This window comes from Macaca mulatta, chromosome 19 (assembly GCF_049350105.2).
Source record: "Macaca mulatta isolate MMU2019108-1 chromosome 19, T2T-MMU8v2.0, whole genome shotgun sequence".
Taxonomy (NCBI): domain Eukaryota; kingdom Metazoa; phylum Chordata; class Mammalia; order Primates; family Cercopithecidae; genus Macaca; species Macaca mulatta.
The window spans coordinates 24,258,384-24,402,562 of NC_133424.1; the positions used below are offsets into that span (position 1 = coordinate 24,258,384).

At 41.3% G+C, this 144,179-nt stretch overlaps 1 protein-coding gene, 1 long non-coding RNA gene and 1 pseudogene across 11 annotated transcripts; 1 reads left to right on the plus strand and 2 right to left on the minus strand.

Moving 5' to 3' along the window:
• Nucleotides 1-22,077: 22,077 nt before the first annotated feature.
• On the minus strand, nucleotides 22,078-83,282 carry ZNF91 (zinc finger protein 91). 9 transcript variants are annotated; one of them, XM_077977106.1, is made up of 7 exons: nucleotides 83,137-83,282; nucleotides 62,716-62,842; nucleotides 61,843-61,938; nucleotides 48,512-51,791; nucleotides 34,580-34,853; nucleotides 31,313-31,356; nucleotides 22,078-28,620 (listed from the first exon to the last, which is right to left on the minus strand). In XM_077977106.1, exons 1-4 carry the CDS (start codon nucleotides 83,137-83,139, stop codon nucleotides 48,730-48,732), a joined length of 3,288 nt encoding a protein of 1,095 aa, XP_077833232.1. In that variant the 5' UTR covers nucleotides 83,140-83,282; the 3' UTR covers nucleotides 22,078-28,620; nucleotides 31,313-31,356; nucleotides 34,580-34,853; nucleotides 48,512-48,729. The 9 variants fall into 9 exon arrangements, with proteins under 9 accessions (XP_077833232.1, XP_077833230.1, XP_077833233.1 ...); XM_077977104.1 differs by adding an exon at nucleotides 37,923-38,072 and having other exon boundaries at nucleotides 31,313-34,853; XM_077977107.1 differs by adding exons at nucleotides 37,923-38,072; nucleotides 65,851-65,881 and having other exon boundaries at nucleotides 22,078-34,853.
• Nucleotides 69,361-73,446, plus strand: LOC144336630 (cdc42 effector protein 3-like; annotated as a pseudogene). The gene has a single exon (XR_013408811.1). The product of XR_013408811.1 is annotated as a cdc42 effector protein 3-like (transcript).
• Nucleotides 83,283-96,140: 12,858 nt separating the features above from the next.
• LOC144336633 (uncharacterized) lies at nucleotides 96,141-117,802 on the minus strand. Its single transcript, XR_013408820.1, has 3 exons — nucleotides 117,663-117,802; nucleotides 103,620-103,759; nucleotides 96,141-98,676 (listed from the first exon to the last, which is right to left on the minus strand). It is a non-coding gene; the product is annotated as an uncharacterized LOC144336633 (long non-coding RNA).
• Between the last annotated feature and the right edge of the window lie 26,377 nt (nucleotides 117,803-144,179).

Below are 144,179 nucleotides of genomic sequence, written 5' to 3' on the forward strand. Positions count from 1 at the left end.
CCTCATCCTCCGTTTCCTTTTTTTCTCTCCTCTTCCTCTCGTCCTCCTTTTCCTTCTTCTCTTTTCCTCCTCCTTCTTTCTCCCCCCTCCTCTTTCTCCTCCTCCTGCTCTTCTCCTTCTCCTCTCCTCCTCCTTTCCTCCTCCTCTTTTCCTCCTTCTCTTCTTCTCCTCTCCTCTTCCTTCTCTCCTTCTCCGTTTCTTTCTCCTCTCCTCCTCCCCTTTCTCTTTTTTCTTTCTGATCCTCCTTCTTCTCCTCCTCCTTCTCCTCTTCTTCTCCTTTCCTCCTCCTTCTCTCCTTTTTCTACTCCTCATTCTTTTCATCTCCTTCTCTTTCATCTTCTCTTCCTCCTTCTCCTCCTCTTTTGTACTCCTTCTCCTCTCCTACTTTTCCTTTTTCTTTTCTCCCAAACTTTTCCTTCTCCTCCTCTTCTTCTCCTCTTCATCTCCTACTCCTATTTTTTCTCCTCCTCTCTTTTCTCCCCTCCTTTCTTCTTTTCTCCTCCTCCTCCTCCTTTTTCTCCTCTCATCCTGTCCTTCACCTCTTCATCTCCTTCTCCTTTTTCTGCTCCCCATTCTCCTCCTCTCCTCTTTTCTCTTCATCTTCTCCTCTTTCTTGTCTCCTCCTCCTGTCCTCCTCCTTCTCTCCTTCTTCTTTTCTTCCTTTTTTCTCCTCCTCTCCTACTCCTCTCCTCCTTCTCATTTTTTCCTCATTCCCTTCTTCTCCTCCTCCTCCTTCTCTTTTTTTTCTCTACTTCCTCCTAGCTTCCCTTTTCTCCTCTCCTTTCCTGGCCCTGTTGTCCTCCTCTCCTTTTTTTCCCTCTACTTCCTCTCTTTTTACTGTCTTCTTCTGATTTTCTCTTCTAGTTCTTCTCTTTCCTCCTCCTTTTCTTCTCTTCTCTTCCTCCTCTTTCTTCAGTCCTCCACTCCTACTCCTCCTCTTCCTGAGCCACTGGTCATGCCAAACAGCACCCAGCACACGTAGTGGCAGCCTCTTCAGTGCTGCGCTAGAAAGACCTGATGTGCATTTATATTAGCTTTTGGAGGATAGTAGTAATCCGGCCTAACTCGTTTTTTAAATATATGTATATATTTTTGTATATATTTGTATATATATCTATATATAATATAGATATATATAAAAATGAAAACAAAATTACATTCTTCCCTTTACAATTCCCTTTCCCTCACCTTCCACTTCTATTAAATATACTTCAGTAACATTGTGTACAGGTGCAGAGACCACTACATATCTAAAACAGAAAAAAAACTCTCAAATATATGGGAATGCACTGGCAACTCTGCCTTTGCAGAAATCATTTTGTTTCCTCCAGACAGAAGTGTCTCATTATTTTCAGCTTTCCTATCTGAAAAGCAAACTTTGTTTCCATTGACTTTGAAAGGGCTAAGTTTAAATCTAAACTCTTAAAGAAGAACGAGGGTTCAATTTTCTATTAATGAAAATCCCAGACAGGTTTTTCAGCCTTCCAAATCGTTATACTTTTTATTCACTCTTCTATCTCTCTCCGCAACCACCAACATCACCACCCACAAAAGAAGAAGAAAATCCCTCCAATGTTTCCGGTCGTGTGCTGTTGCTAGCTCGGAAGCTGTGTAGAGTTTTGTAATGGAGTGTGAACTGCTGCCCCAGATCTGGGCTCGTGCTCTATCTCCTATCCAGTAAGGAGAGAGGGAGGACAAATCCGCTGAGCAGGGAAAAGTTCTTTCTGCCTCATTTATAACCTCTCATGGATGCAGAGCTGAGGAGGGTCGCTAGGTGCACGGGGCCCCTGCCAAGCGGCCCACTGGCCAGCGCGTTCTGTGCCGGGCGGGGTTCCCGCGCCCAGCAGGTCTCCGCCCTGCCTGGAAAGGAAGTGGCCCCGTCAGGCAGTGGGATCGGTCGCTGTTCCGCATCCTCACCCTTGGCCAGGGAGGGCGTAACATCCTCGATGCGCCCTCGGCCCAGAAAACGCGCGGCTTCCCGGGGAGGCGTCCGCGACGGGAACGACCTCCCCTGCTCCTTAGCAAACACTATGGTCGCAGTTTCCTAAGAGACGCTAGTGGGAAGAGGAGGAGGGAGCCCAGGAAGAGGCTGACAATAGGCCGGTGTGGGAGGAGGAAGCGAAGCCCAGGAGCTAGCCGCAAATTCTTCCAGCGGAAGAAGGCTCCCCGCCTTTTTCCTGGACTAATAACGGGACCCGGCACTGAGCCCCCAACTAGTGCAAGAAAGGTGCACACCACACCGACGGATCCCTGTATTACACGCACCTCGCCAACAGAAGGGCGAGGAATGATAGGCGCCCCCATGGCCAGGCCCTGGCCCCCTTCCTTCCTGGGCGTCTTAGGTGGTAGTCAGCCACACCAAAACCGCCAGCCAGGAAAGGTCCAGGGCGCAAGGCTGCCTGCTGCCCCCTCGAAGCCAGTGTCCTCTGCCCAGGAAGATCAAATCCGCAGAGCAGGGTGTAGCACCGGCTTCCACCGAACACCGTGACAAGAGCACCCCGACAAGAGCACCCCGACAAGAGCGCCCCAGGAGGCCACCTCCTGGCCAGCACCCCGATGCTTTGCGGCTGCAGGGGCCCTAGTTTCCAGGCTTCCCTGCCAGGGAGGGGCTGGAGAGGCCTTAGAAGGAAAGTTCCTCATTCCACAGGGGAAGGATGCCAGGAAAGAGAGGGCAGAAGGTGGGGAGCAGCGTCAGGAAGATGTTTCAGGCCTGGGAGGCTTGCACCATCCTAGTCACGGCGGTTCTATAACAAATAAATTCACTTCAGTATTCCGGGAGGCCAAGACAGGCGGAGCGCTTGCGCCGAGAAGTTTCAGACCAGTCTAGGCAACGTGTTGAGACCCCGTCACTAAAAAAAAAAAAAACTTAATCAGGTGTGATGGGCCATGCCTACAGTCCCAGCTACTCCGGAGGCTGAGGTGAGAGGATCTCTTGAGGCTACAGTGAGTCATAATCTTGTGCCACTGCACTCCAGCCTAGGTGACAGAGCAAGATTCTTTCTCATAGAATATATATATATAGATTTTATACGTATATATTATATATAGGTAGATTATATGTAGACAGATTTTTTATATATACGCCACCCCCCGGGAAGCGGCGCGTTTTCTGGGCCGAGGGCGCATCGAGGATGTTACGCCCTCCCTGGCCAAGGGTGAGGATGTGGAACGGCGACCGATCCCACTGCCTGGCGGGGCTGCTTCCTTTCCAGGCAGGGTGGAGACCGGCACAGAACGCGCTGGCCAGTGGGCCACTTGGCAGGGGCCCCGTGCACCTAGCGACCCTCCTCAGCTCTGCATCCATGAGAGGTTATAAACGAGGCGGAAAGAACTTTTCCCGGCTCAGCGGATTTGTCCTTTTTTTCTCCTTACTGGATAGGAGATAGGGCACGATCCCAGATCTGGGGCAGCAGTTCACACTCCATTACAAAACTCTAAACAGCATCGGAGCTAGCAGCAGCACACAACCGGGAACATTGGAGGGATTTTCTTCTTCTTTTGTGGGTGGTGATGTTGGTGGTTGTGGAGTCTCTCAAGAAGAGTGAATAAAAAGTATAACGATTTGGTAGGCTGAAAAACCTGTCTGGGATTTTCATTAATAGAAAATCGAACCCTCGTTCTTCTTCTTCTTCTTCTTCTTTTTTTTTTTTTTTTTTTTTTGTGACGGAGTCTCGCTCTGTCGCCCAGGCTGGAGTGCAGTGGCCGGATCTCAGCTCACTGCAAGCTCCGCCTCCCGGGTTCACGCCATTCTCCTGCCTCAGCCTCCTCCCGAGTAGCTGGGACTACAGGCGCCCGCCACCTCGCCCGGCTAGTTTTTTGTATTTTTTAGTAGAGACGGGGTTTCCCCATATTAGCCAGGATGGTCTCGATTTCCTGACCTCGTGATCCGCCCGTCTCAGCCTCGCAAAGTGCTGGGAATCCTCGTTCTTCTTTAAGAGTTTAGATTTAAGCTTAGCCCTTTCAAAGTCAATGGAAGCAAAGTTTGCCTTTTAGATAGGAAAGCTGAAAATAATGAGACACTTCTGTCTGGAGGAAACAAAATGATTTCTGCAAAGGCAGAGTTGCCAGTCCAACCCCATATGTTTGAGGGTTTTTTTCCTTTTTTAGATATGTAGTGGTCTCTGCACCTGTGCACAATGTTACTGAAGTATATTTAATATAAGTGGAAGGTGAGGGAAAGGGAATTGTAAAGGGAAGAATGTGATTTTGTTTTCATTTTTTTTTCACAGCCATGAAAAGCATTCTGTAGATTTGCTGCTTTTTCAAGTAGGCAGGTATAGTTTCTAAGCCCTATTTTAATCAGGGAGTCTGTTAGAGACCAAAATCTTGGCTAAAACCTCTCTGGAAAGATATACACACACAAAAACGCTTAGTTCTGTGCTACCTTCAAGAGTCTACAGAACTTTTGCAGGAATGGGTATGAGTTCCTTCAAAAGGATCTCGTGCTCCATTTTAGGGAAATGAAGTTGCCTTTTTTCTTTTTCTTTCTTTCTTTTTTTTTTTTTTTTGTGATGGAGTTTTGCTCTTGTTTCCCGGGCTGGAGTGCAATGACACAATCTTGGCTGACTGCAACCTCCGCCTCCCGGGTTCAAGCGATTCTCCTGTCTCAGATTTCCCAGTAGCTGGGATTACAGGCATGCACTACCACGCCTGGCTGATTTTCGTATTTTTAGTAGAGATGGGGTTTCTCCATGTTGGTCAGGCTGGTCTTGAACTCCCGACCTCAGGTGATCCGCCCACCTCAGCCTCCCAAAGTGCTAGGATTACAGGCGTGAGCCACCACACCCCACCCTTATCATTCTTAAAAATACTGCTAAACTGGTTGCATATTAGGATATCTCGTTTTTAAAGGATTTGCTGGATATGTGAGACTTTTAAGAAATGCTACTGATGCCTATGGATATATGGAATATCATTCTCTGGGGTTTTCGACATACTACTTTATTTCTCATCAGAAATTCAGACTCTAAGCTCTTAGCGTGGCAGACACAAGTTTGTTGTGATGGTAAACATGGATTTCACTAAGCTGGTACAGGTGTTAACATTCATACCTAACTTGTTACACCATCTAAGTGACCTTTTGATGAAAGGGTCTTTTATTTCAAGTTTACTCAGGCACGCTTTTGAGGTCTTACTTGCGTCTGATGAAGGTACAGCATGTTGAAGGAGAAAAAATAAACCTTACCTTATTATTCCTGCATTACATCAATAGCTGTTTATTGGCTACCTGGTCTGTGCAAGGCACTGTACAACATAGGTGCCCTGGTAATAAATGGATTTTGTGCCTGTAATCTCAGCACTTTGGGAGGCCTAGGCGAGTGGATCAGCTGAGGTCAGGAGATCGAGACCAGCCTGACCAACATGGTGAAACCCCATTTCTACTAAAAATACAAAGTTAACCGGGCATCTTGGCTCATGCCTGTAGTCCCAGCTATTCAGGAGGCTGAGGCAGGAGAATCACTTGAACCCCGGAGGCAAAGATTGCAGTGAGCTGAGATTACACCACTGTACTCAATCAATCAATCAATCAGTCAATCAATCAGTCAATATTGTTGCCCTACATCAGGAGTCCTCAACACCCAGGGCACAGACTGATACCAGTCTGTGGTCTATTATAAACCAAACTGCACAGCAGGAGGTGAGCAGTGGATGAGCAAGGCTTCATCAGTATTCACAGCCACTCCCCATCACTTGCATTACAGATAAGCAGCAGCATTAAATTATCATAGGAGTGCAAACCCTATTGTGAACTGCACATGTGAGGGATGTGGGTTGTACACTATTTATGAGAATCTAATGCCTGAGGATCTGTCACTGTCTCTCATCACCCCCAGATGGGAACCTTTAGTTGCAGGGAAATAATCCCATGGCTCTGATTCTACATTATGGTGAGTTGTATAATTATTTCATTATATATTACAATGTAATAATAGAAACAAAGTGCACAGTAAGTGTAATGGGCTTAAATCATCCCAATAGAAAACCATCCTGCCACATCTGTGAAAAAAGTGTCTGTCACAAAACCAGACCCTGGTGCCAAAAAGGTTGGGGAGCACTGCCCTACATTGTACACTGCCTGGCATACACCGGGTAGCCAAAAAAATTCTTAGTGGGGTTAATTAGAGCTTTTAAAAACTGTGCTTGTCTTTCCCTAGCTTGCTTTGTATTTTCTCTTTTTTCCCTGTTCTCAGAGAAAATGGGGTAGGACTATATAAATGTGTGATACTTCTGGTAGCTTAATTACTTTAAAATGTTCTTTATTCATTTTGGTGTACCTTCTTGGACTAAGGTATTTTCACCCTGCTTTTTTGAAATCATTCAGCAAAGATTCCACGTTTATACTCAGAACAACACTCTTAGGGTTTGGTGGGTATGTTGACCCATTTAATAGCTGCTTTATGATATACCCAGGGGCTAGCAATAAATTAAGCTCAGGATCCAGAATTCCCAACTACCACCTAGCTCCATGGAACAGCTGCTTTACAGAGTCAGCTGGATCTAATAAATAAATAAATAAATTCATAGCTTTAAATGCATACTGCTTATTTACCTCTGTGTATGTGTTTTTATTTTTAAAAAAGAAGACCATATTTTTTTTTATCAAAATAAATTTGGTTGAATTTGAAGGTAAAAGGGAATTTAAAATGAAACTTTAGCCTTTGATGACACTGCCATTGATGAATATGATAGGCATCTTTTTCAGTAGCTTTTCTACCTCATGGGATTGTTGTAAGGATAAAATAAATGTTCCAGAAACTCAAAACCTACATATGGAATCAAGTGGTATATTTTGAGATCAGGAAGCTTTGTGGGTATCCACTGTAGATTTCCTTTCCAGAATTCTGAATTTTTGAGTGGCTTGCTTTGGGGAAGGGTGCTACCGGCCTTAAGTATAAAGACACTAGAAATGCTGCTTAGCATATTACAATGCACAGGACAGCCACAAAGGTCAACAGAGCTGAAGTCAAGGAAGCCTGCTTGAGAGGTATAGTAGTGGCCTTTATTGCATCCACAAGCACAGCTGGTGCATTCCCTGTACTGCATGTGCTATATTTAGAAATCTGAAATTCCATAAAGTAGGTAAGCTTTTATCTGCCTCTAAGGTGCCATGGTTGGCAGGGTCAAAGTTTTACAAAAAGCTTGGGATTGAGGAAAACATTAAGTGTTGTTAAATGTATTTGAAAACTCCATAGTAAATAAGAGTTCTAGAACTCATCAGCTTCTACAACAAATGAAATGCATTGGCTCTGTAAAGCTGTTTTGGTAGGTGGCTCAGTTTTCCCAGTCACCGCCTCAGTTATTTAGGAAATTCACGCTGATGCTGTCATCTGCCAGTCTCCCTCATGTTTTCAGGTTTGTGGAGTATATCTTTTAAAAAAATTATTTGAACAAGCTCTTACTTGCTTGACAGTTAATGTTTTTGACCATGAATGCAAAATTCTTATTTTGCATATAATGTTCCCTTATTTTCATTTCTCAAGGTTTTGCAAAATTCTGTAAGAATTCTGTAAGAGTTATGTAATAACTATCTGCCCTTTTCAAACAGCAGTGTTTGTGAGCCAGGTCTTCTGCCCATACATGTCCTCTTGAGAGTGGATGTCAGCTAGTTACCCTAGCTGAGAGGGATGGGGATAATACAGGGATGCAATAAAGGAGATACCAATAATTTCTATGATCTGGGACCCCTGGCCTCACACCAGAACTGTCTAGTATACTTTTAGCAAACAAGTGCCACTGATCTGAGTTTTCTCCTGCCCTCCCACTTTCCACTTTATTACACAAGCAGGAGGTATGCAAGGGAGAAGGCAGGAAGATGAGGAGACTGAATTCCAGAAAAGAAAGGGCTGCCTGCAGTAAGCAGACAGTTGCCCCCAAAGTGGTGTGGGCCCCCACTTACCTTAGAGACATGTGCAACACTTGAGAATAGTTGTTTTATAATTCTTAAATCAGTGAACAGACTGTAAGCATCCCATTGGTGTCAGTTGCCAGGTGTCCAATGCCTGTTCTCTGCAGCAACCTTTGTGGTCCCATACCTGGGAGTGAGTTCTGTTCCTGCAGAGTGCCCTGTGCATTCTGGTGCTTTTGTGCCCTCTCCTCTAACCTATAAACTGGCAACTCTAATTCTGTATTTTCACTTACAATTTTTCTGAAGCAGTAATCCTTTGTCATCCTGATCACACTACAAGTTCCTCATCCTGCAAGTACTTGTAAAAATAAAAGTAATGTCCATTCCTTCTGGAAGGTGATTGCCATGCACACAACCTACTAGGCCAGAAACATTACTGCTGGCTGTCCTGATGCAAGTCTCTCTCACCCCCATGTCCAATCAGTCACCAGGGTCTCCCCAAAACCAGGCTCCAGTCACTGACTTTGGCTGTTTAATCACTTCAGATCTAAGGTCCTCATTGAGTCATAAGCACCTCTTAAGTTAATTTTCCGCCACCAGTTTCTCTCTACTGCTGTTAATCTTCCACCCTGCTGCCAGAGTCATCATCCTCAAAAACTAAAGCCGCTTTTGTTGTTTGCCTGCCTAATAACATCTCTTGGCTCCCTGTTGTCTACAAAAGGAAAAATCCAAACTCCTTCACTTATTTTAAAAAGACCCTCATCTGCTTCCAAACCAAATTGCTAGTCTGGGCTCTTGTCTTTATCTTCCACATCACTGCCACACTGAGTAATTCTTTACTGCCTCTGCTTTTGCATGGTTTGTCCTTTTTGTTGTGTCTCCATCCCCTTCCCCCAGCAAAGAACATTTACTCTTCACTCTTCTGTTGAGACCCATCTCAAATACTACCTTTTCTAGGAAGAATTCTGCCTTCTGTTCCTAATAACTTTCACCCCCATCTATCAAGTATGTCTGCTGTAATTCGTCTGTTAACATGTTTCTCCCACCTCAATAATATTTTTTCCATCTTCTGTACCTAGCACAATTGCATGGTTGGTGCTCACTGACTACTGCATGTTTGTTTATTTATTTGTTTATTTATTTGAGAGATGGAGTCTTGCTCTGTTGCCCAGGCTGGAGTGCAGTGGTGCAATCTTGACTCACTGCAGGCTCTGCCTCCCTGTTTCAAGCAATTCTCCTGCCTCAGCCTCCCAAGTAGCTCAGATTACAGGCACCCACCACCACGTCCAGCTAATTTTTGTATGTATTTTTAGTAGAGACAGGTTTCACCACATTGGTCATGCTGGTTTCAAACTCCTGACCTCAGGTGATCTGTTGCAGGAAGTCAGGGACCCTGAATGGAGGGACTGGCTGAAGCCATGGCAGAAGAACATAAATTGTGAAGATTTCATGGACATTTATCTCTTCCCCAATCAATACGCTTGTAATTTCCTATGACTGTCTTTACTTCAATCTCTTAATCCCGTCATCTTCATAAGCTGAGGATGTATGTCGAGACCTTGTGATGATTGCGTTAACAGCACAAATTGTTCATAAGGCATGTGTGTTTAAATAGTATGAAATCTGGGTACCTTGAAAAAAGAACAGGATAATAGCGATGTTCAGTGAACAAGGGAGATAACCTTAAAGTCTGGCTGCCTGTGGGCTGGGCAGGACAGAGCCATATTTCTCTTATTACTGAAAACAGGTAAGAGAAGTTTCCCTGAATTCTTTCCCCAGTAAGGAATATTAACAATTAACAGCCCTGGGAAAAGAATGCATTCCCAGGAAAAGCTTCTGAAATGGCCGCTCTGGGAGTGTCTGCCTTATGCAGATGTAGATAGGGATGAAACACGCCCTAGTCTCCTGCAGCACCCCCAGGCTTGCTAAGATTAGGAAATTCCAGCCTGGCAAATCTAGTCAGACGGGTTCTCTGCTCTTCAACCTTGTTTATCAATGACAATGCATGCAAGACATGGAAGTCCATTAGTGATTCTAATTTCACCCTGACCTTGTGATCTTGCCCTGACCTTCTGCCCTGTGATCTTTTGTTGTGCTTGAAGCATGTGATCTCTGTGACCCACACCCTATTCCTACACACCCTCCCCTTTGAAAATTGCTAATAAAAACTTACTGGTTTTGCAGCTCAGGGGGCATCATGGAACCTGCCGTAATATGATGTCTCCTCTGGGTGTCCAAATTTCTCTCTTTTGTACTTTTCCCTTTATTTATCAGACCAGCTGACACTTAGGGAAAACAGAAAGGGACCCACATTGAACTATAGGGGGCAGGTTCTCCCAATAGTGATCCACCTGCCTTGGCCTGGCAAAATGCTGGGATTACAAGCATAAGCCACTGTGCCTGGACTTGCATGCTTATTTCTAATATAAAAATGAAATTTTTGAAGATTTTGGAGAATACCCTCATGTAAATTGGAAGCTAAGGCCTAACTATTACTGCACATTCAGCAAAGGAAGTGGGCATAAACTAGCAACTTTGGCACATCTGTCATGCAGTAGTTTGCTGCAAGGTGGAAAAGATTTAGGTGCTTTGGTGGAAAAGACTGTTGAATTACAGAAATTCTAAAACAAAAGTTGGCTCAGTTTAAAGAGAAAAGAAAATGCTTGTTAATGCCTGGTTGCACTGAAAGCTGTCACACTGTGGCCTTTAATAATTATAAACATTTTTAATGGATTTTGGGTTGAACTTTAAATTCAATTGGAAAAATAAATGCACAGATAAAGAACCCAGATCATTTGAGAGCTCCAATGTGTGAATCCATTTTCTCTACTTATTTAGAGTTTTGTTTCATTAGTGGCATGAGTAAATAGGAGTGTTGCTTTGTATATAATTTAAATTCTCTTTATTCCATTACTTATTGGTTTTAAAATTGAATGCAAAACCAGAAATCTACAGGGTATAAATCTTGCTTGATGTGTGTGTGTGCAATGTACATACTTGATAATAATTGATTATGTATCATATTTATAAAAAGAATCATTTGTACTGTTTTAGGAGAACAAACTTTACCCTGATACTTTATTGTTAAAAAAAAAACAAAGCACTTATCTAAATACTAAAAATCCAAATTTTAACTTTCTTTTAAAAGAGGTACATATATCTTCAGAAATAAACGGGATACTCAGAAGATAAGGCAGGTATTCTGAAACACAAGGTGAAACATTTGAATGGGTTTTCTTGTCAAACAACAAATTATTATTATTATTATTATTATTATTTTTTTTTTTTTTTTTTTTGAGACGGAGTCTTGCTCTGTCACCCAGGCTGGAGTGCAGTGGCCGGATCTCAGCTCACTGCAAGCTCCGCCTCCCGGGTTTACGCCGTTCTCCTGCCTCAGCCTCCCGAGTAGCTGGGACTACAGGCGCCTGCCACCTCGCCCGGCTATTTTTTTGTATTTTTTAGTAGAGACGGGGTTTCACCGTGTTAGCCGGGATCGTCTCTCTATCTCCTGGCCTGGTGATCCGCCCGTCTCGGCCTCCCAAAGTGCTGGGATTACAGGCTTGAGCCACTGCGCCCGGCCGTCAAACAACAAATTTTTAACAAAGAAAAAGTTTGCATTGTGGGTGAAATGTTCTTAGTATCTTTTATACAAGATGAAATCCTGACTGATTAAAGATACATTACTAACTTTAAATGTCTTTCAATAAGTGTTTACATGCTAACTAGTATTTACACTTATACCTGGCAGATACACTTAGATATAATATTCTAACTTAGTTTCATGTCTGAGGAGGCTTGTATATTTTCCTCTGTGATACAGAAAATAGACTTTTTAAGCCATTTTATCTTTCAGAGTTTTAATTGATCATTCAGTGGTTTATAATGGTTTAATTAACAACCCAAACAGGTTTTCTGTGATTAGGTTAGTTAAATCTATATGTATTTGGTTAAAATATTCTACTTCAAAGTTTTAAACCAAGAGTAACTAAAAGATGTCTTAACTTGTGTTTCTCTGAATTTCATTTGTATTTATATTATGAAAATACGTTTTCAAAGAACCATTTTTGTGTTCAAAACTTATTAAGGTTTCACAACTTAATTTTCCTAAGTACAATTTTTTTTTTTTAATCAGACTTAGGCTCCTTTTGGAAAACAGACTGTTTTTTACTACCAAATTTACCATTCCCTTTTTTTTTTTTTTACATTTAGAGATTTGTATTTATTCCATAAATATTCAAATATCTGCTTGTGAAGGTTCTGTCTTTACCACCAAGCCTACTTGTATGGCAAAGACAGACAGTTGCTAATCTGATGAAAGATCACATTGAAAGAGACTCATCTAGCCACGAACAGGTCACTTCTATCAGTATTAACTGCTCAAAGTTAAGTGTGACAAGAACCTATAAAGTAAACTTTGGCCTTTGTGTATGGGAGAGGAATGGAGGATGCCAGGATGCAGGTCAAGGAGGGTATCCTGTGGAAGTAACATTTCAGCTAATATCTGAAGGATGGTGACAGGAGAAAAAAGAAAGCTTCAGAGAACAGCCGGTACAAAAGCCCTGAGGCTGAAAAGGTGGATGTGTCCAGGGAAACGGGGGAAGTACAGTGTGTTTGGAAGAAGAAAAGACACTGAATGAGGTGAATGACAGGAATGATGAAGTAGGTAGGGGCTAGAGCCGATTGTAAGAACTCTGGAAAACTTTGAAAACTATTGGGCTAAACAGAAGTGTGACGAAATTTGCATGCTAAGGACTATTTTTACCCAAGTAGTAAATAGACCTGGTAGAAGGAAATAATGACTGGCCTTCTGTTTGGAAGAAGATCAGTTAGAAGGCTAGTTTATGAAAACTTTGAAAAGCAATGGTGGCCTGCAGCATAGCGGCAGTAAAGATAGGAGCTCAGATGGATCTGATAGAGGTTTAAGAGGTAAGAGAGGCTTGCCGATGGGATGGTGTGGGGAAGGGATAGATAACTTCCTGATTTTGGATTTTATAGCTGGGTGGATGGTGGTGCCTCACTGAGATTGGAATGCTGGATTAAGCAATGTATATGAACAAGGCATGTTCCCCACGCTTTAAAGAGTTATGTATGTTTTCCATGTTTTCAGCTATTTCTCCACTTATAATGTGTTTTAGTTGGTTAAAAATTATGTACCTGGCATGGATGATGCATGGAATGTACTTATGTAACTGATAAACCAATGTTATATTCTTACATATGAAAATAATTAAATGGCTTTCTCCTATTTTTTTCCTTCTTTCCTTTTAATTTATTGATACTAAAATGCAAAGGAAAGATTTCTTGTAGATGGCCTGAGCTTGTGGATGATTTTCAGATGAGATGTACACCTAAATGTTAAGAGTGCTGAAGTCTGTGTTTGATTTAGTGATGCTTTATCTGTTTGACTTCTAAGCATAGGATTCATGAGAAGAGACTTTGAGGAGGAAGCAAGCTAGGACTCTCAGGATGGCTTAAGCCCATCAGAGCAGTTCTGATGCTAATTAGGAGCATCGGAACTCCTTTCAAGGCCTGATTTTTCAAGTCATTTCTTCATTGAAAGCCCATAAAGAACATAAGTGGTCTTGTACCCTTAATGTCTTAGAGATACATCAATATTTTGCTTCACCAGTAATCTGTGAAAATGAAGTTTATTTAGTAAACAGAAGTTGCTGCTTATCTCCTGGATGCTAAGATCTTCACTAGCTCTGTCAGTGCCAAAGAAAATGATTCATTTTAGCCCATCACAAAGAGTGAAACTTATTTGCACAGAGTGTTTGTCTAGCCAGCATTTAAATACTTCTGGTGATGAGAGACTTGCTACCTACCCCTAAGCAGTCCTTGAGATTCTACTATATTTTTTAATGGCAAACAAAGTATTTTTGAAACAAAATAGTGATGTGTTTTCTGCTGAGTTGGTACATGCTAGAAGCTGGAGTGCAGGCAGGCTGTCCTACGCTTTATGCAACTCAGGGAGACAGTGTGCAATCTGACCCCCAGAGAGTTCCATCAAGGCATGCCTCAACTACTCAGTGAGTGGCCATCTCCTACCTTAAGATTTCTGTTCCTGAGGAAAAAAAAAATCTGTTTCACTTGGCTACACAGCCATCCTCTTCCGTGTGAGCTGGGCCATCATCTTCTAAGACCATCTCACATAAAAGTTTTACTGGGACTCTCGGCCAGGCACAGTGGCTCATGCCTATAATCCCAGCACTTCAGGAGGTGGAGGTGGATCACCTGAGGTCAGGAGTTCCAGACCAACTTTGTCAACATGGTGAAACCTCGCCTCTACTAAATATATAAAAATCAGCCAGGCATGGGGGCAGGTGCCTATAATCCCAGCTACTTGGGAGGCCGAGGAAGGAGAATCTCTTGAACCTGGGAGGCGGAAGTTGCAGTGAGCCGAGATTGTGCCACTGCACTCCAGCCTGGGTGGCAGAACAAGACTTCATCTCAAAAGAAAAATAAAAAAGAAAGTCTTCTAAGACCATCTCACATGAAAGTCTTATTGGGATGCCCATTTTGGGTAATGCCTGTCTCTGATGTCATCCACATAACTCACCAAAATTGGAGGTGAGCCCCACTGTGCTCCAAAGATGTCCTCTCTTATGGTATTAATCCTGACAGATGTAACCTGAACATCCCTTTGGGCCCCAGGTAGCACTGATTTTCCCATTTTGGGGAGAATATGATTTTTCATCTCTTGCTTGAGCCCATGGATATTTCTGCATCACCACAACCATAAATATCATTAGGACAGACACCACACTTCATTCCATTTCTATATGGGATAAGATAAACTGAATATGAAGGAATAGTATTTTAAAAAGCCCTCCCTACTCCTCACTTTTTAAAATTGAAATAACTTGGTGAAGGGTGCTGGGAAGAATACTTCTAAAACTAAGCTTAAGTATGTTTTTTGAAAAGCTAAATCTTAAAGTACTCTACAAATAACTCAGTTTTTTGCCTCACTGTGACCCAAGCATTTGTGCATTTAGAAGTCTAATTACAAGTGAGTCATAAATATGTCTTACCAGATAATTACCATGTTGTGAATACCCAAAATTGGAATCAATAGTATGTTCAGAAACAATTTGTGGTGACAAGTATATATGAGGTAACTTTTGGATAAGCCACTCACAGCTACTTATTTTGGAGAGTGCTGGATAGTGGTGACCACACATGCTATCTGTTGGGTGATATAAGTTTTCCTAAATATTTGTGTATTTGCACTGTTTTGATGCTGCTTCCTCAAGGCCCTGGTGTGTTACATTTTCTATGCTTTGGAGTATGGGCATGTCTTACATATGGCTGTCTTCTGGATATGTTGGATCATCTATTGTGGTAAGATTAAGTGAATGAAAGTTGAATATATTTGCTGTGAAGGCCATGAGGAAATTAATAAAATAAGTTAAAAAAGAAATACATGTTTGAAATTTGAGTTTACTTCAGAGAAATTAAAAATTGTATCTGGTATTACAGGCCATGCGATGTGTCTTACGGTTGTCTGTAGTATGCCTATTCTTTGCATGCCCAAAGCCAGTGTCATGTTGCTAAGAATGTGAGATCAGGATATATGCTGTAAAATTACTCTTTCCTCAGGAAAGTAGATGCTCTGCCTTGGAATGAGAGAGTGTGTATGCATGTTTGGTCTTTTTGTAACAATAAGTGCTGAAAACCGTGTAGTCACTCATCTTCTCAGTTTCTCATTGATTTGGCTTAGTTTTTAAGCGGCTCCAGATGTAGATGTGGTGGGCATGGTGGTCTGTGTGTTCTGAAGCTTTGTGCCTTTGTTACTCTGTTCTGCACTGGAGAGTGGATACTGTGCGGTCATGTGTTTGTTTTGTGTTATGCTAAGGAAAAGGGAGAAGTATCAGTGAATTGGAGAAGTGGAGTGGTTAACAGTGGTCAAATTCTTTTGTTTAGAGATTATTTATTTCATTATTATCTTTACAGTAAATGGAATTTTGTAAGGGTGCCATTTGCACAGCTTGTTTCTGGGAAGTCTGATAGTAGCTAGGGCTGTCTCTGGTGTCTCTTCAGAAAATTAAAAAGAAATCCACTCATAAACACCAGAAACTAACAATGAATCTGTCTAGAATACTTTTAAAGAAGTTTAACCTACAGTATTCAAGTTGCAGACAAACTTTGGTGAAAACCATTTCTTAGCCAGGTTTGTCTGTATTTGCATTAAATCATATAAACCAGAAGTTAAATCTTTCTGTTTCTCTTCTACCTGTGCTAGACCTATTAATAGATAGGAATCCAGTCTGGTAAGTCAATAATCAAAAGTTGTACTTTAATTTTCACCCTTTGTTAGTTGTTAGCTTTTTTACATAGAAACACACTCAGCATGATGGCAGTAAGAGCAGAAGTCATAAGATCTACAACAATTGAGCACTAGCTACCGGCATCCTAACTGTTTTTTTATGCATCACCTTTTTCATTCATTACAATTCTATGACAGAGGGATGTAGATGTCATTATTATCCTCAGGATTCACGTGAGAAAATAGAGACCCAGAGAGACGGCCAGCTATTAGAACTCAAACTATTAAGTTTGTTTCCAGGGCTGTGCTTCTGACCCCTGCCAGACTACTTACCATAGAGACACGATTCGTTCACCAAAAAATACTAACTGAAAACCTCCTGTGTGCAGAGTTCTCCCCATTAGGCACATCAAGGGAAAAGATGGGCACACCAAGGAAAAAGTATAAGTGTGCCAGGACAGGGTTCTGGTTTCCAGAAATAAATCGCAGCTTACCTATTCAATGGCTCATTTTAACTAATATTTGATGACGTAAGTTAGACCTTCCCTTGTGTGATGATCAGGAATGAAGACTGGTGTTCTGTGGACTGAGGGGCTTGCAGAGGTCGTGTTAGTACATGAACTGACTGACTTGGATTTGTGTGGCCTTAAAGAGGGGGAGTTCAACAAGACACTAAAGCAGAATGCTGGCAGACTGAGACCCACTGGGAAAGTAGAGTGAAACCCTGAACAAAGCCTATCAAGGATCAAATTTTTACTATGTTCTCATTGGAAAGGATAGTGTGTGAAAAACAGGTGGTCTTTCACATGGGGGGAAATATTCCAGAAGTGAAAAAGGGTGGGCATGGACTCTGCGATTCTGCTGGTCTTCTGTGTGGTGGGTAGTGGGGGACTCTCTTATCTCTTGAAACCGTTTCTGTGGACACCCACTTTTAACCTCACTGAAAGTGCTGAGCCCTGTTCAAGAACTCATATGAAACCTACTTTTGAAGAGACTTGAAACTGTAAACTCCTAAGTGTTTGGGAAATTTAGTTTTGCTTTGGGTAGGGCCAATGCCTTGAGAACAGGTCGATTGGTTTGTTATAATAGGTTATTGTTACTTTACATATTATAGAAACTCAAGATTTTGCCTCAGAATTTGCATTGGGATGATCCTAAGAAGTTCATAACATGTGATATGAGCCAAGTAAAGGCAACATTTGAATTGACTTGACTACTAATCTAATCTAAAGATTTGTCCAAGATCAACTGTGATAGCCTCTGGGAGGTATTATTTCTTTGTTGTTTTGCTTTTTAAGCTGGAGGAGCAACATGTACTGCAGGACAGCGAGAGGAAGGCCTGTGTGTTTTGAGTGTGTTTGAGATGGGGTCACCAGTGCGCCTAGATTCTTTTATGCGGGTGCCTGAGCAAGTTATGAAATTGGTAAATCTTGCATTGTGATAGGCACTTGAGGGTCTGTTTCCTGTTTCTTCCTATCTGTGGATAAGGACTATTTTGAAACCAGGAATACAGAATTGAAGTCATGCATGCTACCAGCTCAATTTTAACTGACTTATCTTCTGTATTTACTACTAGAATTATTATTATCATTGTTATTTTTCTCATGACATTGGGAGAGTTTCAGCAAAACAATAGTGGAAAGCAATCTGGATGAGTAGACCAGAATTCTGTCTCCTTTCTTTTCTCATCTGCTGAATATTGCTTTCAGCAAGCTTGCATTGGGAATAATTTTTTGACATCCAAACCTAGTCCCAGGCTCTAGAACTACAAAGATGGATATAACATGGTTCTAGTTCTAAAATTCACCAGTGCCTCACAACCAGCAAGAACAAGTGGAGAACTGACAAGTGAGAAGCTGCAGTGGAAATAAAAGGTGATACCCTCAAATGTACAGGTTTTTCATGTGTAGAAGAAGATTGTGGGAAAGAACAAATGTAAATTCAGGCAAAAAAGCAGTTTAAGTGCAGGACTTGAAGTATTAAAATATGAGGCTTGAGGACAGGGTAGGACAAGAAGTAGAGTGTGACAAGAGAATATAGTTTGGGAGTGTTGTGTAGAGATGGCGTGATAAGAGATATTGGCCTTAGGAAAATGGATGGGAGCTCAGCTGTGTAGGCTGTTACAAGCCATCAAATGTTTTGGAGCAGGGCTGTAATGTGAGCAGCTCTGTGTTTCAGAGAGAACACTGCTAACCTTTTAGAAAGTTTAAGCTTGAAAAAAGACAATGTGTTCAGCAAAGTGCAGTACAAACTTGTACTTTGGTACCCCCCCCTTTTTTTTTTTTTTGAGACGGAGTCTGGCTCTGTCGCCCAGGCTGGAGTGCAGTGGCCGGATCTCAGCTCACTGCAAGCTTCGCCTCCCAGGTTTATGCCATTCTCCTGCCTCAGCCTCCCGAGTAGCTGGTACTACAGGCGCCCGCCACCTCGCCAGGCTAGTTTTTTGTATTTTTTTGAGTAGAGACGGGGTTTCAACGTGTTAGCCAGGATGGTCTCAATCTCCTGACCTCGTGATCTGCCCATCTTGGCCTCCCAAAGTGCTGGGATTACAGGCTTGAGCCACCACGCCCGGCCTGGTACCCTTTTTGAAATACTATATTTTCCCTTTTTTAAAAGACTTTTCAGCCCAGAATATATGGCCTGCCTTCCTACACATGGTTAAATAACAATAGAAAGGTGAGAACATTTATTTTCCACAAATCAAATTCAATTAGACAATGGTTAAACTTCCCTAATTGTGTTTACTAATTGGTACTTATTTAAACTCCTTAGAGAGTAGATATCTTTAGAAGGGAGGGACTTCCTTTCTCTCAAAAACATTGAATATGAACACTAGGAGCTGAATGGAGATATGTGTAAAATAATTTTGAACAAAATGATTACTATAACGGGGATACCAAAAACTTACACAAATCAGTAAAAAGTTAAATAATTCAGTAGCAAAATAAGCAGAAGATCTTACTAGATAATTCAAAAAGTAGTACACTAAACATATATAAAACCAAGTTACCTAGTTACTAAAATGTGTATTAAAATAATGAGATGCCAGTTTTTCACACATTACAAAGGAATTTATCTTTAATTGCAATTTAAAAAAATTTTTTAATTAAACTTTAATTTCTAGGGTACATGTGCACAGCGTGCAGATTTGTTACACATGTATACATGGGCCATGTTGGTGTGCTACACCCATTAACTCATCATTTACATTAGGTATTTCTCCTAATGCTGTCCCTCCCCCCGCCCTCCACCCGATGACAGGCCCTTGAGTGTGATGTTTCCCACCCTGTGTCCAAGTGTTCTCATTGTTCAGTTCCCACCAATGAGTGAGAACATGCAGTGTTTGGTTTTCTGTCCTAGTGAGTTTGCTCAGAATGATGGTTTCCGGCTTCATCCATGTCCCTACAAAGTACATGAACTCATCATTTTTTTATGGCTGCATAGTATTCCACAGTATATATGTGCCACATATTCTTAATCCAGTCTATCATTGATGAATATTTGGAATGTTTCCAAGTCTTTGCTATTGTAAATAGTGCCATGATAAATATACATGTGCATGTGTCTTTATAGCAGCATGATTTATAATCCTTTAGGTATATACCTAGTAATGGGATGGTTAGGTCAAATGGTATTTCTAGTTCTAGATCCTTCAGGAATCGCCACACTGTCTTCCACAATGGTTGAACTAGTTTACAGTCCCATCAACAGTGTAAAAGTATTCCTATTTCTCCACATCCACTCCAGCACCTGTTGTTTCCTGACTTTTTAATGATCTCCATTCTAACTGGTATGAGATGGTATCTCATTTGTTGGTTTTGGTTTGCATTTCTCTGTTGACCAGTGATGATGAGCATTTTTTTCATGTGTCTGTTGGCTGAAAAAGTGTCTTCTTTTGAGAAGTGTCTGTTCATATCCTTTGCCCACTTTTTCATGGGGTTGATTTTTTCTTGCAAATTTGTTTAAGTTCTTTGTAGATGCTGGACATTAGCCCTTTGTCAGATGGGTAGATTGCAAACATTTTCTCCCATTCTGTAGGCTGCCTGTTCACTCTGATGGTAATTTATTTTGCTGTGCAGAAGCTCTTTAGTTAAATTAGATCCCATTTGTCTATTTTGGCTTTTGTTGCCATTGCGCTTGGTGTTTTAGTGATGAAGTCCTTGCCCATGCCTATGTCCTGAATGGTATTACCTAGGTTTTCTTCTAGGGTTTTTATGGTTTTAGATCTAACATTTAAATCTTTAATCCATTTTGAATTACTTTTTCTATAAGGTGTAAAGAAGGGATCCAGTTTCAGCTTTCTATATATGGCTAGCCAGTTTTCCCAGCATCATTTATTAAATAGGAAATCCTTTCCCTGTTTCTTGTTTTTGTTAGTTTTGTCAAAGATCAGATGGTTGTACATGCGTGGTGTTATTTCTGAGGGCTCTGTTCTGTTCCATTGGTCTATATCTCTGTTTTGGTACCTGTCTCATGCTGTTTTGGTTACTATAGCCTTGTAGTATAGTCTGAAGTCAGGTAGCATGATGCCTCCAGCTTTGTTCTTTTGGCTTAGGGTTGTCTTGGCAATGCAGGCTCCTTTATGGTTGTGTATGAACTTTAGTTTTCTCCAATTCTATGAAGAAAGTCATTGGTAGCTTAATGGGGATGGCATTAAATGTATATATTACTTTGGGCAGTATGGCCATTTTTATGATATTTATTCTTCCTATCCATGAGCATGGAATATTCTTCCATTTGTTTGTGTCCTCTTTTATTTCGTTGAGCAGTGGTTTGTAGTTCTCCTTGAAGAGGTCCTTCACATCCCTTCTAAGTTGGATTTCTACTTATTTTATTCCCTTTGAAGCAATTGTGAATGGGAGTTCACTCACGATTTGGCTCTCTGTCTGTTATTGGTGTCTAGGAATGCTTGTGAGTTTTGCACATTTATTTTGTATCCTGAGACTTTGCTGAAATTGCTTATCAGCTTTACTAGAGTTTGGGCTGAGACAATGGGGTTTTCTAAATATACAATCATGTCATCTGCAAACAGGAACAATTTGACTTCCTCCTTTTCTAATTGAATACCCTTTATTTCTTTCTCCTGCCTGATTGCCCTGGCCAGAACTTCCAACACTATGTTGAATAGGAGTGGTGAGAGAGGGCATCCCTGTCTTGTGCCAGTTTTCAAAGGGACTCCTTCCAGTGTTTGTCCATTTAGTATGATATTGGCTGTGGGTTTGTCATAAATAACTCTTATTTTGAGATACATCCCATCAATACCTAGTTTACTGTGAATTTTTAGCATGAAGAGGTGTTGAATTTTGTCAAAGGCCTTTTCTGCATCTATTGAGAAAATCATGTGGTTTTTGCCTTTGGTTCTGTTTATATGATGGATTACGTTTATTGATTTGCGTATGTTGAACCAGCCTTGCATTCCAGGGATGAAGCCAACTTGATCCGGGTGGATAAGCTTTTTGATGTGCTGCTGGATTTGATATGCTAGTATTTTATTGAGGATTTTTGCACTGATATTCATCAGGGATATTTGTCTAAAATTCTCTTTTTGTGTGTGTGTGTGTGTCTCTGCCAGGCTTTGGTATCAGGATGATGCTGGCCTCATAAATGAGCTAGGGAGGATTCTCTTTCTCTATTTATTGGAATGGTTTTAGAAGGAATGATACCAGTTCCTCTTTGTACCTCTGGTAGAATTTGGGTGTGAATTTATCTGGTCTTGGACTTTTTTTGGTTGGTAGGCTATTAATTACTGCCTCAACTTCAGAGCCTGTTATTTGTCTATTCAGGGATTCAACTTCTTCCTGGTTTAGACTTCGGAGGGAGGGTGTATGTGTCCATGAATTTATCAATTTCTTCTAGATTTTCTAGTTTATTTGCATAGAGGTGTTTATAGTATTCTGTGATGATAGTTTGTATTTCTGTGGGATCAGTGGTGATATCCCCTTTATCATTTTTTATTGCATCTATTTGATTTTTCTCTTTTCTTCTTTGTCTTGCTAGCAGTCTATCAATTTTGTTGATCTTTTCAAAAAACCAGCTCCTGGATTCATTGATTTTTTGAAGGGTTTTTTGTGTCTCTATCTCCTTCAGTTCTGCTCTGATCTTAGTTATTTCTTGCCTTCTGCTAGCTTTTGAATGTGTTTGCTCTTGCTTCTCTAGTTCTTTTAATTGTGACGTTAGGGTGTCAATTTCAGATCTTTCCTGCTTTCTCTTGTGGGCATTTAATGCTATAAATTTCCGTCTACACCCTACTTTAAATGTGTCCCAGAGATTCTGGTATGTTGTGTCTTTGTTCTCATTGGTTTCAAACAACATCTTTATTGCTGCCTTCATTTCATTGTTTACCCAGTAGCATTCAGGAGCAGGTTGTTCAGTTTCCATGTAGTTGTGAGGTTCTGAGTAAGTTTCTTAATCCTGAGTTTTAATTTGATTGCACTGTGGTCTGTGGTTTGTTATAATTTCTGTTCTTTTACATTTGCTGAGGAGTGCTTTACTTCCAACTATGTGGTCAATTTTGGAATAAGTGTGATGTGGTGCTGAGAAGAATGTATATTCTGTTGATTTGGGGTGAAGAGTTCTGTAGATGTCTGTTAGGTCCACTTGGTGCAGAGCTGAGTTCAAGTCCTGGATATCCTTGTTAACTTTCTGTCTTGTTATCTGATGTTGACAGTGGTGTGTTAAAGTCTCCCCTTATCATTCTGTGAGAGTCTACATCTATTTGTAGGTCTCTAAAACTTGCTTTATGAATCTGGGTGCTCCTGTATTGGGTGCATATATATTTAGGATAGTTAGCTCTTCTTGTTGAATTGATCCCTTTACCATTATATAATGGCCTTCTTTGACTCTTTTGATCTTTGTTGGTTTAAAGTCTGTTTTATCCGAGAGTAGGATTGCAACCCCTGCTTTTTTTGTTTTCCATTTGCTTGGTAGATCTTCCTCCATCCCTTTATTGTGAGCCTATGTGTGTCTCTGCACGTGAGATGCATCTCCTGAATACAGCACACTGATGGGTCTTGACTCGTTATCCAATTTGCCAGTCTGTGTCTTTTAATTGGGGCATTTAGCCCATTTACATTTAAGGTTAATATTCTTAAGTGTGAATTTGATCCTGCCATTATGATGTTAGCTGGTTATTTTGCTTGTTGATGCAGTTTCTTCCTAGCATTGATCGTCTTTATGATTTGGCATGTTTTTGCAGTGGCTGGTACCTGTTGTTCCTTTCCATGTTTAGTGCTTCCTTCAGGAGCTCTTGTAAGGAAGGTCTAGTGGTGACAAAATCTCTCAGCATTTGCTTGTCTGTAAAGGACATTATTTCTCCTTCTCTTAGAAAGCTTAGTTTGGCTGGATATGAAATTCTGGGTTGAAAATTTTTTCCTTTAAGAATGTTGAATATTGGCCCTCACTCTCTTCTGGTTTGTAGAGTTTCTGCTGAGAGATCCGCTGTTTGTCTGATGGGCTTCCCTTTGAGGGTAGCCCAACCTTTCTCTCTGGCTGCCCTTAACATTTTTTCCTTCATTTCAACCTTGGTGAATCTGACAATTATGTGTCTTGGGGTTGCTCTTGCTCTTCTTGAGCAGTATCTTTGTGGTGTTCTCTGTATTTCCTGAAATTGAATGTTGGCCTGACTTGCTAGGTTGGGGAAATTCTCCTGGAGAGTATCCTGAAGAGTGTTTTCCAACTTGGTTCCATTCACCCCCTCACTTTCAGGTACATCAATCTGATGTAGATTTGGTCTTTTCACATAGCCCCATATTTCTTGGAGGCTTTGTTCATTTCTTTTTACTCTTTTTTCTCTAAATTTCTCTTCTTGCTTCATTTCATTCATTTGATCTTCAATCACTGATACTCTTTTTTCCACTTGATCGAATTGGCTACTGAAGCTTGTGCGTGCATCACGTAGTTCTCATGCCATGGTTTTCAGCTCCATCAGGTCATTTAAGGTCTTCTTTATGCTGTTTATTCTAGTTAGCCATTCATCTAATCTTTTTTCAAGGTTTTTAGCTTCTTTGCAATGGATTCACACATCCTCCTTTAGCTCGGAGAAGTTTGTTATTACCGATCTTCTGAAGCCTACTTCTGTCAACTTGTCAAAGTCATTCTCCATCCAGCTGTGTTCTGTTGCTGGCAAGGAGCTGCATTCCTTTGCAGAAGAGGCACTCTGATTGTTAGAATTTTCAGCTTTTCTGCTCTGGTTTCTCCCCATCTTTGTGGTTTTTATCTACCTTTGGTCTTTGATGATGGTGACCTACAGATGGGGTTTTGGTGTGGATGTCCTTTTTGTTGATGTTGATGCTATTCCTTTCTGTTTGTTAGTTTTCCTTCTAATAGTCAGGACCCTCAGCTGCAGGTCTGTTGGGGTTTGCTGGGGGTCCACTCCAGACCCTGTTTGTCTGGGTATCACCAGCGGAGGCTGCAGAACAGCAAATATTGCAGAACAGCAAATGTTGCTGCCTGATCCTTCCTCTGGAAGCTTCGTCTCAGAGGGGTACCAGGCTGTATGAGGTGTCAGTCGCCCCTACTGGGAGTTGTCTCCCAGTTAGGCTACTTGTGGGTCAGGGAGCCACTTGAAGAGGCAGTCTGTCCGTTTTCAGATCTCAACTCTGTGCTGAGAGAACCACTACTCTCTTCAAAGCTGTCAGACAGGGATGTTTAAGTCTGCAGAAGTTTCTGCTGCCTTTTGTTCAGCTATGCCCTGCCCCCAGAGGTGGAGTCTACAGAGGCAGGCAGTCCTCCTTGAGCTACAGTGGGCTCCACCCATTTCAAGCTTCCCCGTCACTTTGTTTATCTAGTCAAGCGTCAGTAATAGTGCATGCCCCTCCTGCAGCCTCGCTGCCACCTTTCAGTTCGATCTCATACTGCTGTGCTAGCAGTGAGCAAAGCTCCATGGGCATGGGACCCTCAGGACCAGGCACATGATATAATCTCCTGGTGTGCCATTTGCTAAGATCGTCGGAAAAGTACAGCATTAGGGTGGGGGTGTCCTGATTTTCCAGGTACCATCTGTCAGGGCTTCCCTTGCCTAGGAAAGGGAATTTCCCAACCCCTTGTGCTTCTCGGGTGAGGTGATGCCCCACCCTGCTTCAGCTCACACTCCATGGACTGCACCCACTGTTCAAAAAGTCTCAGTGAGATGAACCCAGTACCTCCGTTGGAAATGCAGAAATCACCTGTCTTCTGCATCACTCATGCTGGGAGCTATAGACTGGAGCTGTTCCTATTCAGCCATCTTGAAACCCCAGAAAATATTTTTTAAAATAACATGTTCCACTGAACTCCTGGCAGATTTTGCACTGTGCATCAGCAGCCTTTAAAATGTGCTACATTTCTTAATATAGCAATTTTAACTAATACATTAATTTTGACATAATGAAGTAGAATCACTTGTCTGGGGTAAATACCTGAGGTTCACCATCTCATACCAAGGAAATCAAGTACATGGACACACAAAAACTTGGTTTAGGAGCAGACGTTTAATAGGCAAAAGAAAGAGAAAGGAGAATAGCTCTCTCTCCTGAGAAAGAGTGGGACTTCCAGCTTGCAGAGAAGTGCATTGGATTTTACAGACTGCCTTCAAGAGGCAGTGTCTGATTTACATAGGGCCAAAGATTGGCTGGATCAGTTATGGATGTTTACACAGCTCACAAGGAAGCTGGCTTCCCCACCCTAATCTTTGATTATGCAAACGGAGCGTTTGCCAGCACTATGTTGCCTGCTTCTTACTCTACATGTGGTTTACAAAGAAAAGGGAAGATGGAGCCACCATTTTGAACATGTGTAGTTTCCAGGTAGCTCCTTTTCCTATTGGCAAAGGTGCTGGCATTTATTCATGCAAGCTTACAGCTTGCTTTTCTATGTCTGCAGCTCAATCTTACAGGTTGCTCTTTGTTAAACAGAAGAGCAGCTTTTTTGTGGGCTTTTTATTTATAAAATTTGTGGGCTTTTTATTAAAAGGAAAACTTTACCAAGGACTTTTTTTTGCCCTCACTCACTATTGGCCTAAATAATTATTTTTAACTCCTGTATCAATAATAGTTAATGTCATGGGAAACGTTTATAATGTATTTGTATGTATGAATAAGCAAGATAGCAAGCTCTAACTAGTGGTTGATTTTAATTTATTTATACAAATGTGTTGGGTACAAGCATAATTTAGTTACATGCATAGATTGCATAGTGGTGAAGTCAGGGCGTTTATGGTATCCATCATTCGAATAATGTTCATTATAGCTATTAAGTAATTTCTCAGCATCCACCCCACCCTACCTTCTCACCCTTTCATGTCAGGTGTGCTGGTCCTCAATGACCAATACACCAAAGGTAAATGTATTGTTTTCTGAGACTTAGAATTAAAAATCAACCAAACAGAAAAGATGACCCCTAAGTCAATAAAACATTTGTTTTATATATATATCTACACACACACACAAACAGACGTGTGTGTGTGTGTATATATATATTTCTTTATACTGAAGAAACTTATACAGAGTCTTTCCCATTGCACAAACCCAAAAGTAAAGCCAAATGGCTCTACATAATAAACATTATGGTAATAACTTCAAAAAAAAATTCCTCCAATGAATGTAAATTCAAAAATAAAATGAAACAACTGTTTCTTTAGATGTGCAGAAATCAATATAAAGACACATAAAGACACAGGAAACACAGAAAACCAAGGTTTATGACACTTTCAAATGAGCATAATAATTCTCCAGTACTCTAAGAAGAAAAAAAATTTCATTTAAATGACTTTAAAATAGTTTTAAAAGACTTCAAAGCATAGATTTTAAAGAAGTTCAAAGAGACACAAGAGAAATCTGAAAACCAATACAACAATAAATAAATAAATGTAGAGTATGAATGGGAAATGTTCCAAGGAGATAGGTATCTTTTAATAGAAACTGAAACAAAAATTATGGAACTGATTTATTGAAGGAAAAAGAAAATACACTGAAAGATTCAATAACAGACGGAAACAAACATAAAAAGAATTTTCAAACCTTTAAACAGGTCTTTTAAAATAATATAGTCAGACAAAAATAAGGAGAAAAGAATAAAAAAGAATGAACAAAGACTTTGAGATGTTTCTGACCACATAAAGTGACTCAACTTCAAAATTATCAGTTTTTCTGAGAAAGAAAAAACATCAAAAAGTTTAGAAAACCCTGAGGAGTTGATGGGTGCTGACGAGTTGATGGGTGCAGCACACCAACATGGCACAAGTATACATATGTAACAAACTTGCACGTTGTGCACATGTACCCTAGAACTTAAAGTATAATAATTTTAAAAAAAGTAAAAATAAAAAAAGAAAAAAAAAAAGAAAACCTATTTAAGAAAACAATTGATGAAAACTTCCCAACTCTAGCAACTGAATTAGACATACACATACAGGAAACTCAGCAAACAAAATACAACAAAATACAAACACAATATATTGCAAAACAGACATCATCATGGCACATGATAATCAGAGTATCTAAAGTCAAAGTGAAGGAAGTAATTCTAAAATAAGCAAAAAAAAAAAAAAAAAAAAAAAAAAGGCATCTAGTCATTTATAAAGAAAATCACATTAGATTAAAAGCAGACTTCTCAGCAGAAACTCTACTGGCCAGAAGAAAATGGGATGGCACTTTTAGAGTATTGAAAAAAAAAAACTGCCAACCAAAAACTTTACATCAAGCTAGAACAACCGTCACAAGTGAAGAACATAAAGGCTTACCCTGAGAAATAAATGCTGAGGAAACTAATTACCACTAGACTGGGCCTATGAAAGATGTTAAAAAAAATTCTAATATAAAAACAAAAGACTGATATTCACCATTATTAAAACATATAAAAGTATAAAACAGGTCTTACAAAAAACAGAAAGTGAAATAAATCAAATCACAACATGACAGAATTTTATTAAACTACAAAGATAAAAATAAAAAATAAAACAAGAAAATAATTAACATGATACTAACAAAACCTTACATACTAATATTTACCTTGAATATAAATAAATACTTCATTGAAATGTATAGATTTGGTTGCGTGCGGTGGCTCATGCTTATAGTCCCAGCACTTTGGGAGGGCAAGGTGGGTGGATTATGAGGTCAAGAGATAAAGACCAGCCTGGCGAATATGGTGAAACCTCATCTCTACTGAAAATACAAAAATTAGCTGGGCATGGGCTGTGCGCCTGTAGTCCCAGCTACTCAGGAGGCTGACGAAAGGAGATCACTTGAATAGGGGAGGTGGAGGTTGCAGTGAGCAGTGGGATGAGATTGTGCTACTGCACTCCAGCTTGGCAATGCAGCAAGACTGCATCTCAAAAAAAAAAAAAAAAAAAAGATTTATGAAATGAGTAAGAAAAAATAATCCAACTCTATGTTGCCTACAAAAATCTCAGCTTACTTGTAAGAAACATACAGATTAAAGGCGAATGGGGGGAAATATATTAACACAAACAGAAACCAAAAGTAAACAGAAATATCTATACTTACATCAAATAAAACAGGCTTTAAATAAAAAGCTGTAACACAAAGGATAAAGAAGATCATCATCCAATAATAAATAAATCATTTCAGCCAAAAGATATAATAATTCTAAATGTATACGCACCAAACATCATGGCACCCAGATTTTAAAAAGAAATATTAATAAATCTATACAAAGAGATAGACAGTAATACAATAATAGTGGAGAAATTAAACATTCTACTCACATTTGAGAGACCATTCAGAGGAAATTTGGCAAATCAACAAAGTATCCCCAAAAATCAAAGTTATATCAACTACCTACTTAGACCACAATAGAATAAAACTACAAATCAATATCAAGAAAAATTTCAGAAAGTATAAATTTACAAAGAATTTAAACAAAATACTACTCAACAGTGACTGTGTAAATGAAGTAATTAAGATGGCTGACCAGGGGTGGTGGCTCACACCTGTAATCCTAGCACTCTGGGAGGCTGAGATAGGTGGACCACCTGAGGTAAGAAGTTTGAGACTCGCCTGAGCAACATGGCAAAACCCCATCTCTACAAAAAAAAAGAAATATGAAAAAATAGCTAGGTGTGGTGGTGTACACTTATTGTCCTAGCTACTCAGGAGGCTAATATAAAATGATCGTTTCAGCCTGGAAGGCAGAAGTTGCAGCGAGCCAAGACTGTGCCACTACACTCCAGCCTGGGTGACAGAGTAAACCCCATCTCAAAACAAACAAAAAAAATTTTAAGATGAAAGTTAAAAATTTGTGGGAAAAAAGATGGAAATAGAAACACAATATAATAAAACCTGTGAGATACATCAAATATAGTACTAAGAGGGAAGTTCATAGCCTAAAGACCTGCATCAAAAAAATAGAAAGCTTACATATTAAGGACCTGACATCACACTTCAAGTAACTAGAAAATTAGTAACAAATCAAATTCTAAGTTAGAAGAAGAAATAACAAAAATCAGAACAGAACCAAATGACATGAAGTCCAAAAACAATAAAAATGATCAACAGAATAAAGAGTTGGTTTCTCAAAAAGACAAAATTGGTAAATTGCTAGCTAGATTAACCACAAACAGAATAGAAATCTAAATAAACAAAATCAGAAATGAAAGAACAAACATTACAGTGGATACAACAGTAATATAAAAGATCACTAGAAACGATTTTAAACAACTAGACAGACACTCACAAACCTGAAAACCTAGAAAGAATGAATAAATTCATGGAAACAACCTCCCAAGATAGAGTCAGGAAGAAATAGAGTACCTGAACAAACCAATAATGAGTAGCATGATTGAGTCGGCAATAAAAAAATGTCTTGACAAAGAAAAGCTCAGGACTAGATAAATGCACAGCAAAATTCTACCAAGTGTACAAAGAATAATAATCCTCCTGAAACTCTTACCAAAAATTGAGGATAATAAAATTCTTCCTAAGTCACTCAGAGGTCAGTATCACCCTGATACCAAAACTAGCCAAGGACACAACAAAGAAAACTATTATATTATTTATCATATTATTATTATATAAAATAGACAAATGGAAATCAAACTAAAAGTTCTGGCGCAGAAAAAAATCAACAGAATAGGCAATCTACAGAATAAAAGAAAATATTTGCAAACTATGTGCCAACATGGAACTAATATTCAGAATTTACAAATAACTCAACTCAAAAATATTACAATAATAATAAACAAAGAATTCTATTGAAAATTGAGCAAATAACATTACTAACCATTTTTCAACAAAGACATACAAATAGCCAACACGCATATGAAAAAAAATGCTCAATCTCAACTAAAAATAAAACTACCATTTTTGTTTTATTTTCTGAGACGGAGTCTTAGTTGCCCAGGCTGAAGTGCAGTGGTATGATCTCAGTTCACTGCAACCACTGACTCCCAGGTTCAAGTACTTCTTCTGTGTCAGCCTCCTGAGGAGTTGGGGCTGCAGGTGAGAGCCACCACACCTGGCTAACTTTTGTATTTTTAGTAGAGACGTGGTTTCACCATATCGGTCAGGCTGGTGTTGAACTCCTGACCTCGTGATCTGCCTGCCTCCACCTCCCAAAGTGCTGGGATTACAGGTGTGAGCCACCATGCCTGGTCAGAACTATCATTTGATTCAGAAATCTCATCACTAGGTATCTACCCAAAGAAAAATAGTTTATTATATGAAAATGATACCTATACTTGCACATTTATTGCAGCATGCTCACAATAACAAACTGTATATACCAGAAAAGCTTAATATTCAAAATATATAGAAAATTCAAAGCAAAGGCAAGTATAATGATAACAATGATAATCCAACTAAAAAACAGTCAAAAGACTGAAAAAATATTTTGCCAAAAATATTTCCCAAAAATAACCAGAAAATTAATAACAAATCAAATTCCAAGTTAGAAGAAGAAATAAATAAAAATCAGAACAGAACCAACTGACATTAAGTCCAAAAACAATAAAAATAATCAACAGAATAAAGAGTTGGTTTTTCAAAAAGACAAAATTGGTAAATTGTTAGATAGATTAACCACAAACAGAATAGAAATCTAAATAAACAAAATCAGAAATGAAAGAACAGACATTACAATGGATACAACAGTAATACAAAAGATCACTAGAAATGATTATTTGTATATATTTGTATATTTGAAAATATTTGTATAGATTTATATACAATGACCAACAGATATATAAAAAAGTGCTCCATATCACCTACCAACAGGAAACTGCAAATGAAAACGATGAGTTATCACTTCAAATCTGTTAGGATTGTTAATATCAAAAAGAAAAAATAGAGAAATAAGTAACATCTGTCATTCATGTTCCTGAGATTTCTGAAACAAATCTTAATATCACCACTGCTCTCACACATTTCAGACATGATGGGAAAAGAACACTTAAGAAATGATCTAACATGCAGTTCCTCAAAAATACTCAGAAATATTCTTATATTCCCCCGAAACAATGGAAGAGCAGGCATATCATACAGTACCTTATAAGCCATAAAGAGGACTTTAGCTGTCACAGTACCCTCTAAGGAAAATCACTAAATAGGAAGTAGAGTCCTTAGAGAATTTAAGGGTATGGGACAAAAGATGCTCCTATTTGAGAGCTAGAGAAATAAAAATGGCTTTTTAGGAAACCTTTCTATTGAAGCAAAGCATTCTATACCACATTTTAAGGTCTGGAATTCTTTTTGACCGTTGTACCCCTCATCTCTGTTATCTGCTTCATTCATGCTTACCTACCTGAGTATTTGACTACTGTCTCATGTCTCTTCACATTCTAGGGCTTTTATTTGCTCAAAGCAGTAGATCAGATCAGAGTTACAGACAACAAGGTCTGTTTTGTTAGAAAAATTAGCATGACTTTCTGGGATTCTCCAGTTACCAACCTAGTACTATCTTCAGTAGAGAGGAGAGAATATAATGAAAGATTCTAGAAATTTAATTCCAAAATACTGTTTTCTGACAGAAACTTTTGAATATTTAAAACATATGTGACATTTCTGGGTCCTTAGCTGTACTATCCAATACTATTGAATTTAAAATTAGTGCTGGATATTGGATTTTAACATTTGTACAACAATGTTTAATGCCACTGAATTTCTAGAATTATCATTAATCTAGAGTGAAGGATACATATTAGCTCAAGAAAGGGGAAGGTTCCTGTTAATATAAAACATCTTGAAAATTTTCTTATCTATTCCAATAAACCTTCAAGTTTTTCTTAAAAGTATTAATCTAAAAATAATGTATGCAGAGCAAAACCTCCCAAAATCACTCCACAGAAGGAGAAAATAGAAGCCTTATGGTATATTAGAAAATCTGGGGGATATTTATTCTCACCAAGAGACCAGGTTTCTGTAGTTCTCTAACTTTGCATCTCTATACAAATTTCAATGAGCAGGATTCAGACATACCCACTCCTCCTGAGAGAATTCTATGGCCAAAGCCTTGAATGTTAACATTTCCTAAGAAAACCAAAACACCCACACATATTTAGCAAATGGCCATGGGTAGTACTGTTAATTTTACTCTAGGTGTTTGAGAGTTACGAGAGCTGCCTCTGTTTTACATGAGAGACTGGAATTATCCCATAAAATATTGTTAAATAGAGAAAGATTCTCTAATGTAGTTTTGTATTCTGAGGAAATAAAATGAAAAAAGATCCACAAACCAATGTAGGTACTATAGTTTTCTAAATAATACAGCATAAAATTTATGGCATAAACACAAGCATATACAGTTTTGAGTGCCATATTTACATTATACACAGTAAGTTCTGTCTAGTTCTCATATGGAGAAGTCACAGTAAGTTAGAAGGTACCTCTCAAATTTTAATGCATACATCAATGAACTGCAGATTTTGTTAAAATATGGATTCTAATTCAAGAGGTCTGGGACGAGATCTCAGTTACTGATTTGCTAACAAACTCACAAATGACATAAATGATTCTAACTTAAGGAAAATACTTTGTAAAACATCTAATGATAGAACCTGGGTTTTATCCCCATGTATATGAGCAGTGAACGAAGATGACAGCCTTCATTTTCCAAAGCAAGATATAGACAAGAGAAACTATTAAGAAAAGGGATGTAAGAAAAATGGATGTGCTGTGGTCAAGAATAAGCTGAGGTAAACATCTGGCTCAGTATGACTCAGTGAGTTTGAGTGCAGGTGCACAATTCTCATTATGTAACCTAGTTACATAAGCTCATACTTGGCTCTGAGCCGCTACTCTGTGTAAGGAGTACACAGACAGGTGGATAGGAGGGGAAGAGAGAGAGTAAAACTGCTGATCCTGTACATATGGCTCATGTCCAGGCTTCTGCCCAGAGAGATAATAAAGCCATATCAAAACTGCCTACAATTCCTTGAGTGTTTTTCCAGCAACCCACCACTCGCCCACTGACTTATGTCAGACCTCAGCTTGGGCTGCAACCTGACACTTGGCATGACTGGAGAGCTTTCAGATTAAATGTGATTGTTTATGTACATTAGTCAGAAAATCTCTCCAAAATACCTGTTAATAATACAGTTTTTAGAAAGTAATCTTAAAGTGAGGAATTCCTTCAGAAAACACGTTAACCAAGTGAATAAAATGAATTGGACAGATTGGCATCGGGTGCTGATACATATAGGAGGATGCAACAGGACTTCTGTGAGATTACTGGCCAAAAACCATAAATTATTATTTTATTTATTTATTTATTTATTTTAAGATGGAGTCTCTCACTCTGTCACCCAGGCTGGAGTGCAGTGGCGTGATCCTGGCTCACTGCAAGCTCTGCCTCCCAGGTTCACATCATTCTTCTACCTCAGCCTCCTGAGTAGCTGGGACTACTGATGCCCGCCAACATGCCTGACTAATTTTTTGTATTTTTAGTAGAGATGAGGTTTCACCATATTGGCCAGGATGGTCTCAATCTCCTGACCTCGTGATCCACCCGCCTGGGCCTCCCAAAGTGCTGGGATTACAGACGTGAGTCACCACGCCCGACAAAAAACATAAATTATAATCTGAATCTAATCTTGAAAAACATGTTTGATGCAAAGTTCAAGCCACATATGATGCCCATGTTTTGTAATTTCTAGTAGTCTATTTAAATAATATCTCTTCAGCATTCTAGAAGGCACATTTCTTTGAATTAATTCCTTTACATACATATCTTTCTAAATTATTCCAGGCTATTAATTCCATTCTTTTCCAGTTGGAATTTTAAAATTATGTTCTTCAGAGAGCTGATGAAGCATTCAGATGGAACCTAAACGGTGCACTTTTCTCCCTCACTGATATCTGAGGACCCAGCAGCAACCCTAATAAGAATGTTTTATATCCCTGAAAGATTCTCTCGAAAGCTTAAGGGAATGAATAACTCCACCTTCCACAGGCTTAATCCCAAGGCACAAAGCCACCTGCACCAGCAGATTGAGTCAGCAAGACAGCAGAAGCAGGAAGAATTGGCGGGAAGACACATACCCCCGAAGATGGAGAGGGAGGCCATCTGGGTATGGCAGCTGGACAAACGAAGCTCCTCAGCCTCCAGTCGCCTCTCTGGGCATGCCCCTTGGTCACTGATCTCACCTACCAGTAAGTGTCCCGCGAGCCCAGTTAACAGGGAAAAATCAACACAGCCTCTCTTGGTTTCTCCGGTCCAAAAATCCAACGTTGGTCCAAGAAGGCTCTGGCATGTGCCAGGCATTTGCTGATCATCTGGTCTTAGGGGGATGCCTCTAAGCCATTCCATCCCGTCCTGGGAACAAAAAAGGTAGTAGTGACAATCGCTCCTTTTATCGTCTCCCTCCAGCTGCCCAGGACAGTACCCTTTTCCCTGTTCTCTCTAGCCTAACCCTGTTACGTGAAATTCCAAGTTTTCCATTCCAAAGTACAGCCTTGAAGGCTGCCTCATAAAAAACCTACAAACCTTAGGCCTCAGGTAAGATATCCGTGCCTTGTCTTGTTTTGCAATTCAATCTGGACACAATACGAATTGGATAATGGGTCCAAATGGCCCGCAAATGGAACACTGGACTTTACAATTTTAACTGACTTAATCAATTATTGCTGATGGCTGGAAAAATGAGGAGAAATTCCTTATATCCAGGCGTTTTTTGCACTCAGATCACAACCCAATCTCTGCAGTTCTTGCTCACCTGTTCAAATCCTCCTCCTCTATTCTCGCCGCCCTGATCGCCTTCCTCCTCCCGACCCTACCTCTTCTTTGGATCCAGCAGACTGCCATCCACCCGTCTCAGCCCCTACCTCTCCCTCTCAACCATCTTCTTTCACCTCCAAGCCTCTTCTTTATCTTCTCAGCCACGATCTTCTCAGTCCCCATCTTCTCAGTGGCCATATTCCCAGCCACCATATTCCTAGTCAGCAGTATCCACTTCTTTTCCTACATCGTCCCCTCCTCATGACAATTCCAGTATTGCCTGTACCCATTAACCTCCCCCACCACCCTCTCCTGAGGCTTGTAAACCCATCCCACCACCTTATACTCCTACCTATCCTCCCCTGCCTGTTAACTCAACCCCCCTTCCCCATTCAAACCCTCAGCAGGAACCACTTCCATGTTCCTCCTTCTCTCCCATCCATACTTGCTCAGGCACCATCTTTGGCCCATGCCCCATCCTTACTTCAGTGCTGGTGCTACAGTGCCCCCTTCAGGAAGTAGCAGAAACTGAACATACTGTTAGAGTTCATGTTCCCTTCTCCCTCACTGATCTCTCTCAAATTAACAAAAAGACTCAGTTCATTTTCAGAAGACCCTACCTCTTATATTGGAGAGCTTCAGTATCTCACCCAGTGTTATGAACTAACGTGGCATGACCTCTACATTATCCTCTCTGCCACCCTCTCCGCAGAAGACCAGGACCGTATATGGACCCTAGCTCAGGTGCATGCCAATACAATTCATAACCAGGCTCCTGCACAGCCTACTGGTGCAGAGGCGGTTCCCAACGAGGACCCCCCACTGGGATTATCAAGACGTGGTCCCTGGATGCCACCATCGAGACAACATGATTGTGTGTCTCCTTGCAGGACTCAAAAAGGGTGCCCATAAAGTGGTAAACTATGAAAAACTTTCAGAAATCACCCAAGGTCATAACGAAAACCCAGCCCTTTTTCTCTCTTGTTTAACTGACACCACGAAAAAGTATACCAACCTAGACCCAGCTAGCCCAGAAGGAACCACTAAACCTTTCTCTCTATATACCGATGAATGGTGTGGAGTTGCAGTAGGTGTTCTAACCTAGTCTAAGAGACCCACCCTCCAGGTTGTTGCCTACCTCTCTAAATGGTTTGAAGCCACAGTTCTAGGATGGCCTGCCTGCCTCTGAACATTGGCAGCAGCTGCTGTCCTCACCCTTGAAAGCCTAAAACTATCTCTCCAAGCCAACTTAACAGTTTATTCAACCCATAATGTCAAAGACATGCTAGCTCACCACAGTGTACTAGGTTTCATCTCTCCCCCATGGCTCCTCTAACTGTATGCTCTATTCATAGAAACTCCACACATCACCATGCTAACCAGCTCCCGTCTAAACTTGGCCATGCTCTTACCTGAAGCTACCACTGTCCAAGATCCTATACACTTCTGTGTCAACATGTTCAAACCTTTCTTATAGCTTTTCCAAACCTAACAGAGCAACCCCTTCCAGATGCCTTCTTTACTTGGTTTGTAGATGGCAGCTCCTTCCTACATCAAGGATGCCGGCATGCTGGCTATGCTATATTGTCACCCCCCACACACACACTATTCAAACTAATCCACTCTTCCTAGGTACCACCTCCCAAAAAGCTGAACTCATCACCCTCATTCGAGCTCTCACTCTAGCAGTCAGACAACAGATCAACATATATTCAAATTTTCATTATGCTTTCCACATAGTGCACTCACATTCATCCATCTGGAAAGAACAGGGTTTCCTAACTGCAAAAAACAAACAAACAAACAAACAACAACAACAACAACAAAAAACACTCCTGTCATAAATGACTCTCATCAGCAAGCTCCTTCAAGCCACTAGACTCCTGTAGAAAGCTGCCATCATTTATTGCAGGGGCCACTAAATGCCAGACAATCCTATATCAGCCAGAAATCTAGCAGATAGAGAAGCCAAACAAGTAGCCCTACAACCTGTGCAAGGCCACTTTCTGTGCCTGTCTTCGTTCTCTCCTCTTTACTCCCCAGAAGAAAAGGGGGACTACCAAGCCCCAAACCTTCAAAACCAAGAAACATTGTATGTCAAGGAAAGGCGCTTCATTCTTCTTCACAATCTCTATCCTCCAAAGCCTCCACAACTCTTTCCATGTCAATTACAAACCTCTCCTGCAACTTCTCCACCCTATCCTTACTTGTCTTCACCTTTCCAGCCATGTTTGAGAGACTACCCAGTCCTGCTCTATCTGCCAATCAGTATCACCCCACAGCTGCCTGTGGCCACCACCTTTTCCCACTCACTAAGCCCAGGGCCAGGTACCCAGGCAAGACTGACAAGTAGACTTTACTCACATGCTGCCCGATAAACAGCTCTGCAATCTTCTAGCCTTTGTCTGTACTTTCTCCAGGTGAGTAGCTTTCCCAACAACTTCAGAAGATGCAAATGTCATCACACAAACTCTCAACATGCACATAATTCTCCATTTTGGACTACCAACATTCATCTAGTCTGATAATGGGCCTGCCTTCCTCAGACAAAGTACCCAAGGTGTCTCTATATCCTTACTTATAAAATGAGTTCTCCACACACCCTACAGTTCTCAATCTTCAGGCAAAGTTGAAAAAAATTATCTCTGTTGTTAAAGCCCAACTCACCAAGCTGGCTCCAGAAACCCTCCAGTGGTGGACAAAAAAATCTCCCTTTTGCCCTCATGAGATTCTGCACAACACCAAAGGCACAGTCTTTATAGTCCCTTTGAAATTATGTTTGGCTGAATGTTGCAGGAAGTCAGGGACTGGCTGAAGCTGTGGCAGAAGAACATAAATTGTGAAGATTTCATGGACAATTACTAGTTCCCAAAATTAATACTTTTATAATTTTTTATGCCTGTCTTTATTGCAATCTCTGAATATAAATTGTGAAGATTTCATGAACATTTATCACTTCCCCAATCAATACTCTTATAATTTCCTATGCCTGTCTTTAATCTCTTAATCCTATCATCTTCATAAGCTAAGGATGTATGTTGCCTCAAGACCCTGTGATGATTGCATTAACTGTACAATTGTTTGTAAAACGTGCGTTTTACAAATGAGATCTGATTGTAAAACATGGGTGGTTGAACAATATGAAATCAGGGCACCCTGAGAAAGAACAGAATAACGGCAATTTTCAGGGAACAAGGAAAGATAACCATAAGGTCTGACTGCCTGGGGGGTTGGGCAGAATACAGTCATAGTTTTCTTCTCACAGAGAGCCAATGGAAGGACATGTGAATAGGGGAAATATCACTGATTTCTTTTCCCAGCAAGGAATATTAATAATTGATAACCCTGGGGAAGGAATGTATTCCCAGGGGTAGGCCTATAGACGACCGCTCTGGGAGTGTCTGTCTTATGTGGTCGAGAGAAGGGAAGAAATATGCCCTGGTCTCCTGCAGTGCCCTCAGACTTGCTTGGATTGGGAAATTCCAGCCTGGTGAATTCTAGTCAGACTGGTTATCTGCTTGTGAACTCTGTTTCCTGTTAAAATGTTTATCAAGACAATGCATGCCCAATGGGACATGGACCCTCATCAGTAATTCCAATTTTGCCCTTGCCTTGTGATCCTGCTCTCCCCTTTTGCCTTTGTGATCTTTTACTGCCCTTTGAAGCATGTGATCTCTGTGACCCACTCCCTATTCGTACCCCCCCGCCTTTTGAAATCCCTAATAAAAACTTGTTGGTTTTGTGGCTCAGGGTTGCCATGATGGTCCTACCAATATGTGATGGCATCCCTGGAGGCCCAGCTGTAAAATTTCTCTCTTTGTACTCTTTCTCTTTATTTCTCAGACCGGCCGACACTTAAGGAAAATAGAAAAGAACCTACGTTGAAATATTGGGGGCTGCTTCTCCTGATAGCCAAATTTTGTCTTGAGGCCTCCACCCTTCCCAGATTCTGAGCCACTAGGGAATTACCTCCCCTCCTTAATCCAGACACAGTCTTTCTTTCATGAAGCAGCAAATGAGGCCATGCCCCTCCCTGTCAACACCTCCTTGTCCTTTCAACATAACTGTCTTGCAGGCACAGATGTGTTTATCTGCCAACCCAACCCTCACAAAAACCTACAACTGAAGTTGGCAGGCCCCTGCACTTTGATACTCAGCACGTTGACCGCAGTGAGAGTCCAAGGACTCCCCAGCTGGATTCATTGCACCAGGGTCAAGCTCATCCCCAAGGCTACTCCCTCCTCCAAAACACTAACAGTGGGAAACACTCTTGGAGTCCCTGCATGTAATAATAATTTAAAACAAACAAATAAAAAACAACCACGATCCTTAAAGGCAGGAGGAAGCCAAAGATGGCAACAGGATGAATGGCCTCCACAATGGATCATCAAATATTACAGTCCTGCCACTTGAGCTGAGGATAGTTCATGGGGTTATTGCACTCCCATATATATGTTAACTAGAATAATTAAGACTACAGGCAGTTTTAGAGATAATCACTAACCAAACCGCCTCAGCTCTGGAAATGTTCACAGAACAACAAAACCAAATGCATGCGGCTATTTATCAAAACAGGCTAGCACTAGACTACTTATTAGCAGAAGAAGGTGGAGTCTGTAGTAAGTTTAATATCGCTAATTGTTGTCTTAACATAGATGATAACAGAAAAGCAGTACTGGGAATCACTTCAAAAATCAGAGAAGTACCCATGTACCAGTCCGAACCTAGAAGGGGTGGGGCCCAACAAACTTTTTAGGAAGGTGGTTCTCTAATTTAGGAGAATTTAAAACGCTGGTAGGACCAGTTATCTTCATCACCGCGTTCCTCCTGTTGCTCTCCCGTGTAATCCCACTAATGATAAAACCACTAAAACTCCTGTTGAAACTAGTTAGCCACCAGACAATCCAGACAATGCTCCTGCTACAACGACACAATGGGTATCAACCTGTCTCTCAAAAATACCCCCAAAATTAAGTTTTTATTTTTTGAAGGTACCCACTCCACTCCTATGTCATGCCTGAAGTAGTTACTGAGAAAGTTGTCCCTTTTTTCTATGACCAAATAGACAAGAATGAAAGATTCTCCCTGGGGTCTGAAAGCTTAAGGGAATGAATAACTTCTCCCTCCTCAGGCCCAGTTCCAAGGTGCAAGGCCACTTGTGCCAGCAGCATGCATCAGCAAGAGAGTAGAAGCAGGAAGAGATCTGGCCAGGAGACACATTCCCCCTTAAGATCGAGAGGGAGGTTGTCTGGTACTATGTAGCAGTCGCGTCAGACTGGGACACTTCCTGTTTACAGAGGACTATAAAACCCCTGCCCTGTCTTTACTTGGGGCTGAGGCCATTTTAGGTCTCAGCCCGCCTGCACCCAGGTCCTCATTAAAACAGTCTGTTCTCCACATTGCCTCATCTTGTCTGTTGGCGTGCTCTCAAGGTTCGAACCAATACAAGAGCCTTGCAATCCCCACCTGCCCAAGCTGATCTGTCAACAAAGAAAATACTTTCATGCTGGGCAGTGGCTCAAGCCTGTAATCCCAGTCCTTTGGGAGGCTGATGTGGATGGATCCCCTGAGGTCAAGAGTTTTAAGACCAGCCTGGCCAACATGGCGAAACCCCATCTCTACAAAAACACAAAAATTAGCTGGGCATGATGGTACACGCCTGTAATCCCAGCTACTCGGGAGGCTGAGGCAGGAGAATCGCTTGAATCCGAGAGGTGGAGGTTGCAGTGAGCCAAGATCGCGCCATTGCACTCCAGTACGGGTGACAGAGCAAAACTCCACCTCAAAAAAAGAAAAAAAAAAGAAAGAAAAGAAAATGTTTTCAATATTTCAGGGTATAAATTCAAGATGAGTATTATTTGTGATATATAAGAAGGCTGGATGGAGAGAATAAAGGCTCTGATAAATTGGGAAGAATTATTTTAAAGAGATCCTTTCACTGTCATGAGAAGAAAAGGGAAAAGGTAGTTGAAACAATCTTGTTAGGCAAAAGCATCAGAGGTAGAAATGTAAATGATTGCAATTCTAAATACATGAAATTCTAGAAGAAACTGTGAACACAGTTTTGACCTGGGACACTTATCTAAGAATCAACCATGTTTTCTCTCTTCTGTAATTCTTTCTCAGGTGAGATTACCTGAACAAATCACCACCTTCAGCTTGAGAATGTACCTTTAAAGGCATTAGGAACAGACCCTCTGAAGGAGGTATACTGCTCCTACAGGACCCGGGAGACACCCCAAATACTGTTAGTGCCCCAACTGCAGAAGTGGGAACGGCAGACCCTCCTCTTCTGAACACACACCCCCATACAGGGTGCAGGAGGCAGCAGGGAGGCCCTAGGAGCTTGCTGAATCCCCAAGCAGCCCATTCCTGCCTGGCACCACAGGAATCCATCAGGAGGGAAAACAGAGGAGCAGGGGGTAAAACAACAAAGGGAGAAAGACTTCCCTAGCTGAACTTTGCAAGAATTTGAACAAGGCAAGAAGTCTCCTGGCCAGAACTCAGGGGGAGGCAAGAATCTGGCTTGCAGACTTCACAGGCTGGGAAAAACTAAAGCACTGTTCTTTCCCAGCTGGGAGGCAGGAAGCCTTACGCAATTTTCAAGCCCAACTTGCCCTCCACCTGGAAACAGACTCGGGGCTGTTGTGGGGGCAAAGTGAAATTGAGACCCACTCTTTGGTTTGCATGGGAGCTAAGTCGGGCTTGTGAGTGCCAGCTTTCCCCACTACCCTGACATCCTGTATGACTGAGCAGAGACATCCATAATCCTCCTAGGTACAAAACTTTAGTGACCTTGGAATCTCACCTGCACCCCTCACAGCAGCCGCAGCAAGACCCGTCCAACAAGAGTCTGAACTAGACACATCTAGCACCTCTCGCACCCAATTATTCTTCCCTACTCAACCTGGTGGTGGTAGACAAAGAACATAATCTTGCACTGCAGTCTTGAAGACAGAGCAAGACTCTGTCTCAAGAAAAATAAAAATTAAAAAAATAATAATAAAAATTAAAATTAAAAAACCCCACAAAACACCAAACTATGCAGGCAATAAAGAGCATGATGAATGCAATGCTACCGCACATTTCAATATTAATATTGAATGCAAATGGGCTAAATGCTCCACTTGAAAGACACAGAACTGCAGAATGAATAAGAACTCACCAATCAACTATCTGCTTTCTTCACGAGACTCAGCTAACATAACACATAAGGACCCAAATAAACTTAAAGGGGTGGAAAAAGGCATTTCATGCAAATGGATACCAAAAGCAAGCAGGGGTATCTACTCTTATACCAGACAAAACAAACTTTAAAGTAACAGTGATTAAAAGAGACAAAGAGGGACATTATGTAATGGTAAATGGCCTGGTCCAACAGAAAAACATCACAATCCTAAACATGTATTCATCTAACACTGGAACACCCAAATTTATAAAACAATTACTAACAGACCTAAGAAACGAGATAGACAGCAACACCATAATAGTGGCAAACTTTGATACTCCACTGACAGCACTAGACAGGTCATCAAGACATAAAGTCAACAAAGAAACAATGGATTTAAACTATACCCAGGAACAAATGGACTTAACAGATACGTGCAAAACATTTTATCCAACAACTGCAGAACACACATTCTACTCAACAGTGCATGGAACTTTCTCCAAGATAGATCATAAGATAGGCCATAAAATGATCCTCAACAAATTTAAGAAAATTGAAATTATGTCAAGCACTCTCTCAGACCACAGTGGAATAAAATTAGAAATCAACTCCCACAGGAATCTTCAAAACCACGCAAATTCATGGAAATTAAATAACCTGCTCCTGAATGAGCACTGGGGCAAAAAACAAAATCAATATAGAAATTAAAAAATTCTTCAAACTGAGTGACAATAATGACACAATCTATCAAAACCTCTGGGATACAGCTAAGGTGATGCTAAGACGAAAATTCATAGCCCTAAATGCCTACATAAAAAAGTCTGAAAGCAAAAACGGACCATCTGAGGTCACACCTCAAGGAACTAGAGAAACAAGAACAAACCAAACCCAAACCCAACAGAAAAAAAGAAAATAACCAAGATCAGAACAGAACAAAATAAAATTGAAACAAAAAAATACAAAAGGCAAATGAAACAAAAAGCTGCTTATTTGAAAAGATCAATAAAATTGATAGACCATTAGCAAGATTAACCAAGAAAAGAGAGAAAATCCAAATAACCTCACTGAGAAATGAAACAGGAGACATTATAACTGACACCACTGAAATACAAAAAAATCATTCAAGGCTACTATGAACACGTTTACACACATAAACTAGAAAACCTAGAAGAGATGAAAAAATTCCTGGAAAAATACAACCCTGCTAGCTTAAATCAGGAAGCATTAGACACCCTGAACAGACCAATAACAAGCAGTGAGATTAAAGTGGTTAATTTAAAAATTACCAATAAAAAAAGTCCAGGACCAGATGGATTCACAGCAGAATTCTACCAGATATTCAAATTAGTACCAATCCTCTTGACACTATTCCACAAGATAGAGAAAGGAGGACCCCTCCCTAATTCATTCTATGAGGTCAGCATCACCCTAATACCAAAACCAGGAAAAGATACAACCAAAAAAGAACACTACAGACCAATATCCTTGATAAATATTGATGCTAATATTCTTAACAAAACACTAGCTAACCATATCCAACAACATGTCAAAAAGATAATCCATCATGATCATGCTGATTTCATACCAGGTATGCAGGGATGGTTTAACACACACAAGTCAACAAATGTGATATACCATATAAATAGAATTGAAAACAAAAACCACATGCTCATTTGAATAGACGCAGAAAAACAATTTGACAAAATTTAGCATCACTTTATGATTAAACCTCTCAGTCAAGTTGGCATACCAGGGACACAGCTTAATGTAAAAATAAAAGCTATCTATGACAAACCCACAGCCAACATAATACTGAATAGAAAAAAGTTGAAACCATTTCCTTTGACAATGGGAACAAGACAAGGATGTCCACTCTCACCACTCTTCTTCAACAGAGCCATGGAAGTCCTAGTCAGAGCCATCAGACAAGAGGAAGAAATAAAGGGCATCCAAATCAGTAAACAGGAAGTCAAACTGTCCATTTGCTGATGATATGATCATTTACCTTGAAAACCGTAAGGACTCTTCCAGAAAGCTCCTAGAACTGATAAAACAATTCAGCAAAGTTTCTGGATACAAGATTAATGTACACAACTCAGTAGCTCTTCTATTCACCAACAGCAACCAAACAGAGAATTAAATCAAGAACTCAACCTCTTTTACAATAGCATAAAAAAATTAAATGAATATACCTGATGAAGAAGTCGAAAGACCTGTAAAAGGAAAATTACAAAACACTGCTGAAAGAAATCATAGACAACACGAACAAATGGAAACACACCCCATGCTCAAGCATGGGTAGAATAATTTGTGAAAATGACCATACTGCCAAAAGCAATCTATAAATTCAACACAATCCCCGTCAAAATACCACCATCATTCTTGACAGAGTTAGAAAAAACAATACTAAAATTCATATAGAACCAAAATTCATATAGAACCAAAAAAGAGCCTGCATAGCCAAAGCAAGACTAAGCAAAAAGAACAAATCTGGAGGCACCACACTACCTGATTACAAACTATATAGGCCATAGTAACCAAAAGAGCATGGTACTGGTATAAAAATTGGCACATAGACCAATGGAACAGAGAACCCAGAAATAAACCCAAATAATTACAGCCAAGTGATTTTCAAAAAAGCAAACAAAAACATAAAAGTGGGGAAAGTACACCCTTTCAACAAATGGTTCTGGGATAACTGGCTAGCCACATGTAGGAGAATGAAACTGGATCCTCATCTCTCACCTTATAAAAGAATAAACTCAAGATGGATTAAGGACTTAAACCTAAGACCAGAAACTATAAAAATTCTGGAAGATAAAATCGGAAAAACCTTTCTAGGCATTGGCTAGGCAAAAATTTCATTACCAAAAACCAAAAAGGAAATGCAATAAAAACAAAGATAAATAGCTGAGACCTAATTAAACTAAAGAGCTTTTTGCATGGCAAAAGGAACAGTCAGCAGAGTAAACACAACTCACACAGTGGGAGAAAATCTGCACAATCTATACACCTGACAATGGATTAATATCCAGAATCTACAACAAACTCAATTATACCTCTGACAAAAGATTAATATCCAGAATCTAAAACAAACTCAAACAAATCAGTAAGGAAAAAAGAGAATAAAAACAACCCCATCAAAAAGTGGGGTAAGGACATGAATAGAAAATCCTCAAAAGAAGATGGCCAACAAACATATAAAAAGTGGTTAACATCACTAATGATCAAAGAAATGCAAATCAAATCCACAATGCAATACCACCTTATTCCTGCAAGAATAGCCACAGTCAAAAGATCAAACAACTGTAGATGTTGGCGTGGATGTGGCAATCAGAGAACACATCCATGCTGCTGGTGGGAATGTAAACTAGTACAGCCACTATAGAAAACATATAAATACATATGGAAAACAGTGTGGAGATTCTGTAAACAACTAAAAGTAGAACTACCATTTGATCCAGCAATCCCACTACTGAGTATCTACCCAGAGAAAAAGAAGTCATTATTTGAAAAAGGTACTTGCACATGCGTGTTTCTAGCAGCACAATTCACAACTGTAAAATCATGGAACCAACTGAAACGCCCATGAATTAACGGGTGGGTAAAGAATCTGTGAGATACATACATATGTGTCTGTGTATGTGTATGCGTGTGTACATATATATATATATATATAGTAGGTATAATGTGTGTGTATATATATACACACGTACACACATATATATGTTGGAATTATAATTTTATATCTATATATATGTTGGAATACTACTCAACAATAAAAAGGAATGAATTAACAGCATTTGCAATGTCGTGGATAAGACTGGAGACTATTATTCTAATGGTAAAACAAATATCATATGTTCTCACTGATATGTGGGAGGTATGCTATGAGGATGCAAAGGCATAAGAATAATACAATGGACTTTGGGTACTTGGGGGGAAGAGTGAAAGGGGAAGGGATAAAATACAACATATATGGTGCAGTGTATACTGCTTGGGTGCACCAGGATCTCACAAATCACCACTAAAGAACTTACTCAACTAACCAAATACCACCTGTATATAAGTAACTTATGGAACAATAAAATTTAAAAAAAATTATTCTTATAACTACAGACAGGCTCACATAATGAATTCTTCATAAACTATTACACAGGCCAGGCCTGGTACCTCATGCCTGTAATCCCAGCACTTTGGGAAACCGAAGTGAGTGATCACCTGAGGTCACGCTTTGGAGACCAGTTTAACCATCATGGTGAAACCTTGTCTCTACTAAAAATACAAAAATTAGCCCAGGCAAGGTGGCTCACGCCTGTAATCCCAGCACTTTGGGAGGCTGAGACGGGTTGATCATGAGGTCAGGAATTTGAGACCAGCCTGACCAAAATGGTGAAACCCCGTTTCTACTAAAAATACAAAAATTAGCCGGGCATGGTGGCACGTGCCTGTAATCTCAGCTACTCAGGAGGCTGAGGCAGGGGAATTGCTTGAACCTGAAAGGCAGAGGTTGCAGTGAGCCCAGACTGCACCATTGCACTCTAGCCTGGGAGATGGATTAAGACTCTGTCTCAAAAACAAACAAATAAACAAACAACAAAAACAAAAATTAAAAAAAAAAACCTATTAAACAAAAAAGAAAGTTAGGGTTCATCATGAGTGCCGGTCAAGTTAAAACAGAGAATTTGCATGGGGAGATTCTGAACCAAAAGATTGTACAGTAATAAATTCAATACAAAGCAGACAGCATAAATTTGCTTTCAGCATTTTTGAGAATTTTTGTTTTCTAGTAAATTAGACACCTTCTTAAAATGATTTATTTTGTTCCAGTATTGCTTTTTTACTCCTATAGTTTCAAACTTATACTCAAACACACTCCAGAATTTATTTACACCTAAGATTCATCTTTAGACTAATAGATGTGTATTTTTAACTCAATGTAAATCAATACTAACAGTCCATATGTTCTTGCAGGCAGAGGCCACATGTTCAAAGAAAAATATATTAAAAAATTTTTAAAGATTTATTCGGGACTCAGAAATGTATGTATTTTACTTATGTTTGTATATAATTTTTATTATGACCATAAAAATAATCCTGTAGTCAATAATAATTGAATTGTACATTTAAAAATAACTAAAACTGTAGAATTGAATTGTTTGTAATACAAAGAATAAATGCTAGAGGTAATGGAGACTGCATTTAGTCTAATGTAATGGTTATATATTGTATGCCTGTATCAAAATATACCATATAGGGCATAAATATGTACACATATTAGGTATCCACAAAAATTAAGAATACATTTAAATGTGAAAATAAAAATAAAAATTTAACCTAAAGGAACAATATTCTTTAACTTAATGGCAATTAAGTCACTGGCAAAAAAGATTACAAGAGATGTCAATCCATTTATCTTACCAAACAGTATATTTTTACCATCTTTTACTTACACCCTTGAGTAAGGTGGAATAGGTTAAAGTTAGAGGCATAATAACACTTCATTGAATTCACTATAGTATTTAACATGTTAAAAATGTTGAGTTGAAAAGTTAAGTTCACATGTAATTTATAATTTTAAAATATACTGCAATGTTTCATAAAAATACAATCATACTAAATTTTAACTAAAATTAAGAATGTTTTCCTTTCATAATAATGCAGAATACTACTAATCTGAACACCTACCTCATGCGTCACTCAATATTACAAGTTAACCACAAAGCTCCTCTCTACTTAAGTTTTCATCATGCATCTTACATTTTAATGGTCCTTACCTTTCCATAGAAAAGGTCATAAATAATGCCTCTTCATATTTGTAATGCTTTTTCAAAATACTCCTTACTTTAAAGACATATTTTCTGATCGATCTTTTGACAGTAATTACACTTCTAATGTTTTTATTTAGTATGAACGCTCTGATTTTGAGTAAGATGTGAGCAGGTATTAATGGCATTTTTACTTTGTCTATATTTGTACACTTTTTCTCAAATATAAATGCTTTCCTGTTCATTAAGGTGTGAGCATTGGTTCAAAGTTTGGCCACATTGTTCACACTGGTAGTTTTCTCCAGTATGAATTATCTTACCTACAATCAAGTGTGACAATCATTTAGATGCTTTGTCGTATTCTTCACATTTCTAGGATTTCTCAGCAGTATGATTTTCTTGATGTTTAGGAAAGTTTGAGTTGTCAAAAGCACTGGCACATCTTTCAGGTTTGTAGAGTTTCTCTCCAGTATGAATAATCTTACGTCTGTTAAGAATTCAGGACTTTTTATAGACTTTTACCACATTATTCACACTTCTAAGATTTCTCTCCAATACGAGTTATCTTATCTGTAGTAAGGTGTGAAAACTGGTTAAAGGTTTTGCCAAATTTTTCCTGTTTGTAGGGTTGCTGTCCAGTATGAATTTTCTTATGTCTGATTAGGGCTGAGGACCAGAAAAAGGATTTGCCACATTCTTCACATTTGTAGAGTTTTACTCCAGTATGAATTACCTTATGTTTAGTAAAGGTTGAGGACCGGTTAAAAGATTTCCCACATTCTTTACATGTGTAGGGTTTCTCTCTAGTATGAATTTTCTTATGGTTAGTAAGGATTGAAGACTGGTTAAAGGCTTTGCCACATTTTTCACATTTGTAGGGTTTCTCTCCAGTGTGAATTATCTTATGTTTAGTAAGAGCTGAGGACTCTTTAAAGGCTTTGCCACATTCTTCACATTTGTAGGGTTTCTCTCCAGTGTGCATCCTCTTATGTCTAGTTAGGGTTGAGGATTGGCTAAATGCTTTGCCACATTCTTCACATTTGTAGGGTTTCTCTCTAGTATGAATTCTCTTATGTCCAGTAAGGGTTGAGGATGATATAAATGCTTTGCCACATTCTTCACACTTGTAAGGTTTCTCTCCAGTATGAATTATCTTATGTGTAGTAAGCTTTGAGGATCGATTAAAAGCTTTGCCACATTCTTCACATTTGTAGGGTTTCTCCCCAGTGTGCATCCTCTTATGTCTAGTTAGGGTTGAGGATTGGCTAAAGGCTTTGCCACATTCTTCACATTTATAGGGCTTCTCTCCAGTATGAATTATCTTATGTTCAGTAAGAGTTGAAGATTTCCTAAAAGCTTTGCCACATTCTTCACATTTGTAGGGTTTCTCTCCAGTATGAATTATCTTATGTGTAGTAAGGGTTGAGGATTGGCTAAAAGCTTTGCCACATTCTTCACATTTGTAGGGTTTCTCTCCAGTGTGCATCCTCTTATGTGTAGTGAGGTGTGAGGGTTGGCTAAATGCTTTGCCACATTCTTCACATTTGTAGGGTTTCTCTCTGGTATGAATTCTCTTATGTTCAGTAAGGGTTGAGGACCAGACAAATGCTTTGCCACATTCTTCACTCTTGTTAGGTTTCTCTTTAGTATTAATTACCTTATGTGTAGTAAGATTAGAAGATTGATTTAAAGCTTTGCCACATTCTTCACATTTGTAGAGTTTCTCTCCAGCATATATTATTTTATGTTTAGCAAGGGTTGAGGGAATCTTAAAAGCTTTGCCACATTCTTTACATTTGTAGGGTTTCTCTCCAGTATGAATTGTCTTATGTTTAGTAAGGGTTGAGGAATGGTTAAAAGCTTTGCCACATTCTTCACATTTGTAGGGCTTCTCTCCAGTGTGTATCCTTTTATGTCTAGTTAGGGTTGAAGACCATATAAATGCTTTGTCACATTCTTTACATTTGAAGAGTTTCTCTCTAGTATGAATTCTTTTATGTTTAGTAAGGCTTGAGGACCAGATAAATGCTTTGCCACATTCTTCACACTTATAAGGTTTCTCTCCAGTATGAATTATCTTATGTGCAGTAAGATTTGAAGATCGATTAAAAGCTTTGCCACATTCTTCACATTTGTAGAGTTTCTCTCCAGCATGTATTATTTTATGTTTAGTAAGGGTTGAGAGTCGCTTAAAAGCTTTGCCACATTCTTTACATTTGTAGGGTTTCTCTTCAGTATGAGTTATCTTATGATTAGTAAGGGTTGAGGAATTGCTAAAAGCTTTGCCACATTCTTTACATTTGTAGGGTTTCTCTCCAGTATGAATTCTCTTATGTTTAGCAAGGGTTGAGGAATGGCTAAAAGCTTTGCCACATTCTTCACATTTGCAGGGCTTCTCTCCAGTATGTATCCTCTTATGTCTAGTTAGGGTTGAGGACCATATAAATGCTTTGCCACATTCTTCACACTTGTAAGACTTCTCCCCAGTATGAATTATCTTATGTGTAGAAAGACTTGAGGATTGATTAAAAGCTTTGCCACATTCTTCACATTTGTAGCATTTCTTTCCAGCATGAATTATTTTATGTGTAGTAAGGGTTGAGAATTGCTTAAAAGTTTTGCCACATTCTTTACATTTGTAGTGTTTCTCTCCACTATGAATTATCTTATGTTTAGTAAGGGTTAAGGACTGTCTAAAAGCTTTGCCACATTCTTCACATTTGTAGGGTTTCTCTCCAGTGTGTATCCTCTTATGTTTAGTAAGGGTTGAGGATTGCCTAAAAGCTTTGCCACATTCTTCACATTTGTAGGGTTTCTCTCCAGTGTGTATCCTCTTATGTCTAGTTAGGGTTGAGGACCATAGAAATGCTTTGCCACATTCTTCACATTTGTAGAGTTTCTCTTCAGTGTGTATCCTCTTACGTCTAGTTAGGGTTGGGGAGCAAATAAATGCTTTGCCACATTCTTCATACTTGCAAGGTTTTCCTCTAGTATGAATTTTCTTATGCCCAGTAAGGGTTGAGAGCCAGATAAATGCTTTGCCACATTGTTCACACTTGTAAGGTTTCTGTCCAGAATGAATTATCTTATGTGTAGTCAGATTTGAGGACTGATTAAAAGTTTTGCCACACTCTTCACACTTGTAGATTTTCTCTTCAGCACAGGTTATTTTATGCATAATAAGGGTTGAGAGTTGCTTAAAAGCTTTGCCACATTCTTCACATTTGTAGGGTTTATCTTCAGTATGAATTTTCTTATGATTAGTAAGGGTTGAGGACCAATGAAAGATTTTTTCACATTCTTTACATTTGTAGGACTTCTCTGTAATACTTATCGTATGTCTGTTTGAATTTAAAAATTTATGAAAGACTTTCAAATATTTACCACATTGAAATACTTTGCTCCGGGTAGTTGTGAAACACTGGTTAAGTTTACTATAACCTTCTCTGTGCACTTTACACTCATCCACACTTTTACAACTTTTTCTTAACTGTAAATTCTCATGTCCACATTTTTCATATTTTCTCAGTAATACTTTTTGAAAAGAATCTTCCATGCCCTGCTCTGGCCAAAAGTCTTGAGCAAAATGAGGACATATAGCTGAAAAAAAATTAAAAATAATAAATTACTCCACTGACCGGACTCAAATGAATATAGTTTAAAAATCTTACCTATAAAATTACACAAACTACATAAAATAGCACTGCAAAATACCACAGGCCCTAAGTCTTTTTATTTATTTATTTATTTATTTATTTTTTTGAGATGAGTCTCACTCTGTCGCCCAGGCTGAAGTGCAGTGGTGTGATCTCGCCTCACTGCAAGCCCCGCCTCCAGGGTTCATGCCATTCTCTTGCACAGGCCCTAATTCTTTCATAGGCATATATATGTAACAAAAACATACAGATCAAATTACGTCTATATTAATAAGTGTGTGCAGTGTCTTGGGTGAGCACAATGCAAAAAACCACACAGAAAAAGAAATCTGTTAAATTTACCCGACACAGCTTTTCCTGCTTCCCATTATAATAGAGTGCCTTTAGAGGTAAATTGCCAACTCTTGGTTTCTGTTTTAAAAGAAAGGTAAAATACTAGCCCATTCATTTTTATTTCTAGCTTTTAGGGGCTTTTCCTGACACTGGTTTCTGTCTCTTATGACATAAAGTATTGAGAGAAACCATGGCATAATTTGGAATGACAGTTTGAGTGCTGAAACCAAAGAAAAATGTTACAGCAGCAGAGAGACCACAGTACCACAGAAAGGAAACAGGCATAGCAAGTGATTACTGACTCCTACAAAGTAACATGAGTAAACCCTCTTAATTAAAAATAAACACAAAATTTCAGACAACACATACCCTAAGAACATATTGGAGAAATTCCCCTAATCATTAGACAAGATAGTTGTTTTCAGACTATGCCAGGACAAAACTACATTATAAAGACTTTGACAGGTAGCTTTTTTTGATGTCCACATCTCAATCAAAGATTATAATATATACAAAATAGGGCAATATGATTCCACCAAAAATATAAAATTTTCAGAAAGAAACCATAAAAAGATATATACATTAATTTTAAGAATTGATACTAAATTGAATAATACTGATTAAAATAGGAACAGAGACAACTACAGAGAATCAGAAAAATGAGGATGAGAACAAAAATATTTAAGATTTCAAAAAAACAGAAATTGTGGAGGTAAAAATATAAAAACTGATCCTAAAAGCAAGAAAAAATGATGTAAATATAAAGAAGCTCAACAAACTAGGATCACAGAAAGATATTTATAATAAACACATATATAAGCACGATTTCAAAAGTCACAGACAAAAAAAAAAATCTTTGAAGCTGCAAAATAAAACTGATGTGCCAGGCCAGGCATGGTGGCTCACACCTGTATTTTAGGCACTTTGGGAGGCCAAGGCGGACAGATCACCTAAGGTCAGGAGTTCGAGACAAGCCTGGCCAACATTGCGAAACCCCGTCTCTACTAAAACTACAAAAATTAGCCAGGTGTGGTGGTGTGTGCCTGTAATCCCAGCTACTTGGGAGGCTGAGGCAGATCATGAGGTCAGGAGTTCGAGACCAGCCTGACCAACATGGAGAAAACTCGTCTCTACTAAAAATACAAAATTAGCTGTGTGTGGTGGCACATGCCTGTAATCCCAGCTACTCAAAAGGCTGAGGCAGGAGAATCGCTTGAACCCGGGAGGCGGAGGTTGCGGTGAGCCAAGATCGTGCCATTGCACTCCAGCCTGGGCAAAAGGAGCAAAATTCCGTCTCAAGAAAAAAAAAAAAATTTGGTAGTTAATATGTATTAACATTTAGCTTTCAAGATAAAAACATTTTAGCAAAATGTTGCATGAAAATTTCAAGATGATTAATAAGACTACATATTTAAATATATTTTGTGGTAAATTTTGTTTTTGACAAGTAAAAATAATAATAACTAAAAGATGTATAGAGTTATGATAGTTTTAAATTATATTCACATTTAAAAGTGTTTCTCCCACAAAAAAAATATAGATTCATAAATAAATAGGATGTTGAAACTGTAAGAATTTTATGACTACTGAGCTACACAGGATTAGAAAATCATTCACAACAAACCTACACAACAAATATACAAGTTATAAAAAATACAAAGATAACATTTATACTGGCAAACAAATATAGAGATAATTCTATTGGAAAAAGACATATGGCTCAATCATATTTGATTTTGCTCCAGACTGTCTTAAATTGTATAAAGTTACATATTGGCATGCACAATTATTATACTAAAATATCAAAGCATATATAAATGTGTGGTGGCATACCCTAAAATATAAAACACAAAAATACAAAATTGCAAAACCAAATTAAAACATGGAATGTGAACCTTATTAGATACCATCAACTAGATTAACATATTAAGAAAATCTTAGAATATGGAAAAAAATAATACAGAGGTTACTTGAAAATAAAAAAGGGTGAGAACTTCCCAAATTTTGATGTAACAAAAGAAAAAAAAAAACTCTAACCAATAATACTTGATTTAAATTTATTTCACTTTAAAAAGAAGATGAAAATAAAAAATTTCCAAAATAAAAAGTGAGAATGTTCATCACCACTAGCACAGTTCTACAAAAAAGTGCTACATGGTGTCCAGGCTCCGTGGGCTCTGCCTGTAATCCTACAGTTTTAGGAGGCAAGTCTGTTAGAACACTAGAAACCAGGAGTTTCAGATCAGCCTGAGTAACGTGAGACTCTGCATATAACAATAAGAAATGCTAACATGAGTCAGTTTTGTTTAAAAAAAAACTACTGGACAGTATCATAAAATCATATATAAAATAAAACTCTCTATTAAATGTAAATATACAAATACAGAAATCTTTACTATCATAATGATGATGCTTAAAACCCTGAAAGATCTTCCATAGAATATTTAAAACAGAATGAAAATGGTAATTGTAGACACCAAGATCCCATTTTCAATAATAAATAGAAGATTCATATAAAAAGGAATAAGAAAACAGAAAACCTAGACAACACTATACACTGTATTTATTATTCTGCATATAGAGGAATACCTGAGAGTGGATAATTTATAAAAAAGCAAGTTTATTTGGCTCACAATTCAGCAGATTGTATAAAAAGTGTGTACCAGCATCTGCTTCTGGTGAGAGTGTCAGCAAGCTTACAATCATGGTGGAAGGTGAAGATTAATTGTACGTACCACATGATAACAGACAGAGCAAGTATGAGGTGAAGGAGCCACGTTCTTCTAATAAACCAGCTTTCATTTGAATTAATAAAGCATACACATTTTGATTACCAAGAGGATGGTGCCAAACTATTCATAAAGACTTTGCCCCATGACCCAAACACCTCCTACCAGGTCCGACATTTAACATTTAGAATTAATTGTAGCATAAGGTTTGGGTAACATCAACATCAAAACCATATTGTAGACCAACTAGGTTTAACAGACACGTACAAAACTTTTCAGTCAAAAGCAAGGGAATACACAATATTCTTATTTGCACCTGGTGTATTCTGTTATGATACACACTAAGTTTTATTAAATTTAAGAATGTCAGGTGGGTGGTGTAGCTTATGCCCATAATCCCAACACTTAGAGAGACCAATGTGTGAGGATCACTTAGAGCTAAAAGTTTCTGGCCAGCGTGGGCAACACAGTGAGACCCTATCCCTACAAAATAATCAAATAATTATTTAGACATGGTACTTTGTAGTCCCAACTACTTGAGAGGCTTAGGTGGAAAGATAACTTGAGCCCAGTAGGTTGAGGCCGCTGTGAGTCAAGATTATGCCAATACACTCCAGCCTGGGTGACAGAGTAAGATCCTGTCATCAAACAAAAACAACAAACACACACAAAAAAACAAATAAATTTAAGAAGATCAGTATTATCCACTTTGTGTTTTCTGATGAAAACTATATTAAACTGGAGATTAAAATGGAAAAATCCAAAAATACATTAAAATAAAACACTCTTCAACATATTTTTGCTCAGGAATAAAAAAATTTAATGTTTCAAAAATGTCAATACAACCTACAGTGGTAGACAAATTCAATATAATCTTTATAAAACTCCCAATAGTAGTTTTTTAAAGAAATATTGTTTGAGATGTTAAAATTTTATTATGAACTATAGCCAACCACCCACCGAAAAATACAAAGAGGCATTATAACTTCTGATTTTGAAACATATTAAAAGCAACAAGAACAGAAACAATGTGGTACTCACACAAAGACAGATAAACAGATGAAAGAAGAGAGTAGAGCCCAGAAATGAACTCTTCTGTACATGGCCAAATAATCTCCCACAAAATTGACATGAGCACACAACAGAAGATAATCTTTTCAAAAAATTGTGTTAAAAACTGAATATCCATACTGATAAAATAAAGATCAATTATTTCCTTAAACCATATGTGAAAATCTTTTAATTAGACACAAGAAGATAACTTTTTTGTTGTCGTTGTTTGTTGTTGTTGTTGTTTTGAGATTGAATCTCACTCTGTTGCCCAGGCTGGAGTGCAGTGGCACAGTCTCAGATCACTGCAACCTCCGCCCCCGGGTTCAAACAATTATCTTGCTTCAGCCACCCAAGTAGCTGGGATTACAGGCACTGGGCACAGCGCCTGGCTTATTTATGTATTTATTTATTTATTTTTTTGAGACGGAGTCTTGCTCAGTCGCCCAGGCTGGACTGCAGTAGCACGATCTCGGCTCACTGCAAGCTTCGCCTCCCGGGTTCACGCCATTCTCCTGCCTCAGCCTCCCAAGTAGCTGGGACTACAGGCGCCCGCCACCACACCCGGCTAATTTTTTGCATTTTTAGTAGAGACGGGGTTTCACCTTGTTGGCCTGGCTGGTCTCGAAATCTTGACCTCGTGATCCGACCGCCTCGGTCTCTCAAAGTGCTGGGATTACTCGCGTGAGCCACCGGGCCCAGCGGCATAAATTTTTAATCTATTAAACACATATAGGGGAGGCGGGGCACTGTGGCTCATGCCTGTAATCCCAGCACTTTGGGAGGCCAAGATGGGTGGATCACGAGGTCAGGAGTTCAAGACCAGACCAGTCTGACCAAGATGGTGAAAACCCATCTCTACTAAAAATACAAAAAATAGTCGGGTGGGGCGGCGCACACCTGTAGTCTCAGCTACTCAGGAGGCTGAGGCAGAAGCATCCATTGAACCCGGGAGGTGGGGGTTGCAGTGAGCCGATATCGCACCATTACACTCCAGCCTGGGTGACAGAGCGAAACTCCATCTCTGCCTCTCTCTCTCTCTCTCTGCCTCTCTCTCTCTCTCTCTCTCTCTCTCTATATATATACACACACATACATATATGAAACACATGACATTAGTCTTGGTGCCAAATTCTTAGATAATTAAATGCATGAGCAACAAAGAAAAAAAAACAGAATAATTTTACTACACTACACTTAGACATTTCTGCATATTTAAGTAAACATTTAATAGAGAAATAACGCCTACTATAAAATGGGTGAAAATATTTACAAATTACATGTGATAAGAGTGAATATCCAAAAAATATAAACAACTTGTAAAATGGAACAATAAAGTCGAATAACTTTAGAAATAGACAAATAATTAAAATAAAATTTCATTAAAAAATCAAATGAAAAATTTGAAAGGACACACAAAATTACTAATTTGTAGAGAAATACATTAAAATCACAATGAAAAACAAAATCCCCTCACACTCACTTAAATGGTCACTATCGATTTTTTAAAAACACCAAATCTGTTGATAATGCAATAAAAATGAAACCCTGGGCTGGGCACAGTGGCTCACACCTTAATCCCAGCACTTTGGGAGGCTGAAGCAGGCAGATCACGAGGTCAGGAGTTCGAGATCAGACTGCTTAACATGGTGAAACCCCGTCTTTACTAAAAATACAAAAATTACCCAGGTGTGGTGACATGTGCCTGTAATCCCAGCTAGTCAGGAGGCTGAGGCAGGAGAATCATTTGAACCCAGGAGGTGGAGGTTGGAGTGTGACAGTATCGTGCCACTGCACTCCACCCTGGGCGACAGAACAAGAATTCGTCTCAAAAAAAAAAAAAAAAGAAACTTATTGATTGTTGGTGGAAAGCAGGATACACCCATTATTTTATAATGTTATAAATATAGTTTAAAATTATCAAATACAGCAATTCCATTTATGAATCTATATCTAAAATATGCATCATAGGACCCTGAAGACATATTTGATACAATGGAATATTATTCAACCTTAAAAAAAAAAAAGTCTTGTCACATTTAAAGATACACTTTGAGATTATGTCAACTGAAATAAGCTAGTAACGAAATGATGAATGTTAAGATTTCACTTAGATATATAAAATAGTCAAACTTGTAAAAACAGAAAGTGGAAGGGTGTTTGTCAAGGGCTAGAGAGAGCATAAAATGGTGGGTAAATGTTATTTAATGGACACCGCATTTTAATTTTGCAAGATGTAAAATTTCTAGAAGTCCTTTGCATAACTATGTTAATACAGTTAACATGCCTGAAATATACAGTTTTGTTTTGTTTTGTTTTTTTGAGACAGGCTCTCAATCTGTCACCCAAGCTTCAGTGCAGTGGCACATTATGGCTCACTGCAGCCTTACACTCTCAGGCTAAAATAATCCTGCCCTTCAATCTCTCAAGTAGCTGGGACCACAGGTACACACCATCATACCTGGCTATTTCTTAGATAAAAATGTTTGTAGAGAGGGTGTCTCCATATTTTGCCCAGGCTGGTCTTAAATTTCTGGGCTCAAGAAATCCTCCTAGCCTCTCAAAATCCTGGTCTTACAGAAGTGAGCCACCACCATGCCTGGCCCTGACATGTACATTGAAATAGATTTAAGAAGTTAAATTATACGTTATGTGTTTTTACAACAATTATTTTTGAAAAAACTAGAAAAAATAAAGAACTGTAAATTTTCTTGAAAATTACCTTCAAATCACAGAAGGGTTTTTTCACACAAAGGAAATACGTATTCATCATTAAACACATGGTGAAAATAATGCTATTTCAAGGACTACTCACTAAGACAAGATAAAGCCAACACTGAAAATGAACTAAGAGGCTGGGCAAGGTGGCTCATACCTGTAATCCCAGCACTTAGGGAGGCCAAGGCAGGCAGATCACCTGAGGTCAGGAGTTCAAGACCAGCCTGACCAACATGAGAGAAACCCTGTCTCTACTAAAAGAAAAATACAAAATTAGCCGGGCATGGTGGTACATGCCTGATATCCCAGGTACATGAGAGGCTGACGCAAGAGAATCGCTTGAACCTGGGAGGTGGAGGTTGCAGTGAGCCAAGATCATGCATTGCACTCCAGCTTTAGCAACAAGAGCAACACTCCATCTCAAAAAAGGAAAAAAAAAAAAAAATGAGATTAAGAAAGAATATATACAAGATAAGCTATAACCAAAATTGGGGTCATATTTATAGACCTAAAAACACACACATATATATATAATCTGAGTGTGATACACATATGGCTCATTTATCTTTTAATTAAATCCCACATTGACTTAAAGTATAAAAACAGAATTGCAAATTGTCTAAAATTGTAACACATAAGTAAAACCAAAAACACAATAAACTGATATTAAGAAACTTACACAAAAAAATACACTAATGTAGAACTGCAAGAAAATAATGAAAGAAAGGTTTACTCATAAAATCTAGTTGGCAACATTAATGTACGTTAACAAATAATTTGTCTAGAAAACTGCAATGTTTGACTGTAACTGTGCAGTCATGGAAGGCAGGCATTTTAAACTATGGTATCTATTGTATGGCAATAAAATCCCAGACAAAATGCAGTACAATCATAAATAGGAGATGCTAATGAGAAACTTAACAGAATAAGCATATAAAAGAAACTAGTGTCAATTTTTATGTTTTAAATATGTGCGCACAACATGTACATTCTAGTATATTGTCCTAAATGTCTAAATCCAAAACTACAGACAAATTTGAAGTAGAAAATAAAAACAAAAATTTATATGGACAGTGACATTAATAAGATTAAAAAAAAAAAAAAAGGTGCCCTATTTGCTTATCTCCTGACAGCAAGGAAATTTGTCAGCCATTCTTGACAAAAATGTGTTTGTGAGAGAACCAGGCATCATGGTTCACCCTTGTAATGACAGCTACACGGTACATTAAAGTTGGAGAATTGCTTCTGGTCAAAATATTAAGACCTGCCGGGGTTATGGCGCAAGACCCTATCTCAAAAATAAGTGTCTTTAAGAGAGCTGAGATCCAGGAAGGGAGTTATGAAACTCTGCTGAAGCGCAAGATTGAAGATAATCCTTTTTAGAAGGCAGGCCCTCATTCAGGTGGCAAACTACAGGACTACTGTTTTTGGCTACAGATGAGAAAATGTTCCACCTAACTTGGTTCCACTGAGAATTTTGAACTTTACTCTGTAACCATCCCAAACCCTTCCCAGCCACAGTCTGGGGGAGGTCCTGCCCTTCCAGAGGCCTGAAGAAAGACACCCATTTATAGCCATGCTGGCAGGCCTGCAGACCTTGGTCTTTACTGTGGTCCCTGAAGCAGTTCCATGATTCAGTTCCAGCTCCCTGAGCCACAGTTCATGGCCTATTCTGCCTATGTAGAAACCCATAGTGACCTGGGAAAATCCTTTCTTGTACTCAGTGAAAGCCATGCTCACCCACATCCTGATATAAGGCCCACCATATGCAGGCCTGACTGCAGAAACCTGCCTTTGGGACTGCCCTGCACAGCAAAGTCCTGAAGGATATTCATTCTGTCCAAAAATTAAATGAGAATTACAACTATCCAAGCCCCTTTTAACAACACATCTAAAGATAGACCCTTGTGCAAGCCCAGCAGACTTAAGACCAAGCTACAACCCCTCTTCACTACAAACCCAGAGGGTATTCTATCACTATGGGGGCCCAACAAAAATAGACTTTTACTTTCTGAAACCAGTTTTTAAATACTTGAACAGGTGTTTGCTCCTTCAAGTTTACAGTCACCAATGCAAAACTACTGTTTCTTATTGTCAATGCTTCTATTTTAACATAGCACTGAAACTATGTGGAAAACGAAATAGTGAAAAGAAAAATTTAAAGTCATTGAAATTAAAGACCAATAAGTAAAATGTTGCTTTTTGTAGATCATGTAATTATATATATATATAAACAGTACTTTAAAACCTGTTTAAACTAATGAATACACTCAATTAGCAAAATATAAAATTAACATACAAGTGTAAGGTATGGTTCCATACACTTAAAACAAACTATTTGATAAAATAGAGGGAAAAAAATGTTAATTACAATAGCAATGAAATAATCAATTTTAGAATGAATTTAACCAAGGAGCTCATAAATCTTTTAAGTCAAAGATATAGCAATGAAAAAAATTAAGAGGACCCAAATAAACTTAGAAATATTTTACTTTTATTGAAAGAAAAAGTATTGTGAAACTGTCATGTTATCCAAAGTGATCTATAGATTCGATAAACTCCCTATCAGAATTCCATTGTTTTTTATACACAGAAATGAAAAATACAATCCTAAAATGTACATGAAACTACAATAAACTTTGAATAGCCAAAGCAATCTTGAAGAACAAAGCAGAAAGACATCAAATTTATAATTTCAAACAATATTTCAAGACCATAGTAATGAAAACAGGATGAAATGTGCAGAAAAATAAAGAACAACAACAAAAAAACCCAATGGAACAGAAACCACTACTCTCACGCATTTCAGACATAATGCAAAAAGAGAACTTAAAAAACAGTTTAAAATAGAGTATCGCAAAATTATGCAGGTATCTGTCTGTCCACAAAAACAAGAAAAAAGAAGTCAGACTGTGCACTCATGTATGCCATGAACAGTACTTTGGCTGTCACTGTAAACTTGAAGAAAGATAATTGTAGGGAAAGTAGAATTCTTAGAGAATTTATAAGCACTAGCAGAAGTGAGAGTATAATTAAACAAAAAATTCAGGCTTCCCAGAAACTATTTCCTTTGGAACATAGCTTCTCAGATCACTTTAAAGACTTGCTTTCTTCTTGACTTTGGACCTCTCATCCATGTTGTCTGTTGTATTCACTCTCACCTACCTGGGGGTTTATCCACCATCTCATGTCGCTTCATATTCCAGGGCTCTTTTCCTTGCTCCAGACAGGTGATCAGGTCTGGCTTAGAGACAGCAATACCTGTTTTATTAAAAATAACTAACATGAATCTTGCTCATATTCTCCAACTGCCAACTTAGTAATGTGCTCAGTAAACAGGATATAATAGAATATTCCAATAAATTTATCCCAATATACTAATTTGTAACAGAAATGTCTACATATTTAGAAAGCATTTTGATTTTGCAGGTTCTTAATTTTACTGCTTGGTACTACTGAATCAAAAACTGGTGATGGCAATTAGATTTTAAGGTGTAACAGTATTTTATGCCACAAAACTTCTGAAATTACCACTAATCTAAAGTGAAGGACACAGATCAGCTCAGGAATGTGGAAAGTTCAGGTCAAGATGAAACTTCTTGAAGAAATTCTTTTCTAAACCAACGAATCCCCAGGATTTTCTTGAAAAGAGAAATCCGAAAGCACAAATTTCCAGAAAACATTCTACAAAAAAGAAATGAAGCCTGTAATCCCAACACTTTGGGAGGCCGAGGCAGGCGGATCACGAAGTCAGATCGAGACCATCCTGGCTAACACAGTGAAACCCCATCTCTACTAAAAATACAAAAAAAAAAAAAAAAAAAAAAAAATTAGCCAGGTGTGGTGGTGAGCACCTGTAGTCCCAGCTACTCAGGAGGCTGAGTCAGGAGAATGGTGTGAATCCAGGAGGTGGAGCTTGCAATGAGCCGAGATCGCACCACTGCACTCCAGTCTGAGCCATCTCAAAAAAAAAAAAAAAAAAAGAGCGACAACCACCATTAGTCTATATTAGAAATTTAGTATTAAAATTTTCCTTACCCAGGAAGGCCAGGTTTCTGTAGTTCTCTAACATCACATTCCTATATAAATTCTGCTGTGCAGCGTCCAGACGTTGCCACTCCTCCAGAGAGAATTCTATGGCCACATCCCTAAATGTCAACAGTCCCTGGAAAACACACACAAACGCACAGATTTACAAAATGGCTATGGGCAGAATTTTTCATTTGACTCAAGGTAAAATCAGAAAGTGACTAGAACTGGTTTTGACTTATAAGAGTGGCTGAAATTATCCAGTAAAATAATTGTCAACACACAAACATTTTGTAACATATTGTCTAACTCTGAGAAAAGACAGTGGCATAATATCCACAACATCAGTGTATATATGATACTTGTCTAGATGATAAAGTGTAAAATTGAGGGCACAAACACTAACAAGTACATTTTCGAGTGCTGTATTTACATAATATAGAATGAGTTGTATATATTTTTTAGATGAAAAAGGCATAGTTGTTTATATATTTCCGACAAAATAGACATGTTGAGTTAGAAGGTACCCCTCAAATTTTAATGTGTACAATAAACTAGACATCTTGTTAATGCAGACTATTTTTTTCAGGAGATCTGAAATAAAGTCTGGGTTACTGAATTTCTAAAAAGCTCACTAGTAATGCCAATGTTTTGACCCCAAAAGACTATTTTGTCAAACATCCAGTAAGTGGAAGACCCTGTGTTTTCTTCAGTTTTTCTGGTCTGTAAACAAAGATGAGAGCTTTCATTTACCAAAAAAAAAACAATGCAAAGAAAACCTAAAACAAAAGGGCAGTTGCCAGAATAAATGTGATAGTTTATACACATCACCTGCATAAAGATACTTAATGATGAAGAGAAAAATAACTCTATAGCGAAAAAATCTGTAAGAGAGCTTATTAAGCAAGTGAGTTATTAATGTCAATTGCACTAGAACAAGTTTCTGTAGTGTGCTCATGCATCCAGAAGGACACAGCATCACTACTGAGATATTGCCCCCATGAAAGTAAATTACAGTCTGAATTTATCCATACGAAAACATCAGTTGTATGCAAAGTTCAAGATACAGGTATCTTCCATGTTCTACAATTTTTAATAATGATTTTAAGTACTTTCTTTAACACCCAATAAGCAGGTATCTCCGGGTAATCTTTTCCCAACTTTCTGGGTAACAAATGCCATCCCTCTTTATAGGAGCATTTTCTTAATCCTGTAATGCATAGAGATAATAAACAAAAAAGAACCTCAACATTGTATGTTATCCATCTTTACTAAGAATCTCAGGTTTTCTCCATAGAAAGAGATTATCCACACCTTTCCATGTTCAACAGTCATAAAGAGAACATTTTTAATATTGCAGATCACAAATTCATGGTGAGAATTCTGCATGGCATATAAGAAGCCATGATGCAGAGAAGGCTGTGGTAGATAGAAAAGAAATATTTTTGAAGGACCCTTGACTATCATAAGCATTTTTTTAAACCGAGTTTTGTTCTTGTTGCCCAGGCTGGAGTGCAAATGGCATGACCTTGGCTCACCAAAACACAACCTCCGCCTCCCGGGTTCAAGTGATTCTCCTGCCTCAGCCTCCCGAGTAGCTGGGATTACAGGCATGCACCACCATGCCCAGCTAATTTTATATTTTTAGTAGAGACAGGGTTTCTCCATGTTGGTCAGGCTGGTCTCGAACTCCCGACCTCAGGTGATCCACCTGCTCGGCCTCCCAAAGTGCTGGGATTACAGATGTGAGCCACCGCGCCTGGCCTATCATAAGCATTTTAAAAAGTAGTTAAGACAAACTCAATAGGGAGAAAAAACACAGGTATAGAAGTAAAAATTTGCAAGTACTAAACCTGTGGCATTCCATGAGGCAGAGAGGACATAGCTCTTGATCTGAGACATGTTTAGCTGAAAAAAAAGCCATTTTTTCTCTTTCTCCTCCTCCTCTCGAATTCTTCCTCAGATGAGATTTTCTGAATTACATCTGCATCTTGAGAATTTGCCTTTAATAATTTGAGCACCGCATGTTTACCTGTTACCACCACACCCAAAGGCAGAAGGCCCAAGACACAAAACCTCTACCCATTTCTGTCCTATATAACAGAAAAGATTCAGGAACAATCAGCTGCTCCACAGAGATAAAAATACAAGTTTCTCTTTTTTTTTTTTTGTCCTCAGGTGCCCTCCCCTGCTACAGACACTGGCAATTTCTGCTACAGGAATATAAATATTGGCCACAATGTCCTGTCCTTACAAATCTAAATAGAACAGGTTCCTGGACCATCCTTTAGTGCAAAGGTAGAACTTAATGCTCATGAATGTATCTTGAACTTCTCATACTTGATTCTGGCACCTTAGAGTCACATGAGGCACTTAATTAAAACAAATAGATGTTTTCTTCAGAACATTAAACAGAAACTGTAAAAAGGGCACAAGTAAAGAGATTCCTGTAAATTGGTCATGTGACTCTAAGTAGAAGCCTAACCGCTTACCTAAGCATTGTCACTCAAGCTTTAATTAGCTTATAAATCACTAGGTAAACTTGGTCCCACTCTATGTAATGTGATTCTGCAGGTTTGGAGATGATCCATAAATGGGTGTTCTAAACAAGTCCCCTGTCAGTGCTGATGTCACTCTCCCTGGGCTCATTATTAGCATTCGTTACAAAAATGAGGCACAGCACAGAGTCCCTTACACTCAGCACTCTTGTCACAACACAAAAACTTCTGATACAAATGAAGACAACCATTCTCTATCTTAAAGTATATTACTTGCTGGCTCTTTAAAGTTTATAGAGAAAACAGAAAGCAGCAATTTCTGAGTAAGTCTGCATTTGGAAAACAACATGTGCACATGTACTAATGCAATGTTTATTAAGCAGGTATTATGTAATCAACAGGATGTTACAGAGCACTGTGATAACTCATTATTTGATTTAATTCTAATAACAGCCTGTCAGTTGATACTAAGTGTTCAATAATTCTAAGGATTTAGAATAAGGACCCAGTATTTTTATTTCTTCTTCTGTTTCTCTGTCACTAATTTTTTTTTAAAATGCATAGAATACAATCTAAATATAGACAGATGAGAGGGATATAGATAGACTGTAAGGTAATTTAGATGAATTATTATGTTTATATTTACCATTTTGTGACTTGTGAATCAACTACTGCATCTGTAGGAACAGAAAACAAGTTGCTAAATGGAATGTCTCTGCAAACACTAGTTTTAACAAAAAATTTAAAAATTAAGACCCTATAATACATATTTTATATTTTCCATTTATCTGCTTTTGGTTTTCAGAAAATTGTGAGAACCAATTCTAAAAAGACAACAGGATTCATCAGCCAAAACTCTGATCTCTTCTACTTAGTTCTGTGAGGCAAGACTCCAGGGTAGGGCAAGACCTAAATAAGGCTTTCAAAAGGGTGAATCTAAATAGGGCTGAAGCGGGTTGTAGAGCTAATGTAAAATTCTGTTCTTTATGCCACTGGGGAGTATTTTTAGTTCCATTTCATTTTTTAAGCTTAGCTTAAAAAAACAAAAAACCTTAAATCTCAGAGTTTATGTAACTGTAATCTTTTTTAGCCCCACTGCCCTTTCAATTTTTTATCACATACTAATAAGCAATTTAAACAAATCCCTTAAGGTTTTCTAGAATAATTTTTTAAACAATAAATAAGTATTCTTAGCAGGGCATAAAAAATACAATAATAACTCTTGTTTATTAATATATGTTCAGGTATAGACATCAGAAGTCACAAAAATATAAAGAAAATGGCCCAAATAAAGCCCATATTTTTGCACACATCTATTTATTGTACCCACCATATGATGCATAATTAAACCACTTATCCAGTTGCTAGTCTACACTAAAATTTCTTGCATGGTAGGGACCATGACTGCTTCATCTATTTTTCTAATGAATATATGAATTGGAAGCAATTAGTTTATTCGTTTGAGTCTCCAGACCTCCTCACCATTTTTCACTCAAGTACCAGGGAACTAGAGAAACTCTCATCTGGGTACCAACCAAAGACATCTCTTGTATGAGGTAGGGAGCAAACATTTCTTTTACATTAAGACAGAAGCAAAATTAACCACTCTAGTCAGTCTGACACAATTCTGTTCTGGAGAGATTTTCAAATGTCTCAAAGACACCTTGGTGATTGTGAAAGCATTTCCAGTGACCCTGGGCTGATGGTCCAATAATAAACCAGCAAGAGAGACTCAGGCTGATTCTAAATAGAAAATGAAACTACCAAATAGGCAGAGACATAATTCCGCATGCATATTTAGTTGACAGCATGCATTTTACAGCATAACTGTGAGTTGACTGGAAGCCTGAGAGGGAAAGTCCCCTCTAGAGTAAAGCTTGGTTGGCACCTTATGTGTTTATATTATGTCTGGTAATTCTACACAGTGTTTGGGAAATATAATTTTTATTAATTCTCTTCAGCACCACAGAAACTGCAGTAATATAACAGAAAGAAAACTGTTTCATTACACAATTAAATCTGAATGTCACATGTATTACAATCCATCTGCTTAAGGATTGAAAAGAAATAAAGACGGTTACCATAATTAGTTCACAAGTAGAAGAATGTACAGCGCCATGTCATAGGTAGTTCATCCTAAATTCACCTGGTCACTGGGGAGGCCATCTCTGTATGCTAATTGGTCATATTCAATGACAAAATAAGCTTTTCACATCTTCATGGCAGAAGGTAGTTTTGCAACTTGAAGCCAGCTGCCTGCTGAATGTAGACTTTCACTCTTCTACAAGTGGTTGAATAGGGTGCTATCTGTCCCGCGCGGTGGCTCACGCCTGTAATCCCAGCACTTTGGGAGGCCGAGACGGGCAGATCACGGGGTCAGGAGATCGAGACCATCCTGGCTACCACGGAGAAACACCGTCTCTACTAAAATACAAAAAAAAAAAAAAAACTAGCCGGGCGTGGTGGCGGCGCCTGTAGTCCCAGCTACTTGGGAGGCTGAGGCAGGAGAATGGTGTAAACCCGGGAGGCGGAGCTTGCAGTGAGCCGAGATAGCGCCACTGCACTCCAGCCTGGGCGACAGAGCCAGACTCTGTCTCAAAAAAAAAAAAAAAAAAAAAAGAATAGGGTGCTATCTTTTTGGCTACTTGTATTTTGAAGCAGTGGCTCTCTACTCCCTGAGGACTGGGCTAGTACACTCCTGCTTCCATTCTTCTGGTGGCCAGTGTCCTCTTTTGTTTCCTACCATCTGCCACTGCAGCCCACAGCACAGTGCTCACGGCTGGCAGCTCAACTCAGGTGAATGACAATTGCCGCAGGAGCACTTCAGTGTCACATCAAAGAGTGAAGCCTGGCTGGGTGTGGTGGCTCATGCCTGTAACCCCAACACTTTGGGAGGCCGAGGTGGGCAGATCACGAGGTCAGGAGTTCAAGAGCAGCCGGTTAACATGGTGAAAAAAAAAATATATATATATATACACACACACACATATATATATATGCTGGGCATGGTGGGTGGGCACCTGTAATCCAAGCTACTCAAGAGGCTGAGGCAGGAGACTCCCTTGAACCTGGAAGGGGGAGGCTGCAGTAAGCCGAGATTGCACCATTGCACTCCAGCCTGGGCAACGGGGAAGAATCCATTTCAAAAAAAAAGTGAAGCCTGACCTGCAGAAGGAGAGCCTGCAGTCCTCCTGGGTAGAATTGAGCCTTCACAATAATGGGAATATGAGCATTATGTAAGCCACAGTTTCTATTTACAATGGTGACACGGAAAATATACTGCTGGATTTCCAGCATGCATCCAGATAGAGATAGCTCTAAGAGTTCTCACTGTGACAGCCCACAACTTTCACAGACATTATGGGATACTAATAGGGCTTCTAAAACAGATACACAAAGCATTCGAAACGAAAACAGCTCTCATTCCAAGAAAGATGATATTGAGAGAAAAAAAAGAAGTTAAAAGCATCTTAAGAAAAAACTGAGATTACATATAAGATTGATCAAGTCAGCCAGAAAATATTCCTCTAAAAAGAATCTCTCTCTAAGTATCCAAAGTGCATAGCTACTCATAGCATGAGAAACATGAGTGTTATGAAGAAAGGGGGCATATTATTAGTAGAATTTTAAAAGACTTTTTTTCCATCTCTGCTGCTCTCTAATCTGCTGCCCATTAAATGTGGCATCTATATAGAAATATATCTGACAACTACCACCAGCACTTTTTGATTAAAAAATTAAAATTTGACTGTGTTAATTAATATAATGGAATATACGTGAGCCTGCAACATAGCTAATTAAAGAGTTATTACAGTTTTTGGGTGGCCAAATCACCTGCCTTTATTTGTCCTGTAATAGCAGCATTCCAATTTCTGAAATTAAACACACTAAAATTATACTTACCTATAACTATCCCTATTGGTTAAATTAATAATCATATCAGACTAATATCTACTGTAACAATTTGGTAGTAAATTTTCTTTGGATATTAGATATAAATATGTAATTATGAATAATTTTAATATACTACTCATAATGTATGTAGAATTTTTAAAAATTTTCTGTAACTATAATTCAGTTGAAAAACTACATTTCAAAAGTATGAATCACAATGTTAAAACAACTAAGGAATTCATTCAAAGTAAATATTGTGGCTTTATACTCTTGTAGTAAATACAGTTGAATGTATATGAATGCAGGTTGTCTACAAACATTACACATAACTATGCTAATTGCACTGAAGTAATAAACAGAAACAAAGGTATGAAAATGCACTCCACACTTCAGTTTAAAACCTGAACTCTTTTTTTTTTTTTTGAGAGGGAGTTTTGCTCTTGTTGCCCAGGTTGGAGTGCAATGGCATGATCTCGGCTCACCTCAAACTCCACCTCCCAGGTTCAAGTGATTCTCCTGCCTCAGTCTCTCGAGTAGCTGGGATTACAGACATGCGCCACCATACCCAGCTAATTTTGTATTTTTAATAGAGACGGGATTACTCCATGTTGGTCAGAATGGTATATAACTCCCGACTTCAGGTGATCTGCCCGCCTCGGCCTCCCAAGGTGCTAGGATTACCAGCGTGAGCCACCGTGCCCGGCCATAAACTGAACTCTTTTTGCTTTAGTAGTATAAATACTTTAGCCGGCAAATAATTATCATAGATAATCAGGTTTCTGTCAACTTACTCAGTATCTTTCCTATATTGCAAAATTTAATCCTATTTTTACGCTCAATTTTTGTGTGCTGTTGAAATGAGTGTTACTCTGAACAGATCTGTGTCAACTTTAAAAGACTAAAAATCATAAGAACAATCTTTTGCCAAAGCAAAAATGAAGCAATTAAATCTCAGGTCCCAGATAAAGATAATCCTGAGGAAAAAAAAAAAAAGACAAAAGGTTTATTTAGCTGTTAATATGATTTACATATATTTCAAAAAAAGGGAGATAAAAATCTACACATAATCTAAATGTTATAAGAAAAGAGATTTTAGTAAGATATTTTATCTTACTTGTAGTCTCTTATTTCTAATTTATATTTACTTTTACAACAGCCACGTCTCTAAACATGTTCTCGAACTCTGGGATATCTAAATTTTGCACACTGGGAGAGCACAAAAGAATGTTTATGGAAGACAAAACAGAAGAGAGAAAGGTGTTACATAAAACTCATAGGTTCAGATGAATAAAGCATGTTCTTAGAGACCTATGAAGAGATTTAGATTCTGACACAATAATAGTGGGAGACAACAACATCCCACAGGCACTAATAGATAATTGAAGAAGAAAATTAACAAAATATTATAACCTAAACTCAACACTTGACCAAATAGTCCTAATTGGTATCTACAGAACTCTTCATCTAAAAATAACATAACATACATTCTTCTTATCACCACTCTAAAACTGACCACATACTCAGAAATTAAAAAATCCTCAGGAAATTAAAAAATCTCAAAATTATACAAACTACACATACAGAGATATTAGCACTGACCCCACAAAAATATCTTGAAGTCTACCATGAACACCTCTGTGCACACAAATGAGAAAATCTAGAAAAAAATGAAAAATTATTAAGGAATACACCCTTCCAAGAATGAACAAAAAAGAAATCAAAGCCCTAAATAGATGAATAAGAAGCTCAAAAATTGAATTAGTAATAAATAGCCTACGAACCAAATAAAGCCAAGGACCAGACAGAATCATAGCTGGATTCTACCAGATGTACAAAAAAGTGCTGGTATTATTTCTACTAAAACTATTTTAATAAATTAAGAAAAAGTAACTTCTCACCAACTCATTATATAAGAATAGCATTATTATGATACCAAAACCTGGCAGAGATAAAACAAACCAAAAAAATTCAGGCCAATATCTTTGAACAATGATACAAAAATCTTCAACAACATACTGACAAAATCCAGCAGCATATCCAAAAGCAAACCCACTATGAGCAAGTAGAATTTATTTTGGGAATGCAAGGTTGGTTCAACATACACAAATCAGTAAATGTGATTCATCACATAAACAGAACTACTAAAGACAGAAACCACAAGATTACCTCAACAGATGCAGAAAAAGCTTTTGGGTAAACTTTAACATCTTTCATGTTAAAAATCCTCAACAACCTAGGCATTGAAGGTATATGCTTCAAAATAAGTTATCTGTGACAAACCCTCAGCCCCAACATACTGAATGAACAAAACCTGGAAGCAGATGGGTACAGTGGTTCATTCCTTTAATTTCAGCAACTTGGGAGGCCAAGGTAGGTGGATCGCCCAAGGTCAAGAGTTTGAGGTCAACCTGACTGACATAGCAAAACCCTGTCTCTACTAAAAATGCAAAAAATAGCCAGGTATGGTGGCAGGTGTCTGTAATCCCAGCTATTCAAGAGGCTGAGGAAGGAGAATCGCTTGAACCCAGAAGGTGGAGGCTGCAGTGGGCCGAGATTGTGCGTGAGAGGCAAAGGGAGACTCTATCTCAAAAAGGAAAAAAAAAAAAAAAAAAAAAGCTTGAAGCATTCCTCATTGAAAACTGGCATAAGGCAAAGATGCCTTCTCTTAACACTACTATTCAACATAAAATTGAAAGTCCTGGTCAGGGCAATCAGGCAAAAGACAAAAATAAAAGGCATTTGGCTGGATGCAGCGGCTCATGCTTGTAATCCCAGCACTTTGGGAGGCCAACACGGGTGAATCACGAGGTGAGGAATTCCAGACCAGCCTGACCAACATGGTGAAACCCCGTCAGTATTAAAAATACAAAAATTAGTCAGGCGTGGTGTCACATGCCTGTAATTTCAGCTACTCAGGAGGCTGAGGCAGGAGAATCGCTTGAACCTGGGAGTCGGAGGTTGCAGTTAGCCAAGATCGTGCCACTGCCCTCCAGCCTGGGCGACAAAGCAAAACTCCACCTCAATAAAAAGAAAAGGCATTTAAACAGGAAAAGAGGAAGTCAAACTATCCCTGTTTGCAGGCAACAGGATTCTACATCAGGAAAACCATAGAGTCTTGGCAGAAAAGCTCTTTAAACTTACAAATAACTTCAGTATAATTTCAGAACACAGCCCTCCATACCCAACCAATCCCGGGCTGCGAGGCACCTGGGGAGCTGCGGCCTGGCCAGGGCAGTGCACTCAGGTGGCCTCCCTTCCCTGTGGGTAACTGCTCAACACGCCGGAACCACACACAGCTAGAGCCACTTCTGAAGCCACTTGAGAAAAATGATGTGACAGTTCCTATCGAAAAGTATTCTTCAGAAACATACCATCTGTGAAAAAAGTGGCCCTTTTTTCCGACTGCAAAATAGACATTCTCAAATTCCAAAATGCCAGCCAAGGCCCCAATTTACCTGAAAGCAGCTAATGATAAGAAAGGAAAGAAATTTAAACTGAGAGACATTCTGTCTCCCGATATTATCAGTCCCCCTCTTGGAGACTTTTGCCACACCATCCAAATCGGCAAAGAGGGCCAAGCACGACGTCTTTGGGGATATTTCCTTTCTTCAAGGGAACTATGAGCTTTTACCTGGAAACTAGGAGAAAGCACATCTGGATCAGTTCCCTGGGCATAATACGTTCTTCTGGTAAAACGGCACCTCAGACTCTGTGTTCACAGAAACACCCTCCTCAGTGGTCAAAAATGCCATCTCCCTCACGATCACTGGAGGGTCCCAAGCTCTCATAATGCTCTTATTGTCACTGGTGAAATTTAATTCCAAATAGGAGTCCTTTGGACCAATAAAGCAGCCAAGGCTTAGCTGCAAGCCCATCATGGAGGAAAAAGCTTAGGTGAAAAGCAGTCTCTTGGAGAAAGGAAAAGTCCACCAAGGAGACACCTCATGGGGCTCCAGCGGTTCTGCCTCTCAGTCCAGACAGGGCAGGGACAGCCACTCCTCCAGCCTGTCCGAATAGTACCCTGACTGGCCAGTCAAAGACGTGTTTCCCCATCCCGCGCCATGCGAGCTCATCAAGGGAAAGAGTACGTCAGAGGAGTCCCTCTCTGACCTTGCAGGTTCCCTCCTCTCCCTGCAGCTTGATATGGGGCCCTCACTTTTGGATGAGGTGCTGAATGTCATGGAAAAAAGTAAGTAACAGGATGCCAACTTATCTCCTTTGGAGTGGAAGGTACAAAAACAAACTAAACTAACCACAGTTGAACAGAAGGGCTTCCGAAGCTGTATTTGCAGTTTTGTGATGGGTTTTCTAAAATAATATTCTTATAAAGTATTTCTTTTTAGCCTGTTATGCGTTGTTTGCAAAAACAATTTAGAAAAAAAAAAATCCTGTCTTGGCAAAACGAGGAAATCCGTCAGTCAGAACCCATTTTCAGCAGGCACTGGTGCTGTTTGGCTCACACATTGTTTGCAGACACACAAGAAATCTGGGTTGGCCAGGATTGGCACTAGCTATGAAGGGCTGGGCGAGTCACCTTAAGAAACTTTACAAAAAGAACTTTACAGCTCTCCAACATTTTCTGAGCAAGAGGAAGTAAAAATGTATTTAACACCTCAGCCTTTTTTCTAGACTCTTTTCTATATATTGCTTGGGCTCACCATAGCGAATTCTCTAGTGTTAAAACTTTTCTGTTTTCACATTTGAACTTTATGGGTTTTGGAGATTTTCCTGTAGTTCTTATATATCCCTCTTTATTATATCTATATTGCAAAATTTTAACTGTCAGCTACATGTTGGTAAGATACAGGCAAAATATTACTATAACTAAGTTATTTTTTAAAGTAAAAATACATTTTTACATGCCTTTGGCAAAAAAAAAAATTTTAGGATGCAAAATAAATGGAAAAAAATTAGTAGCATCCCTGCGAATCAACAACATTCAAGCCAAATATGAATCATAAACATAACCCCATTCACAACTGCTGCAAAAAGAATAAAATATCTAAGAATACAGCTAACCAGGAAGGGGAAAGATCTCTATGATAAGAATTACAAAACAATGCTTAAAGAAGTCAGAAATGGCATAAATGGAAAACTTTTTGCTCATAAATAGAAAAAATCAATATCCTAAAAGTGATCAGACTGTCCTCCAAAATTTACAGATTTAATGCTATTTAATATCAAATGACCAAAATATTTTTAACAGAACTAAAAAAAAAAAACTACTGTAAAATTCATATAAAACCAAAAAAGAGTCTGAATAGCCAAAGTAAACATAAGCAAAACAACAAAGCTGAAGGCTTTACATTACCTGTTTTCAAATTATACTACAGAGCTACAGTAAACAAAGCAACATGGAACTGGTACAGAAACAAACTCATAGATGAATGTAACAGAATAGGGAGCCCAGAAATAATGCCACACACCTACAACCACCTGATCTTCAACAAAAGTAACAATGGAACTGTGGAAAGAATTCCCTATTTAATAAATGGTTGTGGAATAACCAGCTAGCACTATGCAGAAGACTAAAACTAGACCCCTTTATTACACCATACACAAAAATCAACTCAAGATTAATTAAAGACTGAAATGCTAATTTTAAAATTATAAAAAACCCGGCAGATAACTGAAGAAATACCATTCTAGACATAGAAACTGGCAGCAATTTCATGATGAAAACACCAAAAGCAATTACAACAAAAGCAAAAATTGACAAATTGGACCTAAACTAAAAAGCTCCTTCACAGAAAAGGAAACTATCAACACAGTAAACAGACAACCTACAGAATAATGGAAAATATTTGCAAACTATGCTTCTGACAAAGGTCTAATATCCAGAATCCATTAGAAACTTAAACAGCTTACAAGAAAAAAATACCTAATTAAAAAGTAAACAAAAGACATGAAAAAGATGCTTTTCGAAAGAAGACAAACATTTGGCTAACAAGCATGTAATAAAATGCTCATCAATAATCATTAGAGAAATGCAAAGAAAAACCATGAGATACCATTCACACCAGTGAGAATGGCTATTAAAATGTCAAAAAGTAGATGCTGTCAAGGTTTCAGAGAAAAGGGAATACTTATACTCTGCTGTTAAGAGTGCACATTAATTCAACCATTGTAAGAAGCACTGTGGCAATTTCTCACAGAACCAAAAACAGAATTACCATTTCACCAAGCAACCTCATAATTGGGTATATACCCAAAGAAATATAAATTATTCTGTCATAAAGACACATGCACAAGCGTGTTCACTGCAGCACTATTCACAATAGCAAAGACATGGAATCCACTTGAATGCCTATCAATGGTAGACTGAATAAAGAAAATATGGTATGATCAGACACAATGGCTCATGCCTGTAATCCCAGCACTTTGAGAGGCCAAAGCAGATGGATTCCCTAAGCTCAGGAGTTTGAGACCAGCCTGAGCAACATGGAAAAATCCCATCTCTAAAAAAAATACAATAAGAAAAATTAGTTAGGCATGGTGGCACACACCCGTGGTCCCAGCTACTTGGAAGGCTGAGGAATGAGAGTATTGCTTGGCCCACCACGATGGCTTATGCTTGTAATCCCAGAACTTTGGGAGGCCAAGGTGGGTGGATCACCTGAGGTCGGGAGTTCAAGACCAGCCTGGCCAACATGGTGAAACCCCATCTCTACTAAAAATATGAAAATTAGTCGGCGCGGTAGTGGTGGGTGTCTGTACTCCCAGCTACTCGGGAGGCTGAGACAGGATATTTGCTTAAACCCGGGAGGAGGAGGTTGCAGTGAGCTGAGATGGCACCATTGCACTTCAGTCTGGGCAACAAGAGTGAGACTGTCTCAAAAAAAAAAAAAAAAAAAAAAAAAGGGCCGGGCACAATGCTGTAATCCCAGCACCTTGGGAGTTGGAGGTGAGTAGATCACTTAAGGTCAGGAGTTCGAGACCAGCCTGGCCAACATGGTGAAATCCCGTCTCTACTAAAACTACAAAAATCAGCCAGACGTGGTGGCAGGCACCTGTAATCCCAGCAACTCAGGAGGCCGAGGCAGGAGAATTGCTTGAACCCGAGAGGTGGAGGTTGCAGTGAGCCACGATCATGCCACTGCATTTCAGCCTGGGCAACAGTGAGACCCTGTCTCTAAAATAAAAAAAAATAAAAATAAATGATACATAAACATCATGGAATACTGTGTGGTCATAAAAAACAAACAAACAGAAAACAATAACCAAAAACAAGATTATGCCCTTTACAGCAACATGAAGCTGGAGACCATTATTCTTGGAAAAATAATGCAGAGGCCAGACGCAGTGGCTCACGCCTGTAATCCTAACACTTTGGGAGGCCGAGGCGGGCAAATCACCTGAGGTCAGGAGTTGGAGACCAGTCTGGCCATTACGGTGAAACCCCGTCTCTACTAAAAAATATAAAAAATAGCCAGGCATGGTGGCGGGCACCTGTAATCCCAGCTACTTAGCAGGCTGAGGCTGAAGAATTGTTTGCTTGAATCCAGGAGGCGGAGGTTGCAGTAACCAAACATCGCGCCATTGCACTCCAGCGTGGGTGACAAGAGTGAAACTGTCTAAAAAAAAAGAAAACCAGAAAGAAAGAAAGAAAGAAAGAAAACTAATGCGGAAATGGAAAACCAAATGCAGGTTATTCATAAGTAAGGGCTAAATAATAAAAACATGAACACAGAGACAAACAACAGACACTGAGGCCTTGTTGAGGGTGGAGGGTGGCAGGAGAAACAGGGTCAGAAAAAAATACCTCTTTGGTGCTATACTTAGTACCTTAATTACAAAATAATCTATACACAAAACTCCCATGACACAATTTTAGCTGTATAACAAACCTGCACGTGTACCCCTAAACCAAAAGCAGAAGTTAAAAAAAACTCCCTGGGTGGGGAAGAGTGCAGTCCAGGTAGAAGGACCAGTTTGTGCTACAGATAGTGGCACTTGATTTATTTCTGGGTCCATGCAGCCAGATGAGTTTATGAACAGGTGGTCCAGAACCCTAGGTTGGTTGACAGAACAGATTGCTGCTGCAGATTCAGTGTCTGGAGGTGGGAATACGCCAGGAGACTTGGAGACACTTCTATATAAGTTTTTGGCAAAAAAACACTAGGATCAAAAATGCTGTAGTAAAATTCCTGAGTGTGGTTCACTGTCCTGGGAGAGGTGTGGACACATTAATGTCTAGTGAGTATATTAGTTAGTGGGTAAAAATCTTGTGGTGGCAGCTGTGGCAAAAGGGGATCTGCCATCACAGCTCCCTTCCTCTAAGTTTTAGGTTCTCTGTCACTATGGAAGGGGAGCTGGAATCACTGAACAAGGGATAGTGTGACAGACTGTGTAGAGGAGAGCACAGCCTCTCATTCCTGGACACCCAGAGGTTTATTCTAATCCAGGAGTCTGTGATAGCTTTCTTCTAGCACCCAATCTGTAGAGTTTGTGAACACCAAGCAATTCTCCAACACCAACTTATTGTCTAACACTTGAATTCTGACACCACCAAGAGTCAGCACAGACCTTGATTCAGGGCTCAGTCTCACAACACTGTCCTCACTGCAGATGCCAGTCACAAACTCTGTAAGCTCATCTATGCTTCTGAGATACTGTTTAAAAACTGGGGACTCCCATAATGTTACTGAAACGTACTGATTTGATAGAGCTACTCACAGAACTCAGCAGAACACTGTAGTTATATTTACCATTTTCACATAAAAGATACAACCCAGGACAGGTGTGGCAGCTCACTTCTCTAATTCCACCACTTTGGGAGGCTGAGATAGGTGAATCACCTGAGATCAGGAGTTCAAGACCAGCCTGACCAACATGGAGAAACCCTGTCTCTAGTAAAAATACAAAATTAGCTGGGTGTGGTGGAACATGCCTGTAATCCCAGCTACTCGGGAGATGGAGGCAGGAGAATCGCTTGAACCTGGGAGACGGAGGTTGCGGTGAGCTGTGATTGTGCCATTACACTCCAGCCTGGGCAACAAGAGTAAAACTCCATCTCAAAAAAAAAAAAAAAAGGTACAACCCCAACAAAATCAAGTGAAAAAAATATGAGACCAAGAATAAAGGTGGAAAAAGATGAAGTACATAGATGATAAAGAGCTATGATTAATAAAATTCTCTATCTTTTGTATTCTCCAAAAACACTTTATGGGGAAAAAAACAAAACAAATAAACAAACAAAAAACGCTTTTCATTATGATGCCCAAAACCACCATGCCTGACTAATTTTTGTACTTTTAGTAGAGATGGGATTTCACCATGTTGGCCAGGCTGGTTTTGAACTCCTGACTTCAGGTGATCCACCCACCTTGGCCTCCCAGAGTTCTGGGATTACAGGCATAAGCCATCGTGGTGGGCCAAGCAATACTCTCATTCCTCAGCCTTCCAAGTAGCTGGGACCACAGGCGTGTGCCACAATGCCTAACTAATTTTTCTTATTGTATTTTTTTTAGAGATGCATTTTTGTAGATGGGATTTTTCCATATTGCTCAGGCTGGTCTCAAACTCCTGAGCTCAGGCAATCCACCTGTCTTGGCCTCTCAAAGTGCTGGGATTAAAGGCATGAGCCATTGTGCCTGATCATACCATATTTTCTTTATCCAGTCTACCATTGATAGCCATTCAACTGGATTCCATGTCTTTGCTATTGTGAATAGTGCTGCAGTGAACACACTTGTGCATGTGTCTTTAAGACAGAATAATTTATATTTCTTTGGGTATATACCCAATTATGAGGTTGCTTGGTGAAATGGTAATTCTGTTTTTAGTTCTGTGAGAAATTGCCACATTGCTTTTTACAATGGTTGAATTAATGTAAACTGTTGACAGTGTATAAAGTATGCCCTTTTCTCTGAAACCTTGACAGCAACTATTTTTTTGCTCTCTTTTCTTACCTATCACACAGCCAGAAAAATGCTTTGCGCATTTTCTCCTTTTTCTCATTAAAAATCAGTTGACTTTGTCTCCAGTGGTAAACATAAAATACTTCTTAATCAAACTGAACTTAAGTATATTTTCTTCCCACAGGCTCCTGAACTTTGAGCTAATCTCAGGCTGAGCTACCATACAACCCCATTTTATGTTTATCCTAAGAACATGCTGACCTCAGGGTAAAACGTTCTCTGATCTAAAATCTGATTTTATTACCCTCCATGTAAACATTCCCCTCCTACCTCATTACTAATCCTGTTTGCTTTTCCCTAGGAAAAATAAAAGTCATTGTCTGCCTAATCTTTTCAATCTTTGAAAATCTTATAGTTGCTACTTCCTCCTGTTGCAATACTCCTTTGAAATTCAATTTTTTACATGTATCTAACTTTTATTTGAAAAAGTCTAGAAACTGCCTCAAAACAATAACTTCATCTTCAGCAAGACCCTCCTAATACCCTTTTACATTAACCTTAACTGCATCTGCGTGTGGGTTGCCAGCTTTCCAGGGCTCTGTAGATTCTCTCAGTAAAGAGGCTTCTTCCATAGCTGGGGTGAGCAGGCTAGGACATCTGCAGGGGAGGCTCCCCAAAAGGAACTAACTGGGCCTTTAAAATTAGGCTTAGCTTGGAGTCACTGGGCTTAAGCTTTAATTTCTATGTCAGAATTATTAACTTGGTTTTTGAAACTATAACTAGGTGGTAGAATAATTCAGCAAAATTACGCAAACAGTGTTCATACAAGGGAAGAAAATTTTAAGGTGCTTACATCTTACACCTCAGTAAGAAAAGCAAATGTATTTATTCCTTCCAGACTATAAATGTATTATGTTATTATTTGTATCAAAAATCATGTAGTAAACAATTAGCTGGGCACAGTGGCTCATGCCTGTAATTCCAGCACATTGGGAGGCCAAGGTGGGTGGATCACCTGAGGGCAGGAGTTGGAGACCAGACTGGCCAAAATGGTGAAACCCCATCTCTACTAAAAATACACAAATTAGCCGGGTGTGATGGCAAACGCCTGTAATCCCAGCTACTCAGGAGGCTGAGGCAGGAGAATCACTTGAACCCAAAAGGCAGAGGTTGCAATGAGTTGAGATTGTACCACTGAACTCCAGCCTGGGTGACAAGAGTGAAACTCCATTTCAAAAAATAAATAAATAAATAAAATAGTCACACGGGAACACTTCTAGGAGGTACTAAGTTTCATCACATAAAATTTAGCATTAAACTCAAAAATCAAAATACCAGGATATAGAACCAGGCACGGTGGCTCACATCTGTAATTCCAGTGCTTTGGGAGGCCAAGGTGGAAGGATCATGAGGGCAGGAATTCGAGAGCATCCTGGGCCACATGGTGAAACCCCATCTCTACTTAGAATACAAAAATTAGCTGCGCGTGGTGGTGCACCTCTGTAATCCCAGCTACTGGGGAGGCTGAGACAGGAGAATTCCTTGAATGTTTGAACCCAGGAGGCAGAGGTTGCAATGAGCTGAGATCACACCACTGCACTCCAGCCTGGGCCACACGGCAAGACTTCGACTCAAAAATAAATAAATAAATAAATAAATAAATAAATAAGACAGGAAAAAAAAAAAAAAAACCCTTAGGTCAAAGGAAGTGAACAAAGCTTTTCAAGGTACAGATGTCTTCCTCATGTGTCAAGTCAGGCCATTCAATTACTTGAGAGACTGTCCCACCCCATCATGCTCACTTAAGTGCTCAATAACCTCCTCTCAGGAGACTCTGAACTATGCCCCCAGTGAGTGCCTCAGGAGCATTTTACTCTGCAAGTTCTTACACCATCTCACTGGGGTCAGTTTTTTGGGTTGGTTTTTTTTCTTTCTTTTTTTTTTTTTTTTGTCTTTTGGAGTGGTGGGTATCTTTTTTCTAGAAATTTTTTTACTTTTTTTCTTGTACTATTTTTCTGCCCCCTAAAGGAATCCAGGAGGCAGAAATTATTTGTTTTCTCCTCAATATTAGTATCTGATTGGCTGACCAGCAATGTGTCTCCAAGAAATGAAAGCTGAATTGGGTGAAGGCAATATTAATGTCTCAAGGAATTAACTTTAAAAAAAGGTGCACCAGGAAATGCCTCTTAGCCTCTGGGCATCTACGCGCACACTTGAGAAGCTACACTCAATACCTCAGGTTGTCCTAGGAGAGAATATGACCCAGAAGCTGATATTCACTAGACACTCGAGCAGACATAGCCATGGTGGGTGTCTTGGTTTATCCCCATACAGTACTGAAACCCAGGTTCAAGCAAAAACTGAAGGGTGACTGAAGACACATCACCCTATAAGGTTTCCAAAAGGAAAACCTGACCCAAAAACATTCTGATAAGATATCTGTGTCTAGGGAAAATAGAAGAAAAAAATGCACAGAGATATTTTACAATACAGTGTCAGGAGATTATTATTTGCTTTCTTCTCATAGGAAATATTTACAAAAAGAAAACAAATCTTTTTAAATGTGCCATCAAATGCTTTGTCAAAAAAATAATTAATTGGCCAGATGCGGTGGCTCACGTCTGTAATCCCAGCTCTTTGGGAGGCCGAGGCGGGTGGACCACTTGAGGTCAGGAGTTTGAGACCAGCCTGGCCAACATAGTGAAATGCTGTCTGTACTAAAAATACAAAAATTAGCCAGACGGGGTCGTAGGCGCCTGTAATTCCAGCTGCTTGGGAGATTGAGACAGGAGGATCATTTGAGCCCAGTAGGCAGAGGTTGTAGTGAGACATTTTAAATGTCTCAACATTTAAAAATAAAAATGATTAAAATAGGTATCAAAATGTACACTACAGAACAAATAGTTGATAAAGTGAATTAGGGAGGAGAAACTGGCATTTGGGGATGTCAGACGAAACTGGAAATTTAGAATTTTACTGCAAGCCAGAGTTAGCCTGGAGGAATAGGGGATGAGGGGTGGACTTGAGGCCCTGCTTGGGACACATGTAAAAAATTCAGGGAAAAATCAGTCCCCTGTGGAGTGTGAAAATCATTAAGTGGCAGGCAATTAGATTGAGGTGTCTCTAGTCCCCGGATTTCTACTTCTGAAAATAAAAATCTAAACTCAAGAGCACTTTTTGGTAAATTACTACATTGGCAGAAACAAAATTTAGGCTTAACCAAGTATAAAATGCCAATTAAGCTCTGATTACATAACCAGGATATTTCTACCTTGATTGTAAAAACTAAGAAGGGAGGCCGGGAGAGGTGGTTCACGCCTCTAATTCCAGCACTTTCAGAAGCAAAGGTGGGCGGTTCACCAGAGGTCAGGAGTTCGAGACCAGTCTGGCCAACAAGGTGAAACCCCGTCTCTCCAAAAAATAAAAAAAATTGACCTGGTGTGGTGGCAGGCGCCTGCAATCCCAGCTACTAGGGAGGCTGAGGCAGGAGAATTGCTTGAACCCAGGAGGCAGAGGCTACGGTGGGCTGAGATAATGCCATTGTACTCCAGCCCGGGTGAGAGAGCAAAACAACTCCTCAAAAAAACAATACAAAACAAAAAAAAACCCTACATAACTGTACCTAACAAATTACTCAATTTGGTTCTTTATCATGAACCTTATAAAAATATTTCCTTCAAGTCCTTTCATAGACCACAGATTACAAACCATAGTTGGGTGCTCTAAAATTTTTGAATCACTCTTTAATTATTTAATATTTTCGAGGTGACGTCCATAAATTTTTAATAGGAAAAAAACAGGCCCTGGGAAGCCCACGGACTAAAACTCTTCCTATTCATGAACCAGCACCCCGAGTCAGGATTCTACCCTGACAACCCTCCCGCTGTCCCTGCACAATCTGGAAGAGACGCGGCGCTGCCGGTGCAGAGCTGCCCAGAGAGGGCTCCAGGTCAGGGCACAGTCACTGAGCAGGGAAGAGACAGGACGCCCGGAGCCCGGCTGTCAGCGCAGCCGCCATCTTATCGTTGAAGGGGACTGAGGCCGAGCTGGGCAAGGAGAACTCGGGGCACAGATCGTGGAGCTGAATACGGAGAGGCCTGAGTCCCGCCACAGCCGCTTCCCACCGGTTTCAACCAGCCCCGTTCCCTCTCTCGGGACGTCGCACCTAGCACTCTCACCATTTCTAGGTTTCCAGGGGTTCCTGGCGTCTTCGCTGTGGATCTCCAATACCTGCAGGTCACAGGGCCACATAGGCTGGGCTTCCTGGAGCACAGGATACAGAGCAGTGAAGAGGGGACCTAGAGCTCCAGCGGCAGCGAGAGACAAAGGCCCCGCCACATCCCGGAAGCCGCCCTGTCTGCTCCAGCTTTGTGCCTGATTGGACAGTTCCCAGTCCAGCTTCCCTGATTAGATAACGTTTAAGACCCCGCCTTCTCGGGCACTGAGTGACAGAAGATGTGATCAGACACTGGACTGAATGGAGTGCCAGCGTAGGCTGCAGCCTTTCCAGGCAGGGCTTCCTCCCTGAGCTCGGCCAGGCCCACCTCAGAGCATGGGAAAATCCTGTCTCTTCTTTGCTCTCTTTTTCAATGCACTCAAAGTGTGAACAAAAATATTTTATGTATATTAATAATACATAAAATTTTTTTTCCAGAGAAAAATCAACTTTTACTTTATTAATAGTGTATTATCAATAATAAACCCAATTTGATAAAACGTTGTAAGTTCCTCAACCGGGCACCATGGCTCACACCTGTAATCCCAACACTTTGGGAGGCCGAGGCAGGTGGATCTCTTGAGGTCAGGAGTCCAAGACCACTCTGGCTAACATGGTGAAACCCCATCTCTACCAAAAATACAAAATTAGCTGAGCGTGGTGACACGTGCCTGTAATCCCAACTACTCGGGAGGCTGCGGCAGGAGAATTGCTTGAACCCGGGAGGCCGAGGTTGCAGTAACCCTAGATCGTGCCAATACACTCAAGTCTGAACAGTAAGAGTGAAATTTTGTCTCAAAAAAAAACACGAAAAATAAAAAATAAAAAATAGCTGAGCTACTCGGGAGGCTGAGGCAGGGGAATCGCTTGAACCCGGGAGGCAGAGGTTGCAGTGAGTTGAGATCATGCCACTGCACCCCAGAAAAAAAAAAAAGAAAAGAAAAATAAAATAAAGTACATTGGTCTTTTTGACCTCTCTAGATTTTTATACATATTTTATAATTTCTTATAATTTTTTAATTTTTTTCTTTTTTTTTTTTTTTTTTGACAGAGTCTTGCTCTGTGGCCCAGGCTGAAGTCCAGTGGCGTGATCTCAGCTCTCTGCAACCTCTGCCTTTCAGGTCCAAGGGATTCTCCTCTTCAGCCTCTCGAGTAGCTGGGATTACAGGCGTGCACCACCATATCCGACTAATTTTTTGTATTTTTAGTAGAGGGTAGAGATGCGGTTTCACCATGTTGGCCAGGCTGGTCTCGAACTCCTGGTCTCAGGTGATCCACCTGCCTTAGCCTCCCAAAGTACTGGGATTACATGGGCAAGCCACGATGCCGGTCCATTTTTTAACATTTTATATTTTATTTTAATCTATATTATTTTTACTTTTTCAATTTGAAACAACCTTTAAGTAATTTCAAAACAGACAAATGTTTCTAACTTTTTTCATCAAGAGCATATTTTTCTTTTGTTTATACACTCTCTATTTTCTTTTAATTTCCGAGATAAAAGCTTGTTCTGTCACCCAGGCCGAATAGAAGCTTGTTCTGTCACCCAGGCTGAAGTGCAGTGGCATGATTTCGGCTCACTGCAACCTCCATCTCCCAGGTTCAAGCGATTCTCCAACCTCAGCTTCTGGAGTAGCTGGGATTACAGGAGTGCACCATCATGCCCGGTTTATTTCCTTATTTTAACCAGTGACTGGAATTTGCCATGTTGCTCTGGCTGGTCTCAAACTCCTAAGCTCAAAATGATCTGCCTATCTCAGCCTCCTAGTGTTGGGATTACAAGGCATGGGCCATGACACCTGGCCTTAAACACGCTCTTTGAATAATTAGTTTTTTTTTTACAGCTAGTAGTCTTAGTTTTTCATATATATATATAAAATTACATTAACTCTTAAACTAATTCTTAGTGAAATCCCCTAGGAAGTAATTTTGAACTGTTTTATTTATGTATTTTAATGTTAAATACAGTGAGTTCTAAATTTCTCTTCAAAGAATCAGTATGTCAGTATATTCAGCTCTCTCATTCTTTATTCTCCATTTTAAAGTTTAACTTCTTCATTGTTTATGTCTCCAGTTTTAGTAAACAACCTTCTCACCAGTACTAATCAGTAGTTTACATCTGTACCCCTGGTCACCTGCTCTGACCTGAGTCACCTTTGGTCACCTGTTCCATAAAAGTATTTCTCGCCCAAACTGCTCACCTCACCACTCTGGCTTGTACACCTCCTCTCTTTAAAACAGCCAATGGGAATTAGTTTAGACTGTGCAGTCCAACCCTAGCCAACAGGGGAATGACACAGCAGTAGGGGCTACCTGTGTCAGGGCTAAGAACCCCTTTCCCTCCCTTCTTCAGGTGTGCTCTTGCCATTGCTCCATTCGTGAGATGCACCCTTCTATAAAAGTAAATATTGCCTTGCTGAGAAAATTTACATTCAAGTACTATTTCTTTTGCAGCACCAAAAGTTTGCTTCTAACATTTAATAAAAGATGTTTTTTCAAATTTTCTCTTAGCTAACAAATCTAAATATAGTTAGCTTTTTTATAACATATTATAGATTCTGAGCTGGGTGCAGTGGCTCACGCCTGTAATCCCAGCACTTTGGGAGACTGAGGTGGGTGGATCACAAGGTTAGGAATTGGAGACCAGCCTGGCAAATATGGTGAAACCCCATCTCTACTAAAAAATACAAAAATTAGACAGGCGTGGTGGTGTGCACCTGTAGTCTCAGCTACTCAGGAGGCTGAGGCAGGAGAATCACTTGAACCCAGAAAGCAGAGGTTACAGTGGGCTGAGATCGCACCACTGAACTCCAGCCTGGTAACAGAGTGAGACTCCGTTTCAAAAATATAAAAAAATAAAATTAAATTAAAAAATTCTGGTCAGGCATGTTGGCTCATGCTTATAATCCCAGCAGTTTGGGAGACCAAGAAATGAAGACTGTTTAAGCCCAGGAATTTGAGATGAGCCTGGGCAACATGCCAAAAACACATGTCTAAAAAAATTTTTTTTAATTAACTGAGCATGGTAGCCTGCACATTTAGTACCAGTTATTCAGGAGGCTGAGGGAGGAAAATTGCATAAGCCCAGAAGTTGAGGCTGCAGTGAACCCTCATTAAGTCACTTCACTCTATTCTGGTGACAGAGACCCTTTCTAAACAAAAAATGAACAGCCAAAACATAGAAAGTTAAACTTAAGGGGTTTTGTGTTTTTTTGTTTTTGTTTGTAATTATTAATACTTCCAAAGTTTTTAAGGTACAGGTGATGTTTGGTTACATGGATAAGTTCTTTTGTAATCATTTCTAAGATTTAGGTGCACCCATCCCCCAAGCAGTGTGCACTGTACCCAATAAATAGTCTTTTACCCCTCACCCCCTCTCCTGCCCTTTCTGCTGAGTACCCAGAGTCCATTATACAATTCTTATGCCTTTGCATTCTCATAGTTTAGTTCCCACTTATAAGTGAGAACATACAATGTTTGATTTTTTATTCCTGAGTTACATAGAATAATGGTCTCCAACTACATTGAGATTGCTGCAAATGCTATTATGTTATTCCTTGTTATGGCTGAGCAGTATGCATTGGTATACATATGCCACATTTTCTTTTTCCACTCATTAGCTGATGGGCATTAGGCTGCTTCCATATTTTTGCAATTGCAAATTGTGCTGCTATAAACATGCATGTGCAAGTGTCTTACTCATATAATTTCTTTTTCTTCATGTAGATACCCAGTAGTAGGATTGCTTAATCAAATGGTAATTCTACTTTTATTTAATGAATCTCCATACTGCTTTTCATAGTGATTGTACTAGTTTACATACCCACCAGCAGTGAAAAAGTATTCTTTTTTCACCACAGCCATGCCAACATGTATTATTTTTTGATGTTTTAATTATGGCTGGTTTTGCAGGAATTAGGTGGTATCACCTTGTGGTTTTGATTTGCATTTTCCTGATCATTAATCATTGGCAATGTTGAGCATATTTATCTATGTTTCTTGGCCATTTGCGTATCTTCTTTTGAGAATTAAGCCTCATCTGTCTTTGTTTTTTGTTGCATGTGCTTTTGGGTTCTTGCTCACGCACTCTTTGCAAAAGCCGATGTCTAGAAGAGTTTTTCCAATATTCTAGAATTATTATAGTTTCAGGTCTTAACATTTTTGATCCATCTTGAGTTGATTTTTGTTTTGTTTATTCTTGCTTTGGCTATTCAGGCTCATTTTTTGTTTCACATTTTTTTAGTTCTGTGAAGAACTGTTATTTTCATGGGAATTGCATTGAATTTGCAGATTACTTTTGGTAGTATAATCATTTTTACAATACAAATTGTACACATCTATAAGAATAGGATGTGTTTTCATTTGTTTGTGTTATCTATGCTTTCATTAATTTCTTTTTTTTTTAGACGGAGTCTCACTCTGTTGCCCAGGATGAAGTGCAGTAGCATGATCTTGGCTCACTGCAACCCCTGCCTCATGAGTTCAAGCGATTCTCCTACCTCAGCCTCCTGAGTAGCTGAACTACAGGTGTGCGCCACCACACCTGGCTAATTTTTGTAGTTTTAGTAGCTACGTGGTTTCACAATGTTGGCTAGGCTGATCTCGAACTCCTGATCTTGTGATCCACCCACCTCAGACTCCCAAAGTGCTTGGATTACAGGGGTGAGCCACTACACCAGGCCTCTTTCAGCAATGTTTTATGGTTTTCTTGTAGCAATATTTCATCACCTTTATTAGGTATATTCCTAATTATTTTTTTGTGCTGCTGCTTTAAAAGGGGTTGAGTTTTCGATTTAAATATCAGTTTGGTTGCTGTAGGTGTATACCAATGCCACTAATATTTGCACATTGATTTTGTATTCTGAAATTTACTGATTTATCAGACCTAGGAGCTTTTTGATAAGTATTTAGGGTTTCCTAAGTATGTAATTATAACATCAGTGAACAGTGGCAATTTGACTACCTCTTTACCAACTTGGGTGATCTTTCTTTCTTTCTTTTCTCCAATAGATCTGGATAGGAATTCCAGTACTATGTTGAATAGAAGTGGTGAGAGTGGGCACTATGGTCTTGTTCCAGTTCTCAGAGAAAATGTTTTCAACTTTTTCCCATTCAATGTAATGTTGGATGTGAGTTTCTCATAGATTACTTTAAAAAAATTTTTTGGAAGAGATTGATTCTGAGCCAAATATGAGTGACTATGGCCTGTGATACAGCCTTCAGGAGGTCCTGAGAACATGTGCCCAATGTGGTCAGGGTACAGCTTGCTTTTATATATTTGGGCATGAGACATCAATCAAATACATTAAAGAAATACATTGGTGGCCGGGCAAGGTGGTTCACGCCTGTAATCCCAGCACTTTGGGTGGCCGAGGCGGGTGGATCATGAGGTCAGGAGTTTGAGACGAGCCTGGCCAAGATGGTGAAACCCCGTCTCTACTAAAAATACAAAAATTAGCCAGGTGCAGTGTTGGGTGCCTGTAATCCCATCTACTTGGGAGGCTGAGGCAGAAGAATCACTTGAACCCTGGAGCCAGAGTTTGCATTTAGCAGAGATTGCACCACTGCACTCTAGCCTGGGCAACAGAGAAACTCTGTCAAAAAAAAAAAAAAAAGGCAAAAAGAAAAGAAATATATTGGCTTGGTTCAGAAAGGCGGGACAACTCAAAGCGGGTGGCTTCCAGGTAAATTTAAATATTTTTGTGGTTGACAATTGGTAGAATTTATCTGAAGATCTGGGATCAATGAAAAGGAAGGTTTAGGTTAAGGTAAAGGATTGTGGAAACCAAGTTTTATTGTACAGAGGAATCTCTCAGATAGGTGACTTAAAAGAGAGAGCAGGTTGTAAAATGTTTCTTATCAGACCTAAACAGGTGCCTGGCTCTTAGTTGATTATCTCCTGCATCTGCAAAAAGAAAAAGGAAAATAAAGAGGAAAGGGGATTCTCTATAGAATGTTAATTTTTCCCACAAGAGACTTTGTGAGGCAATTTCAAGGTATGAAAAGGAAATATATTTTGAGTTTAAATATTTTTTTCTTGTCTCATAATGTTATGCCAGAGTCAGACTGAAAAGTAAGCCCTGACACATAAGGTCAAATAAACCCCATCTGATGAGAATTTGTGGTTTGTAGGGCATGAATCCCTAGACCCCTTATGTAGGAATCTGGGCAAAGTAAAAAAATTAGAGGGCAGGCACGGTGGCTCACACCTATAATCCCAAAACTTTGGGAGACTGACGCAGGAAGATCACAAGGTCAGAAGTTCGAGAGCAGCCTGACCAACATGGAGAAACTCCATCTCTACTAAAATTGCAAAAATTAGCCGAGTGTGGTGGCACACACCTGTAATCCCAGCTACTTAAGAGGCTGAGGCAGGAGAATCACTTGAACCCAGAGGCTGAGGTTGCAGTGAGCTGAGATTGTGCCACTGCACTCCAGCATGGTGACAGAGTGAAACTCCATCTCAAAAAAAAGAAAAAAAAAATGAAAAAACGGAGCTTCGTCCTCAGTCCCTCTCCTTGGCCAAAAAGCATTCCACAGAATGCATATGCAGGCCAACAGCAGCAGGTCCCATGGCACTAGGAAGGGTTACTCCTAGAGTTGTCTGATCTGGTCATTAGGTGAGGTCCCACAATGCTAGGAAGGCTCTATCCTAGAGTAGTCTGGCTGGTGGTAATAGTTTTAAATATTAGCAATCTGGATAATGCAGGGAGGACATGGTATGACCTGATGTAACAGCCAATTGTTTAAGGGGTGAGATGGAGTCAGGCCAAGGGTATAATCAAAAACAAAAATAAAAGAAAAAAAATGCCAGATCAAATCTATTTTCTGGGCTATCATGATTCAGGTCTTTAATTCTACCTTTCCTTCTACTGTATCTGGCATAATATTTACAAGAAACATAAAAAAAGATAGCAAGGATTAGGCAAACAAGATTATAGGTAGAGTCAGAGGGCAGTAAACAGCCTAACCAACCAAAAAACCACTGCATGCATCTTCATAGTTTTTGATCAGACTCACAGTGCATTTACCCTTCTTATCAAGTTATTTGGATCTTGTGATAAATGTTGAGAATTGTAGGACCAACATTAAATTAGAATTGAATAAATTTAATCTCTTTTCCAGCCAATTTATCTCCATAGGTATAGTATCCTGAGGAGGGTATAAATTAAATGCAAGCAATGCCTGGTCCTTGGTGTCTAAATTGTTATAGACTTGTTAACAGTAGACAAATATATTTTTCCCCCAACTTTTGTATGGCATAGTATACTGGTATCTGGGATAGAAAAGGTTTTGTCACAGGAGAAGTCATATAATTCTAGTGTCAGTTTTCCCTTGGCAAGATTCCCTATGGCTGAGGGCCTTAAGAGTCAAAAGACTTACAGCCAATTAAGTGTTCCAGGGCAGATAGGAATGGATGTAGACAGGCGTTTTTTACTTCTTAAAGTTATTTTAAGTTAAAAGTACAACAGCAAAACCAAAAGAAAAAGTTACAAGACTGACTTATATTTTTTTTTTCTTTTAGACAGAGCAGTGGCATGATCCCAGCTCACTGCAACCTCTGCCTCTCAGGTTCAAGCAATTCTTCTGCCTCAGCCTCCTGAGTAGCTGGGATTACAGGTGTCTGCCAACATGCAGGGCTAATTTTTATTTTTTTAGTAGAGATGGGGTTTCACCATGTTGGTCAGGAGATCTCGAACTCCTGACCTCATGATCCACCTGCCTCAGCCTCCCAAAGAGCTGGGATTACAGACGTGAGCCACCACGCCCACCCACAACTTTTTGAATGTCTGATAGAATTGAGCTGTAAATGGATCTTGTCCTGAACTTTTCTTTTTGGCAATTTTTTTTTCTGAGTTTTGCTTTGTCACCCAGACTGGAGTGCAGTGGCATAATTTTGGCCTACTTCAACCTCCACTTCTTGGGTTTGATTTTCCTGCCTCAGCCTCATGAGTATCTGTTACTACGGACACAAACCACCATGCATGGCTAATTTTTGTAGTTTTAGTAGAGACGGGGTTTTGCCATGCTGGCCAGGCTGGCCTGAAACTCTTGACCTCAAGTGATCCACCCAGCCTGGGCCTCCCTGAGCCACTGCACGCAGCCGGGAATTTTTTTTTTTTTTTGAGATGAAGTCTCACTTTTGTCCTCCAGGCTGGAGTGCAATGACGCGGGATTACAGGTGTGAGCCACCGTGCTCGGCCTTATAGTTTTGTTTTTGTTCTCCTAAACTATTTTGGGTTTCTTGTTTTTGTTTTTATTGAGACTGAGTCTCACTCTATCACCCAGGCTGGAGTACAGTGGCGCGATCTTGGCTCACTGCAATGTACGCCTCCAGAGTTCAAGCAATTCTCCTGTCTCAGCCTCGCAAGTAACTGGGATTACAGGAACCCACCACCACGCCTGGTTTTTTGGGTTTGTTTTTGTGTATTTTTAGCATAGACTGGGTTTCAACATGTTGGCCAGGCTGGACTGGAACTCCTGATCTCCTGATCTGGCCTCCCAAAGTACTGGTAGAGTGTGTTTAAGTGGATGACAATCTTTGCTATTGACTGGGTGTGAATATAAGTTTCACAATCTTACCTGTGTGGTTGGCCCTATCAGGGCACTTTGAGGATGGTAAATGGTGTGCATGAGAGCTGCAACCTGCTCTGCGAACTTTGTGCTGCTCTGGACCCATGATCTTATGTGGTCAACATCTCTCCAATTGGCTGAGTCCAGAGAGGAGAGTCTTCACGTACCTATGACCTGGGCTTAAAAATGAGTCGCCATCAGAGCTGCAGCCCCATGTTCACAAGTGAGAGTCACAATTTCGACTGTGGACTGCATCTGTCCATGAGAATTATGGGTTTTTTTCCATGTGTGAGGATGACAATTTTAAAAATTGGCAGGGTGTGCTTACATGAAATACAATCTAACCTGTTTGCTGGGAACTGTGATGATATGCTCTGTACCATCCAAGTGCTTTATACAATAAACGAGAGAACGAGAGAGTGGTAATTCTCTGTAACCTTCATACAGAGAGGAGACCCGGGATTCTACTTTTTTGAGAGAGTTTTGCTCTTGTTGCTCAGGCTGGAGTGTAATGGTGTGATCTCAGCTCACTACAACATCCGCCTCCTGGCTTCAAATGATTTTCCTTCCTCAGCCTCCCAAGTAGCTAGGATTACAGGCAAGCTCCAACATGCCCTGATAATTTTGTATTTTTAGTAGAGAAAAGGTTTCCTCATGTTGGTCAGTCTAGTCTTGAACTCCCGACCTCAGGTGATTCACCCACTTCGGCCTCCCAAAGTGCTGGGATTACAGGCATGAGCCACCGTGCCTGTCCCCTTTACTCCTTTTTCTAAGCCTAGCTGTGAGAGACACTATCTCTTCTATTGGCCGGTACAAGGTATTAGAGCCATCATCACACCTATGAGCTGGGCCGAAATATATGTTACCAACGAACTTGTTGGCAGAAAGCACCCAGGAGAGTCACATCACCTGGATGCTGGGCCACTGATCTGTAAATTTTTTCCCTGAGGGCTGTGGCAAGGCAGGGGAGTCACATCATCTGGGTTTTCACCCAGTGGCATATTACAATTTTTTCCTGAAAGTTATGCACATGCAGGAGAGACACATCACCTAGTGGCTGGGCCCTGCAGTGTGTCACAATCTTTCCTGCGGGCAGAGTGCAGGCAGAAAAGGCATCACATCTTTTATGTAATGGATGCAGACACATGTCACAAGAACACCTGTAGACAGGGCTGAGGCAGGAGCCTCCCAATTTTTAAGTGTTTTGCCCAGTGAAACGTCACAATATTCAGAATATGTGGTTGCTAGATAGAAGAGTCACATGACCTAAGTTCTGGTTTCAGTGATATGTCACAATCTTTCTTTTTCACAGGGTTCACGGAGGACAGAAGTCATATCACGGAGATGATGAGTAAAAATAAACGTCCCAATAACCCCAGGCTCATGGTACATGTGAGAGAGCTGAATCCCACATGTGTTGAACCCAGTGACATGTCAAAATATACAACTTATGCAGGGCCCAGGCAGGAGAAGATAGTATCTTCACCTAAGTGTCAAGCCCAGTGACACATCACAATACCTTCTGTGACAGAGTCCAAGAAGTGGGGAAAAGTCACATTACCTAGATGCTGAGTCAAAAAATATGTCACAAAAATCACTGAGGGGAGGGTCCAGACAGGAGAGTCAAATTACCTAAATGAGGGGCTCAGAGGTATGTTGCAATGACCTCTGCGGGTAGGACTCAGAAGAAACAGGGGAGTCACATTATCTAGGTGCTGAGTAAAGCTGTATGACACAATCACCCAATTTGATAGGCCCAGGCAAGAGAAGAGAGTCATATCACGTAAGTGCCAGGCCAAGTGATGTGTCACATTCCTCATTATGGACAGTTCCTAGGAAGAAAAGGAGAATCGCATCATCTAGGTGATGGACCTAGAGAAGTCACAATAAGTTGTATGAGCTGGGATCATGCAGAAAAATCGAATCACTTGTGTGTTGAGCCTAGAGATAAGTCACTCTCTTTTCTGTGGGCATGGACCAGGCAGGGGAGGAGAGTCATAATACCTAGGTGCTGGGCCCAGAGATAGATCACAATCTCTACTATTGGTAAAGCCCAGGCAAAAAAGGAGAGTCACATCAAATAGTTCATGGGCCAAGAGATATGTCACAATGCCCCCAGGAGGCAGGGTTTAGGCAGGAGGCAAATTACATTGGTGCTGATCACTACAATATGTCACAATGTCTTTTAAGGGCAGGACCAGGCAACATAACTTGCTGATGGGCGTAGTGATATGTCATTTTTTTTTTTCTGGGCAAAATCTAGGAAAAAGAGACAAGTCACATCAGCTCTGTGCTGAAACTAGCAATAGACATCATTATCCCACAGTGAACAAGGACCAGGCAGGTGAAAAGATTCACATCACCTAGGTGATTGGCACAAACATATGTCAAAATATCCCTGGAAGGCAGTGGCCAGGCAGGAGAGCTACAACACCTGGGTATTGAAATTAGCTATACTTTACCATAGCCTAACTAGACAGGGCACAGGTGGCAGAGTTCCATCAGGCAACTATAGGTGCTGAGGCTGGGTGCTGAACCCAAGGATATATCACAATGTTTCTGTGGGCAAGGCTCAGGCAGGAGAAAAACTTCTTCTTCTTCCTCTTCTTCTTTTCTTAGATGTAGTCTTGCACTATCACCAGTCTGGAGTACAAAGGCTCAATCTTGGCTCATTTGCAAACTCCACCTCCCAGGTTCAAATGATTCTCCTGCCTCAGCCTCCCGAGTAGCTGGGATTACAGCCACTTGCCACTATACCCAGCTACTTTTTGTGTTTTTAGTAGATACAAGGCTTCACCGTGTTGACCATGCTGGTCTTGAACTCCTGACCTCGTAATCCACCTGCCTTGGCCTCTCAAAGCGCTGGAATTACAGGCGTGAGCCACCTCACCTGGCCAGAGAGGAGAGTCACCTCTTTCTAGGTGATGAGGCGGGAAACATGCCACAAAGCCTCCTGTGGGCAGTGCCCAGGCAGGAGCCTCTCATCCCCTAGGTGTTGGGCCAAGAGATATGTCACAATACTCTTAATATTCTATGCTCTGGCAATAAAGGCAAGTTACATCAACTAAGTACTAGGTCGAGGGATATGTCACAATTCCTCTTTTATCAAGGCCCAGGCATAAGTGGAGAGTCACACCACCTGAGTGATGAATGAAAAGATACATCATCTTACCCCTGTAGCCAAAGCCCATGCAGGAGAGTTACATCACCTAGGTTTTGGCCAACATAAATAATGTAAGCAGGGTTTAGGCAGGAGAAAAGAGTAACATAAATAATGTTGTCAACATAAATAATGTAAGCAGGGTTTAGGCAGGAGAAAAGAGTAACATCACCTAGGATCCTGGCCAAGCAATATATCAAACTCTCCTTTTGGGTGTATTTCAAGCAGTAGAGAGTCACATCACCTAGGTTCTCAGTCTAGCAATTATGTCACAGTGCCCCCTGTGAAAATGACTGAAGAATAAGAGGAGAGTAACATAACCTAGAAGCTAGGCCACGCTGTGTGTCACAATCACACCTGTGAGCAAGGCCTAGGCATGAGAGGAGAGTCACATCAAGTTAAGTACTGGGCCACGCGACATATCACAATCCCCATGTGGACAGGTTCCAGGAAGACATCACCTAGGTGCTGGGCCCAGGAACATGTGACTATGTCTCTTATAGGCAAATGCACGGTAGGAGAGGGGAGGGAATAACATCAAACATCTGATGGGCCAAGAGATATGTTACAATGCCCCCTGCGGGCACGGTCCAGGCTGGAGACACATATCACCTTGGCATTGGGTCCATGAATATGTGACAGTGCCTTCTGAGGGCAGGCCCAAGGCAAAAGAGTAACATTATGCCGCTGGGCCCAGCAGTTTGTTACAATCTCTGCTGCAGTTGAAACCTAGAAAGAAGAGAAGAGTCAGGCCGGGTGCAGTGGCTCATGCCTGTAATCCCAGTACTTTGGAAGGACAAGGCGGCCAGATCACCTGAGGTTAGAAGTTCGAAACCAGCATGGCCAACATGGTGAAACCCCATCTCTACTATAAATACAAAAATTAGCCGGGCATGGTGGCACATGCCTGTAATCCCAGCTACTTGGGAGGCTGAGGCAGAACAATTGCTTCAACCCAGGAGGCAGAGGCTGCAGTGAGCTGAAATCAAGCCAGTGCACTCCAGCCTGGGCAACAGAGTGAGACTCCATCTCAAAAAAAAAAAAAAAAGAAAAAGAAGAGTTACACCAGCTAGGTGTACTGGGCCTAGCAATATGTCACAAGATGTTTTGTGAGAAGGAACTAGGCATTAAAAGGGAGTCACATCACCTGGGTGATGAACACAGAGATATGTGACTCCTGCAGGCAGAACCCAAACAAGAGAGTTACATTACCTGGGTTTTAGACCCAGCAGTATGTTATAATGACCCATGTGGGCAAAGCAGAGGCAGGAGAGTAACATAACCTAGAGGGGACGGCAGCGGTATTTCACAATTCTCACTGTGGACAGCACCAAAGCAGGAGAGAAAACCCCCATCACTTGGGTGCAAGGCCCAGTGATATGTCACAATGCCCCATATGAAAACACAGAGGCAAGAAAAGAGAGTCACATCACCTAGTTTCTGGTCCAGCGATATGTCACGATTCCATCTGTGGGTTAAATCCAGACAGGAGAGTAAACTCACTCAGGTTCTACACAGAGGCATGTGTCACAGTCACACGGGCAGGAAGGACCAAGATGAGATTAACAATCCTGTACATATCCCAATTCTGTGTGCAGCAGCAGGCAGGAGAGGAGACTCACAATACCTGGGTGCAAGGCTCTCAGATATGTTATGTCTTTTTCGGGAAGCACCCAAGGCAGGAGAAGAGTTACATCACCCAGGTGCTGGGTTCAGCAGTGTGGCACAATCCTATTTCTAGGCTGGGCCAGTTCTGAAGAATCACATTACTCAGGTGCTGGGCAGAAGTGTGTGTCAAAATCACACCTGAAGGCAAGACCAGAGATGAGATTAACAATCCTATACATACCCTAATTCTTTGTATGAGAGTCAACACCTCCTGTATGTTGGGTCTAAGTATGTAAGTCGCAATTTTTAGAATGAATTGAATCACTGAATGAGAAACTCAATCCCTCTTACTGGCTGTGTCCCCTTAGTGGAATCAGACAAACAGGTGTGTTCAATCTTGGTCTGAAAGTCACCAACTTGCCTTTGGACTGGATTCACTTACGAGAGTAAATTTTCCAACTTCCGACTGTCTCTGCATATGAGATTCAGAACCTCCAGTGGACTGTTCTTGTGAAAAAATGATTACTGTCAGCTGGGTGTACATGAATGTCAAAACCTCAACTGTACACTGAGTCTAGTTAGAACACTCTCTGTACCAATCGAGGAATTTATAAGGTGTGCATGACAGTTGCAATCTTTGGTGACTGGGAGACATTTGTGCTGCTATGGACCCATGATCATACCTGTGGCTCTATGCCCAGATATGAGAGTTAACACCTCTGTAATGGCTGGGTCCAGATATGAGAGTTGTCACCTGCCTATAAGCTAGGCTTACTAACGAGTCACCACCTCATGTTGCCTGATGTTCACATATGACAGTCACAATTTCAACTCTGCACTGCATCCACATGCAAGATTTAAGACCTCACAGTAGGCTTTGTCCATGGATGAGGGCGACAATCTTAACAACTGGGAAACTGTGTGTATATAAAACAATCTCATCTGTTTTCTGGACCCTGTTACGACAGTCTCTGTACCACTTGAGGGCTTTATACAATATGTGAGAGAGTGTAATTTTCTTTGACCTTCCTACAAAGGGGAGAGCCAGAATCTTACCCATTTTCCTAAGCCCAATATGAGAGATAGTATGTCTCCTATTGACTGATTTCAAATATGAGAGTCAACATCGCACCTATGATCTGAACAAAGACATATGTCACAATCTCCCCTGTGGATAGGGAGAGAGCAGGAGACTTATATCATCTGCGTAATAGGCCAGGTATATGTCACAATCTTCTCTGAGAACAGGCACAAGGCAGAAGAGTTAAAAACTGGGTGCTTAGTCAGGCATATAGATTTTCTCCTGAAACCAGGGCACAGACAGTAGAGTCATATCACCTGGGTGCTGAGACCAGTGATGTATCACAATGTTCCTTGTAAGCAAAGCTCAGGCAGGAGAAACACATCACTTTTCTGTGCCAGAAGATAAGTCACAATCTCTCATATGAGGAAAGTCTTGGCATAAAAGGAGAGTCACATCAAATAGTTGATGCTCTTAAAGATATGTCATAATGCTCTGTTGTTACGGTCCATACAGAAGACTCATGTCACCTTGTTGCTGGGCCCAGCAATATGTCACAATGCCTTTTCAGGTCCAGGCCAAGGCAAAACAGTGATGTCACATTGGTGTAGAGCTCCACAATATGTCTCAGTCTCCCTTGCCAGCAGAACTTATGATGGAAGAAGAATCACATTGTTTGGTATGGAGCCACATGGCATATCACAAACTCCCCCTGTGAGCAGGGATCAGGTAGAAGACAGTCATATCATGAGGGTGAGGTGTGAAAATACATGTCACAATTCTCCTTGTGGGCAGTAGAGTTGCATTACCAAGGTGTTGGATCCAGCAATATGTCACAATTGCTTACGTGGTCAGGAGACAGGCAGGAAAGTCACAAAACCTGGGTGTGGGGCCCAGAGATATGTGACAATGCATTCTGTGGGCAGTACCGAGGCAGGGGCGGAGACTCTCATCACCTAAGTGCAAAGCCCAGCGATATGTCACAATGCCCCCTGTGAGCAGCACCAATGTAGAAAAATAGAATCACATCCCCTCAGTTCTGGGTTCGGCAATATGTCACTATTCCATCTGTGGGCTGGTCTTAGGCAAGAGAGTCAGATCACTCATGTGCTGGGCAGAGAAATATGTTACAAGTAAACCTGTGGGAAGGTGCAGGGATGAAATTAACGATCCCACACATGTTCCGGTTTTAGGTATAGGAGGTTAACCCTTCTTATATGTTGTATCTAAGGACAGGAGTTACAATCTCAATGGTGAACAAAATTTGTACCTGACAGCCTATACTCCTGCTGTGGACTTTGTCTAATTAGTGAAGTCACAGCGTCATAGGTGTGCTGATTCTTGCTCTGTCACCAACTCACCTGTGGACTGGATCCAAATATGAGAGTCAATTTTTCCACCGTTGACTTCCTCTATGTGTGAGATTCAGAACTCACAATGATGATGTGTACTGTTTGATGGGTGTTCATATGACAGTAAAAGTCTCCCTTGTGTGCTGGGTCTTGTTAAGTACACCTTTTTTTTTTTTTTGAGACATAGTCTCATACTGTTGCCTGTGCTGGAGTGCAGTGGTGGGACCTTGGCTCACTGCAACCTCTGCTTCCCGGGTTCAAGTGATTCTCCTGCCTTAGCCCCCTGAGTAGCTGAAATTACAGGCGCTTGTGAGGGATCAGTCAGAATAGTAAGAAAAACTATAGGGAAAGGACACAAACCTTCTGAAAGGTCAGAAGGTTCTGCAAAGCCCCAGGGGAGAATAGCTGAAGGCAGCTGTTCTATAACCGTGAGGCAGAGGGCCAGGAGTAGGTACAGCGGAGTGCAGGGGAATTTATCTTAAACAGGCTTGTTTACTTATATTGAACTGACCTTTCATCATCCATGGGAGTGATATTCCCTGAAAGGGGAACAATAAATGTTAATTACCTACAGGTTATGTTTGCTCCAGGTTTTTGGCATTGTGCCTGCACTGAACGAAACCAAGCAGCTCCAGCTGCTTGGGGCAGCTCTCTGGTCACTAGAGCCAGGCCATTATCTAGCTGCTGTTACTCTGCATACCTGTGTCTGAGTACTAATTTTATCCATCTGGCCAGGGCCTGCAGGACAGACCCAGCAGGCGGCCACCACCACGCCCAGCTAATTTTTTGTATTTTTAGTAGAGACAGGTTTTTACCATGTTGGCCAGGCTCATCTCAAACTCCTGACTCATGATCCACCTGCCTAAGCCTCCCAAAGTGCTGGAATAACAGGCGCGTTACACTAGTACACTCTCTATACTATTCAAAGGCTTTATCCAGTATAAATAAGAGTCACAATTTACTCTAAAATCATGTTTGTAAGTACCCATGACCGTACTTGTGGCTGTAAGCCCAGGTATCAGAGCCAACATCTCTCCAGTTGGTAGCGTTTATATAGTAGAGTCCTCATCTGCTACGTTCTGAGTTTAGAAGTGTGTCATCATCTCAACTGTGGCCAGAGGCTCACATATGACAGTCACAATTCCAACTCTGGACAGTGTTTGCATTTGAGATTCAAGACCTCAGCAATGGGCTATTTTCATGTGTGAGGGTGATCATCCTAATGGCTGCTGAGGTGTGCATATAAGAAATAATCTCAGGCCGGGCGCGGTGGCTCAAGCCTGTAATCCCAGCACTTTGGGAGGCCGAGACGGGCGGATCACGAGGTCAGGAGATCGAGACCATCCTGGCTAACACGGTGAAACCCCGTCTCTACTAAAAAATACAAAAAACTAGCCGGGCGCGGTGGCGGGCGCCTGTAGTCCCAACTACTCGGGAGGCTGAGGCAGGAGAATGGCGTGAACCCGGGAGGCGGAGCTTGCAGTGAGCTGAGATCCGGCCACTGCACTCCAGCCTGGGTGACAGCGCAAGACTCCGTCTCAAAAAAAAAAAAAAAAAAAAAAAAAAAAGAAATAATCTCACCTTTGTGCTGTGCCCTGGGATAACACTCTTTGTAACACTTGAGGGCATTATATGATATGTTGGAGTGTGGCAATTCTTTATGGCCTTCATAAAAAGAGAAGACCAAGAATGTGACTCATTTTTCTAAGTTGAGCTATGAGAGACAGTATTTCTTCTAATAGCTGACTAGAGGTAATGAGAGTCATCATCACACTTATAAGCTGACTATAGTACACGTCTCCATTTAATCTGTAGGTAGGGAGTTAGCAGGAGAGTCACATCACCTGGGATTTCAGCCAAGGGTATCTCACAAGCTTCCCTGAGGGAAGGAACCAAGCAGGAGTGTCACATCACCTGGGTGCTCAGCCAGGGATATGTTACAATTCTCTCCTGAAAGCACAGCACAGGCAACAGTCACAACACCTAAGTGCTGAGCTCAGCATTATGTCACAATGCTCCCTGGGGGTAAGTCAGAGGCAGAAGAGCCATATTACCTGGTGTCTCATTCCAGGGATATGTCACAATCTTTCCTGTGCAGGGCAGGTTGCAGGCAAGAAGTGTCACATCTTTTAGGTCATGGATGCAGATATATGTCACAAGGTCCCTGTGGGCAGAGCCCAGGCAGGAGCATACAATCCCATAAGTAGTGGGCCTAGTAATATTTACAATACCCATAATATGTGAGACCGAGGAAAAACAGGAGAATTGCATTACCTAGTTACTGGGTCCAGTGATATGCCACAATCCTCCCTTGCCCTCTGTGAAATGAGAATAGACTCACATCACCTAAATGCTGGGTCCAGCAATAAAGCACAATCCCATCTGTACGTTGGGCTCAGGCAGGAAAGTAAAACTATTCAGATGCTAAAAAAAGGTGTATGTCACAAACACACCTGAATTAAGATGGAGGTATGAGATTAACAATTTCACACCTTTTTTAGTTCTAGCTATGAGACATAATACCCTCTGTATGTTGGGTGTAAGTACATGAGTGACAATCTCAATGATGGTCTGAATTTGTGTATGAGAAGCTCAATCCCTCCTGCAAATTGTGTCATTTTACTGAAGTCACTGACTCACAGGAGTGTTGAATCTTGGTCTCAGAGACACTAATATCTCTATGGACTGAATTAACATATGAGATTCAATTTTCTAACTTTTGACTGCATCTGCATAAGAGCTTCAGAACCTCAACAATGAGCTGTGTTTATGTGGAAAGATGACAGTGTTTACTTTGGCAGCTATGCATATGAGTGTCACAACCTCTCCTGTGTGCTGAGTTCTGTTAGGACATTCTCTGTACCTCTTGACAACTTTACACGGCATGTGAGAGAGTGTTAATTCTTTATGATCTTCATACAAAGAGGAGATCCAAGACATTACTCATTTTCCTGACCCTGGCTATGAGAGAGAGTGTATCTGCTACTGGTTTTTTTGAAGGATGAGAATCATTATTGCACTTTTAAGTTTGGGCAAGGTATGCATCACAATCCCACCAATGAAAAGGGACTGGCTAGTAGACTCACATCACCTGTGTTTTGGGGCAGTGATATGTCACAATCTTCTTTGAGGACAGGGACAGGGCAGAAGTGTCACACCACCTGGGTGCTCGATTGGGGATATGTTACAATCTCCTCCTGAAAGCAGAATACAGTCACCAGAGTCACATCACCTGGATGCTAGGCCCAGTGATATGTTACAATGATCTGTGGGCAAGGACCAGGCAGGAAAAACACATCACCTGATTGCTGAGAATAGTGATTCATCACAATCTTCCCAGTGGTCAGGGTGCAGGCAGAAAAGGGGGGCGGTTAAATCTCCAAGATAATGGATACAGAGATATGTCACAAGGCCACTTATGTGCTGGGCTCAGGCAGAAGCCTCCCATCTCATGTGTGTTGAACTCAGTGATATGTCACTATATCCAAAATATGTCAGAAACAAGAAAAATAAAAGGGTCACATCACCTAGGTGATGGAAAGGAGATATGTCTTAATACATCTGTGGGCAGTTCCCATGCCATAAAGCTGTATCACCTAGGTGCTGAATCCAGGCATATGTCACAACACACAATGCATGCAGGGCTCAGGCAGAAGAGGAGAGTCATAACACATAGGTGGTAAGTCCAGCAACACATCACAAGTCCCTGCTTGGGCAAAGCCATAGAAAAGAATTGCATCACCTATGTACTGGGCTCAGTAATATGTCACGCTACCCCATTATGGGGAGGGCCCATGCAAGAGAGTCACATCACCTATGTAATGGGTTCAGCAATATGGCACAGTATCCATTCTGGTGCAAGAGAGTCACATCTTCTAAATTATGGGCAACAGAGCCAGACTCCATCTCAAAAAAAATAGTCACATCACCTAATAAGGGGTCTCAGAGATAAGACACTATGGCCCTCATGGGTAGGGCTAAGTAAGAAGTGTGCAGTCACATAACCTTTGAGCTGGGCCCAGCTATGTGTCAAAATTACTCCAGTGGGCAGGGCCCAGACCTAAGAAAAGAGTCCTATCATGTAGGTACTTGGCCAAGCAATATGTCACAATCCCCACTGTGGACAGGTTCCAGGAGAAGAGTCACACAGTCTCAGCAACTGGCCCAGATATATCTTACAGTGACTTTTGGGAGCCAGCAGAAGAATCTATCACCTGTATGCTAAACTCAGCAATAAATTACTCTCTCTTCTGTGGGTGAGGCCCAGGCAGGAGAGGACAGTCAAATCACCTTGGTGCTAGGCCCAAAGATATGTCACAATCTCTTTTTGGGCAATGTTCAGGTAAGAGAGAAGAGCCACATAAAATAGTCAAAAAGGGCCAAGTGAAATGGCTTACCCCTGTAATCCCAGCACATTGGGAGGTTCAGTTGGGCAGATTGGCTGAGGTCAGGGGTTTGAGACCAGCCTGGCCAACATGGTAGTACCCTGTCTCTACTAAAAATACAAAAATTAGCCAGGCGTGGTGGTGCACACCTGTAGCCTCAGCTACTCAGGAGGCTGAGGTAGGAAAATCACTTGAACCCAGGAGGCAACGGTTGAAGTGAGCTGAGATCACACCACTGCACTCCAGCCTGGGTGACAGAGTGAGACTCTGTCTCAAAAATAAAATTAAAATAAATAACATAAAATAAGTAAAATAGTCAAAGGCCCCAGATATGTTACAATATACCTTGCAAGCAGGATCCAGACAGGAGACTCATATCACATTTGTTCTGGGCCCAGCAATACATCACCATGCTTTCTTCTGATGGCAGTGCCATGACAAGAGTAATGTCACCTATTAGGCCTAGTGACATTTCACAATATCCCCTGCAGGCAAAACACAGGAAGAGGAGAAAAGTCACGTTAGTTAGGTGCTGAGCCCAGTGATACATCACAATCCCTTCTGTGAGCAAGGGCCAGGCAGGAGAAGAGAGTCACATTACCTGTGTGATGGGTGCAGGGTTATGTCACAATGTCCTCTGTAGGCAGGACCCAGGCAATAGAGTTACATCACCTGGGTGTTGGACCCAGCAAATATGTCACAATGGCCTACATGGACAGGGCACAGGCAGGAGAGTCACATGACCTATGTGCGGGGCCCAGTGATATGACACAATGCCCCCTGTGGAAGAGCCAAGGCTGGAGAGAAGATTCACACCACCTGGGTACAAGACCCAGCAATATGTCACAATGTCCCCTGTGGGCAGTGCCAAGGCAGTGGAATAGTTACATCACTTTGGTGCTGGGTCCAGTGATATGTCACAATCCCTTCTGTAAGCTGGGCAGGAGCATCAACGCACTCTGATGCCGGGTAAAGTCATATGTCATAACTACACTGTCAAAAATGTTCAGGGATGAGATTATACATCTGGACTGGGAAGAATCAACTCATCAAAAATATGACCAGACCGTGCATGGTGGCTCCCGCCTGTAATCCCAGCACTTTGGGAGGCCAAGGCAGGAGGATATCTGGAACCCAGGAGTTTGAGACAATCCTGGGGGCCACATGGTGAGACAACACCTATATGAAAAAATAATAAAGTTACATATATATATTTATATATATATAAATATATATATATATATATCCAGAACCTGAAAAACATAGCAAGAACACGTCTCTATCAAAAAAAAAAAAAAAAAAAACCACACACACACAAAAAAGAAAAAAAGATAGATGATTGATTGATAGACAGAAAAACAGACAGATAGATAGATACAGATAGAACCAGTCATGGTGGCTCACACCTGTAAGCTCAGTAATTTGAGAGGTTGAGGCCAGCAGATCGCTTGACCGCAGGAGTTTGAGATCAGCCTGGAAAACATAATAGAACCCTATCTCTACAAAAATAAAAAGTCAAATATACAAAATAAAGCGCCGGTGTGGTGGTGCACGCCTTTAGCCGCAGCTACTGGGAAGTGTGGTGTCTGAGACAGGAGGATCACCTGAGCCCAGGGAGGTCGAGGCTGCAGTGAGCTGTGATCACGCACCCGCACTTTAGCCTGGGTGAAAGAAATCGAAAACAACAGCAACTTCAGTGTACAGGAAGGAGCGCAAGAGAGAGCAAGAAGAAAAAAAGAAAAAACTGACAGAACTCAATGTACTGTGAAAACAAATTCAAAGTGAGGCTAAAAAAAAAAAAAAAAAAGAAAGAAAAAGAAAAAGAAACAGAAAGCTCCTGAGAGCCCCAGCTATTTGGGAGGCCAAAATAAGAGGATCACGTGGATGAGCCTAGGAAGGTGAAGAGCGCAGTGAGCCATCACTGAACTCCTCTGTTGGACCTAAGCTGTACTGCCCCAGTGAGGGCCATCTGGTCCACCTTAAACATTTCCAGCTGACGACCAAGTCCTACGCTCGTGGCCAACATCCTGTAGACCTGGCAGCCAGAAAGACAAGCCAGCCGGTGGTGGAGACAGAGGCAGAAGCCCACCAGGTCTACCCTACAGGCCACGTGTGGCTCTTCGCGGCCTGAAGCTGTCCCCGTTGGAACCTTATTTCCGCCAAGGCGGCCCACCTTGACAGTCAGCCTGTAAGTCCGCCGACCTTTCTTCCTAAGTTTTGAATCCCTGGTCCACCCAAACGAGAGGCCAGTAGCCACGACCACTGGCCACAGCTCGCCACCCACATCTGGTCACCTGGCGGCCTGCCCGAGAAGCCACCGGATCCACCCTGCAGGCCATGTGTGGCGCTTGCCCCTGAAAATGTGCCTCTGGCGTCTAAGTGTGGGAGCTTCTCATCACTCCCTGGGCGACAGAGCAAGACTCCATCTCGGGGAAAAAAAAAAAAAAAAAAAGAAGATGGAGAAGGAAGGGACGGAGGGAGGGAGGGAGGACAAGGAAGAATGAAAAGGAAAAAGAAGAAAATAAAAGAAGACAGAGCATGGTGGCTCCAACCTGTAATCCCAACAGTTTGAGAAGCTGAAATGGGAGAATTGCTTGAATATAGAAGTTTGACACCAGCCCCGGGAACACCGCAGAAGGTAAGGAGGGAGGAGAGAAGAAAGAAAGATAGGAAGGAAGGAAAAATAAAACCAAAAAAGTTCAGGCAACATCATTTGCACCGATGATCAAAGGTCAGTTCCTGGTCAATAAAAGTAAACAAGCCAGTTTAAGATAAACTCCCCTACACTCTATTGTACCTACTCCTTGCCCTCTGCCTCAGGCTTATAGAACAGATGCCTTCAGCTATTCTCCCTGGGGGCTTTGCAATACCTTCCGACTAAAAATACAAAAATAGGCGGGCCTCGAGGTGCCTGCTTGTAGTCCCAGCTACTAGGGAGGCTGTGGCAGGAGAATTGCTTGAATCTGGGAGACAGAGGTTGCAGTGAGCCGAGATCATGCCACTGTACTACAACCTGAGTAACAGAATGAGACCCTGGCTCATAAATAAATAAATAATAAACAAATAACTTCTTACCTAAATCTAGATTCATCATATTTTACAAAATCTAGAAACAACCTCAGAACAATAACAACTCCATTTCCAGAAAGAGCCTCCCAACCCCACCTTTGTGCCAATCCCAACTGCATCTGCCTGTGGATTTCAAGGTTTTCAGGGCTTTGTGGCTTCTCTAAGTATAAAGTATAAAGGCTCTATCCATGGTTATTTGTGCAGGCCAGGACATCGGCAGGGGAGGCTCCTTAAGCAGGACGGCTGCTTCTTCAGTGATCTCCATTTGCAGGTAAAACCATCCTTAGCTTGCAGTAACAGTTCAGGCTTCTACTTCCCAGTCAGGATTATTCACTTAGTTTGAAATAAGAAAATGATCAATGTATGGCCAGACGCGAAGGCACATGTCTGTAATCCTAGCACTTTGGAAGGCTGAGGCAGGCGGATTACTTGAGGTCAGGAATTCGAGACCAGCCTGGCCAATATGGTGAAACCCCATCTCTACTGAAAATACAAAAATTAGCCAGGCATGGTGGCATGCGTCTGTAATCCCAGCTTTTTGGAAGGCTGAGGCATGAGATTCCCTTAAACCTAGGAGGCACAGGTTGCAGTGAGCCAAGATCGTGCCAATGCACTCCAGCCTGGGCAATTGAGTGAGACTCAGTCTCAAAAATAAATAAATGAATAAACTAAAAAAAAAAATGACCACTTTTAAAAAGTACAAAATCACTCGAACACACTGTTTGTAGAATAGTGTAAGGAAATTGTAAGACTTAAATTTTCTATGGCTGGTCATGGTGGCTCGCACCTGTAATCCCAGCACTTTGGAAGGCCAAGGCAGGAGGATTGCCTGAGGTCAGGAGTTCGAAACCAGCCTGGCCAACACGGTGAAACCTATCTCTACTAAAAATACAAAACTTAGATGGGCATGGCAGTGGGCAACTGTAATCCCAGCTACTAGGGAGGCTGAAGCAGGAGAATCACTTGAATTCAGGAGGCAGAGGTTGTACTGAGCCGAGACTGTGCCACTGCACTCCAGCCTGGGCAACAGAGCAAGACTCCATCTCAAAAAAAAAAAAAAAAAAAGTATCTGTTCTTTTCAGATGATAAACATCTCATTTAAATATTTCCATGATAATTTAATAAACAATCATATGTGAACATTTCCAGAAGATGTCAAGTTCCATGTCATAAAATTTAGCATTAAACTTGGACAGCTAGACAACAGATTACAGAACAGAGATATCCACCATTACAAATTCTAGACTCTGCAAAAAAGAGGAGCTGATGGTTTGAGAAATATACACAATGCACCAATTAATCTATCACATTTGCTTGTGGAAATGATGTATTCGTTTTGTATAGCCATAATTAAAAAAAGATTTTTCCTATTTCTCTTCTCTGGTAGCATTCCCAAAGCAAAGCCCTGGGGTTCTATTTAAAATCATGCAACCAGGAAAAGCAGACATGAGAAATTTGCTACACTCACTCTGGAGAAGATAAAGGTAAATAAGAATCTTTAAGAAATAAAATATATAGGGGGGCAGAGCAAGATGGCCGAATAGGAACAGCTCCAGTCTCCAACTCCCAGCGCAAGCGACAGAGAAGACAGGTGATTTCTGCATTTTCAACTGAGGTACTGGGTTCATCTCACTAGGGAGTGCCGGACAATCGGTGCTGGTCAGCTGCTGCAGCCCGACCAGCTCTCGCAGGTCGGGCTGCAGCAGGGGGAGGCATCCCCTCACCTGGGAAGCATAAGGGGGAAGGGAATCCCTTTTCCTAGCCAGGGGAACTGAGATACACAACACCTGGAAAATCGGGTAACTCCCACCCCAATACTGCGCTCTACCAAGGATCTTAGCAAACGGGCACACCAGGAGCTTATATCCCACACCTGGCCGGGAGGGTCCCACACCCACGGAGCCTCCCTCATTGCTAGCACAGCAGTCTGCAATCTACCGGCAAGGCAGCAGCAAGGCTGGGGGAGGGGCGCCCGCCATTGCTGAGGCTTAAGTAGGTAAACAAAGCCGCTGGGAAGCTCGAACTGGGTGGAGCTCACAGCAGCTCAAGGAGTCCTGCCTGTCTGTGTAGACTCCACCTCTGGGGACAGGGCACAGCTAAACAACAACAACAACAAAAAAAAGCAGCTGAAACCTCTGCAGACGCAAATGACTCTGTCTGACAGCTTTGAAGAGAGCAGTGGATCTCCCAACATGGAGGCTGAGATCTGAGAACAGACAGACTGCCTGCTCAAGTGGGTCCCTGACCCCTGAGTAGCCTAATTGGGAGACATCCCCCACTAGGGGCAGACCTACACCCCACACCTCACACGGTGGAGTACACCCCTGAGAGGAAGCTTCCAAAGCAAGAATCAGACAGGTACACTCGCTATTCAGCAATATTCTATCTTCTGCAGCCTCTGCTGCTGATACCCAGGCAAACAGGATCTGGAGTAGACCTCAAGCAATCTCCAACAGACCCACAGCTGAGGGTCCTGACTGTTAGAAGGAAAACTAACAAACAGGAAGGACACCCACACCAAAACCCCATCAGTACATCACCATCATCAAAGACCAGAGGCAGATAAAACCACAAAGATGGGGAAAAAGCAGGGCAGAAAAGCTGGAAATTCAAAAAATAAGAGCGCATCTCCCCCTGCAAAGGAACGCAGCTCATCACCAGCAACGGATCAAAGCTGGACGGAGAATGACTTTGATGAGATGAGAGAAGAAGGCTTCAGTCCATCAAACTTCTCAGAGCTAAAGGAGGAATTATGTACCCAGCACAAAGAAACTAAAAATCTTGAAAAAAGAGTGGAAGAACTGATAACTAGAATAATTAATGCAGAGAACGCCATAAACGAATGGACAGAGATGAAAACCATGACACGAGAAATAAGTGACAAATGCACAAGCTTCAGTAACCGACTCGATCAACTGGAAGAAAGAGTATCAGCGATTGAGGATCAAATGAATGAAATGAAGCGAGAAGAGAAACCAAAAGAAAAAAGAAGAAAAAGAAACGAACAAAGCCTGCAAGAAGTATGGGATTATGTAAAAAGACCAAATCTACATCTGATTGGGGTGCCTGAAAGTGAGGGGGAAAATGGAACCAAGTTGGAAAACACTCTTCAGGATATCATCCAGGAGAACTTCCCCAACCTAGTAGGGCAGGCCAACATTCAAATTCAGGAAATACAGAGAACGCCACAAAGATACTCCTCGAGAAGAGCAACTCCAAGACACATAATTGCCAGATTCACCAAAGTTGAAATGAAGGAAAACATCTTAAGGGCAGCCAGAGAGAAAGGTCGGGTTACCCACAAAGGGAAGCCCATCAGACTAACAGCAGATCTCTCGGCAGAAACTCTACAAGGCAGAAGAGAGTGGGGGCCAATATTCAACATTCTTAAAGAAAAGAATTTTCAACCCAGAATTTCATATCCAGCCAAACTAAGTTTCATAAATGAAGGAGAAATAAAATCCTTTACAGATAAGCCAATGCTTAGAGATTTTGTCACCACCAGGCCTGCCTTACAAGAGATCCTAAAGGAAGCACTAAATATGGAAAGGAACAACCGGTACCAGCTATTGCAAAAACATGCCAAAATGTAAAGTCCATCGAGGCTAGGAAGAGACTGCATCAACTAACGAGCAAAATAACCAGTTAATATCATAATGGCAGGATCAAGTTCACACATAACAATCTTAACCTTAAATGTAAATGGACTAAATGCTCCAATTAAAAGACACAGACTGGCAAACTGGATAAAGAGTCAAGACCCATCAGTCTGCTGTATTCAGGAGACCCATCTCACATGCGGAGACATACACAGGCTCAAAATAAAGGGATGGTGGAAGATCTACCAAGCAAATGGAGAACAAAAAAAAGCAGGGGTTGCAATCCTAGTCTCTGATAAAACAGACTTTAAACCATCAAAGATCAAAAGAGACAAAGAAGGCCATTACATAATGGTAAAGGGATCAATTCAATAGGAAGAGCTAACTATCCTAAATATATATGCACCCAATACAGGAGCACCCAGATTCATAAAACAAGTCCTTAGAGACCTACGAAGAGACTCAGACTCCCATACAATAATAATGGGAGACTTCAACACCCCACTGTCAACATTAGACAGATCAATGAGGCAGAAAGTTAACAAGGACATCCAGGAACCGAACTCATCTCTGCAGCAAGCAAACTTAATAGACATCTACAGAACTCTCCACCCCAAATCAACAGAATATACATTCTTCTCAGCACCACATAGCACTTATTCCAAAATTGACCACATAATTGGAAGCACTCCTCAGCAAATGTACAAGAACAGAAATTATAACAAACTGTCTCTCAGACCACAGTGCAATCAAACTAGAACTCAGGACTAAGAAACTCAATCAAAACCGCTCAACTACATGGAAACTGAACAACCTGCTCCTGAATGACTACTGGGTACATAACGAAATGAAGGCAGAAATAAAGATGTTCTTTGAAACCAATGAGAACAAAGATACAACATACCAGAATCTCTGGGAGACATTTAAAGCAGTGTGTAGAGGGAAATTTATAGCACTAAATGCCCACAAGAGAAAGCTGGAAAGATCTAAAATTGACACTCTAATATCACAATTAAAAGAACTAGAGAAGCAAGTGCAAACACATTCAAAAGCTAGCAGAAGGCAAGAAATAACTAAGATCAGAGCAGAACTGAAGGAGATAGAGACACAAAAAGCCCTCCAAAAAATCAATGAATCCAGGAGTTGGTTTTTGAAAAGATCAACAAAATTGATAGACTGCTAGCAAGACTAATAAAGAAGAGAGAAGAATCAAATAGATGCAATAAAAAATGATAAAGGGGATATCACCACCGACCCCACAGAAATACAAACTACCATCAGAGAATACTATAAACACCTCTACGCAAATAAACTAGAAAATCTAGAAGAAATGGATAATTTCCTGGACACTTACACTCTCCCAAGACTAAACCAGGAAGAAGCTGAATTCCTGAATAGACCAATAGCAGGCTCTGAAATTGAGGCAGTAATTAATAGCCTACCAATGAAAAAAAGTCCAGGACCAGATGGATTCACAGCTGAATTATACCAGAGTTACAAGGAGGAGCTGGTACCATTCCTTCTGAAACTATTCCAATCAATAGAAAAAGAAAGAATCCTCCCTAACTCATTTTATGAGGCCAACATCATCCTGATACCAAAGCCTGGCAGAGACACAACAAAAAAAGAGAATTTTAGACCAATATCCCTGATGAACATCGATGCAAAAATCCTCAATAAAATACTGGCAAACTAGATCCAGCAGCACATCAAAAAGCTTATCCACCATGATCAAGTGGGCTTCATCCCTGGGATGCAAGGCTGGTTCAACATACGCAAATCAATAAACGTAATCCAGCATATAAACAGAACCAAAGACAAAAACCACATGATTATCTCAATAGATGCAGAAAAGACCTTTGACAAAATTCAACAGCCCTTCATGCTAAAAACTCTCAATAAATTCGATACTGATGGAACGTATCTCAAAATAATAAGAGCTATTTATGACAAACCCACAGACAATATCATACTGAATGGGCAAAAACTGGAAAAATTCCCTTTGAAAACTGGCACAAGACAGGGATGACCTCTCTCACCACTCCTATTCAACATAGTGTTGGAAGTTCTGGCTAGGGCAATCAGGCAAGAGAAAGAAATCAAGGGTATTCAGTTAGGAAAAGAAGAAGTCAAATTGTCCCTCTTTGCAGATGACATGATTGTATATTTAGAAAACCCCATTGTCTCAGCCCAAAATCTCCTTAAGCTGATAAGCAACTTCAGCAAAGTCTCAGGATACAAAATTAATGTGCAAAAATCACAAGCATTCTTATACACCAGTAACAGACAAACAGAGAGCCAAATCAGGAATGAACTTCCATTCACAATTGCTTCAAAGAGAATAAAATACCTAGGAATCCAACTTACAAGGGATGTAAAGGACCTCTTCAAGGAGAACTACAAACCACTGCTCAGTGAAATAAAAGAGGACACAAACAAATGGAAGAACATACCATGCTCATGGATAGGAAGAATCAATATTGTGAAAATGGCCATACTGCCCAAGGTAATTTATAGATTCAATGCCATCCCCATCAAGCTACCAATGAGTTTCTTCACAGAATTGGAAAAAACTGCTTTAAAGTTCATATGGAACCAAAAAAGAGCCTGCATCTCCAAGATAATCCTAAGTCAAAAGAACAAAGCTGGAGGCATCACGCTACCTGACTTCAAACTATACTACAAGGCTACAGTAACCAAAACAGCATGGTACTGGAACCAAAACAGAGATATAGACCAATGAAACAGAACAGAGTCCTCAGAAATAATACCACACATCTACAGCCATCTGATCCTTGACAAACCTGACAAAAACAAGAAACGGGGAAAGGATTCCCTATTTAATAAATGGTGCTGGGAAAATTGGCTAGCCATAAGTAGAAAGCTGAAACTGGATCCTTTCCTTACTCCTTATACGAAAATTAAGTCAAGATGGATTAGAGACTTAAATGTTAGACCTAATACCATAAAAACCCTAGAAGAAAACCTAGGTAATACCATTCAGGACATAGGCATAGGCAAGGACTTCATGTCTAAAACACCAAAAGCAACGGCAACAAAAGCCAAAATTGACAAATGGGATCTAATTAAACTAAAGAGCTTCTGCACAGCAAAGGAAACTACCATCGGAGTGAACAGGCAACCTACAGAATGGGAGAAAATTTTTGCAATCTACTCATCTGACAAAGGGCTAATATCCAGAACCTACAAAGAACTCAAACAAATTTACAAGAAAAAAAAACAAACAACCCCATCAAAAAGTGGGCAAAGGATATGAACAGACATTTCTCAAAAGAAGACATTCATACAGCCAACAGACACATGAAAAAATGCTCATCATCACTGGCCATCAGAGAAATGCAAATCAAAACCACAATGAGATACCATCTCACACCAGTTAGAATGGCGATCGTTAAAAAGTCAGGAAACAACAGGTGCTGTAGAGGATGTGGAGAAATAGGAACACTTTTACACTGTTGGTGGGATTGTAAACTAGTTCAACCATTATGGAAAACAGTATGGCGATTCCTCAAGGATCTAGAACTAGAAGTACCATATGACCCAGCCATCCCATTACTGGGGATATACCCAAAGGATTATAAATCATGCTGCTATAAAGTCACATGCACACGTATGTTTATTGTGGCACTATTCACAATAGCAAAGACTTGGAATCAACCCAAATGTCCATCAGTGACAGACTGGATTAAGAAAATGTGGCACATATACACCATGGAATACTATGCAGCCATAAAAAAGGATGAGTTTGTGTCCTTTGTAGGGACATGGATGCAGCTGGAAACCATCATTCTCAGCAAACTATTGCAAGAACAGAAAACCAAACACCACATGTTCTCACTCATAGGTGGGAACTGAACAATGAGATCACTTGGACTCGGGAAGGGGAACATCATACACCGGGGCCTATCACGGGGGTGGGGGGGAGGGATTGCATTGGGAGTTATACCTGATGTAAATGACGAGTTAATGGGTACAGCACACCAACATGGCACAAGTATACATATGTAACAAACCTGCATGTTATACACATGTATCCTAGAACTTAAAGTATAATAATAATTAAAAAAAGAAATAAAATATATACCTTTCATATTCTGACTTTTTAAACATCTTTTAAACTCTTCTGATAGAATGTAATTTACAGTTATTAAAAAACTGAAATAGAAACAAGTCAAAAAATCTTTCCAAGGTGACAAACTCAGGAAGAAGCACATGTCACAATGCCTAATTTTTTGTATTTTTAGTAGAGACGGGGTTTCACCGTGTTGGCCAGGCTGGAAATAATTTTTTACTCTGGGGACAGGCATGGTGGCTCACGCCTATAATCCCAGCTACTTGGGAGGCTGAGGTGAGAGAACTGCTTGAACCAGGGAGGCGAAGGTTGCAGTGAGCCGGGACTGCACCACTGCACTCTAGCCTGGGAAACAGAGCAAGACTATTGACTCAAAAAAATATATATACTCTGCACCAGCAGCATTAACACAAAAAGTTCTATTAAACCCTGACACCCACTCAAATGTCACCTCCTCTATAAAGCCCTCCTTGATTTTCCCACTGCTATGTCACTGGCAGAATTGATCACTATTACCATTCAGCTCCTTAATACTTTGTACGTCTTTTTATGTACAAGTATTGTTCTCCAGAATAAATTAATCATTTACACACCTATCCATGCTAATGAACTATAAACTCCTACAAGGCAGGTATGTTGAACCCTGTTCATCTGAGTAATCCAAACATCTGATACTTAATAGGTGTCATATACACATAAAATCAAAATGCTGTCAGGGAATTATTGGAAAAGCTACCAAATTCTTTTAAGTTCAAGGGTATATGTGAACGCTTTTTACACAGGTAAATGTGTGTCATGGGGGTTTGTTGTGCAGATTATTTCATCACCCAAGTATTAAGGCCTAGTACCAATTAAATATTTTTCCCGATACTCTCCCTCCTCCAGTAGGACTCAGTATATGTTCCCATCATTTGACTCTCACTTATAAGTGAGAACATGTAGCAGTTTGTTTTGTTTTGAGATGGAGATTCGCTCTTGTCATCCAGGCTGGAGTACAGTGGCACTGTCTCAGCTCACTGCAACCTCCGCCTCCTGGGTTCAGGAGATTCTCCTGCCTCAGTCTCCTGAGTAGCTGGGATTACAGGCACCTGCCACCACACTGGCGAATTTTTTGTATTTTTAGTAGAGATGAGGTTTCACCATGTTGTTCAGGCTGGTATCAAACTCCTGACCTCAGATGATCCACCTGCCTCGGCCTCCCAAAGTGCTGGAATTACAGCTGTGAGCCACCGCATCCAGCCAGTATTTAGTTTTCTATTCCTCTGTTAGTTTGCTAAGAATAATGTATTGTGGCTCTATCAATGTTCCCACAGAGGACATGATCTCATTTTTTTTTCATGGGTGCACAGTACTCCATGGTGTATATGTACTACACTTTCTTTATCCAGCCTATCATTAGTAGGCATTTAGGTTGATTCCATGTCTCTGCTATTGTGAATTGTGCTGCAATGCACATAAACATGCATGTGTCTTTATAATAGAATGATTCATGTTGCTTTGGGTAAATACCCAATAATGGATTGCTGGGTCAAATGGTATTTTGTCTCTAGGTCTTCGAGGAGTTGCCACACTGTCTTCCATAATGGTTGAACTAATTTACACTCCTACCAACAGTGTATATGCGTTCCTTTGTGAAAAAATAATTTTAATTTTCTAAGAGGTTGGCTTTTTAAGACAAATGGTAAACAAGGAAACTGTCTACAGGCCTAGGCCATCCAGCTGCTCTTCTGAGAGGCTACACTCTTACTCTTCAGGCTGTCCTCTAAGAGATGATCCAGAGGATAATATTCATTAGATACTCCAAGAGATATGGCCACTGTGGGCATCTTGGGTTATCTCGGACAGTTCTGAAAATCATGGACAAGAAAAGACTGGAGGGCTGCTGCAAAGGGCCCTGTAATTTCTCCAAGCAAAACTTCAACCAAAAGACATACGAATAAGGTGTGTGTGCCAGGGAACATAAAAGGAGGAGAGTCACAGAGATTTTTTTTCAACAGTGGAGTTCCAGAGGATTATTTTCTACTTTTTTCTCATGTAAAATGTTTACAGACTTCGGAGGCTGAGGCGAGTGGTCACCTGAGGTCAGGAGTTCAAGACCACCCTGGCCAACATGACGAAACCCTGTCTCTCCTAAAAATACAAAAATTAGCCGGGCACAGTGGTGGGGAGCCTGTAATCCCAGCTACTTGGGAGGCTGAGGCAGGAGAATCGCTTGAACCTGGGAGGCGGGCATTGCAGTGAGGTGAGATCACACCACTGCACTCCAGCCTGGGTAACAAGAGTGAAACTCCATCTCAAAAAAAAAAAAAAAAAAAATTGTATACAGACAGAAAAACAATTTTTAAAATCTGCCATCCACTGCTGTGTAAAAACATGATTAACAATTAAAACACCGTGTTTGAAATGTAAAACAAAAGACAAATAGTTGATAGTGTTGTAAATCGGAGAGAGGAAGTTGTCCTCATTTCCACATTTGAGAATGTAGGAACAAAGGTGGAAATGTATAATTTTACTGCAAGCCTGAGTTAAGCTAGGATAAAGGGGTAGTGGATTAGAAGTCCTGCTTGCCATACATTAGAAGTCACAGAGGAAAACCAGTCCTCCTGTGGAGTGTTAATTAAAAAGCAGGAAATTAGACTGAAGGGGCTCTAGTGCTCTGTGTTCATAAGTAAAAAATGTAAAACCTCTCTCAAATTCATTTCTTAAATTATTTTAGGCAGAAACAAAATTCAGGCTTAAGTGATCATAAACCTGCAATTAACCTCTGATTTCATAACCAGGAAATTTCCACCTGAATCATACAAATAAGGGGACTACATAACTGTAACCAATTCTTGAATTTGGTTTGCCTTCTCACACGCCCTTATAAAAGCCTTCCCTTTTTGCCTTTCAGGTGACCCACATATTATGGCTGGGTGCTTTCCATTTCACTAATCACTACTCAAATGAACTCGTTAACGTTTTAACATTGACTCCCTTTACTTTTACAAGAGAAGAGGCTGGGCGCAGTGGCTCATGCTTGTAATCTTAGCACTTTGGGAGGCCGTGAAGGGCGGATCACTTGAGGCCAGGAGTTCCAGACCAGCTTCTACCACGGCGAAACCACTTCTCTACTAGAAATACGATAATCAGCCAGGCGTGGTGGTGTGGGTCGGTAATCCCAGCTTCTCGGGGGGCTTAGGCACGAGAATCGCTTGAACCTGGGAGGCGGAGGTTGCAGTGATCACGCATTGCACTCCAGCCTGGGCGACAGAGCAAGACTTTGTCTCAAACAAACAAAATGTTTAACAAAAGAGACTGGGAGCCCCACTGGCCACAGCTGCTCCTACGCACACACGAGTAGCGATTCTGCCCTGATGACCGGCCTGGCATCCCTGAACAATCTGGGAAATACTCGGGGCTGCGTGCCAAGCTGCCCAGGGAGCTCCAGACAGGGCGCCGCAGGGACTGGACGGGACGCGGGGGTCCGGGTGGCGGGCCCAGCCACCATCTTGCAGCCAGAGGGACCTGGGGCGGAGCTGCGCCAGCAGGGACTCAGGTCGGCAACCCAGGAGCGGTGAGGAGGCCAGTCCCGTCGGTTTCTCAGTCAGCTCTCCCCTCTTGGGATGCCCAACCCCGCACACTCACCCGTTCCCACCTTCCAGAATGTCCTTGGCATCTTAGCTGTGCGTGTCCCAGGACCTGCAGATCACAGGGCAACAGAGGCTGTGACAGTCACCCGGGTGGGGGGCGAGGCGGGCAGGGGTGTAGGACTTTGAACAGCAGAAAGGGATCCCAAGCTCTGGCTGCAGCAAGAAATAAAGGCCCCGCCAATGCCGGATGCCACGCCCTCCTCTCCAACTGCACCACTGATTGGATAAAGCACCAGCATTCTCCCCGTACCACTGCCCCCACCCCCAGGAAACCAGGCTAAAGTAGTGGGGGTCAACCATAGGGAATTACAGCTAATTAAGAAGTAAACTGATACTTGAAGTGAGCTTGCTCTTTCTCTTACCTGGGTCTGCTTGTATAATGCATCTTATTTGCTACTTAAGGGTTAGAAAAAAAACATTTGGACTATTTTTGTTTGTTTGTTTGTTTGTTTGTTTTGAGAGTGAGTTTTGCTCTTCTTGCCCAGGCTTGAGTGATGGTGTGATCTTGGCTCACTGCAACCTCTGCCTCCCGGGTCCAAGTGATTCTGCTGCCTCAGCCTCCCCAGTAGCTGGGATTACAGGCGCATGCCACCACGCCAGGCTTTTTGCATTTTTAGTACAGATGGGATTTCACCCTGTTGGCCAGGCTGATCTCGAACTCCTGACCTCAGGTGATCCACCCGCCTCAGCCTCCCAAAGTGCTGGGATTACAGGTGTGAGCCACCGTGTCCGGCCCATTTGAACATATTTTAACAACTTTTTAATCATTTTGATAATGCAGGAAAGATCCTCCTCCCATCCCTGAGCCCCTCTCTGACCATGCTGTACCACACTGCTGACCACATCGTGGGATGGTCATTAGGAATGGGACAGGGGTGGGGGAAAGCAGTGGCTGAGAATGGTTAAGCAAAAATTATGCTACCCAAATTTGTTCATCTTAGAAAGGTTCCTCAGTCATTCTGTGTGACACAATTCCAGGGTAATTGTGTCCTGACTACACTGCATCTCAGTCTGACTTCTCTTTTGTAAAATCCCTGGATTACACTCACTAACGGGGTATTTTATTTTCTATTTTATTTCCATTTGAAAATGGCCAACTGTCCTTTGTGGGTGACCTGATTTGATTTGCTGGTTTAGACCCTGGAGATAAGGGTGAGGAAATACAGGGCCACATCAGAATAGCTTATTCTCATGTAGAGAATATATAGCAATTTTTTTTTAAGACGGAGTCTTCCTTTTGTCGTCCACAAGGGAGTGCAATGATGTGATCTTGGCTCACTGCAACCTTCTTCTCCCGGGTTCAAGCAATTCTCCTGCCTCAACCTCCCGAGTAGCTGGGATTACAGGCTCCCGCCACCATGTCCTAGGTCTGTCAGGGTTTCACCATTTTGGCCAGGCTGGTCTTGAACTCCTGACCTCAGGTGATCCACCCACCTTGGCCTCCCAAAGTGCTGGGAATATAGTCATGAGCCACCACGCCCACCCAGCCAGGAATTTCTTAGTAATATGTAACAGTTTTCTCAATACCCATTACACACACACACACACACACACATATATATATATACACACGCACACATATATATTTGCCCAGGCTGGAGTGCAATGGCGTGATATCAGCTCACCTCAACCTCCACCTCCTGGGTTCAAGCAATTCTCCTGCCTCAGCCTCCCAGCCTTCTGAGTAGCTGGGATTATAGGCATGAGCCACCACACCCGGCTAATTTTGTATTTTTAGTAGAGATGGGGTTTCTCTATGTTGGTCAGGCTGGTCTTGAACTCCTGACCTCAGGTGGTCCGCCTGCCTCAGCCTCCCAAAGTTTTGGGATTACAAGCGTGAGCCACCACGCCCAGCCAATACCATTATATCTAACAGTGACAGCTTACAGGGCAGGAAAGGGACACATATGACACAACCTTAGAATTTTAATTTGGTCATAAGTTTTTTTTGTTTTGTTTTGTTTTGTTTTTGGAGACAAGGTCTCACTCTGGTGCCTAGGCTGGAGTGCAGTGGCACAACCATAGCTCATAACTTGGTTGTAACAGTTCCTTAAAATACATTTTTGACTGAGTTTGATGGCTAACACCTGTAATCCAAACACTTTCGAAGACCATGGTGGAATGATTGCTTAAGCCCAGGAGTTCAAGACCGGTCTGGGCCATGTAGTGAGATTCAGTTTCAACAAAAATTTTAAAAATTGGCCTCGTATGGTATTGCATGCCTGTAGTCCCAGCTACTCGAAAGGCTGAGGTGGAAGCATTACTGGAGGTTGAGGCTGCAGTGACCCATCATTCAGCCACTACACTCCAGCCTGGGTGACAGAGTGAGACCTCTATGTGTACACACACAAACACAAAATCAAACACACACACACACGCAGAGAGAGACACATCCATATATATATACAAACACACACATATATATGTACCCTATATATATAATCAATATGTATGTTGAAAGAAATGCACGCACACAAGAAAAGTGAAAGACTCTGGTGGGGAATGTGGTAAAAGATGAGTGTGGCTCTTACAGCTCAGTGAGATTTGTTTTTCCATCATGAGGAACTGCCCTCCCACAAATGAAACAACAACCCAGCACATGCCAGTTCTCACACTGTTTATACTTTGCCCAAAGGCAGCAGAAATAGGCCAACATCATGGTTTCCAACATGGAAGTCTATTCCCCACTGAGACCTTTTAAAAATGTTATTGTCTCAAGCCCTCTTCCTTCTAATAAAGTCTATACAAATACACACATAGAAGCCTGAAACTACTCTAAATAAAATATCAGATTTTTAAAATCCCATAAAGAAACAAGCAAACACAAAATCAACCACTTTGATTGAGGAGATAGTGAGATGGAGGGGGTTAGGAGGCTGCCCGCATCACCTCCTGGCCCCATGTGGAGGAGGGGATGGAGTCTAGGGAAACCCTGGGGAGTCACTTGTTCTGACTGGGCTTTCTCCTAGCTTGACACTTTGCTAACCATTTCCTGGCAAGAGCTTAGGAAACTCCTGCCCTCTAGTGAGGCAGGGCCTCCCCTCACAGGGTACTGGCAAGGAGGCATTCTGAGACTGTGACTGAGAAGCTAGCACAGTGCTTGACAAGTACCTGTGGGAACTGTCCTCCTCTGTAACTACCATGTGGCCTTGGAGTGTTCAGATGGCCTGGCCTGGCCTGGGGCTTGGCGGAGTTGTTTGAGGGTCAGCTGCTTTAGGTTCCCACTTTCTCCTCAATCAAAGTGGCTGTTTTTGTGTCTCTTTATTTGTGGTTTTTAAAACGTGATATATAAATAGAAAGTGCAGCCAAAGGTGCCAAGGCTCAGTGTCTAGAACTTTGCTGCTTGGGCTTGCTTGCTGTCCTGTGGCCAGGTGAACTCTGGGTGTGAGGTGGTTCCCACCCTGGATCTACAATCCCCACCACCTCTCCCCAGGCCCTGAGTAACCAACACAAAGAAGTACTAAAGAGCGGGTGAGTGACAGGCATGAAGTCCATCGAGGAAGATTTGAATGCTATCTGGACTGGGGCTGTCAGGGGTAGGAACTATGGTGGCCTTGTCTTCTCATGGCCCCACCTACAGATATGACTGCCCTGTGCTGCTTCTCCAGCAGCCAGGTGTCCGTGGCCCTGAGCCTGTCGTGCCATGCTTGCTTCCTTATGCTGTTCATGTTTGAAAAAAAAAAATTCTGAGATGGCACTGCTGCATGTGAGTGCTGGAAATGGGGAGGCACCTTTGTCCTAGGGAATTAGGAGCTGACCAGATACCTCCTGAGTACCCCCTAGAACAAGTAGGGGCTGCACTAAGTGATGCCCGCCCCCCATCCAAAAATGTGTTTGCATTGGCTCAATGAATATACAATGCAGAGACCTAAATGAAGACAGGTGAATGGTGTATGTGGCCATCAACTTGCAGCTGGGAAACAGGTGCCTCTCATTCTCCCTTGCAAGTGTGGAATGTGTCCATGCCCATGAGTGCATAGATCGGTCCTCCTTAACTTGTTCACGACTCCAGATCAGTTCTAAGTGAATGACGTGCTGATGAGATTTCTTAGGTCATTTGTATGTTTGACATTGTGGCTGCTGCTTTTGCTGCCACTACCCCCAGGCCCAACCTGGCTTAAAGTCCAGGCTTTAGGTCAAAAAGATGAGGGCTTCCTGTGCTCTGGGATGGGAAGTTGGAGATCTGTGGTAAGACTGGGGGTTGGGTTACACTCAAGTTTTGTGCACGATGACAGCTGCAGTGGTTTTATTAGTTGTGATTGGCCTGGCCTGGTTTTAGTTCTGGGTGGAGGAAGGAATCAGCAGTGGTAGTTCCCCAGACATCCATGTGCACAGCCCTGGCCTAACTGCCCTCAGGCCCAGCAGTAAGCACCACCACACAGTCTGACTTGCCTCCCTACTCCCTGCACCCCTGATGGGAATACCTTGGAGGCTACAATCTGAATGTGTTATTCTCTGTGCTTTAACCAGACCTGCTTAACACACAATGAGGGAGTGAGGGTAGGATGCGTGGGGGGCCTGGGGAGAACCAGAGTGGAATCACAAATCCTTTGAAAAAGTTAAAGATACAGAACTGATGGTAACCTCTCCATGAAGCCCAGCTCCCTACCCAATTCTTGCCACATAGCCCCTTCTACAGACACCAGCTCTGGGAGTGGTTGGGGATCCCTATAGGCCCGGGCTGCCCTCTGTCCCCACCTGCCTGTGCTCCATCTCTCTCTCTCTTTTTTTTTTTTTTTTTTGAGACAATTTCACTTTTGTTGTCCAGGCTGGAGTGCAACGACACGATGTCGGCTCACTGCAACCTCCAGCTTCCGGGTTCAAAGGATTCTCCTGTCTCAGCCTCAAGTAGCTGAGATTATAGGCTCATGCCACCATGCCCAGCTAATTTTTGTACTTTCAGCAGACAAAGGGTTTTGCCATGTTAACCAGGCTGTTCTCAAACTCCTGACCTCAGGTGATCCGCCCACTTCGGCCTCTCAAAGTGCTGGGATTACAAGAATATGCCATCATGCCCAGCCCCTGTGCTCCTTCTCTTTGCCTGCTGTCAGGGCCCTAACATGGAGAAGGAGGCAGGCCCTCAGCCTCAGGTGTAGCTGAATGCCTTTTGGAGTGTTTGAAGTATGCTTTATGTCTTAGAAATTCTAAAAAAGTAAGATGAATTCCAATTCTAATGTCTGTGAGTTTTCCTGAGCCAACTGGAAGAAAAGTCTTTTTCACCTGAAATTTTCAAGTGACACGCAAGGATAGCCACCAGTGTCTTGGCCATGGAAGGCTCCTACATGCTTCTTGCATCCAGTTTGCTCTGCAACCTCATGATTGTGTTGTCCTGAACATACTTTCTTCTGGTGAATATGGTTCACATGGTTAACATCACTTCATGGGGGGGGGGGGCATCATGTAGAGCTGAGAATGGATTGTCTTTAGTTACCATTGTGCCTCTTTGTCACCTGAGTGACTCATTTTTCCTGGCTGATCCTTTAAGTGTGTTAGTGTGGTCAGACATCATTGGACAATTCAAATCACAAGGGGCTGTTGTTATATAAAGCAAGCAAAGGCTTTAGATGTGAAATACTTCTTTTCTTTTTCCCTTCTTTTAGGGGAACTACTTCAATTTATTTTTTAAGGGTAAAAAGTGGTATCTCAGCAGATTTAGTGTGAGAATTTGCAGGTGCTAGGTGGTGGTTTCAGTGTGGATGGGCATTTTCCCAAGATGGAGAACCAGGTCTTACTGAATTGCAGGAGTCACACTTCCTCTTTTTCACACCCCCCACCGTGTGTGTGTGTGTGTGTGTGTGTGTACACACATGTAGGTCTCACTCTATCCCCCACCATGTGCACGTGTGTGTGTACACATGTAGGTCTCACTCTATCAACCAAGCTGGAGTGCAGTGCTGAATAGTGGGTCACTGCAGCTTCAAACTTTTAGTCTTAAGCGATTCTCCAACATCAGCCACCCCAATATCTGGGACCATAGGCATGCACCACCATGTCTGGCTCTTTTTTTTTTTTTTTTTTTTTGGTATTTTGTTAAAGTAGAGACAGAGTGTTACCACGTTGCATAGGCTGGTCTTGAACTCCTGAGCTCAAGTGATCCACATACATTGGTCTCCCATCATGCTGCAATTACAGACATGAGCCACTGCACCCAGCCTAGTTTTATTATTTGATTACACAAGTATATTTCTTCATAACAATTCACTGAGCTTTCCATGAATGAATAATTTGTTAATGTATTTCTCTATGCTTGTTACCTATCAATAAAAAGTTACATAGTATATATTTGCACAAAATGTGAGCTCAGTACCTCAAAATAACAGCAGCATTTTTATTTGTTTGTTTCATGGTGAAACACACTCAGAACATGATCATACATCTTTGCTATCATGACACCCTTAGTTCACAGTTTTCTTACGGTTCTACAAAGAATAGAAATTTAAAAAACAAAAAAACAAAAACAAAAACAAAAAACGCAGTCTTGGGCCGAGCGTGGTGACTCACACCTGTAACCCTAGAACTTTGGGAGGACGAGTCAGGAGGATCATGAGGTCAGGAGTTCAAGACCAGCCTGACCAACATGGGGAAACCCCGTCTCTACTAAAAATACAAAATTAGCCAGGTGTGGTGGTGTGCACCTGTAATTCTAGCTACTTGGGAGGCTAAGGCAGGAGAACCATTTGAGTCCAGAGGGAGTGGTGGTTGCAGTAAGCTGAAGTCAAAGCACTGCACTCCAGCCTGTGCAACAGAGCAAGACTCAATCTCAAAAAAAAAAAGAAAGAAAGAAAGAAAGAAAGAAAGAGAAAAAAAAAAGAAGAAGAAAAGAAATGTATTCCCCACAATAGAGATCTACAGAAGATATACTGTAAAGGCTATGGTTACACAATAGATTTTAAATGTACTTACTAAAGTGGTGTTAAATAATATTTCTTTTAATTACTTACTAGATGAACAGAGAAGTACCTGTGAAGCTGTAGTTGCACAAGGAGAAATACATGGGTAGACTCCCTGAGCCTACTCTGCATCCACAGAGATGCAATTGTGGAGGATTAATGAACAGTGTGCTTGGTTGAAATGAGTAGAGCACTTATCTAGCTAACTATTTGACCTATTTAATTTTAGTTGGTTGTTCATGGGGACCCTGGCTAAAAAGCATGCTTCAAACTCTTGGTATTATCCTCCTGATAGTCAAAATGGTAGTCTCCCTACTGCACTGTATTCTCTCAAAAGTTATAAATTTTTGCATGTGGTCATCTCTAGAATGTCAGGTGTCCTCTTTTTAACTGGAATGACAGAAACTCAAAGATGTATGTGACTATGAAGACACCATAATCTATAAATGACATGACAAGGACAAAATCCCAAAATAGGCCAGGTGCGGTGGCTGAGGCCTCTAATCCCAGAACTTTGGGAGACCGAGGTAGGTGGATCAAGAGATCAGGAGTTCGAGACAATCCTGGTCAACATAGTGAAACCCTGTCTCTACTGAAAATCCCAAAATTGGTCAGGCACGGTGGCTCATGCCTGTGATCCCAGCGCTTTGAGAGGCTGAGGCAGACTGATCACGAGGTCAGGAGATCAAGACCATCCTAGCTAACACAGTGAAACCCCGTCTCTACTAATAATACAAAAAATTAACCAGCTGTGGTGGCACACGCCTGTAGGCCAGCTACTCAGGAGGCTGAGGCAGGAGAAGCACTTGAACCCGGGAGGTGGAAGTTGCAGTGAGCCCAGATTGAGCCACTGCACTCCAGCTTGGGTGACAGAGTGAGACTCAGTTTAAAACAAGCAAACAAACAAAAATACCAAAATTAGTCATTAGCCAGGCATGGCGGCATGCACCTGTAGTTCCAGCTAATCAGGAGGCTGAGGCAGGAGAATCATTTGAACCCAGGAGGCAAAGGTTGCAGTGAGCTGAGATAGTGCCACTTCACTCCAACCCTGGCGACCGAACAAGATTCAGACCAAAAACAAAAAAAAAAATATGGAAACAGAGTGGCACTAAGGCCCTGAGTTTTAATGACACTGTGACCTATGTGAGAACTTAAACAAATGGGGTAATTTTTTTTTTTTTAATTTAAAAGTAAACTTTAATGTCGAAAATGCAAACTTGGGGAGGGCAGAAAGATCACACACAAGGCTGTCACTTCACACTTGGAGGGTTGCACAGTGGCGGGGCAAAGGTGCTCCTCACTTCCCAGATGGTGGGGTGACCGGGCAGAGGCGCTCCTCACTTCCCAGACAATGGGATGGCAGAGCAGAGGCGCTCCTCACTTCCCAAATGGGGTAAATTTTTTAAGCAAAATTATTTATGGCCGTCACTCCGGACTGAGCATGTGCACTCATCCCAGACAGAACAAAGCAAAACAAAATGAGTCACTCATGTTAAATGTGAGATAATCAAACCTAAAATTTAAGAAAATATGTAGATCTTAAAATAGACCAGTTTTTCTTTGGGAGGCCGAGGCAGGTGGATCACCTGAAGACGGGAGTTTGAGACCAGCCTGACCAACATAAACACTGTCTCTTTGAAAAATACAAAATTAGCTGGCCATGGTGGTGCATGCCTCTAATCCCAGCTACTCAGGAGGCGAAGGCAGGAGAATCACTTGAACCCCGGAGGCAGAGGTTGCGGTGAGCCGAGATCGCGCCATTGCACTCCAGCCCGAGCAACAAGAGCAAAACTCCGACTAAAATAAACAAACAAATAAATAAATAAAACAGACTGGTTTTTGTTTTCTTCTGTAAAGAACAGATTTCCCTGTACTCTAACCCTTTAAAAATAATAATAGTAGCCGGACATGGTGGCACACGCCTGTAATTCCAGCACTTTAGAAGGTCGAAGTGGGTGGATTACGAGGTCAGGAGATGAGACCATCCTGGCTAACACGGTGAAACTCCATCTCCACTAAAAATACAAAAAATTAGCCAGGCATGGTGGCACACCCCTGTAGTCCCAGCTACTCGGGAGGCTGAGGCAGGAGAATCGCTTGAACCTGGGAGGCAGAGGAGGTTGCAGTGAGTTGAGATCGCACCACTGCACTCCAGCCTGAATGACAGAGTGAGACTCTCTCAAAATAATAATAATTATAGTAATAAAATAACAACCTGAAATTCTTGTTTCCATTTAACAAAACCCCCAGTTCTGCTATGTCACAGTGGGATTTGAGACTACATAAGTACATTTCGGATGGTGACAGAGTGATATCAATGTCTAAAGTTTTGGTCTATTTCTGCCAGGGGCAGTGGCTCATGCCTGTAATCCCAGCACTTTGGAAGGCTGAGGCGAGCGAATCACCTGAAGTCAGGAGTTCGAGACCAGCCTGGGCAACACGGTGAAACCCCATCTCTACTAAAAATACAAAAATTATCCGGGCATGGTGTTGCACACCTATAGTCTCAGCTACTCAGGTGACTGAGGCAGGAGAATTGCTTGAACCTGGGGGATGGAAGTTGCAGTGAGCCGAGATCGTGCCACTGCATTTCAGCCTGGGTGACAGAGCAAAACTCTGTCTCAAAAAAACAGAAAAAAAAAACCCAAAAACAAACAAAAAGATTTGGTCTATCTCTCAAAATTGAGAAGATGACCAATAAGGAGAAATTGTTAAATTAATTATACCCTAAAACTGCCCCCTTTCCTGTTTAATTTTAGTCAACGATTTTTGCTTTTTTGTTTGTTTACACAGTAAACTAAAACCTAACTGGATATGTAAATGGACTGTACCCATTCTTGTACCAACCGCTGTGGTTTGGCCAATAATAGTATGTCAACTCTTCAAACCATGTTCAAATAAGGCGAACCCCAAGCTGTGATCAACCTGGCTGTTTCTGTACCTCATTTCCATTTTCTGTATGTCACTTTGCTTTTTCTGTCCATATGTCTTTTTCCACCACATATGGTGGCTGGAAATCTCCCTGAGCCTACTCTAGATTCACAGGCTACTCAATTTGGAAATCACTCTTTGCTCAATTAAACTTTGTTGTATTTAATTTCTCTAATTATTTTTATTTTTAAAAATTTCCTCAAATTTTTTCTATCATTGAAAATGAATAATAGGTTCTTGGGGTTTGATTTTCTAAACTCATCCCTCAGCTATTTTTCCAAATTATTTTGTCCTTTGAAAATGCTTCTGCAATTTTTTTTTTTTTTTTTTTTTGAGACAGAGTCTCTCTGTTTCTGTTGCCTAGGCTGGAGTGCAGTGGTGCGACCCCAGCTCACTGCAACCTCCGCCTCCCAGGTTCAAGCCCCTCCCAAGTGGCTGGGACTACAGGTGCATGCCACCATGCCTAGCTAATTGTTTGTATTTTTTTTTTTTTTTTTTTTTTTTTTTTGACACGGAGTCTCGCTCTGTCGCCCAGGCTGGAGTGCAGTGGCCGGATCTCAGCTCACTGCAAGCTCCGCCTCCCGGGTTCACGCCATTCTCCTGCCTCAGCCTCCCGAGTAGCTGGGACTACAGGCGCCCGCCACCTCGCCCGGCTAGTTTTTTTTGTATTACCATCCTGGCTAACACGGTGAATTGTTTGTATTTTTAAAGACAGGGTTTCATCATGTTAGCCAGGAAGGTTTCGATCTCCTGATCTCGTGGCCTACCTGCCTCAACCACCCAAAGGGCTGGAATTACAGGCATGAGCCATTGCGCCAGGCCTGCAATTTTTTATTTTATGACACAGAGTCTTTCTCTGTCACCCAGGCTGGAGTGCGGTGGCGTGATCTTGGCTCACTGCGACCTCTGTCTCCCAGGTTCAAGAGATTCTCCTTCTTTAGCTTCTCAAGTGGCTGGGATTATAGGCATGCACAACCATGCCTGGCTAAGTTTTGTATTTTTAGTAGCGATGGGGGTTTCACCATGTTAGCCAGGCTGGTCTTGAATTCCTAGCCTCAAGTCATCTGCCTGCCTCAGACTCCCAAAGTGCTGGAATTACAGTACATTTTTTGTTTCTTAAGACAATGTCTCACTCTATTACCGTGGCTGGAGTGTAGTGATGTAACAAATCATGGTTCCCTGCAGCCTTAACCTTCCAGGCTCAAGCAATCCTCCTGCCCCAGCCACCTGAGTAGATGCCACCCATGCCTGGCAAAGTTTTTCATTTTTATATTTCATAATGAAAGGATTTGACTATATTGCCCAGGCTGCACTTAAACTCCAAGCTCAAGTAGTTCTTTCATCTTAGCCTCTCAAAGTGCTAGAATTATGGGTGTGAGCCACTGTGTGCTTCTGCAGTTTTTCAAGAGAATTATTCCCAATAATAAACTGTACTATGTGTGGGCACAAATCTAAAAGAAATCTGGCTTCTACTGTAGAATTGTCACTCTCCAGGATTTCAAGGATCTGTGGTGTCTACTTTAGTATTATAATTTGATCTATGGAGGTGCATGGGAGTTGGGGTCAGAGAGAGTTGATCCTGAGTCTCGGCCTCACCATTTAGCAGTTGTGGGTCTTTAAAACAGTTTTGTTTTTGTTTTTTTGAGAGGGAGTCTCACTCTGTTGCCCAGGCTGGAGTACAGTGGTGTGAACTCGGCTCATTGCAACCTTCACCTCTCAGGTTCAAGCAATTCTGCCTCAGCCTCCTGAGTAGCTGGGATTACAGGCATGCGCCACCACGCCCAGCTAATTTTTTGTGTGTTTTGAGTAGAGACGGGTTTTCACCATATTGGCCAGGCTGGTCTCGAACTCCTGATTTTGTGATCCACCCTCCTCGGCCTCCCAAAATGCTTGAATTACAGGTGCAAGCCACTGCTCCCAGTTGAACAAGTTTCTTGATGTGAAATAGTTGTATAAACCACATATGCAAAATGGCAGAATGATAGTGATTTCAAAAGTTGTAGCAATTGTCGTTGTTGTTGAGACAGAGTTTTACTCTTGTTGCCCAGGCTGGGGTGCAGTGGAGGGATCTCAGCTCACTGCAACCTCTGCCTCCCAGGTTCAAGTGATTCTCCTGCCTCAGCCTCCTGAATAGCTGGGATTACAGGCTCCCACCACCATGCCCAGCCAATTTTTTGTATTTTTAGTAGAGACGGGGTTTCACCATGTTGGCCAGGCTGGTCTCAAAATCCTAATCTCAAGTCATCCACCCACCTCAGAGTCCCAAAATGCTGTGATTACAGGCATAAGCCACTGTGCTTGGCCTCATTTTTTTTTTTTAAAACTCTTTTATATTGATTTCCAGGTGCTTTCACAACTCTTCTCATTAAAATACAGAATCTGGTTTCCAAACCCTATGTCTGGCTGGCCTTATTTGCTCAGGGCAATGGACACGTGAACATGACAGTGGGCTAGTTTGGGGCCTAGGTTCAAAAGGTTTTGAATGCTTCTGTTTTTCTTTCAGAATGCTGCCATCTCCTTGCGTAAAGCCCATGTTAGCCAGATGGAGGATAAGATAACATGGGGCGGCCGGGCGCGGTGGCTCACGCCTGTAATCCCTGCACTTTGGGAGGCTGAGGCGGGCGGATCACGAGGTCAGTAGATCGAGACCATCCTGGCTAACACGGTGAAACCCCGTCTCTACTAAAATACAAAAAATTAGCCGGGCGCGGTGGCGGGCGCCTGTAGTCCCAGCTACTCCGGAGGCTGAGGCAGGAGAATGGCGCGAACCCGGGAGGCGGAGCTTGTAGTGAGCCGAGATGGTGCCACTGCACTCCAGCCTGGGCGACAGAGTGAAGACTCCGCCTCAAAAAAAAAAAAAAAAAAAACATGGGGAGGAGAAGCAAGGTGACAGTCCCAGAAGAAGACGCTCACCTTCAGAAGCACAGCTACCTAGTCAACAAACAGCTGATGATATATGTCTGAAGGAGCTCAGCTGAGGCCATAAGAATGGTCCTATTGAGACCAACATAAATGGCTGACAATCTCAGTTATGAGCTAAAAAGTTTTGGATGGTTTGTTATGTTGCAGTTCCTAACTAATACATGCACCCAGTGCAGACAGGATGACAGGATTCAATGACAGGTTGATTATTAGTTACCTTCTAACAATGGGCACCCTAAAAGTATGGATTTTTCTCCTCTAAAGTTGGATGTCTTGTGAAATAACATTGAGTAATGAAAATACACATGCAGATGTGTATGCATATAATTGGTCCTTATACTCACATAGTCACTCACTCCACAGGAGAAAATAGATAACCACAGTCTGACAATTAGGGCCAAGGCCAAATTGCAAAATAAGTTTGCCTTAACCTATTTTCTTCATATCTGAACATTGGAAATCAAGACTGTGGACAGATCTGAAAACAAAGAGTTTTCTTCTTCTTTGGCCCCAGCATTTATTTTTATTTTTATTTTTATTTTTATTTTTTTTGTTCACTGGAAGAAGGTGGGCAACAAGTGGCCAGCAGTGGTGCACCTGTGGGTGTTTTATTCTTGCTACCTTCTGCTCTTTCTATGGCCACTATCTGTTTCACCTTTGTAACTGAAGAAGTTGGTAGGGAGAGGCTTCACCTGTGGCAGAAAAGGGACGTTCAGGCTCTTCACCTCCACTGACGTTGGAGCTGTACTTCATTGTGGCAGCTATTGGCCATCTGTGGCTACTGGGTGCCTGGAATGTTCCTGCTTTGAACTGCAATGTGCTAAAAAGGTAAAATACAGAGTTGGTTTTGAAGATTTAGTTCCAAATATATACACTTCATTGCTCATATATTAAAATAACAATATTTTGGGGGCCAGGCGTGGTGGTTCACACCTGTAATTCTAGCACTTTGGGAGGCGGAGGTGGGTGGATCATCTGAAGTCAGGAGTTCGAGACCAGCCTGGCCAACATGGTGAAACACTGTCCCTGCTAAAAATACAAAAAAAATAGCCAGGTATGGAGGCGGGCACCTGTAATCCCAGCTATTCAGGAGGCTGAGGCAGGAGAATTGCTTGAACCCGGGAAGTGGAGGTTGCAGTGAGCCGAGATTGCGCCATCGCCCTCCAGCCTGGGCAACAAGAGTGAAACTCCGTCTCCTAAATAAATAAAATTTTGGCTATATTGGGTTAAATTGTTACAATCAATTTCACCTGTTTCTTGATTCGTTTAAAAGTTTGGCTACTAGAAAATTTAAAACTAACTGTGGCTCACACTTTACTTCAGAGGCCTGCCTCCTTTTTTAAAATCTCGGGGTCTGGATCACTATCAAAATCACTATCCAAAAGCTCGAAGGTCCAGAAACCAGGATGGTCATAAAAGCTAAAATTTTAAAATAATTGTTATTATATATATTTTTATTTTGGAATACCCATAAAGTATATTATTTAAAATGCATATGATCTCACAAACAAGGTTAAATGCAAATACCCTCTTGGGTGGGCCTGGTTAAGCTCAGGGAAGTAGTCCTGTCTGAAAAAGCTGCAGCTTAGATCTTTAGTCTTCTTTCAGCTCAGTTATCTATCACATCTTCTGTCACTCAGGTCCTGAGGGGGTGGGGCTTTAATCATTATCCACTCAGGGACCCTGTGCTGCAAACTGACCAATCAGGCTTCCGAGTTTGGCGGGACCTTTGTCTCTGGCTGCAGCCGGAGCTCCAGGTCTTCTCCTCATTGCTGTGTCCTCTGCTCCTAGAGGCCCAGTCTCTGTGGCCCTGTGACCTGTAGGTGTTGGAAGATCCATAGCTAGGATCTTCAGGACCCCCGGAAGCCTAGAAATGGTGAGAGTGCTGGGTCCAACATTCCGAGAGAGGGGCAGGGGCTGGTTGGAAGGGGTGGGAAGTGGCTGTGGCGGGATTCAGGCCTCCCTGCAGTCAGCTCCACAGTCTGCGCCCCGAGTTCTCCTTGCCCAACTCGGCCTCATTACCCTTCATCCATACGTTGGCGGCTGCACCGATACCTGGGTCCCTGGGCGTTCTGTCTCCTCCCTGTGCAGTGACCGGGCCTGGAGCCCTATCTGCGCAGCTCTGCACCTGCAGCGCCGCGTCTCTCCCAGATTGTTCAGGGACCACTGGAGGGTCTTCGGGGGAGAATCTTTACGGGTGCTGGGTTCATGAATGGGAAGACCTTTGTTCCGTGGCGCTCCCAGATTCTCTTCCCTTTTATTAAAAATTTATGGGAGTCAAGGCCGGGCGTGGTGGCTCACTCCTGTAATTCCAGCACTTTGAGAGGCCAAGACGGTCGGATCACGAGGTCAGGAGTTCGAGACCAGCCTGGCCAACATAGTGAAACCCTGTCTCTACTAAAAATACAAAAATTAGCCAGGCGTGGTGGCGGGTGCCTGTAATCCCAGCTACTCCAGAGGTTGAGGCCGGAGAATCGCTTGAAACCGGGAGATGGAGGTTGCAGTGAGCCGAGTTCACTCCACGGCACTCCAGCCTGGACAACAGAGTGAGACTCCGTCTCAAAAAAAACAAAACAAAAAAAAGGGAGTCACTCATAAGTGCACACTTGTAATTTCAGCTACTCAGAGGCTGAGGCCGGAGAATTGCTTGAACCCAGGAGGTGGAGGTTGCAGTGAGCTGAAATCACACCATTGCATTCCAGCCTGGGTGACAAGAGTGAAAACACTGGAGCAAAATCCTGGCATTCTAAGGGGATAGACGTCCAGCAGAACCCAGGGAGTCTGACAATAGAGACACCTGGGCGACCCAGGCATCATAATGGAAGAGACACCTGGCCAACCCCAGGCAGTCTAATAATAAAGACACCTGGGAGATCCCAGGCATTCTAATGGCAGAGACTCCGGGCCACCACCAGGCATTCTAATGGAAGACACTCCTGACCAACCACAGGCAGTGTAAAGATAGAGACATCTGGGCCACCGCTGGAAATCTAATGGAAGAACCTTCAGGCCGACCTCAGGCAGTCTGATGATAGAGATACCTGGGCGACCCCAGGCATTCTAATGGGAAAGACTTCTGGCCGACCACAGCCAGACTAATTACAAAGACACATGGACGACCCCAGGGATTCTGATGGGACAGACTTTCCGCTGACCTTTGGAATTCTACTAAAAGAGATTTCACGCTGACGGCAGAGAATCTAATGTTAGAGACAACCAGGGGACCCCTGCATTCTAATGGGAGAGGCTCCCAGTCAATCCCCAGTTGAATGATAGAGACACCTGGGCGATCCCAGGCATTCTAATGAGAGAGATGCCCGGCCAACCCCAGGCATTCAAATGAGGGAGTCACCTGGGCGACCACAGGCGTTTTAAAGGGATAGCCTCCCAGGCGACCCCAGGCAGTCTAATGATAGAGACACCTGGGCGCCCCCAGGGATTTTAATGGGAGACACTCCCACCCGACCCCAGGCGTGCTAACGATAGAGACACCTTGACGACCACAAGGCATTCCAGTGATAAAGACACTGTACTACTCCAGGCATTCTAATGGACGAGACTCCTTGCAGACCCAGGGCAGTCTAATGATAAAGACACCTGGGTGACCCCAGGCATTCTGATGGGAAAGTTTCTCGGCCGACTCCAGGCAATCTAATGATAGAGACACCTGGGCAACCCCTGACATTCTAATCAGAGAGAATCCCAGCCAACCCCAGTCATTCTAATGGGAGAGACTCCTGGTCTACCCTAGATAGTCAAACACCAGGGTGACCCCAGGCATTTTAATGAGAGAGACTCCTGGCTGACCATAAGCGGTCTAATTATAAAGACATGTGGGTGACCCCAGGCATAATGGGAAAGACTCCTGGCTATTCCCAGGCAGTCTAATGATAGAGACATCTGGGCGTCCCCAGGCATTTTTAATGGTAGGGATTCCTTTCTGACCCCAGTCTAAATATAGAAACACCTGGAAGACTACAGGCATTCTAATGGTAAACCTCCCCGGCCCCTCAACCACAGGCAGTGTAAGGATAGAGATTCCAGGGCAACCCCAGGCATTCTAATTGGATAAACTTTTGGCCGACCCCAGGCAGTCTAATTATAAAGACACTTGTGCAACGACAGGCATTCTAATGGGAGGGACTCGTGGCCCACCACAGGCATTGTAATGGGAGTGACCCCTGGCTGACCCCAGGCAGTCTAATGACAAACACCTGGGCAACCCCAGACATTCTAATGGGAGAGACTCCCATGGAACTCAGGCAGTCTAATGATAGCAGGCATTTTAATGGGAGAGAATCCCGGCCAACTTAAAGCAGTCTAATGATAGATATACCTTGGTGACCCCAGGCGTTCTAATGGGAGAGACTCCCGGCCGACCCCAGACAGTCTAATGATAGAGACACTTGGGCGACCCCAAATATTATAATGGTACTCCTGGCCAACAAAAGGCAGCCTAATAATAGAGACACCTGGGTGACCCCAGGCACTCTAATGAGAGAGAATCCCAAGCGACCTCAGGAAGTCTAATGATAGAGAAACCTGGTCGACCCCAGGCATTTTAATGGGAGAAACTCCCAGCTGACCACAGGCAATCTAATAATAGAGACACCTGCATGTGCAAAGGCATTCTAATTGGAGAGACTCACAGCCAACCCCAGGCAGTCTAATGATAGAGACACCTGGGCGACAACAGGCATTCTAATGTGAGAGACTCCCGACCAACCCCAGGCAGTCTTGTTGTAAAGACCCCTGGGCAACCCCAGGCATTTGAATGGGAGAGACTCCTGGGCGACCCCAGGAAGTCTAATAATAGACTTGGTAACCTTAGGCATTCTAATGGGAGTGACTCCAGGCCAACCGCAGGCAATCTAATGATAGAGACGTCTGACCAATCCCAGGCATTCTAATTACAGAGACACTTGAGCCACCCCTGGCACTCTAATGGGAGAGAATTTCAACTGACCACAAGTAGTTTAATGATAGAGACACCAGGCCTACGCCAGGCGTTCTAATAACAGAGATTCATGGCTGGCCCAAGGCAGTCTAATGATAGAGACACCTGGGAGACCCCAGGCAATTTCAAGAAAGTGACTCCTGAAAGTGACTCCTGGCCAACCATAGGCATTCTAATGATAGAGACACCCGGGTGACACCAGGCATTCTAACGGGAGACACCTTGGCGGAACTTAGGCATTCTAACAGAAAAGAATCCTGGCCTACACTAGGCAGGCTAATGATAGAGGCACCTGGGAAACCCCAAGCAACACATTGGGAGAAATGCCCAGCCAACTCCAGACAGTCTACTGATAGAGACACATGGGGCATCCCAGGTATTCTAATGAGACTTCTGGCAGGCCAGAGTTTTTGGTTTGTTTGTTTGTTTTGTGAAAAATATTTATTCTGAGAATGTAAAATCTGGACAAAGAATATTGAACTTTAGAAAAAGCCTACACAAAATTATCTTATTTCTTCCCTAATACATTAATAATCTAATAATGAGGTGAAAAAAAAGTCCTTTAAAAATAACATTGCTCCAGTTTGCAAGTTTGTGATTTAAAATGTCCCTGTGCCATTGAGGTATAGGCTGCAAACTTTGGTAAAATTAGAAAAATACAAAAACAAAACAACCAGACGCTAACATAATATCTTTCTTGATACACATACAGTAACTACAAAAACTTTATTTAGAAAACGTGTTTATTAAAAATCCCTCTTGTAAGTTCTCAATTGCAGAGTTAAAAAATTGAATTTAAATTATCTGTAAGACTCAAACTGTTCCCAAGCACCGACCCAGTTTCAGGAAGAACTGAACGCAGTTTCTAGAATCTGGTTGGCATTTTCAATAATTCAGTGCTAACAACAAAGATTGTCATCTTTACAAAGAAGGAAGGCTGGGTGCGGTGGCTCACGCCTGTAATCCCAGCACTTTGGGAGGCTGAGGCGGGTGGATCACGAGGTCAGGAGATCGAGACCATCTTGGCTAACAGAGTGAAACCCCGTCTCTACTAAAAATACAAAAAAATTAGCCGGGCGTGGTGGCAGGCGCCTGTAGTCCCAGCTACTTGGGAGGCTGAGGCAGGAGAATGGCGTGAACCCAGGATGCAGAGCTTTCAGTGAGCAGAGATCAGGCCACTGCACTCCAGCCTGGGCGACAGAGTAAGACTGAATCTAAAAAAAAAAAAAAAAAAAAAGGGAAGGAAGCAAAGACATTTGAGCATGGCTTCATGTGCTGATGTTCATCCGTGGCCACCTTCATCAGACAGCATCAGCCACGTACCTGGTCCCACGTGAAGCAGAGTGCAGAGTCCCCTTGACGCCATTTCTGCCTCTAATAATAGAGACACCTGGGGACCCTAGGCATTTTAATGGGAGAGAATCCCAAGAGACTCCAGGAAGTCTAATGGTAGAGAAACCTGGTCGACCCCAGGCATTTTAGTGGTAGAAACTCCCAGCTGACCCCAGGCAATCTAATGATACAGACACCTGAGGGCACCAAGGCATTCCAATGGAAGAAACTCCTGCCAAACCCAAGCAGTCTAATAGAAACATTCTGGCAAAAGTTTGGCATTCAAATGAAAGAGATTCCCAGCTACCCCAGGCAGTCTAATAATAGAGATACCTGGATGAACCAGGCATCATAATGGAAGAGAAACCTGGCCGAACAGAGGCAGTCTAATGATAGAGACACCTGGGTGACCCCAGGCATTCTACTGGGAGAGACTCCTGGCCTACCCCAGGCAGCCTAATGATAGAGACAGATGGAGCATCCCAAATATTCTATTGGAAGAAACTTCTGGCCACCCCAGGCCATCTAATGATAGAGACACCTGGGAGACCCCAGATATTCTAATGGGAAAGACTCCTGGCCACCCCAGACTAATTATAAAGACACATGGGAAACACCAGGCATTCTAATAGGAGAGACTTTTGGCTGATGCTAGGAATTCTGATACTAGAGACTCCTGGCTGACCCCAGGCAGTCTAAGGATACAGACACCTGGGCCAAACCCAGGCATTTTAATGGGAGAGACTACTGGCCAACAGCAGGCAGTCTAATAACAGAGACACCTGGGTGACCTCTGGCATTTTAATGGGAGAGACTCCCGGCTGACTCCAGGCAGTCTAATGATTCACTCAGGCAATCCCAGGCATTCTAATAAGAGAGACTCCAGGCTGACCCCAGGCATTTAAAAAATAAAAACACTTGGGCAACCACAGGCATTCTAAAGAAAGAGACTGCTGGGCGACCCTAGGCAGTCTAATAATAAAGACACATGGGCCACCTTAGGCATTCTAATGGGAAAGACTCCCAGCTGACTCCTGGCATTGTAATGACAGGGACACCTGAGTGACCTCAGATGTTCTAATGATAGAGACACCTGGGTGACCTCAGGCATTTCAATGGGATAAATTTCTGGCTGACTCTAGGCAGTGATGATAGAGACACTTGGGCCACACCAGGCATTCTAATAAAAGAGACTCCTGGCTGATGCCAGGCATTCTAATGGGAGAGACTCCTGGCAGACCCTGGCAATCTAAGAATAGAGACACCTAGGCAATCCCAGGCATTTTAATAGGAGAGACTCATGGCTGTCAGCAAACAGTCTAATGATAGAGATAACTGGGCAATAACAATGCCTGGGCAATGCCAGACATTTTAATGAAGGAGACTCCTGGCCAACCCCAGGCTTTATAATTGGAGAGACCCCTGGCTGACCCCAGGCAGCCTAAAAATAGAGACTCAGGGGTGACCCAGGCATTCTAATATTAAAGACTCCTGGATGACAACAGGCATTCTACCTGGGCGACCACAGGAATTCTAATGAGACTTTTTGCCAAACTCAGGCATTCTAATAAGAAAGACTCCTGGCCAAACCCAGGTAGTCAAAAGATAGAGAAACCTGGGTGACACCAGGCATTCTATTTTTGTAGTTGTTGTTGTTGTTGTTATACTTTAAGTTCTAGGGTACATGTGCACAACGTGCAGGTTTGTTACATATGTATACATGTGCCATGTTGGTGTGCTGCACCAATTAACTCATCATTTACATTAGGTATGTCTCCTAATGCTATCCCTCCCCCTTCTCCCCTCCGCACAATAGGCCTCGGTGTGTAATGTTTCCCTTCCTGTGTCCAAGTGATCTCATTGTTCAATTCCCACCTATGAGTGAGAACATACAGTGTTTGGTTTTCTGTTCTTGCAATAGTGTGCTGAGAATGATGGTTTCCAGCTGCATACATGTCCCTACCAAGGACATGAACTCATTCTTTTTTATGACTGCATAGTATTCCATGGTGTATATGTGCCACATTTTCTTAATCCAGTCTGTCACTGATGGACATTTGGGTTGATTCCAAGTCTTTGCTATTGTGAATAGTGCTGCAATAAACATACGTGTGCATGTGTCTTTATAGCAGCATGACTTATAATCCTTTGGGTATATACCCAGTAATGGGATGGCTGGGTCAAATAGCATTTCTAATCCTAGATCCTTGAGGAATCGCCACACTGTTTTCCACAATGGTTGAACAAGTTTACAATCCCACCAACAGTGTAAAAGTGTTCCTATTTCTCCACATCCTCTCCAGCACCTGTTGTTTCCTGATTTTTTAATGATTGCCATTCTAACTGGTGTGAGATGATATCTCATTGTGGTTTTGATTTGCATTTCTCTGATGGCCAGTGATGATGAGCATTTTCTCATGTGTCTGTTGGCTGTATGAATGTCTTCTTTTGAGAAGTGTCTGTTCATATCCTTTGCCCACTTTTTGATGGGGTTGTTTGTTTTTTTCTTGTAAATTTCTCTGAGTTCTTTGTAGGTTCTGGATATTAGCCCTTTTCAGATGAGTAGATTGCCAAAATTTTCTCCCATTCTGTAGGTTGCCTGTTCACTCTGATGGTAGTTTATTTTGCTGTGCAGAAGCTCTCTAGTTTAATTAGATTCCATTTGTCAATTTTGGCTTTTGTTGCCATTGCCTTTGGTGTTTTAGACATGAAGTCCTTGTCCATGCCTATGTCCTGAATGGTATTACCTAGGTTTTCTTCTAGGGCTTTAATGGTTTTAAGTCTAACATTTAAGTCTCTAATCCATCTTGAATTAATTTTCATATAAGGAGTAAGGAAAGCATCCAGTTTCAGCTTTCTACTTATGGCTAGCCAATTTTCCCAGCACCATTTATTAAATAGGGAATCCTTTCCCCATTTCTTGTTTTTGTCAAGTTTGTCAAAGATCAGATGGCTGTAGATGTGTGGTATTATTTCTGAGGGCTCTGTTCTCTTCCATTGGTCTATATCTCTGTTTTGGTACCAGTACCATGCTGTTTTGGTTACTGTAGGCTTGTAGCATAGTTTGAAGTCAGGTAGTGTGATGCCTCCAGCTTTGTTCTTTTGGCTTAGGATTGTCTTGGCAACGTGAGGTCTTTTTTGGTTCCATATGAACTTTAAAGCAGTTTTTCCCAATTCTGTGAAGAAACTCATTGGTAGCTTGATGGGGATGGCATTGAATCTATAAATTACCTTGGGCAGTATGGCCATTTTCATGATATTGATTCTTCCTATCCATGAACATGGTGTGTTCTTCCATTTGTTTGTGTCCTCTTTTATTTCGCTGAGCAGTGGTTTGTAGTTCTCCTTGCAGAGGTCCTTTACATCCCTTGTAAGTTGGATTCCTAGATATTTTATTCTCTTTGAAGCTATTGTGAATGGGAGTTTATTCATGATTTGGCTCCCTGTCTGTTACTGATGTGTAAGAATGCTTGTGATTTTTGCACATTAATTTTGTATCCTGAGACTTTGCTGAAGTTGCTTATCAGCTTAAGGAGATTTTGGACTGAGACGAAGGGGTTTTCTAAATATACAATCATGTCATCTGCAAACAGGGACAATTGGACTTCTTCTTTTCCTAACTAAATACCCTTTATTTCTTTCTCTTGCCTGATTGCCCTAGCCAGAACTTCCAACACTATGTTGAATAGGAGTGGTGAGAGAGGGCATCCCTGTCTTGTGCCAGTTTTCAAAGGGAAAGCTTCCAGTTTTTGCCCATTCAGTATGATATTGGCTGTGGGTTTGTCATAAATAGCTCTTATGATTTTGAGATACGTTCCATCAATACCAAATTTATTGAGAGTTTTTAGCAGGAAGGGCTGTTGAATTTTGTCAAAGGCCTTCTCTGCATCTGTTGAGATATTCATGTGGTTTTTGTCTTTGATTCTGTTTACATGCTGGATTTCATTTATTGATTTGTGTATGTTGAACCAGCCTTGCATCCCAGAGATGAAGCCCACTTGATCATGGTGGGTAAGTTTTTTGATGTGCTGCTGGATTCAGTTTGCCAGTATTTTATTGAGGATTTTTGCATCGATATTCATCAGGGATATTGGTCTAAAATTCTCTTTCTTTGTTTTGTCTCTGCCAGTCTTTGGTATCAGGATGATGTTGGCCTCATAAAATGAGTTAGGGAGGATTCCCTCTTTTTCTATTGATTGGAATAGTTTCAGAAGGAATGGTACCAGCTCCTTCTTGTGCCTCTGGTAGAATTTGGCTGTGAATCTGTCTGCTCCTGGACTTTTTTTGGTTGGTAGGCTATTAATTATTGCCTCAATTTCAGAGCCTGCTATTGGTCTATTCAGGGATTCAACTTCTTCTTGGTTTAGTCTTGGGAGAGTGTAAGTGTCCAGGAAATTATCCATTTCTTCTAGGTTTTCTAGTTTATTTGTGTAGAGGTGTTTATAGTATTCTCTGATGGTAGTTTGTATGTCTGTGGGGTCAGTAGTGATATCCCCTTTATCATTTTTTATTGCATCTATTTGATTCTCTTGATGAATGATGTTTCCAGCTGCATCCATGTCGCTACAATCCGTGTCCACTGTAGGGACCTACAGAATGGGAGAAAATTTTTACAATCGATCCATCTGACTAAAAGGCTAATATCCAGAATCTACAAAGAACTTAAACAAATTTATTAGAAAAATAAAACAATCCCATCAAAAAGTGGGCAAAGGATATGAGCAGACACTTCTCAAAAGAAGACATTTATGCAACCAACAGACATATGAAAAAATGCTCATTATCACTGGTCATCAGAGAATTGCAAATCAAAACCGCAATGAGATACCATCTCATGCCAGGTAGAATGGTGATCATTAAAATGTCAGGAAGGAGGGGGAGCCCAAGATGGCCAAATAGGAACAGCTCCAGCCTCCAGCTCCCAGCATGAGCGACACAGAAGACAGGTGATTTCTGCATTTTCAACTGAGGTAACGGGTTCATCCACTGGGACGTGCTGGCCAGCGGGTGCAGCCTGACCAGTGAGAGCTGAAGTAGGGCGAGGCATTGCCTCACCTGGGAAGCTCGAGGGGGAAGGGAATTCCTTTTCCTAGCCAAGGGAAACTGAGACACACAACACCTAGAAAATCAGGTATTTCCCACCCTAATACCATGCTTTAAAAAGGGTCTTAGCAATTGGCACACCAGGAAATTATATCCCACACCTGGACCGGAGGGTCCCATGCCTACGGAGCCACCCTCATTGCCAGCAAAGCAGTCTGAGATCTAACTGGGTACACCTCTGAGATGAAGCTTCCAGAGCAAGAATCAGACAGCAACACTTGCTGTTCAGCACTATTCTATCTTCTGCAGCCTCCGCTGCTGATACCCAGGCAAACGGTCTGAAGTGGACCTCAAGCAAACTCCCACAGACCTGCAACTGAGGGTTCTGACTGTTAGAAGGAAAACTAACAAACAGAAAGAACACCCACACCGAAACCCCATCAGTACGACACCATCATCAAAGACCAAAGGCAGATAAAACCACAAAGATGGGGAAAAAGCAGTGCAGAAAAGCTGGAAATTCAAAAAATCAGAGCGCATCTGCCTCTCCAAAGGAACACACCTCATCGCCAGCAGCAGAACAAAGCTGGATGGAGAATGACTTTGATGAGTTGACAGAAGAAGGCTTCAGTCAATCAAACTTCTCAGAGCTACAGGAGGAACTATGAACCCAGGCAAAGAAACTAAAAACCTTCAAAAAAGATTTGACGAATGGATAACTAGAATAACCAATGCAGAGAAGTCTATAAATGACCTGATAGAGATGAAAACCGTGAGACAAGGACTACGTGATAAATGCACAAGCTTCAGTAACTGACTTGATCAACTGAAAGAAACAGTATCAGATATTGAAAATCAAGTGAATGAAAAGAAGTGAGAAGAGAAGTTTAGAGAAAAAAAGGTAAAAAGAAATGAACAAAGCCTCCAAGAAATATGGGATTATGTGAAAAGACCAAATCTATGTCTGATCAATGTACCTGAAAGTGATGGGGAGAATGGAACCAAGTTGGAAAACACTCTGCAGGATATTATCCAGGAGAACTTCCCCAATCTAGTAAGGCAGGCCAACATTCAAATTCAGAAAATACAGAGAATGTCACAAAGATACTCCTTGAGAAGAGCAACTCCAAGACACATAATTGTCAGATTCACCAAAGTTGTAATGAAGAAAAAAATGTTAAGGGCAGCCAGAGAGAAAGGTCGGGTTACCCACAAAGGGAAGCCCATCAGACTAACAGCAGATCTCTCGGCAGAAACTCTACAAGGCAGAAGAGAGTGGGGGCCAATATTCAACATTCTTAAAGAAAAGAATTTTAAACACAGAATTTGATATCCAGCCAAACTAAGTTTCATAAGTGAAGGAGAAATAAAATCCTTTACAGACAAGCAAATGCTTAGAGATTTTGTCACCACCAGGCCTGCCCTACAAGAGATCCTGAAGGAAGCACTAAACATGGAAAGGAACAACCAGTACTAGCCATTGCAAAAACATGCCAAAATGTAAAGACCATCGAGGCTAGGAAGAACTGCATCAACTAACGAGCAATATAACCAGCTAATATCATAATGACAGGATCAAGTTCACACATAACAATATTAACCTTAACTGTAAATGGACTAAATGCTCCAATTAAAAGACACAGACTGGCAAATTGGATAAAGAGTCAAGACCCATCAGTTTGCTGTATTCAGGAGACCCATCTCACGTGCAGAGGCACACATAGGCTCAAAATAAAGGGATGGTGGAAGATCTACCAAGCAAATGGAAAACAAAAAAAAGCAGGGGTTGCAATCCTAGTCTCTGATAAAACAGAATTTAAACCATCAAAGATCAAAAGAGACAAAGAAGGCCATTACATAATGGTAAAGCTATCAATTCATCAGGAAGAACTAACTATCCTAAATATATATGCACCCAATGCAGGAGCACCCAGATTCATAAAGCAAGTCCTTAGAGACTTACGAAGAGACTTAGATTCCCATACATAATAATGGGAGACTTTAGCACCCCAATGTCAACATTAGACAGATCAACAAGACAGAAAGTTAACAAGGATATCCAGGAATTGAACTCAACTCTGCACTAAGCGGACCTAATAGACATCTACAGAACTCCCCACCCCAAATCAACAGAATATACATTCTTCTCAGCACCACATCATACTTACTCCAAAATTGACCACGTAATTGGAAGTAAAGCACTCCTCAGCAAATGTACAAGAACAGAAATTATAACAAACTGTCTCTCAGACCACAGTGCAATCAAGCTAGAACTCAGAACTAAGAAAGTCAATCAAAACCACTCAACTACATGGAAACTGAACAACCTGCTCCTGAATGACTACTGGGTACACAACAAAATGAAGGCAGAAATAAAGATGTTCTTTGAAACCAATGAGAACAAAGATACAACATACTAGACTCTCTGGGACACATT

Excerpts from the sequence above, each read along its gene's own strand:
- ZNF91 (XM_077977106.1), bottom strand. Across the intron at positions 61,939-62,715 it reads CAGAAACCTGGCCTTCCTGG|GTATTGCTGTCTCTAAGCCA; the intron begins GTAAGGAAAATT and ends TTAATAAAACAG. Across the intron at positions 51,792-61,842 it reads GATGGTGGATAAACCCCCAG|CTATATGTCCTCATTTTGCT; the intron begins GTAGGTGAGAGT and ends ATTTTTTTTCAG.